This window comes from Notamacropus eugenii, chromosome 2 (genome assembly GCF_028372415.1).
Source record: "Notamacropus eugenii isolate mMacEug1 chromosome 2, mMacEug1.pri_v2, whole genome shotgun sequence".
Classification (NCBI taxonomy): domain Eukaryota; kingdom Metazoa; phylum Chordata; class Mammalia; order Diprotodontia; family Macropodidae; genus Notamacropus; species Notamacropus eugenii.
In genome coordinates, this window is record NC_092873.1 from 25,898,195 (window position 1) to 26,036,029 (window position 137,835).

Below are 137,835 nucleotides of genomic sequence, written 5' to 3' on the forward strand. Positions count from 1 at the left end.
GAGATTAATCAGGGGAGGCAGGAAGGTTAGTGGTGAGGAGAAAACCTATATTTCATCACAACGATGAAATATTCATTGAGGAGAAGGAGGAGATACAGGCAAGAGAAAAAGATGGAAAGATGGCCAAGAGAGGAAGACCAAAGCCCAGAGGGGCAAGGCTTCCCCATTACCTTCCTCTTCATACTCTTCTGCATTGGGATAAAAACAAGAGAAGGGCCAGGTTAGCTGGTGACTGGTCTGGCCTGGCCCAGGGAGGGAAGATGGGAAGGACAGATGGACCTCCCAGGGCTCGATGGGCTGGGGGCGGGGGGCACAAGGGCTGAGACCCACAGAGGAGAAGCAGAGCCACCCTCGAACCAGTCTTCCTTGGTCCTAAAGAGTGGAGGGTAGAGACACCAAGGCCCAGACTCAGCCTCCAAGGGCCCTGCTTTAGCAAACTCACTGTGCGTAGGAATCCAGGCTTATCAAACACATCAACTGGGGACACCTCAGAGTATCTGTAGTGGTTGGATTCAGCCCCTCCAGGACTGTGACCCTAAGTGCCCCTACCCTGCCCACACGCACCCCTGGAAGATGGGGGCCTGGGCACAATGTGGTGGAACTTTGCCCAAAACTAAACCATAAGTCACAGTTCAAGCAAACCTCCCTCCCCCGCTTGTGGCTGAATATCCCACCCCAGAAAGGCAAAAAAAAGGCACATTGGAGACTTACCCTCAACCTGTTCACTGTCAGGGAAAAGAAATAGGGAGAGGCTGGTCAGTGGGGAAGTTCTGAGTTTCTCGGTAGGATCATCAGTTACAAAGAAGATCTCAACCCTCCTCCCTCTCCAAGTCCTGCTCCCCCCACTAGCTTGGCTTCCATCAAAACTCTGGTCTCCACTTAAAGTGACTAAGTCCCCTGGGAAGACTTCTGTCTGATGGGTAAAAATAAGTTGCAGGTCCAAGTTCTCCCCAGCCCAGGGTGAGGGATCAAACAGGCAGGGCTATGTACTCACACTTCCTCGTCAGACATGGTGGCGGTGGGGGGTTTCTGGAGAGAGAGAAAGATACAAATGGGGAGGCAGGAGAGGAGAGGGAGAGAAAGAGGGAAGAGAAACAGAGCGGGCAGAGGGGAAAGGAGAGAGCATAGACATTGGTCAAAGTTTGCCTGACTTTTCAGCTGCACCTGAGCATCCTTCTCAGGGGTGAACACTTCAGAAAGTTCAGGGCAGGGCAGTTACCAGACAGGCACATGGGCTCCCCACCCCAGACACCCAGGGAGGATGCCCTCTGCAGCCTGATCCCCAGACCTCAGTCACTGCTCCCTGGAATCCCTAGGGATTCTCCATGCCCCTTCTCCCTGGACAAGTACAAGTGTCCAATGGAGTCCCCCACTGAACATCCTGCTGCTCGCTCAGCAAGTACAACCTGAGCAGCTTAACTCCTCTCCTATGCCACCCCCACCCATGCTCAGCTTGTGCTGAGACTTTGGGTGAATTCTCAGACTCAGGGAAGATGCATAGACAACAGCACTGTGAGGGTGGGAAGCACTTTATGGGTCATCAGGCATCCCCCATGCCAAGAAAGAAGAAGGAGGAAGAGAAACCATTGAACACATTTAGGGTTAACGCTGAGTTGGAATCCCAGCTGTGTGGTGCTGGGCAGGTCACTCAATCTCTTGGGACCCCAGTCTCCTCCTCTGTCAATCTGAGGGGATTGGACAGGAGAGTCTCCTACAAGACCCCCAGCTCCCAAGCTATGATCTCAGATGCTACTTGAAGACCCCAAGGAGAGGAAGCCGCCCTGGTCTGGAGGCAGTTCCCTCTACTTTGAGGGGGCTGTATTCATTAATAAGCTGGGCCCAGAGCTTGCTAGGTAGAATCTCTGTTTCCTCATCTGTACAATAGGGCTACTATTTTCCTGAAAGTTGGTGGTGAGACTAAAGGTTCTCAGCTGATGAGGATAGATTCTGTATGGGAAGTGGACTCTCAGAAACTGGGGCAGCATCCAATGCCTAGACCCATTTTCTGAACTCACATTGCTTCCTTGAGATACAAATACCCCAAGGGGAGAGGGAAAGACACCTCAAGTGTCTGGGACAGTGGGCCAGGAGGTTGGGGATGTGGTGAGGATGGTACTAGTAGCCTCTGGGAACCATCGAGCTGGAAGCCATTTGGAGATTCTGAGGCAATGTCTCTTTCTTCCTTTTTCTTTTTTCTTTAAAAAAATTCTTTGTAACACGGGATGGCTCTCCAGGCGAGGGGAGTGAGAAAATTTAGTTGATTGAAAAACAAAAGATAACAAGGAAGATTTAAAAAAAAGAAAAAAAGATGAAATTGGCCTTTCTGTCACTTTTACCCGCTGATGTTTCTGGGGTCTTATGATCTCTGACTGTCAGTACCTTGCGGCCTCCAGTACAGACACAGCTCTGGCAATATGGAAGATATATGTATTCCTTCTTTCTAGAAACAATATTAAGTACCTACTATATGTGAAGCCCTGTACTAGTCCCTGAGAATTGGCAAAGTTTTTGACCTAAGTCAAAAGGGCTCCCACCTCGGCAAGAAAATAGGGAGGAAGTATAGACAACTGTGCTATACAGTCAGAGAATGATAGCTGATAACCGCTGACCTAGGGACCAAAGACAGGGGTGGTTTTGATGGAGACTAAGCCTTTCTGCCACCTCTCAGAGGGCCCATTGTGGCCCAAGGGGAAGGCTCAAAGGGATGTCTTGGTTTCCTGAACCCAGCTGGCCTGCTGTCACTCAGACAGGAGGTAGCTGCCCAGCCCCAGCAGCATCACGGATGGCTATTTATAAGGGGTTCCTGCAGGGGCCAAGGAGGCCCCATCCTTTCTTGAAGATTATGACAGCCTCCAAAATTAGCCAAGGAAGCTTCTCGGCCTGAAACTTAAGAAGTCCAAGTGTGTCCTTCCTCGGGCAGCTGGGGAGAGGGCTCCAGAAGGTCAGCCTCCTGTCCCTGTGGCTAAGAATAATTCCTCTGGCCCTGGCCGGACCCTTATAAGGGTCTAACTCCATCATAGGGCTCTGGGTCTGAGAGGGCAGTGAGTCTGGGCTTCTGACACCCTGCCTGGAGGTCTCCCTGGAAACAGAAGCCTGGAGTACTGGTTTGAGTAGGCCTTGAAGGCAAAACTAACATCCCAACTCTGCTCCCGCTGGCCAGGGAAATTTGGGGGAACAAGAAATCGGTCACCTCCCATCCCATCTCTCAGTATCTAGGAGAGAAGAAAGCCCAGAACTACAAGGCCTTTCCTAACCTCAGGCTCAGCACCTTCACAGTTTAACGTAGAGCAAGCTACTTTCTCCTGTGGGCCTCAGTTTCCTCCCCTATAAAATGGGGTTAGACCAGATGTCTAACTAGTGTAACATCTAGACCAGATGTTACACTAGATCCCAGTGTTCTAAGCGCCCCCCACCCCCACCCCTCCCAGTGCCAATTCTCTGTCTGGGGAGTCAGGCCAGCAGAAATATCTGCTGCTTACTATCTGTGGGACCTCAGGCACATCACCCCAACTCTTCAGTGGAAGTGGTTGGACCAGGTGACCTTTGAGGTCCTTCCAGCCCGGAGTCCCCTGGTCTATACTTAAATGAGAGTGCAAAGGCCATGGGGTGGGATGGTACAGGATTGGTCCCCTGGCAAAACTAACAGTCTGCTCCCGCTCTCCCCTTGGGAGCAAGGGTGTTTGTTGACTGACTGACTGATGTACCATGTGCCTAGGAACTGGGTGGGGGAAGGGAGGTGGGATGGGTATGTTGTTAGAAGGAGACCCCAGGACTGACTCAGGGCAGATCCTTTCTTCAGTCACAGATACTTGGAGGCTGCCCTAGACATTGGCTGCTTCTATCGCTTCCCCTGCCCCTACCCCTACCTCCAGGCAGGAATGACCAAGCTACAGAATTAAACTGAATTGCACTGAGAATCCCTGCAAAGTGCTGATGGGCTCGCTACCTATTGGGGTAAGTTAGTCCATTCATGGGCTGTTTGGAAGTTCCTTACATCGAGTCACCGTCCGGGGCCCACGGAAACCAAAAATAACATCGATGAACAGGGAGATCAGGACTACAGCAGCCTCCCACACTGCCATGGGCCAGCCTCCCTTTTACAGATGAGGAAAAAGAGAAGCCGGCCACACATTAGGGCCTCTCCAAGAGTGGAGTGGTCGTTCCACTCCTACCCAGGCAGAGCCTATCTGGAGCAAGGCCTGTGAGTCCCTCCCGGCCCCAGGGCAGAAGTGGGGGACGGGCCTGGAGGGTGGGACACAGGGGTGGAGAGCTGGGGCAGGGACCAAGGAAGGGTTCCCCAGGCCATTGCCTCCAGCAGCCACACCCTGAAAAGACCCTTCCCTTTCTTCCCCTGCCCCTGTCACGCAGGAGACTCAGGACCTGTAGTGAAGATGGGGAAACTGAATCTCGGGGAGAGCAAATGAGATGTGGGACTCGGGGCACAAACACAAGTTCTCTCCAGCTCCTTCTTTTTCTCTGATAAGTTTCCTTAAGCTTACCATCCTCCTCTGTCCCTCTGTCTCACTGTCTCTGTCTGTCTCTCTGTCTTTGTGTATCTGTCTCCCTCTCTCTCTCCCTCTTCTTCTATCTTTCTGTCTGTCTTTGTCTGTTTGTCTCTGCCTCTCCTTTTCTCTGTCTCTTCCTCTCTCTTCCTCTGTGTCTTCCTCTGTCTCTCAGTCTCTCTCTCTGTCTCTGTCTTTCTCTCTTTTTCTCTCTCTGACCCTGTCTCTGTCTCTGTCTCCTCAGTCTGTTCCTGGCCCTAAAATCATCTTCTTTCACAGACATGGGAGCTTGAAGCCCAGGGATCCCATAATTAAAAGGTGAGGGGTAGAGCTGAGGCTAGAACTCAGATTCTCCAGGCTCCTTCCTTTCCGAGATCTGGCCTCCAATCCATAGGCTTCTTTGCCTATGCCCCCCCACCCCACCCCATCAGTCACTTCTCCTGAGGGGGAGGGGTGGAAGAGAAATGGGCACCATCTGTGCCTCCCATATCTTAGCAGCTGAGAATGCTACCGTTGCCTCCCAGGGAGGGAGAGATCAGAGCCCGGGAAGGGAAACAACCCTGGTCTGCTGAGACAGATGCTGCTTTCCTTACACAGGGCCCAAGGTAAAGAAAGGGAGGGAGGGCAGGGAGAAGAGCCAGGGACCATACCCTCCTTCTGCTGCTAAGACAAGGCCTTCAGTGCTTTGGGCCTCCAGTTCCCCATCTAAAGCTCCTGCCTCAGCTCCTGGCACAGTGAGAGCCCTAAGGAGAGCAGAGGATTTGCTGGGGTCCCTGATACTCCTAGGGGCTTGGCACAGGGCAGCATGGTCCTGGGGATGGCACCAGGAGATGAGCAGGGGGAGCTGGCTTGGGACTGCCCCCAGCTCCTTCCTCAGAGCTCAATGCTGAGCATGGGTGGGGATGGTATAGGAGACTGGAGACTTGGGAGGAGCCCCAACCACTGCCTTCACTTGGCTAAGGTGGGTGGGGCCCTCTGCCAGCTGTCCTTGCCCATCAAGCCTCACCCTCTGGAAAGAGCCCCCAGTATCTTCAGAGCTGCCTTCTTAGGTGTAGGACCTAGGGCCAAGAGCAGGACTGGACAAAGGGAATAAATTTGGACCCATTTCTTCTGAGATGGGCCTGGCTGGAACTTTGACCTTCACTCCAGTTCTGTACAACAGGTGCCCCTCACCCTGACCCTGGGCCCAACCCTCCAGCAGCCCTCATCTCTCCCCTGTGACTGTGTCTTTCACGGTGCTGGGGAATCTGGGGATGGGGAAAGGGGGATTAGCTGGGCCATCCCAGCCTCAGTCTTGTGCCCTCACCTCCTCTCTCCTCTTCCTGGTCCCCTTCCCCTCTCCCCGAGGTCATGGAGCCAGCAGGTCCACAAGGAGCAGGGACATCTCAGCACCACAGAATGTTAGGCCCAGAAAGGCCCTGGGAGGCTGGCCCCATGGCTCTCCCTGGGAGACCACCCTTCTGCCCCATAAACCCTAAACCCCTGCCCCTCTCTGCTCTGGAGCTCCATCCATAGTTCAAGGACCATGGCCAGGCAGCCTTAGCCTCCCTGACCCCTGAGCCAACTCAAGGTAGTCAGATGCAGAGCTGGACTCAGGCAGGGTCTTTTCCAAGGCTCCAGCTCATCCATCTGAGAGGCCCCACCTAACATGCCATCATCCCACTGACCTGGAGATAAGCCTGCAGAGAAGGGGAGCCCAAAGGAGCAAAGTCGCCTGCTGGCACTGTCACCACCCTAAGCCCTCCTACCCCTACTTATAGTGACATTTGATCTTGCCCCAAAGCCTATTGGGTAGTCAGGAGGCAAGGTGAGGGAGGCAAGGGCCCTCCCAGTCTTGGGGGCCAGACCAAGTATAGACGCAGCTGTCTCCAGAGTCTGAGAAGGAAGGGACATGTTTGGAGAAGAGAGGACCCCTGTCCTTGCCCCCACCCCCAGCCAGAAAAGGACATGTTTCTAAATTTACTCCCCAATCAGGCCAGCAGAATCTCATGGGACAGGCTGAGGTGGAGGAGGGGGCTGATAGGACATTGTGTCCCCAGGGACCCTACTGGGGTGTCCTGTTCTCCCCATCACAGACTCCCACGTACCAGGGAACCCCCACCCTATCCTCCTTGCCACCTGCCCCAAGCATTCAGCACGGAGGTGGGCAGCAGCTCTCCTTCCCCTCTTCCCCGGCATGGTGTCCACTCTGGAGAAGTGCTCTCAGTCCCTTTGGGACCCAGTCCAAGTGGGGTCTGTCCTAAATCTGGACTCCAGATGGTGCTATTCCTCTGGTGACGGCTCCGCCTTCCACCGGGGAGGAAAACCTGATAAATACGATGCTGCAAGACCCTGGACAAGTCACAGTTTCTCTGAGCACCATAACACCAGCTTAGACCTCCCCATTAAAGCAAAGAGAAAGCCGACCCCATAAGTGAGTCAAAGACTCTCTGGACTTCAGCTTGGGCTCAGTGATTTCTAGAATTCCATCCAGCTCTAAGGGCCCTGTGATTAGTTGACCCAGACTGAGCTGAGGGGAGTGGGGGAGGGAGGGGAAGGAGATGGAGGAGACTCGTTAAAGAAATGCCTCAGACAGGAAGAGGAAATCCACCACAACTCAGATCCACGACTCAATTTCCCCATCTGTAATTCCCCAATCTGTGAGATTGACCTTCATGCTGCCCAAGGTCTCTCCCAGCTTTCAACCTTCATGGAATCCCAGTAGCTAAGAGCCAGCAGGGACCCTAATGGCTGCCTAGTCTAAGCAAAAACTGAAGGAAAGTCCCCTCTCTTCCGTCTTCCCCATGCCTCTTATTCAATGTTGGGATGGCTCAAACTGTCTGGAAGATCTTCCTGGTGTCAGGCCTAAGGCATCCTCTCTGTGCCTCCAGCTTTGTTCTAGCTCTGACATCTGGGGACAGACAGAACAATGATGCCTCCTTCACTCACCCAATCCCCTGAGGACAGAGACTCCCAGGCCCTCTGAGTCCTCCCCTCCCCAGCTGAACAATCTCAATTCCTTCCATTGGGCCTCATGGTGTGGCTGCCAGCCTTCCCCTGACACTCTCCAACTGTCAAGGTCCATCCTAAACCTCAGCCCCCGGAGCTGGCCATGGCCCTCCAGAGCTGTCAGCCTCCATATCCCCTCAGTGACCCAGGGTTTTCCCTAGCCAAGTCTCTCCCATCCCGTCCTTGGGAGGTTGGCTTTTTGAACCCAAGTGTAAGCCTTGATACTTACGTCTGGGGAATGTCACTATTGGGTTTGGTGCAACCTCCATGCTTCCCCTCGGCCTGCTCTCCCCCGTCATGTCTGCCGCGACTGGCCCACTTGCTCTTCTATCTATGGTTCCTAGAGGACCTCCCCCCCAGGACACTCTTTGTGTGTCAGTCATCAGAAATGCATGGGGCTTCATATCATCCCCTCTGGTCTCCTCATTACTTTTTAGGTCATTGACCATGGCCACTTCCTGGAGGTGGGATGGTACTTTCCTGAGATCCACAGGCCTCCGGCAACATGTCGGGAATATTGGTGCTAAAATGGTGGCATTTTGTCCCACTCAGTTGGGCCACATGGATTCCCAAGGATGACTCAGTCACTCATCCATCTATATGACCTGTCCCAGATCTATGGATTGAGTTTGTGCCAGAGATGAGCAAATGGGCCAGCCCGCCAAATGCATGTCACAGGCTTTACCAGAGGCTTTCATTTACTTGGCTTTCCTTGTGTGGATGGATGTGCCTCTGAGGGGCTGCTGCCTCTGTAATGCTCCAGGACATTAACATCCACCAACTGGATGTGTCAAATGGCTGTACACCCTCTTTTACAAACAGGCACTGCCTCTACGTCATGCCTTAAGGGACATGAGGAAGAGGTGGATGAAAAGGATTCTACCAGTGGCATCATTAACTCATCAATAAAAAGCATTTATGAAGCCCTACTATGTGCCAGGCACTGTGCTGAGGATACAAAGAAAGACAAAAACTGGTCCCTGCCTTCAAGAAGCTTCCAGTCTACTGGGGGTGAACAGGGCTACCGTGCGCCAACAAGCCCTCTCTCCCTGTCTGTCTCTCCCTATCTGCCTTCTTTCTTTCTCTTCTCTGTCTCTCCCTATGTTCCTTCTTTTTTTCTCTCCTCTTTGTCTCTCTCTCCCCCCATCCCTCCCTCCCTCCCTCTTTCTTTTCTCTCCTCTCTCTCTGTATACATGTATGTACACATACACACACACGGTACACACTTAGTGGATACAAGACAATCTCACCAGGTAAGGCGCTACCATCTCTATTTGAGCAAAACCTTGGAGGAAGCCAGGATTTCTAAAGGGCAGAAGTGAGGACAACAGCTTTCCCAAAAAGGGGCCACCTAGTCCCACACCCTCATTCTACAGATGTGCAAACTGAGGCCCAGAGAAGGTCTCCATGGCCCCCCACAGGGAGCCTGAGGAAAGGGGCTCACCAAAAACTGGAGGGACCTGGGGAGCTCCATGGAGCGAGGGGCACCTGAGCCAAGCCCACCAAAGACTGAGAACTCTGAAGTGGCTATGAGGAGGGAGGGCCAGAGCACCAGGGAGGTGAAGTAGTCTGCAGGGATACACAGAGGCAGAGGGGGCCATGGGGTGAGGACTTCAAATGCCAGGCAGGTGACTTGTTGACACCTGAAGCTTCACGAGCAAGCATCTCATGACCAGTCTGGGCCTTCGAGAACTTGGCAGCTATGTGGACGATGGGAAGAGACTGGAGGCAGGGAGGCTGGTGGGAGAGGTGGCAAGCTAGAGTGGAGGCCATGGGCAAAGGGGAGCATGTGAAATGGCAGCCTAACTGGCTCTAGGACTTGAGGGAGGGGGAGCCAAGGATGACCCGGAAGCTGGGAGCTGAGTGACTGAGAAGGAAGAAGCGGGGCTGTTGTTGGGGAGGAAGTCAGGAACTTCATTTCAGACATGCCAAGTCGCTTCCTGGACATCTGGCACAGGAGTCTGGGGGCAAAAGCAATAGAAGACAAAGCTTTTGGTGACCATCAGATGCAGAGAGCCTCTGGAGTGTGCTGGGCACTTAATATTTTACTTGATGGAATTGGGAGATCATCATCAGGCTATTTGGATTTGAGTCATTCCCATAGGGAGGATCATGGTGGGGAGAGAGCTGATGAGCAGGGAGAGAACTGGGAACCTTGGTGGGCATCTGAGATGCAGGAGGAGGCTCATCCATGTCTCTGCAAGAGCAGCCCAGCAAGGGCAGGTGATGCAGAGCTGTGCCTGAGGTGCCTGCTCTGGCACAAGACTGGACATCACCTCACCCTGTCCCAGAGGCTAAGACTCAAGACAGCTCTGGCTTGTTGACTCATTTCAATCATGTCTATGACTCCACTTGGGGTTTTCTTGGCAGAGCTACTGGAGGGATTTGCCGCTTCCTTCTCCAGATCATTTTACAGAGGCAGAAACTGAGGCAAAGAGGGTGAAATGACTTGCCCAGAGTAACACAGCTAGGAAGTATCTCAGGCCATATTTGAACTCCTGACTCCAGGACCAGCGCTCTCAGCTGTACCACCTGGCTGCCCTAGTTCTTACTTAATAAGATTATTAATACCTCAGCCCAAGACAAATTGGAACAAAGCTGCTGGAAGGGAGAGGGTAGGCCCTGAAGGAAGGGACTGGGCAGGACAGAACGTGGGGCAAAGGCTAGAAGGAGGAAGCAGAACAGCGGAGGCCTCTGGGAGAGCTAGAAGCCTCCCCAGGACCTTGGCTGGGCAGGCAGGCAGCTCCAGGGGTAGAATCCTTGCTTCAGGCGTCTTTGTGGCTGTGCAGTCTTCTGGCAGGCTCCTGCCTCCAGACCCTTCTAATGAGCACTGCTGGCTCTTAAGCAGGACCTGGGCCCTTGACTGGGCTCCCAGGAAGATTCTGTCCAGACATTTGCTGAATCTAAAAATGAGGACCCATCACCTCCTCTAGGGCATTAAGGTTTGCTGAGTGCTAGCCTCCCCAGGCCCATGAGGTGAGGTGAGGTTTCCTAGCCCTTCCCACTGGGCAAAGACTCTCAAATCTGGAGATCCCATGTTTGGAAGAAGCTGGCAGCCTGCAGACCTTCTGAACGGAAGCGGTACCTTCGAATAGCCCCCAGGGTACACGGACCAAGTCCCCAAAAGCCATCTGCACGCCAGCCCTGCTATCAAGCCCTTGGGGGTTCTGCCCAAGCAAGGCCTGTTCTTTAGGGCAGAGAGGGGCCTCTATAGGCTCTGGGGAGCTGGCCATCAGCAGTGGCCTCTGCTGGCCAGCAGAGGAGGCTAGCCTTCCACTCAGGCTGGTCCCAGAGGCAGGTGGACCCCTGAAACCTAGCCCAGGGCCCTGGGAAAGCACTGAGCTGGAGCCAGCTAGTGCTGAGGTCAGAAGGGATGGAGGGAAGTTTTATTTTGGGCATCGACAACCGCAGATGTGGGCACTCAGGGAGAGCGACCAGGGAAGGACAGAACCGGGAGGGACTGGACGTGGTCCTCCGTCACATCCGCACAGCCAGGTAACCAAGGCCATGCACCTCTGGGGATGTGGGCTGGTCCCGAGGCAGTGGCCAGGAGGCTGGGAAGCTCTGAGGGTTGGGTTCTTTCACTACTGAGACCCACTGGGTGGCTGGGGGTGGGGCAAGGAGACTCACTCAAATGGAGACAATCTGACCCCTGGGGTGATGGGGTCATGAGCAGAGTCTTGGTCAGAGCACCCAGGTTTCCCCAAGGAGGCCAGAGGCAGAGAGGGGCCAGGGGGTGGCCACCAGGAAGAGCCCCTTGTTCAGGCTAACACTGCCTGGTTGGGAGCCAGGCTTGGCACAGGGCCCCCGTGACAACTTGTTTCTTCCAGAGGCTAATCTCTTGCTTGCAGAGGGGTGGGGTCCCTTGCCCCTCCATCCTTCCGAAATACCAGAGCCCCTAAGGCACGTCCCAGGCCCTTCTCTCCCCTGGGCCTCAGAGGCCCTTACAGTAGAGCTGACCTGGGCGAGGAAAGAGGATTAACTCTGAGAGGCTGACTCAGCTCAAGGCCTGGCCCTGCCAGGACCCTGGGCCTGCCTCCTCTCTTGCCCTGGGGCACTGCCAGCCCAGCCCTGACCTGAGATGGCCAGAGGAGGGGGAAGGGGCAGCAGCCCTTCGATTGCCAAGGTGTGGGCCTTGTGCATTGGCCGCCCTCACCACACGGGCCCTTCCCCTCCTCCTAGGTCTTTGCCCCATCTAATAGAAGTAACGGTATTGGCACTTATATATTCCTTTGGGGTTACAGAGACGCTTCCCAAATGTCCCATTGGTTCCTCACAACCCCAGCAAGTAGGTGCTACAATTATTCTCACTTGACAGACAGGGAAACTGAGGCTGAAGCTAGTGAGTGTCTGAGGCCACACTGACATGAGGTCTCCTAAGTCTAGCCCTCTGTCCACCTTCCCACATCCAGGACAGCCAGGCAGACCCCAGGTAACCCCTGTTCCCATTCCAGGAAGGACCATCATGTGACTGAGGATGAGATGTAGGGCTCCCAGTCTACTCTCCTCGTTTAAGAGGGAAGAGACCAGTCTGAGTCTCCTCTAGGGTCTGCCCAGCCACCCTCCCACAGAGTGGTCCATCAGACACTGACCCCAGATAGAACCACCAGAGGGTCAGGGCTTGGGAGAGTGTGCTAAGAGGCAGAGGGCCCACACCTCAGGGGTCTATACCCCTTTCAGTTCTTCTGGCTAGTGACCAATGTGGGCCCATGTATCAAGTAATTGGGGCCATGGTGGACAAGAAATGAACCCAGACCCGTTCATCTCCCTAGGCGTGGGGGTATATGTCTAGGGGAATGTGCTGTGATATTTGGGAGTCCATGCCAGTGTCTGGGGGCATATATCACATTGTCACTACATAGTAACCAGCCCTGTCCAGAATTTAAAGTTGGTTGAGAGTAGCATCAGGAATTCATTCCCTGTTCCACAGATGATCAGCGAGGAGAGTAGGGGCCAGGCTTCTGCAGAGATTGGGGACCATCAGTGGGATCTAGAACTCACCCAGGGCCAGCCCAGTTATAACCAACTCTGGTCCTTTATTAAGCACTTAAAAAATACCCAGAGATCCAAGAAGCAGGACAGAGGAGAGAGCAGGAAGCAGGAAAGGGCTTGGCAAGGGATACGAGCCCTTAGTGCACCCAGCCCTGGGCCTTGTCTGGGTTGGCCAGGGTGGCCTCAGAGCCCATATGCAAGGCAAACCTTGGCTGTCTTGGCCTTTCAGTGGGGAGGAGAGTGCCTCCCCCCAAGGGCAGAGAAGGTAGCCCAGGATTTTAGACCTGTCCCTCTGCCACCCAGCCCCAAGACAGAATCAGAGGAGCCAGAGGAGAGAGCAGAGAAAGTGCGAGGGACAGAGACACACCACAGTCAAGTAAAAAATGAATTTAAAAATCTGGTGGGAAAGAGATCTTCTGCAAAGAGTGGGGGAGGGGCTCCCAGGCCATACTGTAGCAAAAGAACCACAGGCAAGGTGGCTGGGGCCTCCCTTTCAGAGTAGAAGCAGCTTCTGTCCAGGATGAAGGCATCTGGCGTCTGAGGTTCAGCTGAAAGACAGAAGAGGGGAGGGGAGGGGGCCCATTACTCTCTTACACCTTGGAGGCATAAGAAGCCAGGGATGTTCTGGGCAGATGGGCAGGGGGTGCCCACATTTCGGTGCCTCTCCAGAATTAGAGAGGGAATGAGTGGATCCTCTCAGGTGTGACCTTGTACTGAGGCTTCTCCCTCTCACTCAATCCTCACAATAGCCTATGTGAAGGGGAGCAGGGTGGTGATTATTCACCCCACTGCACAAATGGGGAAATTGAGGCCCTACATACACACTGGTGTCTCCTCCATCCTTGGCCAGCCACCCGCCTCCTCAGCCCCCAGTCACAAACAGTCCTACCTTTGATCTGACCCTCATCCAAAGCTGTCCAGAACCTTCTCACTTCTCTGTGACGACCCCCTCCCATCCTGCCATCTCACCCTTGACCTCCTCTCAGTGTCTAGTCCCTTCACTGCTCAGCGCTCAGATGCCACCATCTCCCCTCTCTGGACTTTCCTTCCTTCAGCCAACTCGCTGCAGTTTATTAACCCAACCAAACACTACCAGGTCCCCTTGCCTTCCTGTCCCGTGTCCTGTGCCAGTCGCCCCCCACCATCCACCTTCTCTGTTCCCACACACAAACTGCAGCGCACTCCTGGAAAGAGCCAGGGCAGCAGATTCCCCTTAAGTGAATATGGCTAAGCTCAGCGACCCCTCATTCTGCAGAGCCTCCCTCCAGCCTTCCCCCTGCCCCACAGGGCTCTTCCCAACTCTCATCTGAGCAGAGGCCCTCCAAATCATCAGTCATGCTCTGTGGGCTCTTCTGCCCTTTTCTGCACCTCAAAGTCCTTGATATCGACCCTCCTGCCTCCTGCCCCTTCCTTGCTCATGTCCCTTGATGACCTTATTGGTCCCCATGACTTCAGTTGCCAGCCCCATACTGAGGCTGCCCCAATCTCTGGCCCCACTTTGCTCACTAGGGGACATCTCCAAGTGGTGTCCAGTGGACATGCTGAAAACAGACAGACTCCATCCTCCCCAAGCCTGCCCAACTCTCCCATTTCTGACAACTGCACCACCATATTTGCCATCCTCACAAGCTCAGAGTCCTCCTGGGCTCTTTCCTCCCCCAGTTCACCTGGGACTGAGCCTTGTCACCCCCTCCCATCCCTCCAGGCTGTGGGCTCCCAAAACAGTAAAAAGACTCATGTGTGGGGCCCAGCTGGGCAAGGGTCCAACAAGGGAGGGGCTCAGAGACCTGGCACCTCCCAAGGGCCTCACAGTGCTACTTCCTCACAGGGGACAGAAATGCTCATCACTGCCCAGATGCCCCATGAACCAGGAAGCCCCTATCCTCCAACTCTGCCCCCACCCCTCCTGCCCAAGCCAGGCAAGGACAATCTTCGGCTTCAGAAACTCCTCAAGAAGGCAGCTAAGAAGAAGGCCAATGTGACCACTCTCCAGTCCAGCTCCTTCCGGGCCTCTCTGTCCCCAGTGAGCGAGGCAAGCCATGACCAGGACGTGGTGCCCCACCCTTGTCCAAAGACCACCGGAGCCACAGCCCCGCCAGCCCCGCCGGCCCCACCAGCCCCACCAGCCCCTCCGGCCCTGCCAGCCCCTCCGGCCCCACCAGTCCCACTGACCTCGCCAGCCTTACCAATCCCACCAAGCCCCCTGGCTCTCCCCAAACCTCCTCAGACTCTGGTTCCAGCGGCCCACTCACCCTACAAGCCTGTCATCCAGCATGTGCCCTCCCCCTTGCAGAAGAAATCCTTCTCCTTCAATCTGACAGAGCAGAGGAGCCTGGCCGAGCACTTCAGGATGACCACCCCCCAATTTGGAGGCCCAGGTCCAGATGCCCCCAAGTCCCCAGGTAGCTTTGCTCCTATCTCAGCCCCAAGGGAAGTGACCCACGTCAGCCGGGTACACATCCATGTGCAGCCTGTGCTATCGCCTCAATCTCCAGCCCCTGAAGTCAACCTCACTGTGGGCACCTGGGGGAACAGAGAGCAAGCCCCACCCAGGACCAACCCCCAGGAATGGCCTGGGGAGTGGGAGCAGGGGACGGGGACCACCCATCATCAGCCCTCACCCACACCCCAGATCCCAGTGGCTCATATCCAGCCTCTGATCCCCAGTGCCCAGGTAACAGGTCCCTGCCTAGAGCCATCATCTACCACCAGGCTCTCCCCCAACATGGAGGCTGCAGCTCCCAAACAGGTCAGTACTAAAATCGTGGTCCCCATCGACCCCACTCACAGGTCTCCAGGGCCATCCCAGCACAGTCCCCTCCCCAGAACCCCTTCAGCAAAAGTTGAGCCACCTCCTGTGCCCCCCAAGCCTAGCACTGCATACCCCAAGGTGGCTGCTGCTTCTGGCCTCAAGCAGCAACCTCCAGGGCCCTCCAGCCCCCCTAGGTCCTCCTCCCCAGAACTTCTGGTCTCTTCCAAGCTGAACACTGCCCCAGGCAGGGAAGTTCCTAAAGCAGTCCCAACCCCCACTCTGAGAACCCACTTCAGTGGCTGGACTCGACTCAAGAAACAACTGATTGTGGTCCCTGAAGTGCCACCCTTCCCTGAGCCCAAGGATGCTGAGACACAGCCAGAGCAGGCCAGCAAGGCGCCCTGCGAGCCTGCCACTAGCCCCTCAGCCCCGCGGCCCCTGGTCTCGCGCGCCACAAAGATGTGGGATGCAGTCCTTTATCACATGTCTGTGGCCAAGGGTGGCAACCAGCCAGAGGACACCAAGGCACCATCAGGAGGGCTCCTGGGGCGTGGCAGTTTCTTGCCCTTCTTGCACCGTCCCCGATTTGATGCCAGGAAACTCCGGGAGATGGCTGCCCAGCCCCCTGCCAAGGTCAACACTGTCCTGGGGGCCAGCCTGAGGCCCAGCCTGGCACCTAAGAACTTTAATCGGACTGCAGCCTGTTGGCAGCTCAAGTGAGTCTGGCTTTTGCCCTCCCTGGCTGTGCCCCCACACCTGGGCCCTCCTGGGACAGGCCCTGGGGCACAGGGCTGAGCCTCCTCTCCCCGGGGGTCATTCAGGGCTGAAGGCTTGGCAGCTGCAAAGTAGAGATGGGCAGGCTGGTCTGAGTGTTTCCCCTAGGCCAGGCCTCAGTCCCCTCCCAGGTCCTTTGGCTTGCAAGCGTAGAAGCATCCCTCCATCCTCACTGGCACCATCCCTCCATGGAGCCAGGAATCAGGGGCTGCCTAGCCATGTTTCCCAGGGATGGCACCTCTCCACTAACTCAGGAACTTGGGGCAAGTTCCTCCCACTCTGTGGGCATCCTCACTCCACTTCTGACAAAATAAGATGAAGGAACTGAACTGCACAGCCTCAAGGCTCCTATCCCAGTCAAGGGGCTGAAGCCTGGAAGCAGCAGGGTCCATGGGGCCCTCCAGGATCCTCGGCCATCCCCCATCCAGGAATCAAGCCTGGGCTCTCCTGGCTACTCCCCTTAGAAGTCACGTCAAGGTCCAGCCTATAGAAACCCCGGGAGAGCCTCAAGAGCTCAGGACTGAGTCTTAGAGGATCAAGGCCCCTTGGGCCAATGAGAGTAGCTCCCAAGACACTATCTCCGCCAACGCCTAGGGACCCAGGCCACTCCCCTGTACCTTGCTGGTCCAGCTTCCTCCCAAATCCCCCCTGCATCAGTGAGAATGGAGTCTACAAGACCAGCTAAAGACTGCTGCTGCCACGCCGGGTTCCCAGAGCATTGGAGAGACACCGCTGGAGAAAGCATTTAACACAAGGCAGTCCAATGCTCTTCTCAGCGCCAGCGCCAGCTCAAGCAGGTCCCCAGGGTTGGCCGGCTGGGAGGTCCTGAGCTCCCTCAGTGACCCACCTGTGACTCTCCTCCTTCCCTCTCCCTCCAGGGAGCTCAGGCAGTGCCTTAGCCTGGTCTCTCAGCCTGCGCTAAGGTCTCTGGGGGGAAGGAGACTTGAGGGTAGAGGCAAAGTGAGGATAAACTGGCAGCTGGGAGGGGAGGCCAGGGTTGGGAGACCTGGGGGCGGGAGACCTGGTGCCAAGCAGTGGGGATATCCCCCCGTCATGGAAACTGCCAAGGGCAGTCCAGGCAGTGGCACCTGCCTCAGAGAGCCTGAGTCTTGAGAAGGGAGAGCCCTGAGAATTTCTGCTGGACTCGAGGATGAGGAAGGTGCTGGCTAATCGGAAGCCAAAAGGGGCCCAGACAGAAGTGGACCTGTCATAGTCAGGAGTGGGGAAAGCATTGTTTGGGGGCAAGGCTGTGGACAGAGCCTGGAGGAGGGACGGGCCCTGCCAGTAAGACAAGCCAAGGCTGGGTATGAAATAGGGCTGGAGGGAACCTGGTAAAGAGGAAAGAGGGGCTAGTGTGGGCTGGAGGCATCAGGAAGACCTCCAGGAGGTGAGAGGAGGTGAGAGGATGTGAGAATGGAATGAGAAAGAGCCTCAGAGGTGGGTCAGAGGCAGTGAGTAGGGAGGAGACTGATCAGGCTGGGAAGGAGGGTACCGTAGGAGGCATCTACACCAGTAAGAACTCTGAAATAGTTGTCCCAAGGAGCCTGTTATGGTCAGAACAGTACTGAGGTAGGAAGCTGGGTGGGTAAAGGGCATGAGGATGGCATCCCAACTCCAATCCTTATCTCTGCGAGGGTTCTGATAGATCCCAAGAGGCTGCAGGGCCCTCATTCTGCAGGCAGAGGGCCAACCTGAGTCCACTTTCTGGTGAGCAGCACTGTCAGCTCCTCCAGAGAATCCCTGCCAGGGGAACCTTGCAGAGGGGAGGGGAATCTCTGGGTGCTTCTCTTGGCAGATGGGAAGCAGCAGCTGATACTAGGGGGGAGGGAGAGCACCAATGTTGGACCCTATCCCTAATCTACAGATAAGGAAATTGAGGCCCAGAGAGGGAAAGGAAGGGCCTTGTACAGGGGACTAAATGAGAGGCCAAGGTAGGGTTAAGGTCTTTCTGACTCCCAGCAAGCAATGGAGGAACCCTGGGAAGCCACAGGGGTACCCCTGGGTGCCCAGTAGCTCAGTAGGATGAAGGGGTCAGGAGGAACCTCAGGACAACATGTAGCATTCAAGTAACAGACAGGTTGATGGCTTGGGGGTGGCCTCAGGCAGTGCTAGTGATACACCTCCCCGGATGGCAGTCACGTAAGGAAGCTGGCTGGGTTGGCAAGAGGGAGGGGCCCTTCAGCTGACCCCTGCCCCCCCCATCTATGCCCTCAGCCACTCCAGGAAGGGCCTGGTGGGAGAAGAGAGAAGATGGCTTGGGAGCCAGGCCAGAGGGGACACTAGACACCAGACTTAGCTGGCCCTCTGTCCTAGGTCTGCAAAGTTCCCTTCCCCCAGGGTCCTCAAGGTGACAGAAATGGGGCAGGAAATGAGGCATCTGGCAAGAAGACACAGGGTCCAGAGGCTCAGGTCCCTCCTGCCATGTCCCCAGGGAAGTCACAGGGCAAGCCTTTCTGAGGTGCCAGAGATGGCAGTGGACAGAAGGGAAGTCCCCAAGGCAGACCCAGCAGTGAGCCCGAGAGTACCCTAGAATCCAGGAGACTTGACAGGACCCAAGAGCCCCCAAGCCGAGAGGAAGGAACCCCAAGAGGTGCCTATGCTTGGAAAAGAATCGAGGGGTTCATATATGAGGAGCTAGGCTGAGCTCCCAGACCCCAGGAGCCTAGAATGTGGGCAGAGGAAACTCAGGCCTTCCTCCTCCCCACCCAGGGAAGGGGGAGCCCACTGTGCTAAGCACTTCGCCAACATGCTCTCATTTGATCCTCACAACAGTCCCAGTGGATAGAGACATTTTACAGTTGAGGAAACAGACAGAACGCAGTTAAGTGATTTGTCCTGGGTTACTGAGAGAGTAAATGTCTGAAGCTGGATTTGAATTCAGCCCTTCCTGACTCCAGGCCCAACATCCTACCCACTGTGTCCCCTAGCTGCCTCTTGGGCAGTGGGGGAGGTGGGGGCAAGGGGTACAGGGCACAGAGTAGCTCTAGGGCTCCCCAGAGTTCATGGGCACATTGTGTGAGACCCTGGAACGATCCTAGACACCTATTAAACTGAAGTTAAGAGATGGCAGGAAGAGACAGGGATGCAGAGAGGATCACAAAGCCTGGGAAAGGCTGAGCAGAGATGAGAAGTCCAGATTCCTGGCTGCGGTATCAGACCAGAAGCACAGATGGGCTCAGCCAGGGTGGCTGGGAAAGCCCCTGACCCAGGAGGGCACAGACTTAGGGAGGATGAGCAGCCCCAGGGCCTCAGCAGAATCAGGGCTGGGGGGGTGGGAGGGGCACAGCGAACAGGCCCCTGGAAAGGGAGGTGAGGACTGGGAATAAATGTTTATGGCCAATGTTTGTGGGAAGCTTCTTTCCCCACTGGACATGTGTATGTCAGTGTGTGTGTGTGTATGTGTGTGTGTGTGTGTGTGTATGAGTACACACGAATGGGGGGGCTTACCATTCCTCCCAGTACCCTGCCCCCAAGTGCCTCTGCAGTACTGGGTTCTGGGATTCTCATTCTGTATGGCCAGACACTGCTGCTTGATGACTGGGGCCAAAGATCTGAACTGGTCACTGAGGGGAGTCCTCAGGATTGGGATCAGAATTCAAGAAAGGAGGGAAAGAGACCACTGGGGAAGGCACCTCCCAGGTGGGGGGCAAGATGCCCTCCCTTCTTGGGGGCCTGGGTCTGGGCAGGGCTCCCCTGGGGGAGCGATGTGTCCCATCTCCCCATTTGAGAAACTTGGCCCACACTGCCCTCTTCCCTCCTCTGACCCTTCCCCCACCCCACTCTGGCCTGATGCACGCACTGCTGAGGCCACCACCAAGTCTGCCTTTCTCCACTGCCTCTCATGCCCTCATCTCTGTACCCCTGAGCCCAGAACAAGTCTTCAGAGGTTCCCTATCACCCAGTGCTGTCCACATTCCTACTCCTTGACTTGGCATTTGAGACCTCCAGGGGTTTTTACTTTCCTGCTCTTCTCCACCTTCTATCCAGGGTGGGTCTCCCTAACCCAAGAGCCCACCCTATGCTTGCCTACCACATTTGCCCTTTACCCTCAAAGCTCCCCAATCCTCAGTGGCTGAACTTCTGCCTGCCCATCCTCCTTCCAGGTTTCCTGGGATAATGGGGGATGCTTTGCCCCTCTCTGAGGTCATCCTGAGATTGTCGGGCTCCTCCCACCCCCCATAGAGGCCTGTCAGCAGGGTCTGCTGACCTTCCACTGCTGCTGCCTGCCCTGGGGGGTCCCTGACCACTGGGCCATCTTCTGATGCCCACCAAGGAGCCAGGAATGCCCGGACTTCTGGTTCATCAATCACTGTGAACTGACCTTGTCAGAGCCCTGCTGGCTTCTGAGTGAGGGGTCAGTGGGTAGAGCCTGCCAAATGGCCTCTCTCTCCCTGTACCATGGCCTCCCCGTGCCACGGCCAGCCCCGCAGTGCCATGGCCACCAGCCCTGCCCCAGGCACTCACCAGAGGAACAGCTGGCTGCTGACTGGGTTATGGAGAGTCATCTATCAGCACCTTCTCATACTTGCCATGCCCAGTGGCCACAAACTTATACCGCTTTCCAGAGGGGGTGCTCTGTGAAGACAGAGAAGCAGTCAGAGGGCAGTCCCACATGCACCCTTCTCTTGTCCTGTCCCTGGTTCGTATTTCTTTTCCTTCACCTCTTTTTCCAACCTGGTTCAAGCCACGAGAACCTGGAGCCCACAGGGCCATGGCCACGGGCAGAACCAAAGACAACCTCGTCCAACCCTAGCATTTTACAGATGGGAAAACAAGGGCAGTGACTTAGCCAAGGTGACACAGTGAGAAGCCTTCCATCTCCAGTTCTCTATCAGACCCTCCCCCATGCACTGTCACCTGCTCTGTGGGATGATTTTGGCCCCACTGTGTCTGTGGCCTCCCTGCCGCACTTTCCCTCCATGACCTCGTTCTCCCCCATCTACCCCCTTCCCCGTTAACTCAGGATTCTCACTCCCTTCAGCAGAGATATCAGCCCCGGTCTCCCAACTGACCTCTTCACCTCCCTGCTCTGATCCAGCCTTTTGTCTTCCTAAAGCCCTGGTCTGACTCCATGCACAAGGGTCAGCCAGGAAGGCTGCCACCTGGGACCAGATTTCTGGGACATCACACACACGCACACAGACACACACACTCGTACACACAGACACACACACTCACACACTACACATATATACACACACATGCACACGCATACATACACATATACTCACACATACATGCATACATATACTCACACACATACATGTATACACACTTATATACATACATATACTCACACTCACATATGTACACATATGTTCGCACATATACTCACATACATATACTCATATAAATATACATATATTCACATACACATACACACACTCATATACATACACATATACTCACACACATACACTCACACACTCACATGTGGACTTGTGTAACACAGCCTGTCCTTGGGGAGCCTCATCTCTGGGTAGGGAGGGCTGAAGCCTGCCAGCCCCTCCCCTAAATGGCCCCCCACCCCCCAAGCAAGTACCTTGACAGTGGATGAAGTCTTGCTGCCCCCTTTGTGCTCCCAGAAACTTCTTTTGCTCATGTCTCCAGCCACAATATCCTGGAAAGGACAAGGGAGCTGAGCTGACCCCTGCCCCCTCTGCATCCTCCAGCCTTCATCCAAGTTTCAGCATCACGCATGTGCATAGCTTCACTCATGTTGCTCTTCTGCTCAAGAACCCTGTCTAGATCCCGACTGTCCAGCACACTAAGGCCAGATACCTCTGCCTGACATTCAAGGCTCTCCACAGTCAGGCTTCATTCAAGTTTTCCACCCTTGTCCTGCAGTACTCCCTTCCGTGAAGATCTCATTCTGGCCCAGGTAAACTCTGACTCTGTCCTCTCCCACTTTTGTGCCCTTGCTCAGGCTGTGCCCCCTGACTCAACACTACCTCCTCCTCCAGGAAGCCCTCCCTGATGCTGCCATCCTGAGGGTGCCTCATCACATAGAAGGGACATATCCTGGTCTGGGAGATCTGAGAGGGCAGAGAGCGGCATCCTGTGGGTACACCCTTCCTTTTGCTGACGGGACCTCGCTGCCCACAGCTGGGAGAGGAGGGAGAAAGGGTACCTACCTTACATGGGGTGGTCTTGGCTGAAGATTGAGCCAAAAGCTCCCCAGTCTCCCACAGGTTTTTGGAGTTGGCTACAGTCATGGTGGGCATCTCAACCGAGGGCTGTCGGGTCAGCTTCGGGGTCTTGCCAGCGGTCTGTAGGGCAGATGGAGATGGGAGCAGCCAGCACACACACACACACACACACACACACACACACACACACACACACACACACACACACATGCATGCACACACATATATGCCCACACATGCACACAGATGCCTGTACAACCTCAGCAGAGTCAGATGCTGAGCTCCTCAAGGGAGGACAAGGGGAGGGACATGGGCAGAGGGGCATCTACAAAGCACCTGAGCAAAACTGAGGTCGCCACCGTGGGAGGCAGGGGACTTGAATCTGGCCTCAATACCCCCACCTGTGTGAGCCCTTCAGAGGCACCCACCCCAAGACTCCTTGTGCCTCTACATCTGTGACCTTCTCAGGGAGGGAAGTATCCTGTCCACACCATCCCCCACCCCAGGCTTCCCCCTTGTGGGGGTTCAGGAGGTGGGGGGGAAGGGGTGGCTGCTTTACCCATGAGAATCTCAGTGAAAGAAGACTGGCATGGCATTGGGCTCAGGCAAGCCTTCCCAGTCTGGGCCAGATCAAACATTGATCAAGACCTATTCAGAGACACAGCATCTCTGAGCTGGGTGGGGCTAACCCTCTGGCTAGCCATGCCCACCTGGGCAGCTCTCACTGACAGGAAGGCTGCCCTGATCTCCAGCCATAATTGACTTCTTTGCCCCAGCCCCAATGCCTCTAGTTCCCTTCTTTGGGACCAAGCAGGGCAAGGCTGTCCCTTTTTCTCTGACAGGTGTTCCTTCAAATAACTGACCCTGCCTCACCTGAGAATTCTCTTTAACCAATGAATGCCCAGATGGCACGAATTCAAAGTCCTTGCCCACCTGGGCAGATGGGTGCCTCTACCCTTCGGGCATGTGGCCAGGTGGCACTCCTTGTCATCTTGGATTCCCTTATTTCACTGCCACCTCCAGGCAGGGCCAGCAGCCTGGAGGGCAGCCCAGGGGCCAGAGTGTGCCCTTACCTCAATAGCCTGAGTATACTGTTCCAGCCGGTCATCAATCTTGGCCACGGGCAGGGCAGGCTGGGACTTCTTCACGCTGTTACTAGGGGACAAGGTTGAGAAGCTCAGAGCCGAGGTCATCCAAGACTCAGTCTCCCTTCTCAGGTCCTGGCAGCTCCAAGGTGATCTGAGTTTCCCCAAAGTCACCCAACTCCTCAGGCACATCCCCCTGGCACACCCCAGGGCAGTTACCTCTTCTTTATGGAACGGTTCAGGGACTCAGTTCTGTCGATGAGCTGGAAGGGGGAAAGTTAGAAAGGAGGAGGGGCAGGTCAGTGTCAAGGCTGTGGGGGAGAGGGAGCTAGACCCTTGGCCCCCATCTTCCCCCTGAGGCCTGAAGCCCACACCAGTGCCTGCAAGGTCCTTCCAGGCTAGAAGACACTGTCACCTAGGATAGTGACCTCATTTTCTTGCTGGGGAAACTGAGGCCTAAAGCAGGGAAGTGATCTAAGGTTTCCCAGGTAGCTAATGATAAGGCTGAATGAAAGGCTCCTCACTCCTACCTCCAGTTTCCACTGGCCCCCAGCATGTAGAAGCATCTCTCCCAGCTCTTGAGGTCCAGGCCTCTCTCTCCTCAGTGCACCAGCCCCTGTTACTGCCTGTCCATTGGGCATCTCCAGCTGGATATCCAAGAAGGAGCCCACTATCTGACCCTCCAAATCCCAGGCCCCTTCCTGCTGTCCTATTTTGTCTAGGGCACTTTCAGTCCAACCACTGAGGTTCACAAGCTCAGCGTCCCCCCACCCCCAATCTCATCCCAGAGAGGAGGCTGCTGGAGAGAGCCCAGGACTGGGAATCCACACCCCACCAACTGGGCAGGTCATGCCACCTCTGTCCCCCTCAGCTTCCTTATCTGTAAAATGGGGATAATAACCACACCTCCATCATTGTGAAGATCAAAAGAAGTCATTTTTGTAGTGTCTTACAAACCTTAGATTGCTGCCTACATGTTGGCCAGTATGATGATGATCCAGTCAGATGCTCAGCCTTCTTCCAATATGCCTCCTTCTCTCCCCTGCCCTTGCTCCCACCCTGGCACAGGCCCCAAGTGGAAAGATGTTTGTATGTGGTCTCCCCCATGTGTGAACTCCTCAAGGGCAGGGATCATATGTTTGCTTTGCTTTAGGTCCCTTAAATGCTGGCTGATGGATTAAAACCTGGTAGTGAATTTTCCCATAGAGGAAATCACAGGGTGCTACCACCTCCTCATGCTCCCACCGCCAATCCTCAATATGGTTGAGTTTTCTGAAAGTAAAGTTCTCCTGCCTCACATAGGGTGGCCTAGTGGATAGTGCCATGGCTTGGAATCAGATCCCATCCCGACACTTAGAAGTTATGTGACCCTGAGAAAGTCACTTCACATCTGTAACTCTCAGCTTCCCCATCTATAAAATAGGTATAAGCCAAGAAGACCTGAAATGACATCCCACTTCTGGAGCATCCTGGCTAATAGTCAATTCCAGTGCCCCGGGCACCGCCCCCAGGACTAAGTCACAGAAAAGATATCGGTCTGTCTTAGCAGAGGGAATTTCCTCCCTGGGAGTTTCCTCTACCAAAAAGGGACACAGTCATCAATTTCTGCAGCGCATCTCTCAGAGCCATCTTGAGGCTCTGACAGGATAGGGGTGAGCCAGGTCAGAACACCCTCTGGGGCATCCCTATTAATGGGCACTAATCAAAGGCGCAGAGAAGATGTGCACAATGTACAAGCCAACAGGGATGGCAACTACAAATCTAGTACATGCAGGGCTCAACGAACAGGAAAAAATTAGGAAGGAAACAAGAGGGAAGCCGTATTTGAGATGACTGTCTAGGAAAGCTAGAAAGCACTTCGGCATAAAGTTGGCACCACATGCTACAGTAACAAATCCTCTCAATATAAAAGGCTATATTGTATTTAACAATGAGAAAGTTAACTTTCAGAGTTGCAGATAGAGCAACAATTTAAAGCCAAAGTTGTGAGGTGATTAAAAAAAAATGAAAAGGGATAACTAGGTGGTGTAGTGGATATTACACCGGCCCTGGAGTCAGGAGGACCTGAGTTCAAATTTGACCTCAAACACTTAATACTTGCTAGCTGTGTGGCCCTGGGCCAGTCATTTTACCCTAACTGCCTCGAAAAAAACAATAAAATAATTTCACAAGAAAAAAGTATGGCTACAATAAAAAAGGAAGCTAGAAATTGGGGGGCTTTGCTAAATCACTCTTGGTGACTGTGAAGGAGAGCTCAGCATTATCAAAGGAGGGAGGGGGAAAATGTCCAGAAAGATGGCCTGAGGTCAAAGGGGAACTCTTCAAGATATTTCTATATGAACGGGCTCAGGCCAGGGCTGCTGGCTGAGGCCACTGAAGCACAGGTCAGAGTCCAGCTGAGGACATGAGGCCCAGAGATGGTCAGTAACTTGTCCGAGGTCCCGGAGCACCGGCATACAGCAAGCACATAATTAATGTTTGCTGACTAGACGCAGCTGCTAAGAAACCTGAGGGGGCTCCAGAAATGGCAGTAATTCCCATCCCAGATCCAGGGAGCCTTAATGTTGGCAAATCAATCCCACCCAACATGGGGGCAGCAGGACTGGGAGCTTCTTAGCCCCACACAGACTAATGTTATATGTTGTTATTAGCATTGCATATTATAGAATATGCTAATATTCTCTTCCTTTTATGGTGGAGATGAGAACCCTGAAGCAGGCACAGGTTAAAGTGACCTGCCCAGTAGGCAAATGTCTGAAATCACATTTGAATTCAGGTCCAGCATTTTCCAGATGAGGAAACTGCGACTCAGAAATGGACAAGGTAAACTTCTCTGTTCAGACAGACAAGACTGGCATAATGAGTGGAAGTCCTGGGAGGGCCTGAAATGTTGGTCCCAGCTGAGAAGAAGGGGCCTACCTTGGTGGTGGGACTGAGGGGTGGTGGCTCCTGGTCCTCCCTGGTCTCCGGCTGCCTCTCTATCTCCTCCACATTAGGGGTCCTCAGTGATATGTTTCTGTCCTGGAGACAGAGAGGCCAGGTGTGGGAGAGAGGCATTTAGAAAACCAGCCCCCACCTGGGGCTTACAAGGGTGCCCCTCTTGTCAACCTAAGTCAGATGTCATCCCTCAGCCCTGTGGAAGGGATGAGACATCATCCTTCCCCTGGGCAGAGTTTTATTAGCCCCTGTGGGGAGAGCTCTGCAGCAGCAGGCTGGCCCCCAGCCCTACAGAAGCCGACCCTGCACCTCAGGCCAGGCTGGGGCTGTATGACCTCCTGAGCTCTGGTCCAGCTCTCCAATCATGCAGCACTGGAACCAATTCCATCTGAAGGAAGTCAGAAACTGCAGCATCTCAGAGCTGGAAGGATTCTCCACAACCTCTCACATTATCTATCCTCTCATTTAACAGCCAGGGAAACTGAGGCACAAACTGGGGGAAGGGACCCAGCCAGTCAATGGGAGATCTGAGATGGGAATGTGCAGGTCATGGCCCCCAAACCACCGCCAGAATCAGGTCAAACCACTGAGCCCTCCCCAGGACTGAAAAGTCTCTGACTACGTCAGAAAGTAGACCAGGAAGACCAGACTTCGCATCTCCCACTTCCAGGGCAGATGTCACAAGATGCATGTGAAGTGCCCGGATGTTAGCTTTAAAAGACAATCCAGCTGGGGGGGAGTAGTGGAGAGGAGCCCCCCCATGACCATGGGCAGAAACTCCCCCAGGGACACACTGAGGCTGTGATGTGAAAGGGGTGAAGCTTGTCCAGGATGTGCATGCTGGGCAAACAGGGAGAAAGGATAGCCCAGTGACCCTCATTCAGCTCAGTCATTTCTATTCTCCTGAAGACGTGGAATGCTACTACCCCCTCTGAATCTGAGCACCCTGGTCAGAGCCCTAATCACCCCATCATAGGTACAGCCTGGAAACCAAGCTACAGGGCTATAAAGAGGAGCAAACAGGAACACTGAAGGGATGGGGGGGGGGGGGGTGACACATCAGGACAAGGATTACAGGGAAAAAGGGGGATGGGGTAGGAGGACACAGCCCCTTACTGACCTCCTCCCCTGCTCCCTCCCATTTAGCTCCTGCTGTACCTCAGTCCCTGCCTGCTCCTGCAGAAGGCCCACCTCGTCCTCTGGGAGGTCTCCCATGGCCCCGGCCTCCTCAGGCGTGACTGCTGGATCTAGACAAAGCTGGCTTAGGCTGGCTTTGGTTTGGCTCAGGTGAGAGTCGTCCTCCTCCTCCTCCTCATAGGAGCGATGCGAGGACCTGCCCAGAGAAGGGGCAGGGTCAGCAAACGACACACAGCTCCCTGCCCTGGTCCCAGCAGGCTCCTCGAGCCTGAGCAATAACCAGAGACTGTATGATCCTGGACAAGTCACTTGTCTGTGAAATAGGGACAATCACATTGCACTTTTTGCCTCTCAAGGTCCTTAGAGGGAAAATGCTTTGCCAACTTTAAAGCCCCTAGACAACTGAGAGCCCCAGTTGCAGGCTAGGCCCTGCCCCTAGTCAGGAGGTCAGCCTGAAGTACTATCCCCCAGGGCAGTAAGAGCCCCTGAGGACTGGACTTGGGGACTGAGTGGGGTGCAAGGATCAGGCTTAAAGTCAGAGGAGCTGCCACCAGGGGGATGGGCTGTTCCCCCAGCCCCAGGTAGTGATCCTCCCATCATGGGGCCCAGATGAACACTCAGTGGGATGCTGTGGGAAAGCCAATGGCCTGGGGTTCCCCCCTCCAATCTGTGACTGGCTCAGGGCTCCCACACATCGTGCCAAGAGACCAGTTCCACCCACGCCTGGACAGGACAGAAGCAGCTATTGAGCCAAAGGGTAATCTGAGGCAGAGAGGGCCAGTCTGGGTGACTCAGAGGTTCCAGGCCCTGGGAAGAGGCACAAGCCAGGACTGTGTTCTCATCTTACCCAGGAGCAGAACAAGGTCAGGTTGCCTCAGAGCAGAGGTTCAAAGGCCGCAAGTAAGACAGAGATCATTGAACAGGCCTGGGTGGGTGGAATCCTTTTAGCCCCCAAGGCTCTTTGGGCACAGATCTGTCTAGAAGTCTCTGGAAGAGGCTCTGGGGATCCCCAGGGGACTTCTGGCTCCTCCTACCTTGCATCCAGATGGAGCAACCCCAGGGCCACGCTTGAGGCCACGCCAACTTTGGGCATCCTCCATCTGCTTTCCATACTTCCCAACACCCCCAAATTCAATGGCTCCCACTTTCTTCCCTTCTTTCCCTGGCCCCCTCCATTCAGCTCTTCTCCTTTTCCCCCTTCTCCTTTTGTCCTCTCTATCTCTCTCTCTCCTTTCTTGTAGCCCTCAGGGATCTCCCTGATTTCTGGCCACCTCTAGGAGCCCCAACCATGTGCCCCACCCCAAGCAAGTCTTCAGTCTGTGTGTCCTGCTCAACATTATCCTGTGTGTGTGTGCAGCCTCCCTAAGGCAGGCCATGACCTGGGCACTAACAGTGCCCTGTTAGTGTTCCAGCTAGCCCTAGAGCATAGGAGTGTGAGCTCCCCAAGGAAGGACCTTGGCCTCCTTTCCCTTTCCCCCTTCCCTCTCCCTCCTTTCCCCTCCCTCCTTCTTCTCTCCTCCTCCATATTGGGATCAAACACTGTCCTGGCAAAGGAGCTAGTGAAGACTGGGAAACTGCTGATCTGGCATGTCTGTGAAGGTCATGTGCCCCACTACTCTCCCCTGCCCAGCTGGACGTTTTTCCAAGGCCCTGGGCTGAGCTGAAAGAGGCCTGCCCAACACTCACCCCTCAGTTCTGTCCTCATATTCCGGGCTTTCTTCTTGAGGGGTCTCTCCACCATCCAGGCTCCCATCTGGACCCCATCTCTGCTTCCTCTGCTCCACCTTCTGGGACCAGTCACTAAAGCCCTCATCTTCTTCCAGCTCCATGGGCTTCAGAGCCAGGCTAAAGATGCCAAGAGAAAAGGGAAGTTGGAAGTAGGCATTCCAAGCAAGGCAGATGGGCTCATTCTGGCCTCAGACCCTATGCAATGGGGCCCCATCTTCCCCCAGCCTGTGTTCCAGGGGCCCAGTCCATCCACCGTGGAGCTGACCTAGAATCTCCCCAGGCTTCTCAGCCTTCACTTGATGACCTGGGGTGAAGGGAGTGGGGGAGAGGGGAATAGAGAGCACAGTGTACAAGAGTACTCAGGATAGGAGTCAGACACTCAGGGAGTGAGGCGGGGCTCCAGTCCTAACTGACTGGGTACTACCCCAGGCAGGTCCTGGCAATGGATGGAACCAAGGGGGAGATGGTCAAGCTGAGCCCAACTCCTCCTCTGCTCCTACTGTCCCTCTGGGTGCAGTCTCAGTTTCCCTGCAGAATGAGGTACTGTGGTTCTAGTCTACCACCTGCAGACCACCCCATTACCACATTCCCACTGGCAGCCCTGGTGGCCAGTCTTTGAGGATTCTTTCTGTCAAGCTGATGGCAGCCTCCCCAGTTTCCATTTGCTCAGTTCAATCCCAATCAGTTGGACAAACTGGAATCCAGGGAAGGTCCTGGGCTTGCTGGGCATGGGCACAGATAACTGGGAGAAGTCCAGTACTGGCCAAGCAGAGGGGGGAGTCCAGAGACTGGAGGGGGGCAGGGAAGGGGAGGAGGTAACAGCCTAAAAGGGCCTTGAAGATTCTGGTGACTCCATCAGACAACCATGGCAGATGGAGGAGGTGGCCATTTGGGGAAGGCCACACTCAAAGCTAAATCACAAAGGGAACCAGGGATTCTCAGAGGTGTTCTGAGGAGGGAGGGCAGTGCAGGCATGGGGTATAGCCAATACAAAGCCATTGAGGTAGGAAAGGGAGAGTCATCTATGTGTGTAAGAGCTGGACAGAGTGGAGGAAGGGGAGCAATGTACAATGCTGGAATGGTCACTGAAGTCGGGTCATAAAGAACTTTGAGTGACAAGGGAGTTTGCATTTTATCCTGGAGTCCCATTTTACAGATGAGGAAACTGAGGCTGAGAGAAGGGTCACATCTGAGAAGTGTTGGAGGCTGGATTTAAATTCAAACCTTCCTGCCTCAAGGTCATGCTCTTCCCTGTGCCACCCCAAGGGGAGCAGGGAGCGGGCAGGAGGGAGCCAGGGGAGCTTTTTGGTTAGGAAATGAGTGATCAAGTAGGGGAGGGATTGGAAGCCATTGCAAAGTCCAGGCAAGGGAACCAGTTAGGATGTGAGTGACAGCAGTGGCCGAGGGACAAGGTGATGGACTGTAGAGATGCTGTGAGGCAGAGCCAGCAAGGGCTGGAGAGGACAGAGGGATGGCTGTGCCCTCAGCAGACACGGGAAACTGGGGAAGAAGGGAGACTTTGGGGCTTTGGCCTCTGGGGTAGCCAGCTACAGACCCACCCACCCCACTCTGGAAAACATCATGAGATCATGCCCAAGGTTTCTCTTCTGCCGGGTCGGCTGTTTTCCTGTCACAGGGACTCCAGGTCCTTCCCCAGGCTAGTCTCCAGGCATGAGCTTCCTGAGGGTCTGTGTCCCCCTCTTCAGATTGGACAACTACTGTCGGGTGGTGTGTGTGTGTGTGTGTGTGTGTGTGGTGTGTGTGTGTGTGTGTGTGTGTGTGTGTGTGTGTGTTTGGGGGTGCTGTTCCCTATTACCCCAGATAATTTATCTTCCATCTTGGGTTAGGAGCTGAGGTGGGTAAAGGGAGATGAGGGGTAAGTGTGTGGGCCACCCCAGCCCAGGAGGGCCGGGGAGGGAAGGGGAGTCAGGCCCATGGAAGCACCTAGCAAGAGGTCAGCCCCTAACCCTCTGGGATAGTCATCCCAGCTGGTTTGGAAAATGGAGGAAACCAGAGGGAGGGAGTGGGAGAGGGTGAGACTATTTAAAAACAACTGGTTTTCCAGGCACCAAAGGCCTGTTTCCAGGGACCCCACCCACCTAGTATGACTCACCCCTAGGAGAAGAGGAAGGCCAGGGCTTCAGTGGGGTCAGGGGCTTAGGACGGGGGCTTAGGATGTGTATCTGAGAGATGCTGAGGCCCTGGACCCTGTGCGTCAGCACCCACAGGGGATGATGGGAGCTGGGCAGACTGGGAAGTCCCTCCCCCACCCCCATAGCAACCCCTCAGCACCTGCCTGGCCCTTCTCGTGACTCCTAAGCTTAGGCTCCCTAGGCCCTTGAGAAGAGGGAGCTGTGGCTGGCTCACACAGAGCTGGTCTTTCTGGACAGCATGCCCAGCTCTCTGTTCCCACAATAATCACTGCTTGACTTGCCAAGTGCCAAGTGCCCGGTGGGCAGGACTCTATCTGACCAATAAGGACGCTGAGACTGGAGGTGCCCTTGGTGGGCAAATGGCCAAAGGTGAGCCCAGGTCTCAGAGGCCAAATCTAGTGGTTGTCCTACTCTGTGGTCTGGACACAGGAAGGGGACACCAAAAAAAGCGCTCTCCTCAAGGGCCATGCCTTTAGGTCAGTCACTGGAGAGAAGCCCCACCACACCAGGCGACCTGCTGGGCTCCTTTCCCAGGTGAGAAGCAAGCACTCTGGGCATTCTCAGTCAGTTACCCCACCCTCCGCATTGGGAGCCAAAGGAGCCAGCCTGGGGCACAGGAAAGAGCAGCCTCTGACACATGGGAGATGTGTGACTCTTGGGGAAGTGCCTCCACAGCTCCCTGCCTCAGTTTCCTCATCTGTAAACATGAGAACTCCCAGGAGTTGTGAGCATCAAGGGAAGTCCTATTTACAAAGTGCTTTGCAAACCTCCAAGGGCAAACAAATACAAGCTCTTATTAGATAAAGGAGAATCTTTCAAAATTCACAGTGTGTGCGCATGTGTGTGGTTGGGGGAGGGGAGGGTGCTAATCTGGAGTCAGTTATAGGACCTGGGGGACCTTGGGATGGTGACTCTCCCTCTCTAAGTAATGTCCCCCTGGGTGGCATAAGGACCTTCATGGTCACCAAGTCCAGTGTCCCCCTTTTATAGACAAGGGAACCATGTCCCAAAGGGGTGAGGTGACTTGTGTAGGGTCACACAGCTGGTCTGTGTCAGAGGCAGGACATGAGCTGCCAAGTTCTGTGGTTCTCTGGCCCCAGGGCCAGATGGAATGAGGGGGATGAGGACCAGCATTGATACAACTTTTATGATGTTCTATATCTCATTTTGCCCTCACAACTTGAGAGAGGGGCTGCTGGGGAAACTGAGGCAGACTTTTCCAGGGTCACACAGCTAGGAAGTATCTGAGACTGGATTTGAACTCAGGGCTTACTGAGCCCAGGCCCAGGGCTTAGTCATTTAGAGCCACTACCAATGTCCCAAGCTTGCTAGTGTGTGACTCAATCTGGGGGGCAGAGACAAGGGGCTCTTACAGCTTCTCCTGCTCCGGCTGCTCAGGCTCCATCTCTGGGCAGGAGCTGGTTCCGCCAACCCCATCCTCACTCTGGGACCGGAGCTGTCTCTCCCGTTCCCTCCGGCGACGCTCTCTCGCTGCCTCCTCTTCATCCTCCACGCTCCACTGGGTGGTGAGTCTGGCAAGAGGACAGAAAGAGTGGGGTGTGATTCTGGGGTGACAACTGGGGGGCATCCAGAGGAAGGTGACACTCTGAGCTCAGCCTGGAATGTGAGACAAGGCACCTCCTGGCCAGGGGGGCTCAGCCCAGCTCTGCTTGGCCCCAGAGACCAGAACCAGGCACCACAGGAAAACTTCTCACTGGCGGAGCATCCCAACAACAGGGGGAGATCGCCCTCATGGTCATGGGAAACAATAGATCCTGTCTGTGTCCTGGCACCTTTAGGTGGCAGGAAGCCTGAGGACCCTTCCCAGAATGAATCATACTTTTCAATGTACACAATCGGGTGTGTGGGATGGCACAGGAAACCGAAGGTCAGAGCCAAGAACCCACCCCCAAACACACACAGGTACCAGGTTAAGACTATCCTGCCCCATATGGGGTTCAGGGACTTTCTGGTATCCTCGCTAGGTCAAAGGTAAGAACCAAAGAACAGGTAGAAACAGAGGAGCCAAGGGAGGTCAGGCCCGGGGCCCAAACCCAAACCAGTTGAGCACCAGGGAGTGGGCAACTTCCTCAGATCTGGCCTGGAAAGCAGAGGAAGGGAGGGCAGGGGGCAGATTTTCAGAACTCATTCATTCTTTTTTGGAGGTTTGCATTTGAGGTCCTGGGGAGTCCCAGCCAGATGCAGCAGCAGCAGCAGCACCCACCCTCAATGTCTCGCACAAGATAAAGCCACATTCTGGCCTGGCCCAGTTACTGATGACAGAAACCTCATCCAGCTAGGGCTTAGGGGTTCTGTCCTCCCTCTGAGACCAGAAGAGCCAGTACATCTGCCGGGTCCAGAGGAGGCAGGGGAGAGAGAGTGTCCCCAGTGGACCTCCTGATCTCTGCCCCCACCCCCACCTTCCAGCCACTCTTTGCCCTTCTGCAAATGGGGAAACTGAGGCTCAGTCGTAGAAGCAGGAAGGTACTAATGCCAGTCCTTTGTACCAGTCCAGAGCCCTTTGTATGATCTGAAGGACTCTCCCATCCAATATTCCACTCCTGCCTTATAGCAAAGCGCAGAACTGATTTTGATCACTCAGAGGGTGGGAAATAGAAGGCAAGACAGTGATTAAACTCGTTCTCTCGGACCCAGGGTAGAAGGGGCAGAAATGCCAGCCTGCATGTCTGCAGGTAGTGAGCTCCCCTGAGGAGCCCAGGATGCAGAGGGAGGGAAGGCCAGAGATGCTTTCCCTCCTCCTCCACCTCTGCAGGCCTCGCCCTGTGTCCTGCCAGTGAGTCCCCCCTCCCAGGCCAAGGCCCCCAGCATAGCCCTGCCCCTGCCCCTGCCCTGTGGGGCACACATGAAGACATGCGTGTACAGATCCACTCAGGGCCCCCAGTGATGGGGGCTCACACGCACACACATCTGCACAAGTGCTTTGGGCCACACCCCAAGGAATGTCTCCCCCCCCCCCATATTGACTGTTTCCCCCTTGTTTCCAGGACAACACTTGTCTTTGGGGCTGGCCCTGATCCAAGGTGTGTTCCTTCCTCTCCTCTTTTTTAAAAGAAAGAAACTGAGATGAAGTCACGGATCCCTTGGGAGGGACCCCAGCCAATTCCCCCTTCCCCCTCTTCCACTTCTGCCCGGGTCCTGGGCCTGGACATGGGCCACCAGGCTGGGAAAGGTGACCTGTGCTCCTGACTCCAATTGGAGTCCTGGGGTGCAGGGAGGCCTCACATCTGGGTCCCCAGAAAGGCTGGGCCCCTGCTGGTCCTCCCCCTTTTCATGCCTCCCGCCTTCTCTACTTCCCCTGCCTGTGATGACCTCATGGGCTCACTATTCCTCCACTAGGCTCTGGGAACCAGAGGGGAGGCTAAACAAGGGGGGGAGGGGGCGCTGGCCTGGGAAGGACTCCCTGTACCCCCTTGCTCTCTCCCTGGTCCTTCACTTGCTGCCTCAGACTGACACTGCCTTGGTCCCTGGTGAAGTCCACATAAGATTTAGACTATTTCCGAGAGGAAGACTGGGAACCCCCAGGAGTGACTGAGTGACCCTATCTTTTAGGGCCTTTTCGAGTGTTGGGGGGAGTGGGCAGAAAGGGACCAGGACCACTATCCATGTGCCGCCTGGTGATTGATCCTTGGCCCTGCCCCTCAAGCATGGGCAACCACAGGAGGCCAGATGGTCTGCAAGGACCAGGTCCATGATACCAGCTGGATACCGACATGGGGTGACCTCTGTCTAGCTGGTACCAAGCCAGGGGAACTGGGGATGAAGCAGGATGAGGAGGGAGGATGATGGGGAGCCCCCTGGCACCTGAGCATGAACTGAAGCATGAGGTCTAGGTCTCAGGCTCCAGGTCCTTCAGGAAACTGGGGCTGGTCCAGCTGTGAGCAGGGAGGAAAGGGGCCAGGATCAGGCAAGGGGACCAACAGGAAACGAAAGAGGAGCGGGCTGGGCCTGGAAGCTGAGCTCTGTCCACAGCTGGCTCTCAAGATGGACAAGAGCCCATGTAGCCTTCCCCACTCTGCTCCCCCGCCTCCTCCCTGATCTCCTGCTCCATGCCTCTCAGAAGGCCCAGTGTCTCCCTATTACCTTAAGCCCACCACAGATGCTTTCAGCTTCCCTATCCAGGTTCTCCCATATTCCCTGGATACCCTGTCCATGACAGACACCCTATCTCCCACTGCCGAGCCTTTGCCCAATGTTCATGGCTGGAGAACAGCCTATCTTCACTGCCCCCTCTAAGAATCCCTATTTTTCCCCAAAGCTCAGAAGAAACATCATTTCTTCCATGAGTCCCTTCCTTATCTCCCAACCGCTAATGCTACCTTCAAAAGAAAAAGGCCTTGAATGTCAAAAGAGGAGCTGACTCTCAATGATCTTTAAGGCCTTGATAGTTACAGACCAGTGAGCTTGGCTTTGCCTACCCTTCTATGTGCCTCAGTTTCCTTATTTGTAAAATGAAAGTGATGACTTCTGTAGCCCTCACCTCCCAGGCTGGCAGGTCAGGGCCCCCTCCTCCAATTCCTATCCTGCCCATGATTTCTGTCTCTGGTATGAAGGAAACCTCTCTGACTCCTGGAACCCATAGGGAAGTGGCACCACTTCAGAGGCAGCCCTTACCATGCAGGGACAGCTTCCATTGCTAGGAAATCTCTTGGCATCAAATCTAATTTAATCCAATGGTATGTGCCAGGCCTGATGTCAAGCCCTGGAGACAGAAAGACAAATCATCTTGATCCTGAGGAGCTTGGGACACCTCCCCAAAAGCTGGCCCGAACATCTTTAGGCCAAATCCTACTGACCATCTCACTGACCATCCTCCAGCCTCAGCATAGGGAGCCCCTGAAGTCTCCTGAAGGCTGCAAGCTTGGCCAGCTCCTACCACAGTGGAAGGCGTTAGGGTCCAGCCTCCAGAGATGGCCTTCTCTAGCCTGGCTCATCACCACAGAGTTGGTCACTAGATGAGCCCACCTCTCTGAGCCTTGCCCTCTTCTGTGCTCCAGGGTTTACCCCTGGGACCAAGCAGAAAAAGTCTGGTCCTTCTTTCTCCTCCAGGGCAGGCCTTCACCCACCTGAAGATCAGCCTCGAGTGCTTGGGGTTACCTCACCAGGTAGATACCTTGCACACACTCAGTTCCTTCCTTGCACTCAGATTAAATGGTGAGAAGTCCAACCCCAGTATCCTCCAGGTAGATGGGGCAGTCCAGTGGGGCTTCCATCACCAGGCCCCCAGCCTGAACTCTTGTTCACTCAGGTTGTTCAAATAAGATGGCAGTCGGTGAGGAGAGGCTCTTAGCTATGACCCCAAAGCCCTGACCGGCAGTGATTGGGGGCCAGTGGGGGAGCTGCAAGTCCCTACTGACAGACTGCCAAAGGTCAGACAGTGGTCTGAGAGGCAGAATCCCCAGAGTACACACACCTCTCCTCCAGCGAAGACCAGGGGGTCCTCACCACACTGCCTAAGGAGAGAGAATCCAGTCATTACAGCAAGGGACTGGTTCCCCTGCAGAACTGCCCAGAAGGTCAGGCAGAAGCCCCTAGGTCATGAAAAAGGGGGTTGCTGGACACTGTACAGGCCAATATTTCTGCAGCCTCACAGTATAACCAGAGCCAATGGCAGCTTCAGGTCCCTAGGTCCTGAGGCCTCCCAACTCCCCAGGACTGGCAGCACCTAGTGCCCTCAGACCAGGACAGTGCAGAAGCCAGGGAATCAGAGGTCCCCTCTGAGGTACTTGAAGAATAAAAGACCAGGGTGCCCAATCCTGGGAAGGAGAGGTCAGCACAGAAACCAGGGGGACATAAGCCAAGATCAAGCCTGGCTGACCATCGCATCACAAAGGGCAGCCGAGGGAGCTGGCCAGGAATGAAGGCTGGAGAGGAGTAAAAAATGATTGCAGACCTAGGTTCTCTCCACAAAATGCAGGTAGTGATTCCCCTACAATTTCAACCAGTGACTCCAATAGAAAAAGATTTTCCACAAGGATTGCATGAATACCTAGAAGAAATGAAGCAAAAAGAGAAACAAAAACTGGAGAAAAAGATGGAAGGGAAATACATTACTTAGAAAAGTGGTGCATCTTACTCAAGAAAAGGAATCCCTGAAAACTAGAGAAGACCAATAGAAATTCTTGACTCTATGAGAAAGATTAGAATAAAATTTTAAAAACTGGAAAAAGAAAATGGAAGAAAATGTCAGATGTCTGATAATCTAAAACAATGATGCAGAAAACAGGTCAAGCAGAGAGGACTTCCTCAAAAACCAAGATTAAAAAATCTGGATGCTATTTCAAAAGAAGTCAAAACTGCTCAGATAAATGATTATCAGAGCGCTGACAGAAAAGATAGAACCTATCAACCAATCACCTCCTGAAAAAAAAACAAGGAAAAACATCCTGGAAATGTCAAAACCAAGGTCTAGAACTTCAATGTCAAAGAAAAAATCCTGCAAGCATCCAGAAAAATGAAACTTGGCAACTTTTTCTACAATAAATGAGATATCTTAGAATACGATATTCCAAAAGGTTATGTGTGTGTGTGTGTGTGTGTGTGTGTGTGTGTGTGTGTGTGTGTGTGTGTGTGTGTGTGTAGACACAGAATGATAAATATACATACATGTATACATACACCTTGCAAAGCTAAGGAAAACCCTACAAGGGGAAATAGACCATTAATGCCACAGGGGATTTGGAAGCATTCCTGATGAAAAGACCTGAACTGAACAAGGACTTTGAAATACAAATACAAGAGTTCAGAGAAACCTAGAAAGGGAATTTCATTCTAGCAGCTGGAAGGTGCTGTACAGTGTAGTGCTAACATTCTAATGTGGGAAGAGAAAACAAGTTTCTCTTTAGAACCTTAATGTCTTCAAAGGGTACTGAGGGAGATGAATGAGGAAATAGAGGTCTTGGGGTGGACTAGCTCATTTCTGAGGGTTTTTAAAGAAAAGGGAGGGTTAAAGGAATATGCTAATGCAGAAAGAATGTTATTTCTCATCACTGAGGGGTGGAAGAGGAGAATAAAGCCAGGGACAAATGTGAAAAGGGAACAGGTGTCTGATGAACTTCTCTCTTATCTGAAATGAACAAGAGAGTTATACGCACAGATGCACACACAGACGCATAAACAGACATACAGACACACACACACACACACACACAGACACACAGACACACACACACACACACACACACACTCTGCAAAACTTAGTGCAACAGCACTAAGGGAAACAAGCAGGGACAAGGGTTGAAGTGAGCAGAGAAGGGAATTCCAGGGAGGGAAGAGTCCAAATCAAGGCCCTGTTCTGATTCTCAAGAGGAATACAGCAAATGAAGGAACCGTGCAGAAGCCAAGGAAGTGCTGCCTATCAAAAGAGGAAAGGGTGAGCGCATGACCCAGAGGGATGCCGAGCAGCCTGGAGAAGCACAAATGCAGCCTGGGCAGGACACCCAGACACAGGGAAAGGGGCAGGACTGGAGGAGGGTTCATGCAATTCCACTATAAAGAAGACAGCTGGTGACTGCCAGCCCCAGCCTGGCCTGAGGGGGAGGGATGGTCTGGGCTCCAAGAAGCAGGCATTCACACCTAGGGACAGCCTGTGGCTTTCTAGGGTTTGATTTTGCTTGTTACTCCGGAGTTTTCTTCTTCAGTTTTTTTTAATCGAGGGACAGGGGAAGGGGAATGATGCAGAAACCAGAGCAAAGGCCATTGTAACAAATCCTGAAATGTATAGAAGGATGCTTCATCAGTCAGTCAGGCAGCAAGCATTTAGTAAGCACTCATTATGTCTGTGTAAGACCCTGTCCTGTGAGCAGGAGACTCAGAAAGCAAGAAAGGCTGAAATTTAGCACATCCTTGCGTGTTAGCTTGTTTGTTAAAGTGAGTGGTACAAGGAGGTCCACAGCTGCCAAGACTCCTTTTTGTGATCCATTGCATCTCTCAAAATGCTCTTGAGGGGGATTAGTTTTCAAATTAAAAAAGCATACTTAATTATTTTTTCAGAACGAGCAACCTTGTGCAGTCAGGCCCTGGTTTGAAACTCATAACAGCTATAGGAGAGAGGTGGGGCAGGGAGGATTAACCCTGTTTTACAGATATGGAAACTAAGGCCCCACAGATATGTCAAAGTCATGGCCCAGAGCTCTGACCTGGGTATGTGTGCTGTGCAGACACACAGACACAAGGTGCCTCCCAGGGAGTCACTGAGGTAAGAGTGGGAGAGATGCTGGGAAGACAGAAATGGTCTCTGTAGGAGAGGGGCCCAGCCACCCAGAAGGTCGGGTGAGTTCAAAGCTGGCTTCAGTGTGACCCTGGGCAAGTCACTCAACCTCTACCTCAATTTCCTCATCTGTAAACTGGGGATAATAATCGCACTCACCTCCCTACGTGGTTATGAGGGTCAAGTGAATTAACATAAGTAACATTAAGTGCTGTTGCAAACTTTCAAGTGCTCTCTAAGGGTTATTATCATGGATATACCAATATGCTCCTCTTCCTAATAGACAAGCCTTCAAACAGCTGAAGGAAGGCCTGACTAACGTCTCCCCAGGGCCAACCCACCTCCCACCCTCCAGGCAGGCCCCAGGCATCTGAAATCTGCTCCCTCCTCCATGATCCTCAAAGTAGGGGAAGCCTAGAGGGTTAGGTCAGGGTTAAGGGACTTAGCCAAGGTCACACATGCTGCTGTCGGGTTCAAGGTGGGACCAGAGTCCACTTATCTTCTCCAGGTCAACACTGGAAAGGAGTAGGAGTCCCTGAAATTCCATGTCCCATCACCACAGTCTGGGGGCATTCTCCCTCTTCCCAGTCACCCTGGCTCACAACCGAAGGGTCATTATTCTCAACCCTTCACTCCCTCAAGAGAGTAACAATGAATAACAATAATGAAAATAAACTGGCATCCATGTAGTGTTTGAGATATGCAAAGACAGAGCTTTACAAAACTATCTAATTTTATTTTCACAACAACCTTGTGAGTTATTCCCGTTTTGCAGATGAAGAAGGTTAAGTGTCTCATCTAGTTTAATAGTGGGTAAAGGTCTGTGACAGGATTTGAACTCAGGTCTTCCTACCACCTAGCTACCACATCCAATCTATTGCCATGTCCTGTAGTTTCTACCTTCCCAGCATCTCTTGAATCTGCCCCCTCCTCTCTTTTGACCCTGCCCCCAACTCTGGTTCAGACCCTCATCCCCTGACACCTGGACTATTGTAATAATCTGTGGGAGAGTCTGCCTGCCTCAGACTCTCCCCACTTCAGTCCATCCTCCACTCAACCACCAAAGTGATTTTCCTAGAAGGAAGATCCTACCATGTCACTCTGTCCTTCAATTCCATAAACTTCTATGTCTCCCTATGAGGTCCTCTTTATGGTACCTAAAACTTCACTATTTGATTTCAGTCTGCTTTTGCAGGATCATTATGCATCATTTCTCCCCTTCGCCCATTCTATTGTCCAGCCCAACAGTTCTACTTACTGTTTGCCACACAAGGCAACATCTCCCATCTCCACATCTTTGCATTAGCCATCCTTCAAGTCTAGAAAACACTCACTCCTCATTTCTGCCTCTTAGAAACAAACCTCCTAGAGAGGTCTTTCCTGATCCCTTCCATTGTATTAGAGAAGAAAGAATAAGAACCAGTCACTGGGGTGTGGGTGAGAGGAAAAGAAAAGGATGCCAGGACTGAAAGCAGAGTGTACCCAATCTAGAGAGCAGATGCTCACCACATTCCTTCTTTGAATGCAGATGCTGACCACACTTCATTGCCAAGAGGGTATGGAAAACAAAGAGATGAAAACATATGAGAGTAAACTGGAAGAAAACACACTATTAGTAGTCACGACTAAATGTGAATGGCATAGCCTCGCTCATAAAAAAGGAAGAAGTTGGCAGAATGGATTAGAAAACAGACTCCAACAATGTGTCATTTGCAAGAAACACACTTGACACATCACGATTCATGTAGCATTAAAATGAGAGGCTAGAGCAAAGTCCATCATGCTTCAGCTGAACCCCAAAAAGTAGGGGAAGCAGTTAAGGCGTCAACAAAAAGACTGAAAAAAGAGAACCATCAAGAAAGAAACTACCTTATGCCAAGATACAGGCCTTTAGTATTTTACACATATTCATCAAATGACATAGCATCTAAATACTTAAAGGAAAAGCTAAACAGGTTACAGGGAGATAAATATCTAATAACTGGAGACTTCAATGTACCTCTTTCAGACCTAGATCAATTCAACAAAAGAAATAAACAAGAAGTTAAGAGCCTGAATAAAATTTTAGAATTAGATCTCTGATGATTATTGAATGGGAATAATTAGGTATTTCTCAGCTATAGATGGCACCTTTACAAGAGGCTATGTCTTAATGCATCAAACCCTTACAAATGGAGAAAAGCAGAAATATTATACATATATTGACTACCATTATAAAACAAAAACTAAATCCAATAGTCATTTTTAAAAGGATTAACTGGGACTAAGTTAATCCTAAAGAAGGGGGGGGGGGATCAAAGAACAAATAAACAATAGCTGCATTAAAGATAATGATCACAAGGAGATGGCATTCCAAGACTTAGGAGACAAAGCCTGGTCCCCACAGTGGCCGAGCGCTGCCTCCCTCCACCCTCCAATTACCTTGGGTTATGTTCTAACTACTTGTGTATACACAGACACTCCAGGAAATTCATGGGGGGTCCTTAATAAATGGTTGCTGGGTAAATGATTCTCTGGATTTTCCAAACACTCTGCCCAATTAAATTCAGTATTTGCTGAGCACTATTCTAGCCTCACTAGGCAGCCAGGTGAAAGAGTGGACAGAGCACTGGGCCTGGAGTCAGTCAAATCCACCTAAGACCTGGGTGACCTGGGCACCCAGCCTCAGTTTCCTCATCTGTACAATGGGTGACATACTAGAACCTACCCCTGAGGACTGTCATGAGAATCAAGTGAAATACTTGTAAAGCATGCCTGGCATATAATGGGCACTATATAACTACTAGGCATTATAATATTAGATTACTATGTGGAGGAGATGGAAGAGGCCAGACCTTAATCCTCAAGGAATAAGAACCTGTTTTTGCCCTCTTCCAGGGGGTGAAATGACTTGCCCAGGGTCACATAGCTAATAAGTGTCTGAGGCAGAAGCTAAAAGCAGGTCTGTCTTCCTCCCTCCCTCCCTTCCTTCATCCTTTCTTCCAATCCTCCACCTTTGTCAGCTTTACCCTGCTCTAACCTTTGCCCTCAGGCCTCACCAAACTATGACTCATGCTCTTTAGGGGCCCAGAACCCAAGGCCCCATCTCCCAGGAGATGTCCCTGAAGGTCCCAGATCTCACTCTGGGAGTTGCTTCCCCCATGTAGACTAAATGGGAAGGAAGAAAGGAAGCAAGGAAGGAAGGAGGGAAAGAAGGAAGGAAGCAAGGAAGGAAGGAAGGAAGGAGGGAGGGAGGAAGCAAGGAAGGGAGGGAGGAAAGAAGGAAGGCAAGAATCAAACACTTTACAAAGATTAGATCATTCGGTCCTCACCACCAACCTTGGAGGTAGGTGCTATCATCATTGCCTCCTTACAAATGAAGAAACTGAGGAAGCCAGAGGTGAAGTGACTTGCCCAGGGTCCCACAGCTAGATTGGACTTGAAATCAGGTCTTTGTGACTCCAGGCTCATAGTGCTCTATGCACTCACTTGCCTCTTAATGGCAGAGCTGGAATTAGAACTCAGGTCTCCTGGTTGCCAGACTGGAGTAAGCCAGTCCTTGACTTGAGGATTCTGGTGCTTCACAGCAGCCCTTCCTGGGTTCTGAGTTTATGAAGGTGGTTGCCCCAATGCCCTCAGTGGGCAGATGGCACTGGATAAGGCAACTAACTTCACTTGTGGTTGGCACCTCCCTTGCCCCTAGGGCTGCCATCCAGGCCAAGGACCTGGGTCTGCTCTTGCTCCAGCTTTTCCCACAGGTGCACCAGCACAGGACTAGGCACTCTGGGCTGCTGAAGCTGGAATGAAAGCAGACTGATCACAATAAGTACTTAAACGTTTGTTGAACTTGACCTCTTAATGGCCAGATCCTTTCAGACATCTTGAACTGGAGGTCCAGTAGATATCTGAAACTTAACATGTCCAAAATGGAACTCCTCTTTCCTCCTAACTCTTCCTGCCCTCTCTTACCTTTGCTATTACTGTAGAGCGCAGCCCCCTCTCCCAGTCCCTCAGGCTCCTAACCTGGGAGTCATCCTGGCCTTCTCATTCTTTCTCACCTTAAGATCCAATACAATGCCAAGGTCTGTGGATTTCACCTCTGCAGTACCTCTGGTCAATTTTACCTCTCTGTTGCACCTCTGGTCAATCTCACCTCTGCAGTGTCTCCCCAACAGGCCCTTTCTCTCCTCTTAACACTGCCCCCATCCTGTTGCAGACCCTCATCACCTTACACGTGGACTGTTGCAACAGTGGCTGAGGGATCTGCCTGCCTCAAGTCTCTCCCCACTCCAGCCCATCCTCCATTCAGGCACTAAAGCGATTTTTCTAAAACCTGGGACTGACCATGTCACCCCCTGTTCAATAAACTCTGGTGGCTCCCTATTACTTCCAGAACCAAATATAAAACCCTATTTAGTATTCAAGGTCCTGTACAACCTAGCCCCCTCTTACCTATCTAGGCTTTTGACAACTTCCTGTTCCCCACGTGTTAACCAGTGAGGGTCACCCATGACCCTCCATCTCTGGATCCTGAGCTGCCACACCTCTAGTCCTTTCCCTGATCATCTCAGCCTCGGGGCTTCCCTGGCTTGCTTCAGGTCCCAATTAAGATCCCACCTTCTCCAAGAAGCCTTTCCTGACCCCCTTCCACTGCTTTTGTCCCCAGTTTATCTTGTATGTGTTTCTCCCTCATTTTTAAAGAGGACCATGACATCACACTGTATCCTGGGTCATCTCCAGTCGTCCTGATGCTGGCTCAGGAGAAGAAAGTGAGGCTGGTGACCTTGCACAGCCCTCCCTCACTCAAATCCAAGTCAACTGCAAATCATGTCATCATCTTGATATCATGGTCCTCTTCAAGAACGAAGGACAAACACAACACAACAACAATCTTGTGTGCATCGTTTACATGCACGTTTCTTTTCATGAAGCTTCCCCCCTTTAGACTGAACTCTCTGAAGGCAAGGTCTGCTTCTGCCTTCCTTTTTATCCCCAGTACTCAACACTGAGAATGGACAGAGCCTTAACAATCACAGACACTTTCTATTGCCTACCAGTTGATGGGGGAAGGGGGAAGTTTGAGAGGGAGTCTGGGGAACTGAGCCTCAGAGCAAAGGCTCTGGGATTTGGATGCCAGGGTCCTGGTGCAGGGGCAGGGGTCCACCAACACCTTTGCAGCCCAGGGGGTCCTTCCAGGAGCCCAATATGCAGAAATCTGGATTCTCAAGGCTGACCAGGGACCTGACGAGTTGGGAGAAACCTGAATTAAACCTTCACTCTTCCTAGCTGTGAGCTGCTAGGCTGTTAGGCTTGGTTTCCTGACCTGTAAAACAGGTCAAGGAAAAAGGAAAGGAAACAAGCATTATAAATTTGTCTCGAGTGACTGGGGCAGCGAGGAGGTGTAGAGGATAGACACAGGGCTTGGATGAGGAAGATGGGAGTTCAGATTTGGCCTCAGACACTTCCTAGCTGTATCACCTTGGACAAGTCTCTTAATCTTGTTTGCCTCAGTTTCCTTATTGGTAAAATGAGATGAAGGACATGGCAAACCACTCCAGTGTCTGCCAAGAAAACCCCAAATGGGGACCTTGACTGAACTCCAACAATTTGGGTGACTGAATGGTGCCTAAGCAAACTTTCCAGGAGCCCACAAATGTGTCAGTCCCTTTAGGCCCCCTAGAGCCTGAGCTTTGGGTGAAGTGGGGGAGGTGTAGGAACTGGATCAGGAAAAACAGAAGGGCTGAATATGTAGATTACAGAGCCATCTGCCTAGAAGAGATCACCCACTCTATAGGAGAGATGAGATCACCCAGGAAAGGCGAGAAAGGGAAGGGGCCAGGGATGAGCCCTCAGGGCAGCCTTGACTAAGTAGGGAGGGAGAGGGATGGATGATCCCAGAGATAAGAGAGGCCCTGAAGGAGCAAACAGATAGGCAGGAGACCAGGCAGAAAGACGAGAGCCCCAGAACCCCGGGGAGAAGGGTGCCAGCACCCAGACCCACTTAACAAATGTCTGTGATGGAGTCCCTTTAACTGGGAAGCCAGCCCAACACACTGACCAGTAGACTGGAAGGCTGACTCCCGATATCATTTCTAAAAAATGCAGCGGCAGAAGGGGGGAGGGGGAGTCCTAGGGTTTCCTGTGTATCTTGGCCCATCACTGTGGCTTTCTGTGGATTTGCTGCTTCTCTATCTATGTGTGCACATGTAGCTCTAGGCCAATCTCCATCCTGCCAGCCTTGGCAAAACCGCAGGTGGGCACTGCCACACACACACACCCTCCCCAGTCAAGGGAAGCTGGGATCCTAAAGGAGAGCTGTCTCCACCAGTTTGAGCTCTGGCCCAGGCCCCAGTTCTGAGCTTCCCCAAGATTGGACTGAAGGGTCCCTGTGCTATTGGCCAATCCCTCTTTGGCCTGAATCTGTGGGGATGCTTTCCCCACCCTATGACCCAAGCCCAAGGGCCTGGGCTCCATCCTGGTCTACTTAGCCAATCAAACTGCCCACCCTATTCCCGGTACCAGACAAGTGGAGAGAGCCACAACAAAACTGTCAGGGACCCTAAAGATGAACCCTTCATTTTACAGATGGGGAAACTGAGTCCGAAAGGCAGGGATGCTGTCTAGTGCTGGGCCAGGAAGTCGGATCTCAAACATGCTGACTCCTAGCCTATGACTTTCTAGTAGCAAGATGCCTGCAGCACCAACGATTGAATCTAAGTTTAGCTGCTGGCCCTATTTATCACCAAGTTCCCTCTATTCTTGGATCTTCAATCTGCCCATCTAGAAAATGGGCTTGGAGATGCCAGGGATGGGCCCTGCCTTCAAAGAGGACTGGCTGGATTGGGGAGCTCAGGGCTGAAGAAGGCACCAACAGCCATATGGCACTGAGTCCAAGGAGCCCCCCTCACCCTGAGAGGCAGGAATGAAGTGGCTTTAGGGGTTGGTCTGCACTCCTCTCTTCCCTGGCCAGGGCAGACCCCAAAGCTGGGCTCAGGCTCTGCCTGCTTACCCCTTGGCAGCCCCCATCTGGCCTCCCCCTGGTCATAGTACAGCAGTAAGAGGTGGGGGTGGGGGGCAAACCAGGCCCTCAGATGGAGAAAAGTGGAGTGGGGGCTGGAATGTTGAGCTCCCCTCTCATTCCTCCCCCCAGACTTCCTGACACTGCCAAGGAGAGCAGAGGCTGGGAGAGCTCCTGGCTGCTTCTGCAAAAGCTATCAGGAGCTTGTTTCCTGGCCCTTGTGGGCTCTCTGGGCGAGCGTCAATGTGTCTGTCCATGGGTGTGGGTGTGGGGGGGGAGGGGGAGGGTCTGAGTGGAGAGGAATACTAGGTCTAATGGGGGGGGGGGGCGTTCAGAATGAGGAGCGGGACTGCCCTCCCCCACCCCCAATCTTTTCACCCCCTGGCTGGCTCCCTGCCTTGTCACCTCCCGGGGCCCTTGGGTCCCCCAGCACTGGGACAGCCCTCAGCCCTCACACCTAGCCCGGGGCCTCAACGTCCTCCTACCTCAGCAGGTTCTGTAAGCCCTGTTTGCTGGAGTGTCTCCTCAGGAGCGCCCCGCTGCTGCCGCCGCCGCCGTTCATCGTGCCCCTGGGCACTGCGGGGCTGCCAGCCTTCGGAGCGGAGGAGGGGGCGCCTGCTACGGCCGAATCTGCTGCCCACCCCTCTCTCTCCTCTCTTATTCTTCTCTCTCTCTCTCTCTCTCTCTCTCTCTCTCTCTCTCTCTCTCTCTCTCTCTCTCTCTCTCTCTCTCTCTCTCCCTTCCTCCTCTCGCGTTCCCTCTCTCCAGGAAGTTCAGCAGCTCCTTTTGTTTGCCTCCAGCCCCTTTTCCTCTCCACACCCCCCACCTCGGTCTGCCCCCTCCCCTTCTCTCTCCTCCCCCTCCTCCTGCCCCTCCTCCCCCTCTTCTCTACACTAGTCAGAAAGGTCCGAGAACAGAAATGGGGGGCGGGGGGCTCCGAGCCGACCCCACAGAGCCGCTTTCTGCCTTTGCTTTTCGACCTGTCCCGGGGTCTCTCCCTTTGTCTCCTCCCTGCCCCCCCCCAGCCTCTCAGTCTCTCTCACTCCCTTTCTCCTCCCCGCTCACTTTCTCCTTTCCCCGTTCTCCATTGTCTCTTTGTTTTCCCTCTACCTCACCCGTTATCACCTGAGGCCCCTCCCTGCCTAGACGGCTGAGCCCGACGGGGGTGGGGGGAAGGGAGCACCCTGCAGGCTACCTGAATAAAGCGGGGAGGGAGAGACCCCCGCCCAGGCTAAGCCCCTGAGGGGACTCTCTCCCAGCCCCAGCACAACCTCTCCGGGGTGACTTATTTCTGAGTCCCAACATCGCCCCCCCTCGCCCCCGCTCCAACCGGCCCTGTTCCTATGACCGTTACAGCGGCTGTTCCCCCCCCCCCCCCGCCAGGGTGCTCCCCCAGGACTGATAAACCCTGCCCCCTCCCCAGGGCCAGTACTCCTCAGCGAAGCTTGGGTTAGACCCTACACGTGATCCCATGATGGTCCTTGGGGTGGCCCCAGAGGAAGGGTCCAAGGTTCAGGGAGGGGATCCCTCAGCCGCGATCTCGGCGCCTCCAAGCTGGCCTGTTTACTCCGAGTGCTCCTTGCGGGCAGGGCAGTTCCCTTGCCTCCAGCAGTGCTTTCGGCGCTTGGCTCCCAGCCCGAATTTTGCTAGCCGGGGGAGCCCTGCGGGCAAGACCCTGGCCTGTGGGCGCCCAAGCTGGGCGCAGCTCGCCCAGTTACACAAGGCTTCCCGACCTCGAACCCCTTGGCACCTTTCCCGATGCTCCGGGTCCTGCCTTGGGTGGCCCAACAGTCAACCCCCAGGCGCTCTTCTCTGGGATAAACGCACTCAGTCCCAGCTCCAGACTGCGCGCCTCAGGCGGGCTTCCAGCTTTCTCAGACGGCCCTGCCCCGGATCCTCGGCAACCTTCTCCCGGACCTTCCACAAACAGGGTCCCCAGAGCTGAACCCAACCCGCTAGGTGTGGTGGGCCAGGGCAGAGAGTCGAGGCCTAGCGGTGCGGCTCCCACAGAGCCAGCCCCTTTGGTGGCAGACTCGCTGCTGATTCACAATGACCTTGCACGCCCTTGAACACTTCCTGTAGGCCATGCCCAGTCCTCTTGCCTATGGCATCTGATCCCGGGGAAAGAAGGATTTCCAACCTAAGGGCAAGCTTTTAGACTTTCCAATGAGCTTTCTTTGGATTAGATTCCACCCAATAGTCTAGCTGTCCAAAGAGCTAATAATCAATAACTGATTAAGTGCCTACTGTGTGCTAGGCAATGTGCTAAGATCTGAAGGTACAAAGAAAGGTAAAAAAAAAAAAAAAGACAATACCTTCTCTCCAGGAGCTCAAGGCCTAATGGGGGAGACAAGAGTAAACAAATATGTAGTAAGGGAGCTCCTGACTAGATAAATAGGAAATAATGAACAGAGGGAAGGCCCTGGAATTCAGGGGGGGGAGGTTTCCTGTGGGACTTCAAGGAAGTCAGGGAGGTGGTCATCTGAGCACAGGAGGGAGAGCCTTCCAGGGACAAGGAGGAAGAACGCCAGAGCCAAGAGACGGGGAGGGTCTAGTTGGAGGAACAGCCTGGAGACCAAGACACTGAATGGAAGAGGACGTGAGCAGAGGGAAAGGATAAGAAGCCTGCAAAGGTAGGAGTGGGCTAGGTTTGCATTTGTTCCTGGAGGTGATAGGCAGGCACTGGAGTTTACTGAGTAGGGGCATGACATGGTCCAGCTTGCATTTTAGGAAAATCTCTTTAATGGTCAGATGGAGGATTGACTGGATAGGCAGGCAGATGCCCCGCAGGATATCACATTACTCCAGGGCCTGCACCAGGATGGGGGCAGTATCAGAGGAGAGGAGGAGGCAAACAGCAGAGATGTCAGTGAAGGTAGAGATGTCATGTCTTGGCAATAGATTGGATATGGAGAGTGAGAGAATGGGGATTCCAGAGTGATGCCTACAGGTTGAGAGACTGGGGGCCTGGGATAACAGTAACAGGGAAAGTCAGAGGCAGGAGGGCTTGGGGAAAAGGTGAGGTGTGTTGGACATGTCCAGTTTAAGATGTCTACTGGATATTCATTTAGATGTGACTGAAAGAAATTGGAGGTCAGCAGAAAGATTGGGGCAGTAAAGGCAGATCTGAAAATCATCAGCAGAGAGAGAGATGGTCATTTGATCTGCGCAAGCTGATTGTGTCACCACATGAAGTAGTCTAAAGGGAGGACACCAGAGGGAGGACACCAGAGGGAAGACACCAGCACTTCTGAGCCCTGAATCTGTTACCTGGCAATTCCTTCCAGATTTGTGTGACCTGAAAGTTTCATGAAGGTGTCACCTCTGGCTTTATCAAGCTGTAAGAGGAACATTCCCTTCTTCCAACCCTAAACCCCAAATGGCTTGACTAACATCCTACTATTATGATCAGGTGAGAAGCCTCTTGGATTTCATTACAGAATTAATCAAAGATAATCTAGCTTCCAACCAAAGCAGTGATGTACTTTTGAGTGGTCAACAATCTACTTTAATCAAACACACATACCAACAGAGAAAATACAGGCTGAGAAATAAAGACCAACAGACAGGATTCCCAACTGGGACCATAAGTAATACATACATCGCAGATCAGCAGACAAATGCAGCTGCCTGACCATGACACACATACATAGTTACCAGAGAGAGAAGCACCAACAGCTGGGTTTTCATAGCCAGGGGCTCCTTCTCAGCTACCCAGAGTCTCCTCTGGCCAAACCAACACTTCCAGTGAGTAAGCCCCAAAACAAAACCTCACCTCAGAGTATATATACACTTTTCAGAGTGGGAGGGCACAACCCTCTGATCCAATGGCACAATAGATATTAACAAAAGGTATTGAGGCTTATTAATGGGTGGAGAAGATCTTTAACTCTTTCCCCCTTCCCCCAACCTCTATTAACTTTACATTAACATTACACTGGCCTACATGTATGTCAGAGAAAGAGATCCCAGAAGGGAGGGCAGTGAGTCAACAATTACTGATTGGAGTGATCACACTCCAAGAGCTCCTTACAAAGGCACCTTGCAGGTGGGAAGAGAGAGAGAAGGAGCCCAGAGAGAGGATCATACTCTACCTCCCAATTGACTAGAGGGTAAACTTGTGCACTCAGCAAAGCCCAAAATTTGGATCTCCCATCAGAGCTAGTAGCAATGTCCCAGGAGCATCTGTGGCCTGAGGCTAACTAGACAGCCCATGAAAAGATAGTCTCTGAATTATAAAAAACCACCAACCCAGTGCTGAGTCCAGCAGGCAGCTATAAACAAGGGTAACTTCATGAAGACTTCATGAAGGGAGCAAAGAGCTTCCAATAATTATGTATGTTCTCTAAACTCTCACTTTCTCCTGGCCTCCCCTGGAAGAGGATGCTCCCAGTTTAGGAGTGGAGGAGAGATGTTTTGTACCAACTGTTGTTACTCTACCATCCTACTAAATACATATTTCTAAACACTAATGAAGCCTGGATGGTTGATAATCAATAGAGACCACACTGATGGGGGCTCACATACTCCCCAATCCTCAGCTTTACCCATAGAATACTAGCAGGAGAAGTAGACTGCTGCCTTCTGGGGACCACCATTGTTCCTTGTTTAAAGTGAGCATGTTTCTCACAGTTGGGGGCTTGTTAGGCGGGCTCACTTCTAAGAATTCTTGGGGATCGTCCTGGATCTTTAGCATTAGAAAGGTTAGGATGGAATCTTGCTTGTGGGGCATGGGAGTGCACCCATCGATTTTTCAGTGACCTAGACACACCCACAGGCATGGTTCCCCTCTTCTGACTGCTGACTTCTCAGGGACAGCTAAAACAATGGATTGAATGGGCGGGGAGGCAGCATAAGTCAGGGACCCGAGCAAGGGCAGGAAAGTCAATGGCTAAGTACTATCTTGTCTGCCTTAGGATCTCAGGCACCACCAGTCCTTCAGGGGCCTTCAGAGAATAAATCCTAAGAGGGGAAGTGAGCAGTCTTAAAATAATGGTACCAGGGAGGGGATGAATAATCCTCTGGGCATTCCTTCAGAAGCCTGTTTCAAGGAACGCTAGCTATATTCCTTCCCCGTCTGCTCTGGAGAGAGAGTAGAAAGAGGGGGGAGAGAGAATCTAGATTCTAGGAAGCATCCTTTTGAAATTGTCTTGGAATCAGTCAGAGTAAATTGACATTAATAGTTGAATTTTGACTGGTCTAGTCTAAAATTAGTTTATTTCCTAAAAAGAGAGGAATTATATTGTTCCATCTGTTCTGTGCTTGAAACTGGAAGAAATGGTGATTATCTGGTTTATTTGAAATATAAAAGAGGGGAGGATATGGGTAGGATGGTAGAGTATCCAAGTGCTCAGACCATGTACTCCCTCCCCCCATCCCACTTAAGAAAATGTTTAGCCTGATTGGAAAACCAATAGACAAAGTTATGGAAGGTTATTGGATTTAAAAATTGTTTACTGTGATTTGTAATTATTACTAATAGTTATTAAACTACCAAGCTACATGGTTGGAAGTCATACTTTGTCAGTGTTAAATTATTTAGGCCCTGTTGCCTGAGCAAGAATGCTCTTTAATTAATCTGATTCAAAACTTTTTTTTTAATCTGGGAAGGTCTTTCCACCTCTGGGGAGTGGAAGACCTCACTTAAAGGAGGATATCTTTTCTTATGGATATTAGCAGAGTAAAAGACATCCACTCTGCAGGGAAAAGTTGAATTTTGATTTGATGACATCTCAAAGCTAAAATCTGTACTTTAGGTTTGAATTGGGTCAATGTATCTGATATCAGACAGTGTGTTTAAAATTCACTTTAGAATTTCAGTGATCTCTGTCCATGTGCTCAGACTTTGTCCACGTGGACAAGGGGAAGGTTCCCCCTCCCACCAATATGATTTCAAGGCTGGAATGAGACTGGGAGATCTGGTCTGGTGGATCTTGGAGGAGGGAGGGCAGCTGGAAGATGACTTTTCAGCTCTTTAAGGAAGTAGAGTAAAAAAAGATTATGGGAAGTTATAAATAAAGTTTTCTTTTAAGTAACAAGAGTATTTTAAAAAAAAGGAGGGCTAAAATGTTTATCATTAGTGATCATAAATCCAGATTTGATATGATTCAAGTCAAAATCTGTCCTGAAGAAATACCGAGCAGCATCTGAGATTCTCTTCCTATCAGGATTAAGCAGAAAAAGATATTGTTATTAGGCATTTATGGTTGTAAAGTGCTTAACACAAGAATGGGTGTATATTAGATGCAACATTAATCTAAAGTAATTGCTACCCGATTTTTAAATTTGGAGTTTGTTATATATACACTGAGGTTTTAAAAGGACATGATAGAAATTTGATAATCTGAAATTTATATTTGGTTATAATAAGCAGCAAAAATGCTGATGTTTGCTATATAATGGTAGAATTAACTTTGGCTTTGTTTAAGTTCGAAAGGGATTCCAGTGCAGACAGTTATAGTTAAGATGTGGAGGAACTGGATAATCTGAGTAATAGGACTGAGAGACTTGGAAAGATGAATAAGGTTTGAATAGTTCTGGATGGGTTAGTTTCAGATGGTTTCAGTAAATAGTGAGGGTGTGAGGAAGCATTTTAGGGAGACAGAAAAATCATATAACTTGATTTGATAATTAATAGCTCCATCAAATTTGGGATGACTCTATCTGAAAGGACATCAGGTGATAGAGTGTGCCCTAGTGGTGGTAAGGAGATGAATTACTGTGCAAGGTGATGTGGAAATCCATTCACCTGAATGAGTAATGGCTTATTTTAAGTTTTAAGTAAACTTAAGTAGGTTTAGATTTTTAAGCAAATCTAAATGTTGTTATATTAGAAATCGCATTGTCAAATTAATGATGAATTGGTTAAAAAAAACTGTTATGAATTCTGTGTAAGAGTTTCTGTGTTGTAGAATTCCTGCTGAGAAAATGAGAATCCTTGGGGAAAAAAATACATTTATACTTTTATATATGGTTGTGATGTTCTAGCCTGTTCCATCCAAGGATACATTAAGTAGGTTAAAAGTTTATTTATGCCGTTAAGAAGAAAGTTTTAACCAAAATTGTTTTTTTGATATGAATCAAGCATTTACAAAAGTATGTTTGTAAAAGGAAGCTTATGGGCAAATGTGAAAAGGCCTTGGTTTTAGATCTTGCAATATTTGCCACTTAGGTTCATGAGGGTTTTATGATAAATTGTAAACTGTTCTTAAAAGAGAAAAATATTTGTTGTATTAATGTTTTGTATAATCTTTTTATGATTTTTGAAAGGCCTACCTACCAAATTTATATTTGTAAGTTAATTTGTTATAACTGGGTTTTATGGGGGGGGGGGTTGGAAGATAAGGGACAAGATAAGGGAGACCAAGAATTTTATGGCTCCAGGAAGCTCTGTGATAAATTTTGAGACACTCTCCTGGCCCCCTCCCTCTTTCCTTTTGAAGTCCAATCATTACAGAAGGACTTTTTAAGATCTAAAATGAACTCAGATGGAGTTCCTAAACAAGGAACTTGTTTTTGTGATAGACAATCTCGAGTGATTTTTTTTTGGACAAATATAAGATTTAAGATGTAAGTCCTGGTAAAATTTTTGATTTGTGAAACCTGATATTTGGTAAAAGCCTCTGGGACCATTCCTTGTTGTGGTCTACTACTCAGAGAGGAATGTGACAGGGAGAAGTTGGCCTCAGAAGACAATCCTGTCCTTAGCCTGGGATGGGATCCTTCTGGCTCAGTTTTCCCATTGTGTTCCTCCGAAAAGGGATGTTTTTCCCTTGACTATTTCTGAGTCTGGTTATAAGGTGGGGATGATATCTGATTAGGTCCTTGCTTTTCATCTTCATGGCATGTTTCTATAATCAAAGTGGACAGTTTAAGATGTAAGCACAATGCAAGTAGTGGAATCTTGCTGTTATCAATGAATTGGGTAAATGGGTATTCTAGTATGGTCTTGTGAAAGATAAAATCCCTGAATTAGAACATTCTTTCTGAATGTAATGGGAATGATTACATAAAGGATAGGGAACCAAAGTATAAATGTGACGTTGTATCATTGTTCCATAGAACATGGCTGGGATTTAAAGTTAATTACAACAGTATGGAATTGTTGAGGACCCAAAGATGGCAATTTTCTGGGTCCTGCTCAAATGAATTCAACCCAAGCCTTCTTTCAGCTAAAGAAGGTCAAAGTTTGTTATCTTATCTACAGAGGGACTGAGGAAGGAGTCCAGGGTGGCCCCAGGTGGTCTGGGGGTTCCAGGAATGGTCTTGATGGGAATGGCCAGTAACCTGGAGAATTGAATTGATAGGACATAGTGATAGGGAAAAGTTTATGGGCTTCTAGAGAGCCAGTTCACATGCGGCAAGGTGAGGTTTTCCAGGGCCCTAAAACTCTTTGGGGACAAGGGACACAAGTCCCAACTTGGATTAAGATCTTTACATGTTACAAAGACCAATTGGGTAAAAACAATTGACTGAATTAATAACTGAGACTAAATCAAAGACATCTTTGGTTCGGGGAAAAGAATTTCAGCCTAAGTTTCTTAGAGGCAGGTAACCTCTGGTAATATTTGGCATTGATGGAAAGGTTAAATGTTTCTTTTTCGACTTGAATTCATTTCATGAACATAAGCTAAAGTTAGTGTTTGAACTTATCATACGTGTAGCTCATTCTTTTAGGCTGAGCAGAGTTAGAAAGGGACAGAGTGGTTTCAGAAACAGATGTAAATCTACTAGAGCAATAACTTATGATTGTTATTCAATCAGGAACTAGAACATGTATAGAAAGGCATGTAGGCTACTTAAGATTTGCTTCAAAAGATGTTCCTTGGCCAATGTGAGATTATGGTCATCTCTAAAACTGATTATTGGAGCTTGCTGTTTTAAAATTTTATAAGACTATTAACTGACTGTTTTTCTGAGTCTAACTCCAGGTGTGGATAGCAAGAGAGGCAGTCTGAGCCACTGATCCATGATGCCAGTAAGCCTGTGAGATGCTGGTATGAACTGCAAAAAGGTGATCTCCCAGAAAGGTTGGGAGAGTGGCTGTTCAACCTGAGCTGAGGTAGGATTCTCCTGACTCAATTTCCCTGCTGACACCTGGTAGACTTTAAACCTGGCTGAATGCCATTTGACAATCTACTCCTGCCTGGGATTGACATGAAGTTAGGGAGATGTTGTTTCCCTGCAATGTCCCTACTCTTAGTGGCAATTTCCTACAATCAAAAGTTTTGTAAGCATGATACCAGATCTATTAAATAATAGATTGTTGGTAGGGGAACATCTGAGGTTATCTAAAATTAAGCTATTAGGCTTAGGACTTTAGACCAACAAGAATAAGTTAAGGTCCTTTAATTCTTAGTAATAGTGTGGAGACAATCAGGTCAGTGAGGCTTGTGAGGCTAGCATACATAGTTCTTATTTTGTCTCAGTTGGTCAATGTTAAAAGAAAAGTGGTTTGTGGTCTATATTGTAAATTCTATAAAAGAAGCATCGCATGACCAGAAGTTGAAATTGTCTTATGAGGTGATATGTACTGTGTTAAAAATGATTATTTATTGTATTTGTGTACGTACTGGAGTCTGGTATTGACTCCTTAGTGAAATCTCATCTTCCTGATGCGGGAATGTAAAATGTAAAAACTGGGTTCTAATGTGGATTTCTTAAACATGACAACTGGCCAAAGTTCCAATTTTGATTTTGTAAGAGTGATGTGTATAAAGTTTAAGAATGGACATCTAAAATGGTATTAAGGTCAGTTTTATAGGAGAGTAGACATCTGGATTTCACAAGAAGATAAAGGGAAGATGCTAAGATGCTTTGCTGAAGACGGCTTGAACGAGCATCCGGACCAGAAAACTGCATCAGATGATGTTCCTCCCCAGACTGCTGTATAAGATGGAAACTCTGAATGGACAGATCATTGATCTGCCTTTGTATTTTGAATCTCTGCATTTGTACTTATGAAAGGGGACTGCCCCCTTATAATTTGTCAATGCATTGGTCAACTTTGTTCCCTTCTTATATTCATATAAAGGGGAGATAGATGAAGGGAAGAATTCATAGGGGAAAGAATGTGAGGAGATATTTATTGGATTTAGGTGTGGAAACAGAAATTTTGATAAAAAAAGGGGGGGATTTTGTGGGAAGTAATAAAGTTCTGTTGTCTACATTGCTGGGTGATAGGGGTTGTGACCTAGCATGGACAGGTTAGAGGTCAGAAACTAATGTGCAGGCCCAAGGAGCTGCATGAGGAAGGGCCTATCAGAGAGGAGAACATGGAGTCACATGGCCAGGGGATGGTGTCCCGGGAGATCCAAAGTTCGGAAAACAGCATAAGAAGCCCCATCTTTCTGCACGTGTTGTAGTCTTCCTGTAACCTTACTGGGGAGGCTACCTGTCCATTCAGGGGAAATGGATGTAAAGATTAATAAAAGCTTTTCTGATTTCACAACAGGCACTATTCCTTGTTTAAGGTGAACATATTTCTCACTGTTGGGGGCTTGTTAGGCTCACTTCTAATAGGAGGGAGAGAGGGAGGGAGGGAGGAAGGAAAGGAAGGAGGAAGAAAGGGAAGGAGGAAGGAAGGACAAAGTCCCAAGGGTTTGGATGACAGCAGTCCCAAGGGTGTCTACTGACTGCTGTCTTTGGATCTGAGAAGCTCAAAGTAGGGGCAGGGGGGAGGAGCGGTTCTGGATGATGGTGGTGGAGGGAGGGTCAGGGAGGGCAGTGGGCCATGATGGGGAGGAGAAAGCCTGTCAGGGCCATGAACAAAAGGACTTGTCCAGTACTGGAAAGGGTGGCCAGGTCAGTGATGGCTTCTGGAGGGTGTGCAAGATGAAAGGAGAAGGAGAGGGTCCCAGGTGTAAACAAGAGAGCTCCCAGAGAGCATGGGATCAGGGCCAGGCAGAGCTGGGAGGGGGATGGGAAGGCAGGAAGTGATCAGGAGGGGAGCTGTCCTTGGGCTTGGATGAGAGAGACTTTCCGGTGTATTCACATAACCTTCTGCTCCAAAGAAACACCAGCTTGTCAGCCTTTACTATGTGCCAAGCACAGGGGAAACAAAGGAAAAGGCAAAAAGAATTCCTGTCCATAAGGAGCTTAGCCCTAGTACTGAGGCCAGGAGAACCTGTGTTCAGATCCCACCTCAACACTTACTAGCTGTGTGATCCTGGGCAAGTCACTTTACCCTGATCTGCCTCAGTTACCTCATCTAAAATGAGGTGGAGGAGGAAATGGTAAACGAGCCCAGTATCTGTGCCAAGAAAACCCCAAATGGGGTCATGGACAGTCAGGCAAAACTAAACAACTACAAGAAGAAGACGGGAAATTATAAGCATGGAAGAGACCCCAAAGTAAAAGCATGGAGACAAGAGAGGTGTATGAGGCGCAGCAGGTCGAACCACATGGCCAGAACCAGGGAAGCCAGCAGGGTGAGGTGTGCCCCCATTGGAGGAGGGGCTTGTAGGAATTGCCCCTCAGGATCTGTGGGTTCCAGGGGATCGCTTTGGATGATCCCTTTCCAAAAGCTCCTCTGAATTAGCCCTTGGCTAGACTGCTGTCCAGACTTGTGGGGTCTAAGGCCTAGAGAGAGAGGCCAAGAAACCTTTGATGGGAAAGCAGAGAGGTGGAGGCCAGGGCAAATGTACCAAAGCAAGGGAGACCTCATGGCCTGAGGGGAAGAGACCAGGCTCCCAAGGTTGCTTTTGAGGCCCTTAGTACTGGGAAAAGGGAGGGGCACAGACTCCAGAAGAACCCTAAGGCTGCTCTCCTGATCTTGTGGTCCACTAAAACCCCCAGATCTCATCAGAACAATTGCTCTCTCCTCTCCCATTCTGTACTTAGGAGGTTGATTTTCAGATCCCCAGTATAAGAGTTTTTGTTTATCCTACTGAATTTTATCTTATTAAATCCCGAAGTGTCCCTCCCTGCAAAGTCACCTACAAACCTGATAAGTATTCCATTTTGGCTTCCTTGCCCAAGACTTTGATTCAAGTGTAAGGGGCACAGAAGGCCTGCTCCCTGAGATGCTCCACTGGAGATCTGGCCCCTGTTAGAGTTCGACCTTCATACAATTCTGAATGTTCCCATTATCCCCTTGTCCTCCCCTCTCCATCTTTCCCCCAAGAAGAGCTGCTGCTGTTGTTGTCATAACTCCATTTGGGTTTTCTTGGAAGAGATACTGGAGTGGTTGGCCATTTCCTTCTCATTTTGCAGATGAGGAAACTGAGGCAAACAGAGTCAGGTGACTTGCCCAGGGTCACCTAGCTACTAAGTTTCTGAGGCTGGATTTGAGCTCATGAAGAGGAGGCTTTCTTACTCTATGCACAGTGGTGCCCCCTAGTACCCCAAGAAGAGTAAGAGATCCCTTATTAAAGGCTTTGCTGAAATCTAGATGTGTATTTTCTTCTGACAAACTTCCCCTTTGCCCAGTGGAAAGAAAAGGAAGTAAGCTGAGTTGGCTTTGGGGAGGGGGACACTAACCAATTGATGACTTTCTCAGCAATCAGAGTCAGATTGACTGGTCTAGAGCTTGCAGGGTCTGTGCCCTTCCCTTTAAAGAATGGATCAGGGCATTTACCCTTCTCAAGTAGTTTGTTACTTCTCTTGTTTTCCATTGCTTCCTCCACAGAGCACCGATGGGGGCTCGATGAGGGCTCAGCACTCCCATCATATCTGCCACATGATTCAGTGCCCAGGGATGGGGACACAGGGATTCTGTCTCCTTGCTTGTCTTGGCTAGTGACTGCTGGCTGGTTGTTGTTTTTGTCTTGTCTAGCACAAAGGTCATTCTCCTTGGGTTTTAGCAAGCTGTGTGCTGGCCTCTCCTCCACAGTCTCTTCCTAGCTCATTATTGCTTCTGTTTCCTCCACTAACCTTCACCCATCAGTCTCCAGTACTCTGCACCACGTGAAATCCTACTCCTTGTTCTCTAACTAGGTCTCATGGACATTCTCAGCCACACTTCTCCAGGTCAGTGTGAGCTTTGCCTTGAAGCATTCTTGGAAGGTGTGAGAGCCCACCCAAAGAATTCCAAGCCCCCTTGGAACCCTGCCTTAGCCCATCTTTGGTTTTCAGGACTACGAGGACCTTAGAGATTCTTATAGACCCCTCCCTTCATTTTACAGACAGGGACGCTGACATTCAAAGCTAATTGTCAGGCACTGGCCAGGATCATGAGCTCTCTGCAAATGCACCTCCTATATCCCCAGACCCATGGGGAACTCTGAGGAAATAGGGAGCTGGAGGAGAGGGACAAGGGAACATGACTGAGTCAGGGATTCACTTCCAAAGGCCAAATGAAGAACAGGTCCATTGACCACCAACTTTTCCTCCAGCATTTGCCACCCCCAAGTCAGAAACCATCAGCAATGGCTGAAACCTGACCCCACTCCCACCCCAGGCCTACTCAGGACTCCCTTTCAGTCAAATGTGTCCTCTTTGTGGGGCAGAACCAAGGGAGAGAAGAAACTGGGCTTCCTGAAGGGACAAAAAATGGTGACAGAAAAAGGCCAATAGTGGCTTTCAGGACAGGGCCCCCAGGAGTCCCACACCCTCTGCATAGGATGCCCTGGAGGGGTCGAAGGAGGACAGACAGGAAGGACAGAAGGATGTCTGACTCCAGAGGGGTGGGAGAAGTTCTCCCCAGGATACTCAGGGAGTGGGGGAAAGTCATGGTTCATGGTTCAGAAGAGACACAGTTGTTTTTTTCAGAAACAACTGGAAACCCACTCTGCTTCAAGCAAGTCTGGCCTCCAGGATCTTAATATAGCCCCAGTTCCATAACAAGCTAGGGAGTGGCCTGGGAATGCAGGAGGAGATTTGGGGGAGCACAAGAAGGCTCTGCCCCACCCAGCTCCACCCCAGCAGGTCTGCCATACCAGGAGAGGGCCGAGAGCCTGGGAATCTGTGAGGCAGCAGCTGCACCCAGGGCAGAGTCAGATTCTGAAAGTTCTGAAATAGAAATGAGGTTGGGGGCAGGGGGAAACTGTCCCTCCCTTGAATTTGTGATGGAAAAGGAGAAAAAGCCTGGGAGAGCCTCCCCTATTTGGGCCTTGGATGGTGGGAGAGCCCGGATGGGGGGGTCAGCAGGAAGGGGGATGACACTTTCATGGTACATATTCTTGGGGAAAGTCCACTGAGGAAGGAAGGATGGGAAAGTGCCAAGGAAGAGGCCCTAATGGGTATAGAAGTGGGATCTGGGCAAGGAAAGGGAGCTCATGGGCCAGCTGAGGACTCAGTAAGAAGGTAGACTCAGGGGCCAGTTACAGACAATGAGCAGCTGACACTTTCTCTGGGCTTGAATAAAAGAGGCTGATGGCAAGCTGATCAGAAAACAAAGCTGGGGGCCCAGGCAGGATTCCAATAGTGTCCCAGGCATTTGAACTCCCCCTTCCCTCTCCCTGCTCCCCCTAATTCTCTCTTCCCCTTTCCACCCATTCTCCTCCTCCTCCCTTCTTTCTTCTAGCCATGCCAGCCTTCCCATGGCCAGTGCAACTCAACGTCTGCCTCAATTCTGCCAGAGCTCTGGGTCATTGGCCATAGCCCTCTGGGAAATGGGCATGAAGGTTTCTGCCCTGGGTAGGGTCTGGAATCAAAGGACCTGAAGGAGCAACTCTGCTTGGCCTTGTAAAAGTCTTAGGTAGAATCTTGAATTTAGGGTGGTCAGGGGTCTTGGGAGCAGGATTGGAACAAGGGCCATTTGGCCCGTGCTTATCAGCCTCCAGTGAGGATTGAGCCCAGCCCCTTGCCAGCCCCTTCCCCGGCGCAGCAGATCTCACTACCTCTCCATGACCAGGGTTATCACTTGGCCCTCTGCTTTCCAGAGGTTATCAGCCAATTTCCCCACTCCCTCCCCAGGACAGAGGCTGCTTACAGACTGAGGCCAGAGGTTAGGCCTGGCTGCCAGGTCTCCGGGGAGTTCCGAAGGGCCAGGGGATTTCCTGGGGCTTTCTCCCTCACATTCAGGTTTCTGTTTGCCTCCCACTCCAGCCCCAAAGGCTTATCTGTCCTGAAGAAGTGGCCAGAACTTTCTGGAAGGCCCTCCCAGACTCCTGCTGAGTCCTTCCCCTCCCCTTCCGCTCTCCCCATCATACCTAACTTTCCTCCCCTGGGCCCTAGGTTCCAGAGCCCATAGGCCTCTCATCTTCACCCTCCCCAAAGCCAGAGGGACCTCACTGTCCAACAATCTAGTCCATTCCTCTCATACAGATGGAGAGACTGAGACCCAGAAATTCACTCAGTAAGTGGTAGAACAGGATTGGAACCCAGCCCAACCCACATATGTATAAGAATCCTCTCTATTGCACCTGCCATGCTGGGCAGGGGGACCCCCACTCATTCTACAGAAAAGGAATCTGACCCCAGGGTGGGAGGCCCAGAGCCCGAGGTCCCTGGCACCCAGCTTTCTGCTTTGCCTCCCCACTCAGTGGGGCAGGAGCCAGAACAAGGGGGAGCCTGGTCAGTGGTTAGAGCTATGGCCTGGGAGTTGGAAGATCTAGGGTTAGTCCTCAGTTCTGCCCCTAAATTTCTGGGGGACTTTAAATCATCTGTACTTTCTGAGCCTCCGTTTCCTTATGTATAAAATGTGAGAGTAGTCTGGCTTGCCTCCTTCCTAGGAGGTTAGGGCCTAAGATCTGGCTTTGAGAAAATATAGGTATTGGCACCTAGGCTTAGGCCATTCTGGCTGGCCCCACCTTCTTCACAGCCTAGGTGATGCCCCTTCCCCTAGCCTCTAAAGACAGGGGAGTGAGTCTGCAAGGCAGAGAAGGGGCAGGGAGCTGAGCCTTTGCCCTCTCCCTTCCAGGAACCAGGGTGGGGGAAGACAGGAGGGAGGAATGGGAATGAGCTCATCAGACCAGGGCAGAAAGGGGAGGGAGGACACAGCCAATCAATCCGTCCCAACCTGGTCCCAGGGAGAGGAACGAAAGGGGAGGGCTGGGGGGAAAGGGGGAGAAGCTGTTAGTGGATGCAAATGAGCTTTGGGGAGACTGATCTTCCCCCCCAAATCTCTCTACTGCCCTGTCTCTATCTGGTGAGCATTCTGAGATGAGGCCAGGACACACCCTGGACAGGGAGGAACAGGGGCTAGGTTGTTATTGTGTCTGACTCTCTGTGACCCCTTTTGGGGTTAGACATGAGTGGTTTGCCATTTCCTTCTCTAACGCATTTACAGATGAGGAAACTGGGGCAGACCGGGTGAAGTGACTTGCCCAGGGTCACCCAGCTAGGAAGTGTCTGAGGCTGAATTTGAACTCTGAAAGATGAGTCTCCTTACCCTGTGCACTGTGGTGACCCTACGGGCAAGGGACTAGGACCAAGGCAGTGCCTCAGACACCTACAAGATGTAGGCAAGTGGGCAAGTTATTTACCTCCCAAGGTCACATTTAAGAAGAGCCAGAAGCACAGAGGACTGAGGGAAGACAGAGGATCCCTGCCTTCAGGGAGCTCCCATTGTAGAGCCCAGGGGAGGACATCTATGGTCATTTCTTTGACCTTGGTGGAGCAGGGGCTGGAGGGTAAGGAGGCCACCGACTGAGGCCACTGATGGAGGCTAGGTGGGGCAGCAGATACAAAGACACACAGTGGGATTGTGCTAAATCTGAAGAATGACTCATGGTCCCTGAGGGCTAACGTCCAAGAGACAGGCCAAGGAGGAGGAGGCCAGGTGCTGAAGGGTTTTATTTTAGATCCTGGAGGTGATAGGCATCCCTGGAGGTTACTGAGCAGGGGAGTGACTGGTCAATGGATCTGTAGGAAGACAGTAGAGTATGTCCAGTGGGGGAGAGTGGGAGGGGCAGAGACTCCATGAGGAGGCTGGAGCAGAGGGAATGAAGGTGAAGACCAGGAAAGTGTCTGGGAGCAAAGAGAAGGGGGCACATCGCATACAAGCAGTGGTCACCCTAGAAACAAGAGCTTTAGGATGGCAGGGGGTGGGGAAGGTGAGGGAGTGAGGAGCTGGGATCACACGAGGCCAAGTCCTTCGAGCTTGTGGGCCCAGAGGATGTTGCTGCCCCCAGAACAGAGAGGAGTTCTGCTCTGGACCACCTGAGTCTTCAGGATCTATAGGGCATCCAGTCAGAGATGTCACTAGGCAGTGAGAGATGAGAGACCCAGACTGGGGGAAGTTGAAATGAGCTGTCCAGGGTCACTTAGCAAAGTGTCTGAAGTCAGATTTGAACTTAAGCCTTCCTGACTCCAGGTACAGGGCTCTATCTACTGGGCCACCCAGCTGCCTTGGATTTTGTGAGCTCTGTATCTTGGATCATTCAATTAAGGTGACGGGAGCTGATGAAATTACCAGGAGAGATAGTACCCAGCTCAGGTGCTTCTCATGAAGGAGTATCTAGCCTCTCTGGCCTCAGTTTCCTCCTCTGTGAAATGGAGAAAATAATGCCCGGCTTATAGGATTATTGTAACATGTGAGGTTGTAATTGTTGCAATCACTTTGCAGAGAATGCTTCTGTGGGGCACAAAACTGCCAAGCAGAGGCCAGGGACCCTGGGCAGGGTCCAGATTACCAGTGAGAAGACAATGGGCCAAGTGACTGGAGCAAGTCAGGAACCACCCTCAAATCCCCTCCAGTGACAGGAAATTCACCACCTCCCAGGGCAGCCCAGTCAGTTTATAGACAGTTGGAACTGGCAGACATTTCTACACCCAGCCTTGGCTTCCCTTTCCCTTTTCCCCTCCAGCCTCCATCAGTCCTGGTTCCATTACATTTTGAGCTCCTTCTTCACCCTTCACTTCTAGTCCCATCTGCACACACTGTCCAATGTACTGACAGACAAGCTCCAAAACCTTGCTATAATCTAGATAGGAGACAGTCTTCATCCACTTGGTTTTTCTTGTGTGGATGGTCAGGCCAAAGTCCTTTGAGTGATTACCAGTCTGTTCCAGGAGGCTCTGCAGTGTTCCAGGGCTTGATGCTATTTGGCCCAAAGCTATTTGTACATGGGTGAAAGGGTCTGGAGGCCTTCCCCCTCCTGCTTCAAGGCAGGACGGAGCCCTCAGGAAGCATCTCTCTGCCTTAAGCCTTGACCGACTCCAAGGCTCATCTTCCAAGGACTTCTGAAAAGTTTGGCTGGCTGGAGGCAGGACACCTAGTTGAAAGGGTCCTGAACCTTGACCAGTTAACCTTCTGATGACTGCATTTAGACGCACTGGGCTTCCTTTTGTCTTCCTAGGGGTTTTACTTTGCATTTATAGACAGCAGCAGGAGTCCCCAGGCTTCACCAGAGGTCTGCCCAAGGGCTGCAGGCTGGGAAAGGGATTTAGAACCCTGACAAATAGACGTAGCCCAAGGCTTTTTGGGTAATAGCCCATAAATAATGAGCCCCTGGACCCCAGGGACTCCAGGCTGTCTTGTCTTTCCTCTCTCAGTTAACTTTGTAACAGCCAGGAAGAGTAGTCTGGGTGGGGGAGGGGGGGGGGTTGGGGGGGTGGATTGGCTGCCCTGGGGTACCTTCTGAGGGCCCCCACCATCGGGGCATCCAGCTGCTGGAGCAGAGGGTCCGCTGGTCCAGGATTGTTGACGCCCCTGGGTTGCCTTTTCCTTCATTGGTAGCCTGAGGTACAGAGTCCCCCTGGTTGTCTCTGCTCCGTCAGCCCCCTGGAGATGAAGTCCCTCAAGGCTCACAGCTGAGGCCAGTTTTCTGAAGCCAAGCAGATGTGGTGCAGATCAGACTCCATCTACTGGGTTGGGCTCTGAGCTCTGGCAGTCAGGACCTCCCTAAATCCCAACTCTGTCCTCCTGCTAATTGGCCTGCTACAGAACCATCAATAACCACACTTTGGGCTCCAGTAATTCCATCAGTCAGTCAGTCAACTGGCACATATGAGAGCCCTGATATGTGCCAGCGGGTAGCTAGGTGGCACCATAGCGGATGGAGACAGAGGGCCTGGAGGCAGGAAGGCTCATCTTCTTGAGTTCAAAGCAGGTCTCAGACCCTTACTAGCTGTGTGTCCCTGGGCAAGTCCCTTCACTCTGTTTGCCTCAGTTTCATTATCTGTAAAATGAGCTGGAGAAGGAAATGGCAAACTGCCAAGAAAACCCAGCTAGAGCCATGGACAGTCAGACACAACTGAAAATGTGCCAGACGCTGCTGAGTCTGAAGATATAGAGGAGATACACAGATACAGATACAGTCTGGAGATACAGAAAGGCTAAAGACAAAGCCTGCCCTCAGGGAGCTCATCTTCCCTTCTGAATCCTTGCCCAGGAATAGCAAACACTCCACAGAATCGCCATGACTGCTGATTGCATTTCCCGGCTCTACTCCCCTGGGGACCCTGGGGGTGGGGGGTGGGGCTGCCTCCTCCTCCCTCCCTTCACACTGCTTGGGAGACCTCTTTGCCCTAGCTGGGTCTCTCTTCCTTCTAGGAGCAGACAATCCTTTCACTGCCTCCACACCATGCTCCTTGGCCTGGAGATCCCCCTCCTCTTCCTTCACCCCCTTACCCGCCCTTCTCTTTGGCCAGGGAATCCCCCCCACCCTGTGCTCTTTGGCCTGGGGCTGCCCAAAGACCTGAGGGACAGCACCCACTAGCTAAGGGTGATGGAGATGGTTTTTGACAATCCCAGAGCCAGAATCTTCCCCCAGAGAGGGGAGGACAAGAAGCCAGTGACTTGAAGTGGTAAAATGTAAAGCCTCCCACACACTGACACAGTCACACACACACACACACACACACACACACACACACACACACACACTTGGACTCTAGGGTGGCCATGGAGGGACCACTGGGATTGGGCACTCCTGAGGTCCCTCCTAGCTCTGGCTGCACCTTGTGGCAATGAGAGACATGCAGAGAGATAGTCTCTCCAGGGCATCGGGGCAATCAGTTATGAGGAGAGCGAGCCCTCTGGTGGTAGAAAGGGACATCGGAGCCTTAATGGCAAGAGGAATTGGGGTGAGGGGTATGGCCCAGTCCTAGGGCGGGGGGAGCCCTACTGGGAAGCAGAATAGAGGAAATTCGGGACAGGAGCCCGGAAATAGGCTGTCTGGAAGGTGTCAAATGGGTCACTCTTGGGGAGGGAGGCTGGGGAAGCTCCCTCCCCAGACATGCCACCCTCCCAATCCTACAGGTTTAACTGTCTCTGTCACCAGACCACAGGGGCCCAGGGCATCGGAGCTTAGAGTCCCTTTGGGCTAAAGCTATAGAACTCAAGAAAATCTCTTTCCCAATTTGAGCCTGTCTTTCCTTCTATAAAACAAGATTGTTGAACCAGAGTCTCTCCAACTTCCCCCCAATTTCTGATCTCCAATTCAACCAACACCCTTAGATTGTTGCTCTGCCCAGGACCCTGTTCCCTAGGCTGGGGTTGCAGAGAGAAAAGGCTTGTAGCCCACCAGGGCTGGGGGAAGCCAGGGCAAAGTGACTGGAGGAGAGAGAGAGGGAGAGTCAGATAGCAAAGAGCTAGAGCCATCCCCCTGGGGCAATCAAGGAAGGCTTCTCGGAGGAGGCAGCTCCCTAAGCTGAGTCTGGATCATAGAAGTCCAGCATTCATGCTGGGGATTCCAGGCCCTTCTTTGGAGAGCAGAGGTCTTTGGCACTCTCACCTCTTTAGTCCTATATTCTATCCCCTTCTCTCTTAATGCAATCAAAGATGCATTGGTTGCCATATCATGCAGTTGACTCCTATTGAGCTTGTGGTCCACTCACACCTCTAGCTCCTTGTCAGATAAACTGCTGCCTAGCCATCTCCTACATGCTTGCTAGTGTGGTTGGTATTGGAGCCCAAAGGCAAGATTTTACTTTCACCCCTTTTCCTTTTCTCCTTATAGATTTGGCCACGCATTCTAGCCTTTTCTCAATGGGATCATTGGTCTGGGGATAGTTCTTCATGGAGAATGCCCAGGGCTTATGAAAGCAGGAGGCCCATGGTGAAGGACTGAGTGATGGCCCCCTCTCCCAGTCTGCATTTGGTCTGGAAGAAATAGAGCCCAAAGATTTCAAGCCAGGAAGATTTAGGGACCTCAGAGATACCTTGTTCAGCCCCTTTGTTTTACATGGAGGGTCCTTGAGTTCCAAGAGGCTAGTGACTTGTCCAAGGTCACACAGGTACTGTTGGCAGAGCCTGAACTCAGGCTCCCAGCCTCCTCCAGCATTCCCTTCTACATTCCCACTGCGTCTGCCTGAGAGTTGGGGTGAAGAGGGGAGGAAGCATCTTGTTCCCACGGAGGGAGGCATGGGGCAAGTCTTGGACTCTAGGAAGAGCCTGGGGTGTTTCTAGGACTGAGAAGTCTTGAGGAGGCAGGGTGAAGTTGAGTAGAGGAAAAGAGCCTTTTCTCACACAGGTTGATGCATTCTTTCTGTATTCGCAGATTCTCCCTAGGTCAGACATATTTTCTGCCTCAGCTCTGTTCTGCTGAGCCTGGGAATGCAGGACTGCTAGTGGAGGCCGTGGTTAAGACAGTCCCACCCACTGTGGGGAATTTTCCACTCACTTCCACCTGACAGAGGCTTTGAAAAATCCCATTTCTCTAGGTGAATGTCTGGATGTCTGCTTCATTGTGAAAGCCTGCCTGTCTCAGTTCTGCATTTTGGAGGGCACGGTGGGTGACGTCAGCACCTGGGGGCTGCTTGGAGTCTCTGTCCCTCTCCCCTTCCCTCTCCTCTCTCTCTTGTTTCTTGTCCCCTTTGAGGTTCCTGGGGGAAATCTCCCCAAATGTCTAGTCTGTACACATCCTAGCTAGCTGGAAACAATTCAGGCAAGGCACCCCCTGCACGCCCTGCCTGGGCCCCATCTTCTTGATGGAAGGAGCACAGGTGCACCCAATGACATTCCTTCCTCTGGCTCCCCCCTCGACCTCCTGGAATCAGCTTTGCAAGAAGCCTGGTGACGCTTCAGAGGGATCAGTGTCTCAGCCCCTTCTCCTTCCCCTGGCTCCCAGTCCCCTTAGCAACAGGCCCACTTTGGATGGGAGCTGCTGGCTCACCTAGGGATCTGGGGAATTCACAACAGCTGAAAGGGGGGATAAGGAAGATGCCAAGGAGGAAGGACTAGGGGAGGGCTGTGCCCCCTGCCTGGGCCCATGTCCATTCATGGGCAATACATGGGCCTGAGAAGGACGAGGACATTGGGGACAAGACGGCTGTCACGAAATGCCTGCTGGGGTGACGCCAGGCTCCATCTTGGGCAGGGGGAGGGACCCCCAAGCAGCTGTCCGGAGAGCTCAGGCTCCAGAGGGCAGGTGTTGCTGGCTGAGGCTGGCCTATGTGCTGTCCCTGAGCCCCTGGCATGGCCTCTGAGCATTCTGTGCAGACCAGGAGACTGAGGCTCCATTCCCTGAACACTGTCAGGGAAGGCTCAGCACAGGCTGAGCCTGTGCTAGGCACCATGGCTCTGTCCTTCCTCAAGGTATTTACATTCTGCTCAACCACAACTGTACTCTAAGTCAAGAAAGGAAGGCCTGTCCCTGGGGCCTGGGGAATAGTGCCCCTCCAGCTCCCATACTTCCCAGGGCTCCCCCTGAACCTCAGACCCTTCAGCTTCGATAATTTCCCTCTGGGAGTTGGGAGTCTCAGCCTCCTCACAGATAAGTAGGGCTTCGAATGACCAGGGGTCAGGGGACAGGACTTTACGAACATCCTTCCTTCCCTGGCATCTAGAGCTCCTACCCCTCCCCAGCCCTGCAGGCCACAGCAGACCCTCTTCAGATAGCCTGCTTCCCAAAGCAAGGGGAAGGTGTATCTACACTTCCAGAAACATTCAGACCAGTGACTAGGTCAGTACCCAAGATACAGTCTCAAAGCCTCAGCCTGGCATTCAGGGTCTTCCAGTCACCCCCCACCCCAAGTTCTACAGCTTTCTTTCTCCTGTGCTCCGCCAGCACCATCAGCTACAGCGAAGACAGTTCCTTGCCCACATAGCCCCTCAGCCCTCCAGCTGGGTTCATTCTTGGCCAGTCCCACCACCCCTTCATGCTTTCCTATGGTGTTCCCATCCACCCTCCAAGATCCCACAGAAGCCCTACCTAGAACCTGTACCACACCAACCCATGCTAATCTCTTCCTTCCTCAAGCATCCATCTCCAGCAGTGACAGTTTACTCCAGAAATATAGTCAGTTGCCCTAGGCTGTTGGTCCTTGTTTCACAGAGTAGATTGGCTTCCTCCCCACCCCCTACTCCCATTCAGCTCTCTGAAGCAGCAGGGTTTGGAGTCAGGACTTTGGGACCTTAGGCTAAGCCCTTCCCCAATCTAGGTTGCCTCAGTCTTCACCTCTGTAACATGGATAGATAGGGCAGAGCAATGGGTTAGCTCAGGTTCCTAGGGTGCCAGGGCTGGCCACCAATGTGGAAGCAAAGCCACAGGACACTAATAATTAGCCCATTTGTGCTGGATTAGGAGGTCACAGGAATCAGTCCTGGCCTCCACCAGCCCAGGCCAGGGGGCCAAGGCGAGGCTGGGCATCCAAGGCCTGGACTGACCCTGGCATTAGAATAGAGCAGAACTGGAAAAGTAGGGGCTGAGATGCCCACAGAGGGATGTGGGAGAGACTAGCCCCTGCCCTGGCATGGGGTAGAAATAGTAAAGAGAAGGAAATAGTAAGAGGAACTAAACCCCCGCCCCCGCTCCCCAGCAGCCAGCTCTGCCTCCAGTCATCCCCAGGCTCCAGCCTGGCCCTCTCCTTGGGGAGACACCCCAGAGCTGGGGAGGGGAATCCTCTGCCAGATGCTTCCTGGACCTCTTTTGGGGGGGTGGGGATGAAATAGTAAGAGGAACTACACCCCCCCAGCAGCCAGCTCTGCCTCCTGCCATCCCCAGGCTTCCCTGGCCCTCTCCTTGAGGAGACACCCCAGAGCTGGGCAGGGGAATCTCTGCCAGACGCTTCCCAGACCTCATGTGGGGGTAGGGGGATCTGATTCCTTCTCTTGAAGCCCCCAGTTCCACCTTTCCTCCCCATACCCCTCAGGCCACATTGTTCTGACTGCCTAACAGTGGACCTCATTCTTTCCTAACCAAGGCCCCAGACCTCAGAGCCAGACTAGTCTGTCCTCAGGAGGCCAGGATGTGGGAGCCATGTTTCAGGGCTCTCCTCCCCTTCCTACCTTCCTCTTTCTTGAGAGTACAACCCCCTGGCTGTAGGTCAGGAGTCAGTAAGCCCTGAGTATAAATCTGCGTAACCCTGGTCAAGTCACTTAACTCCTGTGTGCCTCAGTCTCCTGAAGTATAAAATAAGAAAAAGTGCTTGGCACAATGCTGGCACCTACTAGATGCTACAGAGATGCTCCTATCCTTCCCTTGACCCCTATAGGCCCAGAAGGGCATCCCAGGATCCCAGGAAGCCCACCCAAGGCCAATCACCATCTCCAAAGATTCACCATTAAAGCATCCGAATCACCTAAGGTTGGAGTGGGAAGGGGCCACAGTGAGGCAGCCCAGGTGCCTCCCACACAAGCCTCTTGCTCCCTCCTAGGGAAACCTCCTCCTCACTGGGATAGCCCAATCGTTCTTCCCATGATTGCTGTTGGGAGCCAAGGACCACAAGTCTGTTCTCTCCTCCACACCAGAGCCTCCTGGGCCCTGAAGACATTTACTCCCTCTCCCCACCCCCCAAGTCTCCTTTCCAGGGCATCCATGCCTGGCCCTTCTTTGACCAGAGAAGCTGGGTAGAAGGGAAGAAGAAAGGCCACTCGGGGGTGGCTGGGCCAGCACTTCCTCAAGTCATGGGTCAGAGACTGAGAACTGGCAGGAGCCAGAGGCCCCCTAGTCCAACCCCCTTATTTTACGAGAAACCTTCTCAGAGGGACCAAGACGCACACAGGGTCACCCACAACCAGAACCAGAATTGGGCCCTCAGCCCAGAGGTGCATCTCAGGGAGGTGGGGTGGGAGCACCCCCAGCTCTCCAGCTCTGGAGAATGCTGGGGCCGGCCACCCAGGCCTTCCTTACCCAGCAGTGTCCACCAGTGGCTGTTGTTCCTCCTCAGGGCCAAAATCTGTTGGGTCCTGGTCCATCTCTGCCTCTGCCATTGGTCCTGGCCTGTGTTCGTGGACCTCCTGGGTGGTGGTGGTTGTGGTGTGTGTGTGTGTGTATGCGTGTGTGTGTGCGTGCGTGTGCGTGTGTGCAGGTGTGTGTGGGCCTGTGGGCTCCCACTTAAGGGGCGGGTGTCACTCCTCAGGACAGTCTTACTTCCTCCTTCCGCTGGTGTAGTATGAGGTTTGGCAGGGGTGGTTGGGGGGCGGGGAGGGGGTTGTTTGGTTCTTTTTGAAAATTGACTCAAAAAAAAACCCCAACAGAATAATATTGTGAAGAAAAACCTCACACCCTCCAGGAAGTGTTGAGCAAGCGTCTTGGAGGTAGTCATGTCCTGGCTGGAGGAGGGCCAAGGGATGCCCAGTTTCCTCTGGACTCGGCCCCATGGCTCATCCATTGGTGCAGTCAGAGCTCTAGGGGCTAGCCAGGCCCCCAGCCTGAGAGCTCCCCCTGGAAGCACAGCTGGGATGGAGAAGGGGAGCCCTAGTGCTGGTACCACTTGGGGAGAGTTTCGGAAAGCCCCCCTCCTCCTAAGAGAGTCCTGCCTTCCCTTGCCTTGAGTGTTCAACATGTGGAAGTCAGGGGAAGGTGGAGATGTGGAGTCTGGACAGGAGAAGATTGTTGCCGGTGTTCCAGGCCCCAGGGACAGGTGTAGGTAGGGGGTTGTGAGCTCCCTGTTCCTGGAGATCTCCAGAATTGAGCTCAGGGAGGATCTAGTTGAGGTTCTGGTTCAGACTGGGCTCATTGTGGGGCCTCATTCTATGACTGCCCCTCCTTCTTCCCCAGGTCCTGACCTGGCCTGCTCCTGCATGACCTACATTGAGCACCTCCTTCTTCCCCCAGGGTGGGATTCACCTTGTTGGAATCCGTGACCTTGGAGTCTTCTCCATAGCCCAGCCCCCAACACCACTCCCAGCCTCCACTGAAGGAACAGACAGAAAACCCTTTAGAATTCTTATTGTTCCAACTGCACCCGTCACCCAGAAAAACAAAATCTGGCCTGAAATCCAGGCTCCTCCCCCTGGAGCCCTGTCCCCAGAGACAAGCCCCAAGGGTGTGAGGCTCGGGACCCACCCAGCAGGCCCGAAGGAAGCCCAGGGCTTCGGATCGGTGGCCAGAACAAAGACTAGTGTTTTTCACAACCCAGAGATGCCAGAGGCTAAGGTAGGCTCCGTAGCCTCCTGGGTGACACCGTTAACAAGTGTTTGAGGCAGGTTTTAAACCCAGCCCTTCTTGAGTGCCTGACCACCCCGCTAGGCAGTGTCTCATGCCTTCAGGTTGCCTCGACCTCGAGTGCAGCCTCCCAATGAGCTGGTGGCCCACTAGACCCCCTGGTCTTCATCTCTGGCCTGCGCTTCAGCCTCTTGTTGTCAATGGGCCAGGAAGCCTGGGGGCCACCTCTTTGTCAATCTGAGCACCAGGCAATTCCCGAGTGAAGGAAGGGAAGAGTGGAGGTCAGGGCTCCTGGCTCGGAAAAAAGTGAGTGACGTGTAGCTCTAGAAGCTAAGAAGCGGGGAAAAGGAGGCTGAGGCCTCTAGCCCCAAAATGGGCCTGTGGCATGGACTGACTTCTCTGCCAGGCAGGCAACAGGCATTGATGAGCATGTGCTAGGGACTGTGCCAAGTGCAGAGCATACAAAGAAAGGCAAAGACCAGTCCCTGCCAGTCTGATGGGAAGATGGTGTGCAAACCACCCTGGACAAACACACTGGACAAGGGAGATGGAGCGAAATCAACAGAGGGCCCTGAAGGGAGCAGGGGAGCCAAGAGACTGAGAAGGGGAGAGCGAGCCAGGTCTGGCCCTTGGATGGAGGCCTCTGACGGAGCTGAGAAATGGAGGGTCTTGTTTGTGGAGCCGCCAGGGGGTGGTATGTTGGGAGGGAGGAGGGGACAGGCTGGAGCCATTAGGGGCAGAGCGTTTTGGGGGTGACAGAGAGCCACAGGGCTTGGGGAGTGGAAACGGGGGCAGTGATAGGAGATTTAGGAAAATCAGCTTGGAGGCTAAACAGGAGGACAGATTGGAGGGGAGAGACTGAGGCAAGCAGACCCAGGTGTGAGAGGATAAGGGCCTATGCTGGGCAGAAGGCAGGGGAAGAGAAGAGAAGGGGCCTTTCCAAGATCTCTTAGGGAGGGCAGAATTCACAGACTCAACAGAAAGGATAGAGGGAGAATGATTGGGGCAGGTGAAGGAAGAGCCAGTTAACTAAGAAAGGGTCCTCCCATGGGCCTGACAGAGTCAACAACACTCTGGGACTGACTGATCTCCTCCAAGGCCACCCTCCCTTGCCCAGCTGGGCAGTACCTAAGTAGCAGGTCTGCTTGCTCAGCAGGGCAGATGTGGGCGCCAGGGGGCAGTGAGGAAGCCCTTGACAAGACTGCCCTGGATAATACCCCTGCTCGTCTGGCCCCATCCCCCCACCTTGCTGGATCTTGGCTTCCCCTGCCACCCAAGGCGAGTGCCTGGGTTCAGTGGAGATGAAGAGTGCAATGTACTGAGCTCTAATCTTTGTCTCTTCCCCTTTCCCCACAACAAATGTTCTTTAAGAGCCAGGATCCCCAGCTTTGCCTTTGCAGTCCTGGCTCTGTTGTTGGCACCCAGGGGAAGGAGAGAGAACACAGGGTTCTCCTAGAGCCAAAACCCCATTACCAGGCTAGGAGCGGGCAGCAGGACCATAGGGGCCGTTTTCCTGCCTTCGGACCCCACAGAGCAACCAGTAGTATTTGACTCTGAAAAGATATGAGCAGCCAAACATGGGGAGGGGCCAGTTTCACCAGCCAATCAGTAACCTCCAAGGTGCCCTCACTGATTGCACCTGCTAACCAGTGAGCTGCCAGAGATCCAGGCTTTAAAAACATGATGGAGGTTGGCCGTGGCTATCTGGCCATCTAGCCAAAGCCAGCAGTGGAAGGAACCCAGGTCTGAGACTCAGTAAGTCTGAGTCACTAACTTAGAATGTGACTTTGGAGAAGGCCTGCCCTTCCAGGTCTCAGTTTCTCCATACATAATGTGATTCTGTGTGATGATTGATTGCCCCAGGGAAACTTTGGACATCCCTGAGGTCCATGGATGCTTGCTGTGACCAGTGAGAGGGAAGGGACAGACAGACCAGCTGGACTTCCAAAGCTTTATTTACATGGCTAAAGTTTCTGGAGAGGGTGGGCCCCCACCCTACTGCACACCTGGGTGCAGGGACTGACTTCTGCTTCTCTTTCCATCCCCTCTCACTCACTTGGGCCCTTTGGAAAAGTGCAGCCAAGCAGAGCTGAGTCTGTGCAGGGGTCCTTGGGGCCACAGGCAGGGCAAGGAGCCAGGTTCTGAGGGGCTGGCATTGGCAAAGGAGTAAGAGATGGGCCTGGAATACATAGGACTGGGGTAGGAGTGAGGAGGCCTGGGAGATGGGCGGGTGAGTGGGCAGGCAAGTAGGCAAGCAGGAAGCTGCAGGCGGGCAAGCAGGCAGCTGCAGGCAGGCAAGCAGGAAGGTCTAGGATTCAGTCTCAAACATCTTCTTTCTGCCCTCCATTCCAGACTTTTCTTCAATGTTCTTCCTCCAGTCACCCACATCACGAAGGTCCCTTTCCTGGAGGTGATAACAGATGAGGCTCAGAGGCACTCTCCTCCTGCTGTCCCTAGCCCAGCCCAGCCACAGCGGGGGCTTTGACCTCAGCGATATCCTCTGGAGCAATATGCTCCTGAGAACCAAGAAAAAGCAGACCTATCTTGGGGGGACAGCAGTCAGCTAGACCTGGTCCCACTAGTGCCTTGGGTCTCCCTGGGCCTCCTCCTGGATTCTCCCTTCTCCCTCCCCCCAGATTCCTCAGGCTGACAGAGATAGGAGTACTTTACAAAGTTAGGGAGATGGGAGCTGGGAGCCATCTGGGAGGGATCAGACCTTGTGGGGAGCAAGATGCCCCCCTAGTATTCAGGGCCTAAAAGTGAGAGATCTAAGGGAGAGCCTGTGTAAGGTCTGTGGCGTGTCCCCTTCACCATCACCTTCCTCTGGCAGGGGTGAGGTACTTCCTAAAGCTTGGGAGCCTCAGGCTCAGCTGGTACCCAGAGCTGGTGCCCAGAGCTGGCCTGAGCTGGAGGCTGAGCCCCTTTCCCAGAGTTGGGAATGGTTATTCCTGGACAGCAGAAGTCATCTGGTCCCCAGGACCCCCAGCACACACGTGGCTTATGGCTCCAAGTCCCAGATCCACCACTTCTGTGGCTGTGGCTGTGGGCAAATGCCTCAACCCCTCTGTTTCCATTTCCTTGAGTGTGAAACAGGCCTAATCTCACCTACAGCCAGGAAAACTGTGCTTGGTCTGACACCAGTGCCATGGAGGGTGGGTGGGTGTGAGCAGCTCAAGGGAAGGAAGAGTGGGCAGTGGACCATGAGGGCTGAGGGAGGAGGGGGAGGAAGGAGGGAGAGGAGAATGGAGGGAGGAGGGAGGAGGGCTGAATGCTGGGGGGAGGGGCGCTCCCCTCCCCCTCTTACCTTCTCAGTGTCCTCTTTCTTCACTTGCTTCAGGTTGGCTCTCAGGTCCATACACACCTTGTGCTTGGAGCCCAGCAGGGCCTTCAGCATGGCATCGGCGGACATCCGCACCCTCCTCAGAGGAGGCCTCTTGAACTTGCCCCGAAGGTCAAAGAGTTTCTGGTTCATGTCTTCCAGCTGCAGGGAGGTAGGGGAAGGCCACGTCCCTCCCAACCCCAGACCTGGCTCCCTGAGGTTCTTCTTCCCGAAGGCTTCTCCCATCTGTACCCCCCCCAGGACAGAGTAGGGAAGGAGAAGGGGCAGGTCCAGGCACCCACCAGAGTTGGGCAGGAGCTAGCCTGAACAAGTGGGCCCAGGACCAACAGCAGGGGCTGGGGCAGGGCCCCCGGGCCTTCCACACACCTCCTTAGTGCTTTTCTGAACCTTCATTTCCATGTCATACTTCTCCTCTTCAGCTGCATCGACCTTGGCGTGGAGCTGCCGGCAGAGGTCCTGGGGGTGGGGGTTGGGAGGTCTGGGTCAATGGCTTTCAGCCCAGCCTGATGCCTGGGGCCAGGCTGGAGCTGTCCAGCATGGAGAAGAGAAGCCTTGCAAGGGCTTTAGGCAGGGGTAGCTGGATGCCCCCAGTTGCTGGGGATGGTGTGGAGGAGATACGGGAGGGCTGGACTGATGAATGGGATTCTGGGCACCTCTCATCCCTGTAGAGGTGACCCAGGAGGGGCACCTCGATTCTGTCCTGGAAGGTAGACCTACACAGGCTGGAGGTGGGGGCACTCACTAGGGAGGATGTGGTGGGGTTCTGGGGCCCAGAGCCAGGAAGGGAATCCCTGGGGTGTCCCGGTCCCCAATCCCATATCCTGGCAGTAAGCAAGCCACACCAGAGAGGGCAGAGGGCAGAGGACAACAGTCTGGTCCCTCTTACCTGCACTTCAGACATAGACCCTGGCAGGTGCAAGGGTGGGCAATGCTCAGACAGGTAGTTGGCCTTCTCAGATTCCCGGCGGGCCTCCTCTTTCTCCAGCTCAGTGGCAGCTATCTGGAGCATGACACTCTGGGAGGGGCAGACCCCAAGAAAGATGGGGAGACTGTGAGTGGGGCAGGGACCGCTGGAGGCTACCCCCAGGGCAGCAGGGCCCCTCACCCCTGACAGGCCCCAAAGGTCCCCCAGCCCTTTCAGGGTCCAGAACAGCCCATTTGGAAACTCAGCTACAGGCTACTCATGGAAGCATCATTGCCCCTCACTCATCCTTATTCTTTGGTCCTTCTTTTGGGGCCCTTTCATCTCTCCCTACCTCCAGGCTTCAGATATCCCCCCTCCCCAAGAGGAGCCCCTCAGGACCATACCTTCAGGTGCTGCCTGCGGGCCGTGATGGCTCGGTTCCTTTTCTGCAGAGGGCAGAGGGAAACAGGTTAGGCCTGTGTCCTGCCCACCTCCTTCCGTATTTCCCCAATCCAGCCTCTGCCAGGCAGACATAGGGCCTGCTTCTCTCCCATTTTGCAGAAAGGGAAAAGCTAGGTCCAGAGTCTTTTGCAGAATCTTCATGATAATCTCTGTCATGTCGAGAGGGTTTTTAGAGCTGTTACACCAGGGATGTCAAATACAGAGCCCAGGTCCCCGCTGAGGACCAGGCTAACGTGGGACTGGGAATATTTAACAAACTTAGTAAAACTTCAAGAACATATAAATAATATTATGGTGCAAATTCTTGCATCAGCGTGCAGCCCACAGGCACCCTGGACAGTTGTCTCCTTTTCCACTCGAGCTCGACACCAGACACCATTGCTTAACACCCTCAGAGTAACTATCCCCATTCTACAGATGAGGACGCCGAGGCAGATAGAGGTGAGGCAACTGGCCCAGTCAGGGTCACACGAGCTGGGAGGTGAACCCTGGGACTCTCTCAGCCCCAGAGGCAGATTTCCCCAAATAGCAGGAACCACAACAGAGGCCAAGTGCCAGCTCTGCCCTGCTCCCCCCAGCTGTGACCCTCAGCCTGTTTCCTCATCTGTGAATTAGGCCTCTGCCAGGTGAAGCCTTCTGGTTATAATTTGATATATTTTGTTACAGGTTTTGTTATAATTTTATATCATTATGGGGAGTGGGGTGGGGTGGGAGGCAGGGTAGTGGAGCCTAAACTGGCCTCCAGGCCCTGGCTCTTTCTCTGTCCCTCCCCTCCCCTCCCCTCTCTCTCTCCTTCCCCTCTTTTTCTTCCTCCCCTCTCCTTCCTCCCTCCCTTCCCCTCTCTCCTCCCCCTTCCTCCCCTCCCTTCTCTCCTCCCCCTTCCTCCCCTCCCTTCTCTCCTCCACCTTCCTCCCCTCCCTTCTCTCCTCCCCCTTCCTCCCCTCCCTTCTCTCCTCCCCCTTCCTCCCCTCCCTTCTCTCCTCCCCTTTCCTCCCCTCCCTTCTCTCCTCCCCCTTCCTCCCCTCCCTTCTCTCCTCCACCTTCCTCCCCTCCCTTCTCTCCTCCCCTTTCCTCCCCTCCCTTCTCTCCTCCCCCTTCCTCCCCTCCCTTCTCTCCTCCACCTTCCTCCCCTCCCTTCTCTCCTCCCCCCCCCTCCCTTGTCAGAAAGGGGGGGGAGCAGAGGATACATTGTAGCCATCTTGTTCTCTACACTCATGGGAAGGACCTTCTGAGGATGGGGGAAGGGTTTGGAAGTGCTCCTGGGAGAGCCTGGAGGTGTGGGTGTGAACCCCTGGGGGAGCAGGTGGAGGGAAGGAGGGGGGGCCTCTCTTTCTTCACTTCCCCTGTTCCCCGCCTTGACCTGACCACTTCCTCAGTTTCACCAGAGTAGCGTGTGTGTGTCTGTGTGTGTGTGTGTGCATAGTGTATAGGGGGAGGGAAAAGAGAGTTCAAGGAGGGTTGACCAGGGACCAGGCCTTGCTGTGTGTGGGGGGGGTGCCAGCAAGAGGGATAAGCCTGAGCCTGGGGGGCTGCAGGGATAGGAAAGGGGTGGGAGCCAGGTCAGAGCAGACTGGAATAGGGAAGGAAAGGAGCCAGAGATGGTAAGAGTCAATCAGGAATGAGCTGGGGGCATTTCTGGGGTTCAGGTGTGGGTGCCAGGCAAGTGAGTACAGGGAGAATCTGAGCCTCAGGCCCAGACACTTTTATGGGGAGTGGGGTCTGAGGGGGCAGCCCAGCGTCGATGCCCCCAGGAGTGGTCAAACCAGTGAGGAGTCTCTCCATTTAGGTCACATCCCCAAGTCCTGGACCTTGAACCGAGGAAGTCTGAGACTCCTTAAGGGTGGTAGACATAGGTGTAGGCATGGCCACAGGGCAGATTGCTGCCCCCCAGGCTCACACACACGCCTGTCTTCCCTTCTTTGGCATGAACCCACTGAGTCAGTGGGATCTTGGATTCATCCTCTAATTGCTCCAAATCAGTCCCTGTCCCTGGAGGACAGACAGACTAGGACAGAATGGGAGGTTTGGGGGATTCTTAGGCCAGCTTTTTCTGGGAAGGACTGACTTGGCCAGAGCATTTCAGATGGGGGAAGAGGGGAGAAAGAGAAGGCAGGAGAATCCCCCTGCCCCAGGGAGAGGAGATAAATGCTCTAAGCCCTGGAGATGGCGACTTTTGCTCTGCCCACATCCCCATCCCTCTCCTTGCCTCAGGGCTTATCCCCAAACCTCCAACCCCCCCTCCCCCCCCCAGCTGGTACTTACCTCTTCACTGGTCAGAGAGGGAGGAAAGGGAGGCAAGGAAAGAGAGAAGACAAGTTAGAGTCAGGCCTAGAGGATAAACGCTAGAAAATCAGGTAAGGCTGAACCGGGTGGGGAAGGGCAGTGTAAGGGATACTCACTCTCCCATATTGAGATCTTGATGTTAGAACCTGTGGAGAGAGGTAGATAAAAGGGAAATGAGGTCCCCTCCCCAACTAGAGGCCTTCCCCAAAAGGTTTGAGGGGTTCCTGGCACCCCCACCCAAGGGCCCTTTCCTCCCTGGTCAACCTGGTCTTGGAAAATGCCCAGGGGTCAGAGAAAGTGCTTCTAAAAATGGGATGATATTTGTGTGTTGGGGTGGGGAGTGGGGGGCTGGATTACAAATTGCTGCAGCAGCTGTTTCCTTGAGTGACTCCTTCTCCACTCAACTCAGGCTGCAGGGGGTGGGGGGCTGAGTCTTCACTAAGGGGACAGGCCAGCACAGGTGGCCTCTCAGACTAGAGGAGAGGAGATATTTATAGACCTGGCCCCCTTCAGCCCCTTGCTTCAGGGAGAAGAAAATGACTCCACCCTTCAGCCCATCTCCTGGTGTGGGGGTGGGGGCTCTGCTCAGGCCTTAGTAATGAGGAGTGACCATCCAGCCACTCCCCATCCCCAGCTTCTTCAGGAGGGAGATCTAGCCACCCAGAAAGTATTTCTCCAAATCAGGTCCAATGCTCATCTCCATCCTGAGCCTCTGGATACAACCAAAGGGATGTGGGGGTCCTGGGCTCCGCACCACCACCATGGAAGTCCCACAGTGAGTCAGCTAGAGCAAAGTGAGCCCTCCCACAGAGAACATGTTCCCAGCAGAGTGCCTCCACCTTGAATTTCACCTGCCTCCTCCCTGGAAGCCCTGCCCCAATCCTCAGAGACCCCAGCCCTCAGGGACCCCTGCCCTCAGAGGCTCACCTAGCTTCCCTGAAAAGTACCCAGCAGATGGTAAGAGGTCAGGACACGAGATGGAGTCCCAGCAGCTGGGCCTAGTGGGAGGGGGTATAAATGGGCGTCGAGGGCGGGGGCCCTAGCTCTGTAAGGGCATGGCAGCTTTCTCAGACCAATGAGGGACGGAGACTCAGAGACCTCCCTAGGGAGTCCTGGAGATGTGGGGGACGGGGGAGGGAGGCAGGAAAGGAGAGGATCCATCAAGGGAGAGGGAGGAGAGAGAGAAGGAAGAGAAGGGCTGGACAGGAGTAAATCTATTTAGGACTTTGTGACAAGCCCAAGATACCTTGGGCTTCTGAGGAGCTACCCTGGAATAGTGTCTGCTCAGCCCAGTCCCACTCAGACCTCCTTTCGGCTGCACAGAGCCAAGGGCCAGAGAGAGGCATGGCTCTGCCTTGGGCTCCACAGCAGTGTCTTGAAAGAAAAGGTACTGCCTACAGGTCATGAGGACAGTTCTGCCTCTGCAGGTCACCTCTGACCTCATCTGGGTGCCTCAAGGCAGCAAAATAATTTAGCCTTGTTTTTCCCATAGACCACCCTCCTCATGGGGCTACTGACAGTCAATGAGCCTTTATTAAGTACTTACTGTGTGCAAGGCACCATGATAAAGTGAAAGGCAAACACATGTTACCTTCCCTCAACGAGGTCATAATCTAATGGGGAAGACAACAGGTAAATAACTAGGTGCATTGCAAAACTACACAGAACATAGGTCATCTCCAGGGATGTGGGAGGGGCCTGAAAAGGCCTCCTGCTGGAGGTGGAAGTGAGGAGGGAGGGCATTCCAGGCATAGGAGACCGCCAATGCAAAGACTTGGAGTCAGGAGATGGAGTGTTGGCCAGTGGGGCTGGATCACAGGGTGGGTGGAGGGAAAAAGACTAGAAAGGTGGGAAGGGGGCTCATTGTGAAAGGCCTTAAACACTAGAGGAGTTTATATTTGATCCTGGATGTAATAGACTTGGAGAGGTGGGGCTTTAGAAGAAAATCACTTTGGCATCTGAGTAGAGGAATGATTGTGGGGGGAGAAACTTGAGACAGGTAGATCCCCCTCCCCCAACCCCTCTGACAGCTATTGCAATAATTCTGGAATGGGGGAATGAAGGTCTGTATCATGGTCAAGGCAGTGTAAGAGGAGAGAAGGGGATGTATATGACAGATGCTGCAGAGGTGAAATCAACCACAGGTGCTGCAGAGGTGAAATCAACCACAGGTGCTGCAGAGGTGAAGTCAACCAGAGGTGCTGCAGAGGTGAAATCGACCAGAGGTGCTGCAGAGGTGAAGTCGACCAGAGGTGCTGCAGAGGTGAAATCGACCAGAGGTGCTGCAGAGGTGAAATCTACAAGCCTTGGCACTATATTAGATCTGGGGCATGAGAGAGAGGGAGGCATCCAGGATGCCTCCTAGGTTGCAAGTCTGAGGGATTGAGATGATGGTGATGGCCCTGGCCAATAACTGAGAAGTTAGGAATGAGTGTGAGGGGGGCTTCGAGAGAACAAAAATGGATTCCAGTTGAAAGATGTCTCTGGGACATCCACTCCGAGATGCCGATGCCGGAAAGGCAGTTGAAATGTGAGACTGGTCTGGAGAGAGGTCAGGCCTAGATAAGGAGATCTGAGAATGGTCGTTAAATCCCGGGGAGTTGAGGAGATCACCAAGGAAGATAACATTTCAGGAGAAGGTAAGAGGGCCCCAGAGAGAGCCCTGAGGTGACAGGCCTGACTGGAGGAGGATCCAGTCCAGGAGAAGGAAGGAGTGATCAGATAGGAAGTTCCTGGAAAACCTGGAGATAAGAGAATTTCGGGAAGAGGATGGAGAAAAGGTCATTGGATTTGGCAATGACTTTGCAAACCCAAGCAACTGAAGGTCAGGGAGAAGGTTGAGAGGCGGCTCTCACAGACCCCTGTTTCTTAGTTCAGGTGAAGAGGATCCTGGGATGGGCAGCTGGGAGGGGCAAGGAGTCCTCTCTTTGTCTTGACAGAACAGTCCGTCCCCCCCGCCCCACACACCCATACGCACTGAGAGGAGTCCCTTGGGGATCCCAGCCTAGAGCTGGGAGAGGGTTGTCTTGAAGGGCCAGCGCCTGGACCTATGTCTGATGGAGCAGACGCTCCCCCTCACTCCCTGCTAAGCAGGAAAGTGCATCCTTAGCGAGTGTTCACCTGCTACCACCTACTGGCCAGTCATGGAAATGCCCTTAGAAGGAGCTTGGAAATCCTTTTCCCGTCTCCCTGGTGGTAGCCAGCAGGGAAATTAAGACCCAGCCCCTCCATTCCTTCTCTTTCCCGTCTTTGTCCCCTCTTGTCCCCTTCTCTAATCCACCAAAGAAAAGGGGGATAAACCAAGAAAACGGCAGCAGTAAAACATTTAAAAAACCAAAATGCCCCAGGCAGAAGGGGCTTGTGAATTACATGCCTCACTGGGCTGCTGGGCCACTGGGCTGGAGGATGTGTCTGTGGCTTTGGAGGCTGACCTGGGACCAGCCAGAGTCCTGAGAATATTGAGGAAATCTAGAAAGGTGGGGAATTGGGGTCGGGGAGAGGTAGCTGCCACTGGGATCTGGGACTCTGGATGGCTGGAGGCCTTGTGAAGGAGTATTAGGGCTTCTGGAGGGAGGTTGTGGGCCCTGGAGGCAGTTCAAACTGGCTCTGGAGAGCTGGTTCTTAAATGTCTATCCCAAACATTTGGGAAGTGGCAAAGGCAGCATTTGTTTCACTAGATTTGTTATTTCACTGATTGTCTAGACTTCCAAAAGTAATGGAGAAAATGGTAATGATGCAGATCAAACTGAACAGGTCCTGGTGCTCTTTTTTGGGGAGGGAGAGCCGGTTGTTAAACAATTCTCAACACCCCCCTAACTGTGCCCTCTTTAGGGCCACTTTGAAGGGATGCCTGGGCAGACATTCCTCTGCAGATAGCCACTGGAACTGAATCATTAGGAGAGTAACAAAAGGAGCCATCCCAGACCAGCTGGACCTGGCTGAAGGGCCGACTTTATCACCGACAAGAAGAGACCAAGCCCTCCCATCTTTTCTCTTTGTAGCCGCAGGAACTGACCCTCTGAAGGGAAAAGGGAATTGTCTAAGGTCACACATGAGATCACTGGGGGCAGGGGAGGGGAGCTGAGTTTTTCTCTGCTGCTTGGCCACTTAGAAGTCATGAGCAGGACCTTCAGCAAGGTAGAGTGTGCCTGGATGTGAGACCTTCCCAAGAATTCAGACTATTCAAGACTGGACCAGGCTGCCTTGAAAAGTACTGGTAATGAGCTCCTTGTCTCTGGAGGTATTCAGGAAGAGGGTGGGTACCCTTGCTTCATGGAGCTCTGGGAAGACAAGATTGCCCTAGGAGGGAGGGTGCAGAGATCCCTCCCAGCTCTGGCATTCCGGGCTTGTAAGACCACATTTGCCCAGTCCCACCCCTGCCTGGCATCCTCCGGAGTTACAGGCCACTTTTCACCTGGGGGGCGAAGAGCCACTCTGCCAATGAGGGGAGGGAGAGGTGCTTTCCTCCTCTCTCTGTCTCCCTCTTGTGGCCTGGACAGGAATGGGTAGAAGAAAGGTTGAGCTGATGATGGACGATGACCCCAGGGCTCCAGCCCCCAGCCAGGGAAGCCCCTGATGTGTGCCAGTATTGTTCTTACGTGTCCCCACAGTGTAGAGGAGTGGGTCAGGGGAAGGGAAAGGAGGCCTCTGACCCAGAAAAGGTGACCAGAAAGAGGCAGCATCTCTTGCTTTGGGCCTGCCCCATCATCTGCCCCTGCTGCCTGCTGCATCTGTGAGCTGCCTGCAGCCTCTTCCAAAGGCTGGGACTCCCCAGAACTAGCCCCTGTACAGACTTTGAAAGAAGACTCCCATCTGCCCCAATTTTGGTCAACCTCTTAACTGTGGAGAATGGAGAGCCGGAATAATGCCACCACTGAGGAACTGGACCAGGATCAGCACTGCCCATGTGCTTCTGTTTATTGTGGGGTAGACGCTCTGGTGAGGGGATAGTGTAAGGAAAAGGCCCATTTTACCTATTTCCCAGCCAGGAAAGACTGAAGCCCCTAGAGCTGCCACCCAGGGGACTCTTCCTAGGAGTCGGGCAGAGGGAGCCGCAGACCCTTCTTCATCTGGAGTGCCTTGTCCACCTCCTCGGGGGACTGCAGTCTGTGCCACTGCGCTAGGGGCCGCCGGGCATGAGCCAGCATGTCTGACCAGTGGTGCAGCTGGTGGCCAGTGGCCCGGCAGCCCAGGAGGAGTTTCCCCAAGGGCTCTCCCCTGGACAGGCGGCTGTGGCCCCAGACGGACACCAGCAGGTCCACATTCTAGGCAGAAGGTAGAGGAAGGAAAGGAGACACAGGATTAGCCCTTCCCTTGGGAGCCTGGGGACCCCACCCCTCTGGGCCCCCTCTGCTGGGAAGCCCACCTGGATCTGACTGAATGGCAAGGCAAAGGTGAAAGCTTCGTTGAAGTAAGGGTTGGAAGTATTTCTCTTCACGCTCGTCTTCTTCTTCTTCCACTTTTTCCGGTTTAGGAAAAGCTGAACCTTCACATAGGAGTCTGGGGAGGAGGAGAAGGGCCTGATCTCCAAGCCCCAGCTCCTTTCCCTGGGCCCTCTCTCCAAATCCAGCCAGGGCCCCTACCTGACAGCCCTTGCTTCAAGCCTCGAGCCTCCAGCACCACTACGGTCAGCTTCCCCATGCTGGGGACATAGCGGAGAGAGAAACACAGCTCCCCCATCGGCTCCTGCTGCATGGGGGACAGAAAGCTCTCATGTGGCTGGACCCTCCTACTTCCTGGGTGGAAGTAGGTTGTGCTTTCCCCTTGTCTCCTGCCTGTGATGTGGTGGGCACCGCTTACTGACCCATCTGCCCCTCTGCTACCACCCCACACCCTTCCTCTCTTCCAAGGCCAAACTCCTAGATGCAAAGATCTGCACCTCCTGCCTGCTCCACTGCTTGTCACCAGCAGACCAGTCCGTGCCTTCCTCCCTGCTTTCTCCAATCATGTAGCCTTTTTCTCAGGCCTCCTCCTTTGGACACTGCTCCCCTTCCCCCTGTGGGTGCTCTCTCCTCTCTGGGTCTGCTCCTCCCTGTCTGACCTCTCCTCCAGTGGCCCCCCTTTGTGGATGACCAACCCCTTCCTGTCCCCTTAGCATGGGCTGCTCTAGCAGTAGTATTCCCACCCACGCTCTAGCCCAATGCGTCTCCTTGCTGTCCCCCAAACACAAAATTCATCTCCCCCTTGGGATGCCCCCCTTGTCTTCCAGACTTTTCCTTGCAAGACTGTGCACCATCATTCCCCCCTCCCCCACACCTTCTCCAGGGGCTGTTTGAGGGCCAGACTGTCTTGTTTGGTCTCTGGATCCTCTGTGCCTAGAACAAGCCTCATCCAGAGTACACCCATAGAGGGCCAGCCTTTTTCAAGGTGGAGCATTGGAAGCAGGGTCCCTGGAGCAGGCCCTTCGCAGCCCCATGCCCAACAAGTGACTGAGAAAACCACTGGCCCCCGCCCCCCCAGCTCTGACATTCTCCTAAAGGAGGGGCCAGCCCATTGGAGCTGGAGATGGTGCCTCACCTTAGCCTGGTCTGGTGGCCCCAACTCATACCACTGCTCCAGGACATGATGAAGGTCACTGGTGCCCAGGGGAATTCGGAGTTCCCCCATGGGGGCATGTGGGGAGAAGCGGTGGAAATCTAGGACCTGGATCACCAGTATGGCCTCAGGCAGCTCTGCTTGGGCCACCTGATGGGGGAGAGGGAAAGGAGCCCTAGAATTGGTCTCCTCAACTCCAGGTTCCCCCAGCCCAGCCTGGAATAGGCCCCCGAAGCTCCACCTGGAAGACGCAGCTCTCGTTGAAGATGGGGCTGAGGGTCTGGCGGTGCACCTTGGTCTCATGAATCTTCTGGGGATCTGAAGTCAGGTGGATCCGGGCATAGGGGTCAGCCATGCCAGCAGCCTGCAGCGCCTTCAAATCAGCAGCCTCCTTCAGGCCGACCCTCAGCTGGCGGAATGAGGGGGGACCTCAGGGAATTGCCAGGTCTCTGCCCAGCCCCTTTCGTGCCCCCTTCCAGGTGTTTCCTTCCCCAGCCCAGCCACTTCTCTGGGCTGTGGCAGGCCCCTTTCTTCAATGAGAAAAATCTTCTTGGATTTCCCCTTGGGATGCCTGCCTCGCCCACCTCCTGGCTCCGGAAGTTGTATTCCAGGGAGACCTGGAGCCGGCCACTCTTTGGACCCTCCAGTGCCAGTTCCACATCATCCACATCGGGCTGCACCTGTGCAGAAGGAAGCCATGAGGAAAGCCCCCACTCAAACCTGCCCTTTCCCCCTTCAGTCCTCCAGGGGAGGACTCCCCGAGGCCAAGAAGGGTTTAGGGTGGGGCTAGTGGGGTGCTGCCAAAGGCCTCTGCTGGGGGCAGGGAGGGGGCCCATTTTCCACACAAGCCATTCCCTCCCCCCACCCCATCCCTAGCAGTCTCTCTGGAGCCCATGTGGGTTCATGGCACTTCACCAGCAATGAGTGATCCTCACAACTACCTGGGACCCCTCCATGGAAGGTGGGGTCATGATCATCCACACTCCTAGGAGGTGAGGGTCACAGGCTAAGAAGTCCAGTGACCCAATCCAACACAGCCAGTGTCTGAAGTCCTCCTGACTGCCCCTAGCCCCCTTTGACATCTTGGGGGACTGGGCTTGGCATCTTCACTATCTTTGCCTTGATCCCACAAGCCCTGACCCCCTTGTTCTGGTTCTGCTGGGTGACCTGTGAGTCTGGTACTCAAGGTTCCTAGCGCCCCACTCCATCTCCTAGCCCATCCCTGTCCTCCCACCCTAATCATGGGATGGGAAAGCTGCAAGGGGCCACAGACAGACTTTGGGAAGAGGGAGCCCTTCACCTCCTGAGGCAACCCCTTCCACACTGGGAGAGCTCTGGGACTCTTTTTCAGTTTGGCCGCATTGATCTTGGTTTAACCCAGTGTGGCCCCTCCAAGACTTGGAGACAGCCACGAGGTCTCCCAAAGTCTTCCCTTGTGTGGCGGGGGTTCTTTGGGGGCCCTCCTTCGTACACTCCAGTTTTCGAGTCTCCTTCAACCTGGAACATCCCCCTCTCTTCCTGTTACACATTTACTCATTATCTAGAGCCAACCCATATTTGAATCCTGTCTGGGGTACCCATCTGACTTTGGCCCAGTCAAGTGATAGCCTCCACTCTCTAGGCCTCAGTTTCCTCCTCTGTACGATGGGGGCAATGACCCTCTCTTCTGACCATCTACGATCCTGTCCTCCCCAGAGATCCTCTGAGCCAACCATCCTCACCCCATCTTCTGTGCCAGAACGGTCTCCCCCTTCCCCATCCTCCCTCACAGGAGTAGTCACCTGACCTGAAGCTGGGCTGGTTGACTGGTCTCTCTGTGGGCACTCACCAGGTGGGCACTGGTGGAGTTTGAGGCCCTGCCCAGGCCCACAGTCTCCTTCTTCACCCTTTTTTTTTTCTGCTGGCAGCGGCAGCAGCAGCAGATGATACAGAGCAGGCAGGAGACCAGCAGGAAGGCAGTTGCCACAAGGATGGTGATGAGCAGCCATCTCGGTACTGTGGAGCAGGTGGCATTGAACTGGGGAGGGGGGCAGCCAGCTCTGGGCCCCCAACCCCACCAGGCCAGCTCTCCCCACTCTCAAGACCACCAGCGGGACCCTCCTTGCCCAGACCACTAATCTTAGAGAGGGTGAAACGGAGGTTCAGAAAGTGGCAGGGACTTGAACAAGGTCACTCTGCTCATCAGTAGCTTCCAGGGTAACTTTCCAAAGGGTCCTGCTGAGGACTCACAGGGAATCTTGTCCCAGACATCCTGGATGAATCCTGGGGCACCTTGGGTCCTTGCAGAGAAGGGGGTGAAGGAGAGACCTGGACTTGTCTGATCTGCTGTAGTCATGTTCCTCAAGCACCTGGAGGAAACACTGTCCTGTTGGCCCTCCTCTGGTCCACCCGCCAAACAGCCAGCATTCCCTTGGGCTGGGTCAGCAGGGGTTGGCCACTCCATGGAGTCCTTGGAGCAGAGGCCAGGAGAGCTCCAGGGGACGCTGTGCAGGGTGGATCCCCCCCCCTTTTAAATAAGCCTGGAAATACCCAGAAAGCCTTCCTAGAGAATTGAGGAGTGAAGAAAAAAGGCAGCCAGAAAGAAGAGACATGGCACGTCCCCCCTCCATGCCTTTGCACAGGCTGTAACCCCTGGCTGGAATTCTCTCCTTCCTTCCCTCTAACTTTGGAATCCCTAGGTGCCTTCAAGGCTCAGCTCAGGGACCACTTCCTTCACAGACAAGGCCTTTCCTGATCTTCCATGCTCCCCTTCCCCAAATGGTTTCACATGGAGGATATCTTTACAAGTCATGCACACCATGTGGCATTGACTTGAGTCTAAGTTTTCTGAGGCAGCTGCTACCCTGGGTTCTGTCCCCAAAACACACCTGCTCTGTTCCTACCTCTGAACTTCTTTCCCACCAGGTTCATGGACCTGGAGACTTGGAAGGGACCTCAGTGTCCCTAGTGCCTAGGATAGTGCTGGGCACATGACAGGTCCCTGGAACCTTGGGGAAATGGAATGGAAGCTGGGCTGGAGGGAGAGGAAAGGGGAGCGGCCAATAATACCAGAGTGACAGCAGTCTGGGGGCCTGGTTTCAGCTCCTGCCTCTTTGGGACGGTTCCAGAGTCTGTGCCTTGACTGAGGGCAGGCTTGTGCCCAGACCTTTCCCCACAATCCATCTGGGACCCCCTGAAGCCAGGAGATACCAAGGGGTAGCAGGAAGGTGTCAGGGGACAGCAGGCACAGAAGGAGGAGGCTGGCTTTTCTGGAGGGACCTTAGGCAGCGTTCCTCATGGCTGAGTCAGGTGCCACGCCCACTCAGCCCAGAGCACATGTTAGGGGGGGCATGGGAAGCAGATGTCTCTAGGGCCAATAGGCAGGAGAAAGCCCATCTGGCCTGACTGGTCCTTCCTAGGGCAGAGAAGGGTGAGGAAAGGGAAGGTCCCCAGATCTGAGAGTCAGGAGGCTTGGGCTGTCTGAATGCCATTCTCCCTGTGCCCATCTCCCATGCAGAGAGCCAGACTGGGCCATGGCCTCCTCAGTTATCAGTGTCCAGTCACTGAGTATTTGCTGGGTGGGAGGGCAGCCCTGGCACACCCAACCAGCAATCCTGCTTACCTCTGCTGACCCAGGACCAGGGTCTGTGGGTATCTGGAAGACTGTGGGCAGCCCAGACTGAGTTCCAGAGCCCGTTGCTGGCTGGGCCTGCCCTTGCTAGAGTTGGTCAAGATCTACGAGTCTGGGGTGATTTTCAAAGCCATGGGAAACTCTTCCATTCCTCATTCCCCATTCCTACAACCTGGCTTCTTATCAACATTCACTCAGAGCTCCTGAGCCCTACTGCGGACCTAACCAAACTTGGCTCAGTCCTGCCTTCACACCTTTGCTTACCAGGTATCCCCCTCCTGGTATGCCCATGCCCTTCACCTAACACAAAGATCTCTCCCTCTGCTCCTGCCTTGCGGCCCCATGGCCATATGCAATCCTCTCTGTTCTGTGAATCTTGTCTCCTTCTCCTCACTCCTAGACTGGGAGCTCCCCTCAGCCACGGATCTCCTCCTCCCATCTCTTTAGGTCTGTTACTTCAGAGTAGAATCCAGGGTCAAGTGCACTTGACAGAGACTTGGCCATGGTTCATTCTCTCTCCCACCTGGTCAGTCTAATTGGAGTGGTGGGTGCTACTGGGGAAGGCCTTAGGAGGCACCTGCCAGGGGAGCTCAGGACAGGAGGAAGGGGTTGGGAGGGAAAGGGGCAGAGCCCAAGGGAGGCCCCTTACCTGTGGCCTCTGGGGCAGGTAGAGGCAGGCTCAGGAAGAAGTCATGGGTCCCTTCCCCTCCTGGGCTGACCTGAGGCGCCCCATGGCTGTGGGCTAGCAGCCCAAGGCTGCCCTTTCTCCCACCTCTGGCTGGACTGGAAATTCTTCTCTGCTCTGTCAGAGAGGGGGGGTGGGGAAGGACTTACAGGAGCCCCACCTCAAAGCCCCGGAAGTCCTGAACCCTGGGAGCTGGGGAACTCCCTCGCCTGGCAGCAGGCCCTGCCAAGGACTCAAGGGAGTGGGTCCTGGGGTCCCTTCCCAGGACTAAAAAAGGGAGGAGGGGAGGAGGAAGATGGGGGGACATTTCTGAACATTTTGGCTTCAAGTTTCTAGCAATGGGCCCTGAAACCTGGGCAAAATGTGGGGAGCAGTTAGGTTCCCTTTTTTTTCCACCTATAAAAAATATGGTGTTACTCTCTTAAATGTCCATTATTTTTTTCCTTTTAACAGCTTTTTATTTTTTCCAATTACGCATAAAGATGGTTTTCAACATTCACTTTTACAAGATTTTTGAGTTCCAAATTTTTCCCCCTCCCCAGGAAGGCCTGAAATCTGATATAGGCTATACATGGACAATCCTATTAGACACATTTCCGCATTGATCATGTTGTGAAAGAAGAAGGAGAATGAAAATGGGAAAACCACGAGAAGAAAGAAAAAGGGGAAATTGTCTGCTTTGATCTGCCTTCGGACTCTAGTTCTTTCTCTGGATGTGGATGGCATTGTCCATCGTGAGTCTTTTGGAATTGTCTTAAGTCCTTGCCTTGCTGAGAAGGGTCGAGCCTGTCAAAGTCAGTCCTAGTATAATGTGGCTGTTACTGTGTCCAGTGTTCTCCTGGTTCTGCTCACTTCACTCAGCCTCAGTTCATATAAATCTTTCCAGGTTTTTCTGAAGTCTGCCTGCTCATCATTTCTTATGGCACAATAGTATTCCATTACATTCATATACCACCAGTGGATGGGTATCCCCTCAGCTACCACAAAACAGGTTGCTATAAATATTTTTGTATATGTGGGACCTTCTTCCATTTTTATGATCTCTTTGGGGTACGGACCTAGCAGTGGTATTGCTGGATCAAAGGGTATGATAGACCTTGGGCATGGTACCAAATTACTCCAAAATGGATGGTTCATTCCACCAACAATGCATTAGTGTTCCAATTTTCCCACATCTTCTCCAACATTTATCATTCTCCTGTTTTGGTATGTTAACCAATTGGATAGGTGTGGGGTGGTACCTCAGGGCTGTTTTGATTTGAATTTCTCTAATCAGTGGTGGTATAGAACATTTTTTCATATGCCTATAGATAGCTTTAATTTCTTCATCTGAAGACTGCCTGTTCATATCCTTTGACTGTTTTCTTGTACATCTGACTCACTTCTCCATATGTTTTAGAAATGAGGCCCTTATCACAGACACTGGTTGTAAAATTCTTTCCCAGTTTTCTGCTTCCCTCCTAATCTTGGTTGCATTGGGTTTGTTTGTGCAAAGCCTTTGTAATTGAATGTAATCAAAGTTATCCATTTTGTATTTCATAATGTTCTCTATCTCTTGTTTGGCCATCAATACTTCCCTTCTCCAGAGATCTGACAGGGAAACTATTCCTGGCTCTCCCAGTTTGCTCATAGTACCAGCCTTTATGAGTAACTCATGTACCCATTTTGATCTTATCTTGGTAGAGGGTGTGAGATATTGGCCTAGACTTAGTTTCTGCCACACTATTTTCCAGTTTTCCCAGCAGTTTTTGCTAAGCAGGGAGTTCTTATCCCGGAAGCTGGGGTCCTGGGGTTTGTCAACAGTAAATCCCTATAGTCATTGATCACTGTGTCTTGTGTAAATTAGGCTCCTTTTGCTACAGGAAGGTGGCACTATGACTGGGTGGAGGGACCACCCTCTGCAGCCCCCTAGTAGACTGAGGTTCTCTGGGCATCATGGACTCCTTGGACAGAAGGGATTGTCCTTTTAGGGCACCCCTGACTTGCAAACCACTTTGGCTCAGTCCAGGGTTCCTACCTTTCTCAGAATCACAAAATCTCTGCACTGGAAGGCATGGCCAAGGCTGTCTGGCCAACCCAGACCTGAACCAAGAGGCTCCTATGACATTCTTGGCCAGTTGGAGCCTGAACACCCCTTCAAAGCCCCAATGCATGGGTCCTGCCCAGTCCTCCCAGCCTTCCCTGTGAGGTCTTTCCGCATCCGGTCTGCTTTCATTGTTAGGAAATATTTGTTGACATCTTCCTCTCTCCCTTTCCTCATCCTGCCCCATGGGGTCAAGCAGAGCAGGAACTGTGGCAAAAAAGATTGGCCCAGACCCAGCCACGATACCCATCCATGAGGCCAGTGTCTCCCTGCCTGGCCTCAGTGGGTGATCTACACTGGGCTGATTCTTCCACTCCTTCCTCCCAATTCCTGGCTGGGCCATGATCCTGGGCTGCCCCCTCCTCTCCCCTGCCAAGCAGTCATGTCTCCTGATTCCTCCTCCTCCCTGATTCCAAGGAGGGTTCCTTCTATCCAGGAGGCTCCTAGGTTTTGGGGCTACAGGGTGAAAGGGACAGGCTGGTTTTCTTGTGGGGGGCAGTATGGGTGTCTAATGCATGTGCACAGGCATATGTACCCACATGTGTGTATATATATGGCAGTGTGTGTGTGTGTATGCATGTGCTCTCTCTTTGGGGAGTCCCATGCATTTGCGTGTGATTTGGGCAGGGGAGCAGTGACCAAAGGGGTCCCCTCCACTGGGCTCTGGCCGCCGCCAAACCCTTGTTTTCTGTTTCTAGGTCTGTGGAGTGACCTCCGTGTGACACTGGGTGTGGGGGGAGGAGATGTGTGATTGCATGGCCAGACATGGCCTTGGTGGGGGGGGATGATCTATGGCTGAGACGTGTGGCCGCAGCAGGAGGAGACGCAAGGCCGGGTGGGGGTGACTTAGGAGACATGTTAACTCGATAGGAGATATATGGTTGTCTAGGGAGGCGCAGCTACGTGTCTGAGGCTCCAGGGAGGAAAGAGAAAGCCAGTCAGGCCTGGCAGCCAAGGCCCTGCCCCCAGGGCCTCAACAGGGTGGGGAGGCACTGGCCAGGCTGCCACGTCCCAGTCTGGCAGGGTCTTCTGAGCTGGGGGGCTGGCCCCTTCAAGGTGCTCTGTGTGTGGGCCGAGTGGGGGCTGGACAAGAACCCTTGGGCTGAAGGACAGGGAAGCTGTCTTCTGGGGAGACACTGGGATGGACTGTCACCCTCCCAGCCACCTCCCTACCCCCACTTCACCATCTATCCTGGGCTATACCAGACCCTTGTCTGTCCATCTGTGCATTGGCACAATCTGACCCCCCATCTATCTCTGTGTTCCAGCCATCATGTCCTTGGGACAGCCAGTACCCGGTCTGCCCACGCATTTGTCCCCAGGACAGACTGGATGCTCTTTGTCTGTCTGTCCTCAGGAAAAAATGAATCCCCCTGGTCCATCTATCTGTCTCAGGGAGAGCCTGGGAGCCATTTGTCCATTTGGCCTCCCATCTGTCTGTCTGTCCATCTGGCTTCTCTCTATTCATTTTTCTGTTCTGACTGTGGACTGGACTTCTGTCTCTGTCGGTCCACCCAGGTCAGAGAGAGACTGGAGCCCATCTGTCTTTCTATCTGGCCTCCCATCTGTCTGTCCGTCCATCTGCCCCTGGAAAACCTCTACTCCCTCCCCCAGCTTTCTCTTCCTGTCTCTTTGTCTATCCAGTTGGGCTCCGAGAGAGCCTGGACCCATTTCTCATCCGTCTGCTCTGGAGACAGACTGAACTCCCATTTGTCTGTCTAGCTATCTGTCCCTGGAAGCAGCCCATCTGTCCATCAGTCTGTCGGTCCCTGGGAGAGACTGGAACCCATTTGTCTGTCTGTCTGTCTCTTCCCGAGCCAGACTGGGCTAAACATCCATCTTTTCTGAGAAGCTCTGGAGCCTGGTCTGTCTGTCCATCCATCCAGCTGTCAGTGGGCCAGCCTCTGCCCCCCATCCATCTAGCCTACATCCTGCAGCCAGCAGGCACATTCCTGGGCTTGGGCCTGAGCCAAAGCAAACCCCGGTGTAACTGCCTGAAGCAGAGTGGGGGGCCCGTGGTGCAGGGGATGGGCGGGGGCAGGAAGAGGTGGGGGGGAGTGTCTGGGCTGAGGGGCTCTGCACTCAAAGCCACCTTTTCATGAGCTTGGGGGCCAAGCCCAGAGCAGTAATTAGGCACCAGGCCCAGCTCCGGTCCCAGCCCAGGCCCCCCAAGCCTGTCTGTTCAGTCCCAACCGCAGTAGGCGGGCCAGGTGCCGACTACGAGTCCCAGAATGCCAACTCAGTGTGGGGGGAGCATGCGTGCCTGGGGAGGGACAGGGACTGCCCCCCCCACACCCCCAGACGCCCCACCCGCCAACCACTTCCTGGAAGCCAGGCATGGGAGGGGCACCTTTCAGATCCGACTGGCTGGTGGTAGGAGGGAGCCCCAGCCCGAGGCCCGGTGAGTCCCCCAGGCACCGGCCCCTAGATTGTCTTTCCCCTCCTACCCAGTCCCTAGGCCAGCCCCCACCCCAACTAAAGCCTGTTGCCCTGGACCCAGTGAGAGCAGGTTCAAGGCTCCCCACATCAGGGTGCTAGCACACGTATGTCCAGGGATGTGAGGGCTGGAGAAGGGGCCACCATGAGCCCTGCCTGGGAAGGGGGCCTGGCTACAGGGACAAAGGAATCCCTTTGGGTGGGGCTGCCCACCAGGGTTGAGCTCCTAGAGACAGAGGAGGCAAAGGCCTGAGGTGCGCTTTCACTTTAGGGTCTGATGGGCCCCTGAGGCCCAGGATGCCAATTCCAAGTCTACCCTTGCCCGGACAGTGGACTTTTTTCCCTGGACCTCCTCCTTCTGAGCTAACAAAACGAGTAATGACTGAAGTTCTGAACTTCCCCCTTCCCTGTTGAACACTGTCTCCTCCTGCCCCCAAACCCTTCATGGTTTGCTAAACATTTGCCACACCTCCCACCTCCTGGGGGAGCAAAGGTTATCAGCCCCACTTTACAGATGAGGGAAACCAAGGCCCGGCCTTTAACAGATTGCTTAGGGGTCTCACAGCTAGTAGATGTTGGGGGTCAGAGTGGAACCTAGTTCTTCTGGACTCCAAATCCGGCCCCAGACTATCTTCAGCCACCACTTGGGAGGGCCAATAGGCTGGGACTCAAGTTGGGGGCCAACAGAAGAAGACCTCTGCCCCACGCTGGACCCACAGCTTGGTCCTCTCCCCCAGCTCACTTAGGAAGCCCCTGGCCTCTTCCAGCTCTGATCCTAGTCTAATCTGGCCCAGCCCAGGTTCTGGTCCCAGACCTGCTGAAGCCTGAAAGTGTGTGTGTGTGTGTGTGTGTGTGTGTGTGTGTGTGTGTGTGTGTGTGTGTGTGTGTGTCTGCAATAGCACTGTTGGTAAGTTCATTGAGCCTTGGCAGATGCCTGGGAAGGAGAGGCCCCTGGCCCCCGCCTCGGTGACTGTCCTTTCTGCTCCCCAGATACATCTTTTGTACCAGTGCCAGAGCTCAGAGGACCATGGCACAGTCTGGAACTATTGTCCTGAATCCTGACGTTGTCCAGGTAAGTAGAGGCATTTCTGCACAGCCTCCCCACCTCAGATCAGCCACAGCCTGCTTCCCGAGGCCCAAGAGGAGGCAGACCAAGGGAGGGGGTTCTCAAAGGGCCCCTGGGGCCATCGCCTGGGGCAGCAGGGACTGCTGGAGTCTCTGGACACTTTTCAGAATACATGAAACAAAGTCATTGGGACCACGAAGAAATTCACTCTATGAAAACAAACAGACAAACCATTCCATACACCCAGTGAGGAAACGAGAGGTCTAGGACTCCCTGGGGGGCCCAAGAGGCTCAGTATCAGCCCCAGCCTGGGCAGAGATGGAGAATTTAGTCAGTCAGTTAGCATCTATTATCCAGCTGCTCTGTGGCAGACCAGCTGGTCCTGGTCTGCACAATGAAAGGGGCAGGAGACATCAGCTCTGTCCTGTAGCCCTGGCCTCAGGGAGTCCCCATAAGGTGGGGGACTTTGTAGTTTTAGAGGGAGCTGTCACCCTGGGGACATGAGTAGTGTGTGGGGCATGACAACCTTTAGAGAACCAACCCTCGGAAGAGAGAAGGGGCCCTGCTCTTTGGAAAGCTCCAGGCCGAGGTGGGTCCTTGGCCTGTGGGCCCAGCAGCCAGGCAATGGCCAGGCCCTAAGGAGACCCTGGGGGTGGCTACCTCTTGGCCCCTGCAGAAGGACCCAAAGGAAGCTCTGGTCATCGCGGTCACCGCCAGAGCCATCTTCGACCTGGAGGTTGAGCACCAGCTGTTTCTGACCCAGGGCACCGAGGAGTACATCAAGCACCAGACAGCCCGAACCAAGGAGCCACTGCCCCCGGGCACAGCCTTCCCATTCATCCAGGTGCCCGCCTTTCCTCCACACTCCCAGGGGACCTGCCAAGGCATCTGGGCCAGCCCCCTCTTCACTTGATGAAGCTGCCTTGGGGATCCCCCTCTGAGCCCAGGCGACACACTGCTCTGAAGGGTGTAGGAATGGCAGGAGCCACCCCATCCCCACCCATGGGGCAGCTCCATCATAGCAGAGGGCCCCCACCCCCACACATCTCAGGCAGGCAGTCTTCCCCCCACATTCCCCTTAGCACCCGGCACTGTCTCTCAGTGTCTCTCTTACCCTAGCCCCAAGCAGGAGCAAGTCAAAAGCTTAGCGAGGGGAGAGGGGGGCGGTCATAATGAAGTCTCTCTACCAACTCATTTACAAAAGCCTTTCCAACAGTTACATCCTCCTGGCTTGTCTGTGGGACAAAGGGACAGGGAAAGTCCTGAGAGGCCACCGCCCTCCCCTTTATTGTACTTGGGATACAGATGGGGAAACTGAGGAAGATTCTCGAGAAAGGGGAAGGAGGCTCAAGTCCATCAGCAGATACATGGAAGCAAGGCAGGGTCCTGGGCAACCTGACCTCCAGCCCACTCACTCAGAGAGTTTGCTCACAAACAGCTGAGCTGGAAGGCTAGAGACTCCAAGGCCTAAGGTCCTCAAGATGGTGCCACTCAGATACTTAGAGCCTCACCTCCCCCTGCTTTCCTGGGCCACCATCCCCCGGGCAGAAGCCCACACCCAGGTCTTCTGATTCCCCTAGTCCCAGGCACACTGTTGCCCCAGCTGCCCAGCCTTTCAGAGGCCATGGGAGACAGAGCAAAGTTGCAGCCACAGACCTCAGTGTGCAGCTGCCTGGCATCCTGCCTGACAGGTGCCCCCTAAGCCTTGGTCCATCATCATGTCCCCACCCCCAGGTAGCTCTGGCTGAGGCCAGTGGAGAGCTCACTGTGCCTTGTTCCAATGCCCTCCCAGGCTGTGCAGCTAGTCAATCAGAGGCTGCTGGAGCGTGACCCAGAGGAACGAGGCCTCCTAGACGTCATGGTTCTCTCCAACAACAGCCCGGAGGCTGGCCGCAGGATCGTCCATTGCGCCAGGCAAGCAGGTGAGGGAGAAGCCAAGGAGGGACAGGCCAAAGGAGGCTTCCCTGAGCTCTACCAGCCATCTCCTTGCTGGGATGCCCAGGAGGACCTTTTCTCTTCTTCCCAAACCCTCCTTTGCTGGAGCACCAACCCAAAGACCGCCCCACCCCAAGGTCAGTCCTCCTTCTCCAAGAGCTCCAGGCCCAGATAAATCTGAAGAGGCTTCTCCTAGCCTAGGTCTCTTCCCCCAACATCACTACTGGCCTTCAGCTGCCTCAGGCCCCCCATTGTGGAGATATGGGGGAGCCATTGCTGTCCTGCCCAGACTCTGAACAGAAGCCCCAGAATGACAGAATTTGGTGGACAGGGCCTCATCTTCTGAGCTGGGCCTTTAGCAAATTGGAACCCCCCCAACCACTCCACTCCGGGAGCCCTCTAGCCCTCCTTGCTAAGCTGGGCAGTGGGAGAGTGGAAGGGCAGCTGGGGCCAGCGGGTCTCCAAGGCTAGGCCAGTCAGTCACCAAGCATTTATTAAGCAGTGACCAGGGACTGGACGCTGGACAGCCCCTGGGGATAGGGAGCAAGGCCACAGGGCTCCTACCCACAGAGAACCCTCTGTAGGTTGAGCCCTAGAAGAACCTCAGAGTGAGTTCTTGTGTCCTGGACCCCATTGCCTGGCAGGCTGATGATGCCTAAGGACCCCTCCCAAAAGAATGTTCCAAGTCCTTTGAATCCCAAAGAGACCAACTCCATGGAAACAACTAGAATTGGTCCCTTGTCTTATGGGGAAAACTGCCAGATGAGGGCTCCTGCCCAAGTGGCATCTGACTGAGTCCTTCCTGAAGGAGGCTGGGAATTCTCTGAGGGGCAGAGGGAAAGGGATGGCATTCCAGGCAGGGGGGACTGCCAGGGCAAAGGTCTTGAGACCAGAAATGCTTATGGACAGCTCTGGTTGTTATGAAAATTTTCTTGACGTTCAGCTTAAATCTTGGCAACTGCCTCCCCAATTCCCCTTCTTTCTGTCCCTTGGTGTCCAGTGGCCCCCAAATGACCTTCTTGTGTCCTTAGGCTCAGACCCCATCTTCAATTTCCTCACAACAGCCTTGTGAGCCCCTGGGCAAGCATCACCAGGCTCATGTTGTAGATGACAAAACCGAGACCCTCCCCCAACCCCCAAAGTCCTCCAGCCAGAATTGGTAGAGCTGGGACTGACATGTGCCTCAGCCCGTCTTCCTTAGTGACTCTTGGAGAGTGACCAAGTTCTCTGCAATGGGGCAGGAATCAGAGAATCCAGGGGGTGCCCCGGGGCCAAGGTGGCCCAAGCCCACTTCAGTCAGTTAATTGAGGTCCGAGGTCCCATGCTGCCTCAGTGGGACCGGGGCAGCCAAGGATGGGAAGGTCAGGACACAGGAAGGAGGCTAAAATCTAAACCTTGTTGAGACGACTGGCCTTTGGTCTAAGTTTTCCAGCCATTAAAAATTGTCAACATAAATGGACTGTCTGGGGGAAGGCCAGCATGATCCTCCCCCCTTATTTACAGAGGAGGAAACTGAGTCCTAGAGATGGAGGGCTTGCCCAGAGTCAGTCACACCTTGACAGTGGAGTCCGTGATGACCCCCTGGCGGGCCAGACCCTAGACTCCTGGCTGGACTAGGATCATCTGCCTTGGCTGGGTGGGGGCCTACTGGCTCTCAGAAAAGGGCTCCTCAGACACCCCTCCTCTCCCCCCAGGCCTGGAGATCTCCAAATTCTGCTTTGTCAGTGATAAGGACTCCACCAAGTACCTCAGGGACCACAATGTGAGGCTGTTTCTGTCGGCAGACAAGACGGACGTCTGCAATGCTCTGAGGAGGGGTGAGCCTCCCTGGTCCCTCCCAGATCCTCCCTCCATCCCTGGCATTCCCTGAGTGCTCCATCCTAAAGGGGGGCTCCCTGAAGGAGAGGAGGGAAATCTGCACATGCAAAGGGTCTCCTCCATCTCAGGAGGGACTTGAGAGATCCTCTCATTTACTATCTTCATTTTACAGATGGGGAAACTGATAGAGGGCTGTGAGGTGGAGCAACCCTTGTTCCAGGTCACACAAACAGGTCACAGAGCCTGGACTTGAACTCCAAATCCAGGGCTCTTTCCAGAAGCATTTATTAAGGATCTACTAAGTGCTGGCAATGCAAATACAAGCAAATAAAGAAGACCCACCCTCTAAGGGGGGGTGACCCAAAGGGGTGTGCGGCCAAGGGGGGCTGGAGGGAGGGAACCCTGCTGTGGAGCCTCTGCCCCTGCCCTGCCTAGGCTTAGAGGCCCCCACTGGACGGAGGCCCCTCAGACTGTCATGACAAGGAGAATGAAGAGAGGGAGCTTTTCTAGACCTCTGGGGTTTTTGAAGCACTTTACCAAGGATGCCCACACTGAGGGAGGTGCCATTCTTATCCCCATTTTACAGCGGAGGATACTGAGGAAGGCAGAGGGGACTTGACTTGCCCAAGCTCACCCAGCTCCTTTGTGTCAGAGGCATGATTCAAACCCAGACCTCCCCACCTTTCAGGAAAAGGGGGCCTGGTGGGCAGGAAAGGCCAGGGTGAATCCTGCCTCTGACCCTGCCTCCCAGGGGGGCCTCTTGTCCACAGGCTCAGGCTTTCCAACTCCAGCCATCCCTGATCAGGGACAAGTCCCTGCCCCTGCCTGAGGAAGGCCACTGGTTGGAGCCTTCCTACCAACCCTGAGGTTCACTGGTCTGGCTCCAGCTTGTGGTCTGTGGACACAGCCTTCAAGGTCCCCTTTTCTGAGGGAGGAAAAGAAGGAGAGAGAAACAACACTGCTGATTCCTGGCCCTGGCCTGACAGTGCTAGGTGAATGCCAGGCAGGCAGGCAATCAGCTGGCATTGATAAACCACCTACTATGTGCCATACATTGTGCCAAGGACTGGGAATACAGAAAAGGCAAAAGCCAGGCTCCAGCCTCAGGGAGCTTCCAGTCCAAAGTTACCAACAAGCTCCAGACAGAGAAGTCGGGGGGAGTCAGTGGAGAACAAGCTTTGGGGGGAGCATCTTGGAAAAGGTGGGATTCCAGCTGGGATCTGAAGCTGGGGAACAACGGGGAGACGACCAAATCCATTGTACAGATGAGGAAACTGAGGCTATGGAGGTCAAGACTTGTCCAGGGTCCCCCAGCAAGTAAGTGTGGAAGTCTCAAGGGATGGGGAAGTGAGTTCTGTGCCCCAAATGGGGGCCTTTGGGAAGATATTGAGGAGCAAACTGCTGGAGCTGCCTGCAAGGTGTGGGCTGTGCATGCGCCAGCTGGGACAGGGCAGGATTTTGGGCTGTCCAACAGCACCATCTTATGGCTATCACGTGTCAGTGCAGCCTTGGGTGAGCATTCACGTCAGGCAGGCCTGGAGTGGGGCTGGCCTGCAGGCATCTGCCCCGCCCATCCCAGTCCCACTCTACAGCCCTGCCCAGAGTGGGGCCTCCCACCCCCCAAGACCTGAACCGTACTAATCATGGTTAGCATTTAGATTCAGCGCTGGAAGGTTTTTAAAGACCTGGACACATGTTGACTTATGCGAGTCCTTCGCAGATGTCTCCCCTAAGACGGGGGATGCTAGTGGAGGGGCAGCGACAGCCGCTAGGGGCGCCACAGGGCACAGAGTGCTGGACCTAGAATCAGGAAGATCTGAGTTCAAATCCAGTCTTAGACACTTACTGGCTGTGAGATCCTGGGCAAGCCACGTCACCCTGTCTGCCTCATCTGTAAAATGGGCCTCGTAATCCACCTACCGGTCAGGGTTATTGTGAGCATCAGATGAGACCCCATATGTCAAGTGCTCTGAAGACCTTCAAGCAGTCTATCAATGGCAGCTCTCATTATTCCATGCCCACCATGTCTCGGTTTGCCAGGGGTGCCAGCTGCCCTCATCTTCCAGCAGGAGGTCCAGGCCCCCAGCACTCAGCTTCGCTTGGCCTTTGATGGTGATGCCGTGCTCTTCTCCGACGAGACAGACCGTGTGTTCCAGGAGCAGGGGCTGCAGGGGGCCTTGCAGTACGAGAAAACATTTGAGGATGTGCCCATTGGTGACGTAGGTGGCAGTCCTGACCCAAGTCCCCAGCCCATGCATATATGAAGTCTCCCCAGGTCCGGGGTGAAATTCACCCTGCTGGCAAGGGGACCAGGCCAGGGAGGTTGGGTCCTGAGGCCCCCCACCCCCAGAGTCCTCACTCCCTCACTCCCCTCTGTCCAGAAAGGCCGGTACAGTGTGCTGTGCAAGGATATGAAGATCTCTGTCCCTTTCTGTCTCTGTCTCTCTCTGACCGCAGGGGCCCATAAAAGCCTTCGCCATGCAGCTGGGACGAATCCGAGAGAAGTTTGGTGAGGACGAGTCTCCAGTGCGCACATACCTGGTGACGGCTCGCAGCGAGGGTGACATGAGTCTCCGGGCTCTGAACACCCTGCGGGCCTGGGGGCTGCACCTCGATGAGATCTTCTTCATGGATGGGGCCCCCAAGTGGCCCACCCTGGCCCAGATCCGCCCACACATCTTCTTTGATGATTCCCCAAACCACATCCAGGGGGCCAAGGAGGCTGGCATCCCCTCTGCCCTGGTGCCCCGTGGCTGCTGAGGGACCTGCTCAGCATCCTCCCTGCCGGCTCTCTTTCCCTCCGTTTCTGTCTCTTTCCTCCCTCAGTTACATTGTCCATGCCCCTGCCTATAGGCAGGACCAGGCCTTCCCTGGTTCCACCCTTCATCCCCCAGGGCTGCCCTCACTCCCCTCTGCTGTGTGTACAGAAAGCCCCAACCTGGAGGGGAGCCAAGAACTGTGCCATGGAACAGAACACACCATCCATCCAAGGCCCTGGGCCTGAGCAAGGGGTGGGAGAGAAGCTTTTATCAGTGTCACCTGTGTGCTAGGCATTGTGCTCACTGCCTACAGGTATTACCTCAACCTGGACAAGTAGGTGCTATTAGGATTTTTCTTACAGTTGAGGAAACTGAGGTAGACAGTGATGATGGGACCACCCAGGGTCACACAGCCAAGAAGTTTCTGAGGCTGGTGTTAAGCTCAGGTCTTCCTGACCCCTTGCCCACTGAGCTGGCTCTAAGGAAGCACTGGCCAAGCCCTTCCTCGGAGGGCCACCCAGAAGCCCCTTCTCCTGTCTGGACTTCAGAGACCCTTCTGTAAAGGAAGCAGCTTTTCTAGTCAACATGCTCTTCCTTCCCTCAGATGGTGAAAGAGGCCACAGAAGGGACACGCCGGGCCCAAGCGATGGGCAAGGTCACCCTTTATCACCTTCCCAGGATGAGGCTGGGAAATGGCTCCTTTAAAAGCCCTCCTCCTCTCTGGTCCTCCACCACAGAATAAAGGACTACCGGCGGCCTGAGAGGCTGGAGACTCAGCAATCCCTTTTGTCTGAGAAGGGAGGGGAGGGGAGGGGAGGGGAGGGGAGGGAGCCGTCAGTAGGTAGGTGGAGGTGCTGAGCCTGGATGCTGAACCAGAACCACTCACACAGCTGTCCTAGAGTCTGAGACGAGGCAGAAATAAGGCCCTGGTGGTACCCCTTCCCTGGCAAGAGGTGGGTAGAGAGGACATCATCAGGGGAATATGAGAATGGCCGTGCCCAGGGCTGCAAGGAGCAAATGTACCAGCAAGTTCTTGCCCATTCCCCATCCCGTCTCCAGCCACCACCGGAGTCCTCCCCAGGGGCTGTTTTGTGCACTGTCCCTCACACCTGCTCCTGCTCCCCATCTCCAGCTGCTCCCCCTCAGCCCAAGAACCAGGGCTGGTTAATCCAATGGGCCAGACTCAAACAAAGAACAGGGGTCACTAACCTGGCCTCGGTACCTCTGGTGGAAGGGTGTCGACTGCCTTAGATTGCAATGTCATGGGCCTTTGTGGGGTGTGGGTCTTTATTTATTTGTGCATCATTTCCCTATTGTGTTCTCTTCTCGTCTGGGTGGCCCAGGACTGTTGGAGACTGCCTAGAGTCGAGAACTGGGAACCTCTGGTCTAGGTGAGGAAAATGACCGTTCTTCCCAGCCTGAAAGTTCAAACTGAACTCCCGCTCCTTGTGTCTTCTAAATCCTCTTGAAGCAGGGTTAGTGTGCTTCAGTCAGATCGGTTGTTCAGTCAGGTCTGACTCTTCCTGGCCCCACTGGGGGTTTTCTGGGCAAAGATACTGCAGTGTTTGCCAATTCCTTCTCTGGCTCATTTTACAAATAAAGAAACTGAGGCAAATAGGGTGAAGTGACTTGCCCAGGGTCTGGATTTGAACTCAGGTCTTCCAGACTCCAAGACTGGCATTCTGTACACTAATCCTAGTCCTAGCTGCTAGATTTTTAGAATCACTCAATCAGTCAAAATGTATTAAGTACCTACTATGTGCCAGGCACCAGACTTTATATCTGGAGATATAAAAAGAGGCCTTGAGGAGCTTATGACTGATCTCATGGGGGAGACAGGATGCAAGCCAACATGTACAGAGCAAGTTCCACACAGGAAAAAGAGGAGATCATAGGCAGAGGGAAGGCCCTGGAATCCAGAGGGGCTGGGAAGGCATCCTGCTGAAGGGGGGATTGCACCTAGGACTTGAGGGAAGTAGAGGAAGTCAGGAAGGGAGAGATGAGTGAGGAGGGAGAGCATTCTAGGCAGGGGGCACAGCCAGGGAAAATGCCTGGAGGTGGGAGATGGAAGCCAGTCACCAGATGGAAGAGTGCACGTCAGGAGGAAGGTGTTAGGAAGTCATCTCTGCTGTCTGCACCCACTGCTTCCTCTCACTTCCCACACACTCAGCATTTCTGAGCAAAAACTCAACATCTTTCCCCTCAAAACTTCCCATCCTTATTACTGGTGAGGACCAAATCGTGGCATTTCTGCCCTCCCCACCCTTCCCATGACTCTCTCTGGTCAGCTGGCTCTTGTCCCCCCACCCAGTCCTCCCCAAGGTCACCCTCTTATTACTGGTGGCCTCTTTTGGGTCCTCCTCTTCGTTAACCTCCCTGCCCTTTCCGGCTCTGGTGTCCTTAACAGACCTTTCCATCCACCCCTCAGGAGCTGCCTCCCACACATCCACCTGGGTGTTTCCCAGATATTTTTCTCAGTGACCTCATTCCCTGTTCAGGCACAGCTTTCAGCATCTGCCTCCTGGACAGCTCCTCCTGGCTGGCTTGCCTGGTCACCCAGACTTGAATGGCTCGGCTAGACTTTTGGGGTAGCTCAGACTTGGTCCTCCTTGCCCCTCCCACACTCAGAAGGCTCAGTTGCCCCAGATTCTTCCCTTACAATCCCAACCCAGCCAGATGTCAGGCAGCGGCGTCAGGGCTTGTGCTGTAATCTGATCTGTGCAGGTTTCCACTCCCAGGGCCGTTTCCCCAACAGGTCCTCAGATCTTCTCACTCTGACGCCTGCAATAGTCCTCTAACCGGTCTTCCAGCCTTGCTTCAGCCCCTCTCAATCCATCATCATTCAAAGCCTGGCCCAAAGAATCACTGTACTGCACCATCCTGATAATGAACCAATGAGCAAATGAAGGAAAGTAAGAACTTTTATTAAGCACTTACTATGTTGTTCCAGGTACTGTGATGAGGGTGGGGGACACACGTTTTAAAAACATTTTTACCTTCATGGACCCTGCATTGTAACAGGGCAGACAACACAGATCACCATTGAGGTATCCTTCCCAGGAATATTCCTGTCAATCTTTTTACTTTGTTCACAATACTCTCCTGCTCAAAAAACTTCTGTGGCTCCCAGCTGCCTACAAACAAGGTCTAAAGGGTTGACATCGACATTCAAAGCCCCCGAGGATGATTCCTTGATCTTGTCTACCCTCTCTGAGTGTGGATCTCATCCCACCCAGAGGACACCCTCAGCCCCTTTTCCCCTCTGGTAAAGTCTCTCCCTAGCCAACTCCAAGCTCCAACCAACCAATCAACCAACCACTCTGTATTTTGGGCCCAGGCCTTTCAAAAACAATTTGTTCATCCAAGCTTTCTAACTTTGGGGCTTAGGGTCTGTGACCATGGTGGGTTCTTCCAAATCCTCTGATAACTTTCAATGTCATTGGTTTCCGTTGCAACCCTATGTGTCTGGTTCATTTAAAAGCACAATTCAGAAGAGGGTAGGGCAGACTTGACCCAGCCACCTTCTGGCACACAAGGGAAGAGACAGAAGTCCCACCAGACGAGTTCCCTCCCAACTCTGGAAACCTCTCTCTTTGACCTGCCACTTTTACATTATTCTCCAGCAAAACCCCACAGATCTAATCAAACCAATCAAACTGGGAGCTGCAGGAAGGATCAGAAAGGCAGTGACTCACAAGAGGCACACCCTCCTGAATCCTCCTGACCCCACCATTCAACCCCTCTTAGACCACTCCTTCCCACCACCCATAATTAAAGACTTCTTCCTTCTCTTAGTCAATCATTACCCTGATCTGGCCCAAGCAGTGGGACAAAGTGTCTTGTCCTGAAGTGAATCAATCCAGTGAACGTAAATCTAAAACCCCTCCCGGTCCTAGGCCAGCCAGAACCTCAGTCCCATCCTCAGCCAGAACAGAGTTGGGGGGCCCACAACCCTCCACTTTCATCCAGTTTCCTCAAAGAAAATGGTCAGGCCTTTAGCACTGTGGGGGTGGGCATTGCTTTCCTGGGAGGTTGCCTGAGTAGTGATTAAGTTTTTCCTTAGAACTGGATGGAGGACTTGAGAGCACAGTAGGGTCTAGTATTATTGCTAATTTGTAGCTTTGAGAGGCAGCTAGGTGGCGCCATAGTGCACAGAGCACTTGGGTTTGGGTCCTCAGATCTTTCCAAGCTGGGTGACCCTGGGCAAGTCACTTTATCATCCTGTTTGCCTCAGTTTCCCCATGTGTAAAATGAGCTGATAAAGGAAATGGCAAACCACTCCAGGATCTCTGCCAAGAAAACCCCAAATGGGATCGTGGAGAGTCCAACACAACAAAATGGTGCGCTGGGCATACCCTGGTTCACTCAACATTCCCGGGATGCGGTGACTCAGAGCTCCCTGGCTGCCATTCTCCTCCAAGTGTCCTCTCCCCCAAGGTTATATAGCACTAACTGTGCTAAGAACTTCATAAATATTATCTCACTTAAACCTCCCCACAGTCTGGGGAGACAGGTGCTGTTATTAGGAGGAAACCGAGGCAAACAGGGTTAAGTGACTTGCCCAGGGTCATACAGCTAGTGTCTGGCCATATTTGAACTCAAGGCTTCCTGACTCTGGGCTCAGCACTCCAAACACCAGACCACCCTTTCTGTGGCTTGTCCTTTGTTCTTGGCCAGATACGGATCAGGACCCAGAAAACAGTGGGAGACCTTGGCCTTTTTAAGTTAAGGTCTTTAACATATCTCAGTCTGACTAAAGTAGCACCATTCAGTGATTAAGGCTTAAATAAAAAATGAGGGAAATAATGGTCCCTTGAAAAAGTAAATGTAGATCAGGGAAGGGAAGACTCTCAGGGCTTCAGTCAAAACATAAAGAATCTCTATTCACACTCCCTCAGAGCCGATCAGGGCCCAAACAATGACCAAGGAGGACTTGGCCAGAGACCTGTTATTGGCCAATCTGTGATGATCCGAGTGGCTGGGGGGGGCGGTAAGAGAAAAGAACAAGACAAAAAAGCGCTCCTTGAAGGTGAGGACTGAATTACTTTTCTACTTGCGTCCCCAGCACCTAACACGGAGTCTGGCACTTAGTAAGAACTTAAAAAATGCTTTATCATTCGTCCGTTCATTCACTGCAGGTGCTTTATAAATGTCACTGATTGGTTGATTCATGCATTCATTGATTATTGCAAACATTCTCTCCCAGTAGCTCATTTTAAGGGTCAGGAAAGTGATGCTCAGACTAGGGGAGTGACCTGTCCAAGGTCACACTGAAAGTTAACGACAGGTTCCCAGATCGGTGATGATGACAGATGACAAGTGCTTATCCCCTTAGGGTTTACCAGCTCCCCAGCCCCATTTGCCCCCAAAGGGGAGGAAGAGAACAGCTGGATGGATGCCTTGAGGACCCTAATGGGATTTCTGAGGGTGGTGGGAACCAGGTCTGGCCACTGGGACCGGGGCTGGGACTGGGTCTCCAAGATCCACTGGCTTCTCCATCTCTCACTCTGGGAGGGGGGAAGCAGGGAGCTAGGAGAAAAGGATAGTCCTCCAAGGGGACGTTGGGTATAAATGGGGAAGAAGAGAGAAGGTGGGCATTCCGTGGGGCTCACTTCCCAAAGGAGCCAGGACACTCAGAGATGCCGGGGCTCTGCCATTCAGAGCCAGCTACCTGAGATGATGAATGGTGACTGGATGGTGGAGGCCTGGGACGCTGCCTCTGGGCTCTTCACCTTCCCTCAGGCACTCTCTCTGAGCCTGGCTCCCATCATTCATCCCTTTTCTCGAAGGGATGTCCACTTTCTGTACTTACCAAGTCTTCTCAAAAGAAGCCAGATACCTGCACATGAAGACTAAAATTTCCCTGGTCAGGGAGGGGCTCTTCAAAATCAGGGGAAGATGAACTCAGACCTCCTTCCAGATGCACAGTGAGCAGTGCCTCTGGCTGCCTCCCTCTCCCTGGGCTTGAGCCTGTGTGGGTTACAGCAACCCTTACTCAAATTAAACTCAGAGGCTTCTCAAAGTAGAAGGCAAAAAGGATTTTATTACAATTTCATGAGAAGGGGAACTTCCAAAAGACCATGGGTGGTGTCAGCAAGGGAGTGCACCTGAGCAAGGTGGAGTACAACATTATATGTTCCCTAATACAGAAGCCCACTAGCCTCTCTTCCCATTGGCTGGGGATCTAGGCGCACAGTCTAAGCACGGGAATCTCCCTCAGAGACCAAGAACGTGGAAAGGATTGTTGCTCACCAATGACTGTTTTTGTTATCAAATATGGAACTTAAGGGAAGAATGCTGATGTGGCATAAGGGGTGGGGAAGGGGAAGGGGAAGGGGACACCAGGTCTCATGACAGGAACTTTGGTGGTTCTGTTCCATCCTGGAGCATTTTGTTTGCCTAAGGGGGATACTTACTTATTTTAGCTTTGGAGGGGATGGTGGCGGTTTGGGGGAATTCATGCCTGAGGGGTCTTTACTTAACCTGATTTCACTCAGGCCCAAGGGAGGACAGTGGTACCTGAAGGGAGCACTCGGAAGCCAGAGAGACTGGCACCAACTATCAGAGGCAGAGCTCATTCCCTCCCACACACAAACCACCCACTAAGGCTCAGCCTGGGTAGTCAGGGGGCCACATTGGAGCTCAAGTCTCCCCTGACCCTGGGAATGGAAGGGAAGGACATGAGGGTGGAATAAGCATTTATTAGGTGTCTTCTGCATACTAGGTGCTGTGCCAAGGGCCTTTGAAGGTTGTATCAGTATTGCCTCCGACTCTGGGCCTCTGGCATCTCAGGGGCTTGAGAATAGCCACTTTGTTGATGTATGAGGGGTGGTGGGAACCCCAAAATATAGGGGTCCTGCTTGAATGAATTTGACACAAGCCTTCTTAAAGCCAAAGAAAAACAAAATTTATTAAAGATTTGCCATATTGGATGGACTCTTGAGCCTAAGCCTTTGTGACACTTGTATTAACAAACGGGCCGTGATGGGAGGAGAGGTTTAGGGAGGGTCTTGAGGAGAAGTCCGAGGAGGACTTCAATGGGACTGGGGTCAAGGGTTGGAAACAGCTGGAGGCAATGGAGGGCTTGGGTGGGAAGCAGGGGGGGCCATCCAGCAGTAACAGACAATGGAAGGCTAGGCCAAGGGCAACAGATTTGAATATGAAAGGCCAGATTAAGTGGGCTGATTCAAGGAGAGTTCAAGGAGGTTCCCAGAATCTGAACCCCATCAACCTCAGGCAAGGATGCCTGCCCTCGAACTCTGCCTGTCCCCCACTGGCTGGCCACTGGTCAGTGGTACAGCCACAACAAGGAGCCCAACTCTCCCCTCCAACCCCAGAAAAGAGCCTGCACCTATCCCTGGACCATCATGATGAGGGACCAATACTCAGGGAGGGGAGCTCCAGCTTGCAAGCCCCCAGTTGGGGCCCTCCATAGCTCCTGGACTCACCTTCCTTCTAAGTCCATCCTCCAAATGGCTAAGGAAACAACAAGGGAGAAGATGCTATTCTGAGCCTGTCTCACCACCAAGGAGGAACTGGGCCCAGGAGCGAAGATGTTGGGGGCACTGACTACAACTGAGCTCAGGATTGAGTGAGATGAGGAGATTGTGAAGACTTTTCGTAATAAAAATTTGGAGAATATTGAATTTTCTAAATAAAATGTCTTTTCCATAAGTCCTCTCTCCCTAGATACCTGATTTTCAGGTATCCAGGGCCTGTGGACCGTCAGTTGTGCCCCTTCCCACCCTCTTACCAGCTACCAGCTTTCTTTGTGAAAGTGCTGCACACTGTAACTGAAACTTGGAAGTTATTCAAATCCCCCCTTTACTTGCCACATCAACATTACCAGTTTCCCCTTCCCCCCCTCCCCCTTCCTTTCTAAAGCCACATCAGCAGTTAAGTTAGGTATTAAGTGAGGCAATTGTGTTGGGATAGGTGAAGAATGCCTGGGGCTTGTCTAATTTTTCCATGCTTAGATTGTAAGCCTGCGTCTCAGCCAGTGGAGAGGTGGGATAGTGGGGAAGTGGGATTCTCTGCGTTAGGGTATAAGAATTGCAATTCGATTTCTGTAAATTGCCTCTTTCCATCAGATGCCCCATCCTGGTGGAGGAACGCCCCTTTCTCGCGAGAATTGTAATAAATCATTTTCTGTTCTTATCGAGAAGCCTCTCTGATATTTAAATTTTTGAGTAAGGGTGTTTTTATCCCATGCAGGAGCAAAGATGATGGGGGCACTGACCAAGCCTTCCCAGAGCTTCCGATGCAGACAAAGGGAAGTGAGAGAGTTACCACTGAGACCACTGGGGCCATTCAACCAATGGCTTTAAAGTACCCACTATGTGATAGGCATTGGGGGTACAAGCCTTGTCTTCATCAAGGCAACCCAGTGCTCTCCTAAAGGAGGAGAGAAGAGGGTGGAGAAAGTGCTGTGGACCACATTTGGGATTAAGGGAGACTTTCTGGAGGAGGCCTCTGCTGAGTTGAGAGCCTTGAAGGAATTCAAGAATTCAGACAAGTAGAGACAAGGATTGTGGCTGTGGTTTGTCCTTGGTTCCTGAAGGGGACCATGACTTGGGGAGGAAGGATGCCAGGACATGCAAATGAATTGGATTTAAGTGAGGAGGGCTGGGCAAGGTCACCAGCCTCAGTGTCTCCTGAGGAGCCATTGGGGTTCAGTGGCCAGAAGTGCATCAGAGTGACAGGAGAGGGCCCCACAGCAGTTGAGACCTTGGCCTTTTGGCAGGTCTCAGTTTGAAGGAAGGCATTCAAGGCCTGGGGAATGGATGGTGCTCTCATGCTGCAGCAGGCTGAGTGGCCAATGACCGCTTTTGCTTGTGAAGAGAAGGGGACACAAGCCACCCAGTGGGGGCAAAGATGTTTCTTCTGTCTCTTCTAGGTGATGGGAGCCATGGATGGCTTGTGAGCATCTTGGGAGGGTGGCATTGGCCCCCAGGACAACCAAGGAAGAGGTGATGAAGGCTTGAGCTTAGGCAGCAGAATCGGAGGGGCAGTGATGAGATTCAGGCCCTGATGGGCTTTGAGGAATGTGGGAGAGAGCTGAGCTGGTGACTCAGAGGTTACAACTGGGGCACCCTGGGGGTGCTCGGAAGAGGACAAGCAGGCTCAGCAGGGAGGGTTATGAGGCCTGTTTGGGGACACACACACACATTAGATATGGTACATGGTTGTGTAAGCATGCACTTTGTCACCCTTCACTCATGGTGCCCCGTTGCTTCCTGATCTCTCTTTTTTGGGGGCTGGGAAGGCAATCACATGGCTGCTCAATGTCTGATGCTGGATTTGAACTCAGATCCTCCTATGCTGTATCCGCTGCAGCACCACTTGGTGGCTCCAACCCCTCTTAATTCCAGCGCCTTTCCTCTCTTCATGTTTTTCTCTCTCTCCTGTGTTCAACTGGCTTGTACCCGCTTGTTTGCTTCTTGTTTCCCTCTTAGATTGTGGGCTACTCAAGAGTTAGAACAGCTTTTGCCTTTTTATGTCTAATATGTACCTGACGTGTGGTAGGTACTTAATACGTGTTGGGGGCAGCTAAGTGGCTCAGTGGATACAACACAGAGCCTGGAGTCAGGGAGACCTGAATTCAAATCCAGCCTCAGACACTTACTAGCCATGTGACCCTGGGCAAGTCACTTCACCCTGTTCACCTCAGTCCCTCATCTGTAACATGGGCTGGAGAAGGAAATGGCAGACCACTCCGGTATCTCTGCCAAAAAAAGCCCCCAGTGAGGTCCTAGAGAGTCAGACATGACTGAAATAACTGAGCAATGATCCATGTGGATTGGCTGACTGCTTGGTTGGATTCCCAAGATCTGTTGGACTCCATAGCTTGCTGTCCTGTCTGGGGGGGTCTTTCCCCTGGAAGCAGCTTCCCCCCTAAGGAGAGAGATTCTCTCTGTGGGAATCCTTCTGGATTGTGGGCCTCTGCTCCCTATTGGACAAAACAGAGCACCTTCTCCTGGTCCAGTGACTCCTGCTCAAATCTACAAGGTCACCGTGAGGGGATGGTGGGGGACAGGAGAAGAAACATTCCCACCACAGGGATCTCCCAGTGAGGAAGTTCTGGATTCAAATGTTCCCAGAGCTGGAAGTTTGAAGTGTGTGCAGGGCTTAGCCCCACCTTGGAGAAGGTAACTGGATTACCCAGCTGGTACTGTTAGACCATCAGAACCTCCAAGAAATGAGTCAGGAGCTCAGCCATCTCCACAATCTGTTGCTCACCTCCTTGGTCCCCTCTGCCCTTCAGGCCACCCACACACACCTGCCAGAATTCAACCCTTGGGATTATATGCCAGGTTTTTTGTGCCTGTCAGCTCCTGTGGGGGTGAAAGAAATCGAACCTCTCAGGGGAAGAAGGGGGCCATGGTGGGTTTGCGCACATGTGTTTTCAGTGCTGGGCACACAGTGGCTGCTTGATCAATGTTTGCTGGATCATTGACTGAATTACTGAGGGATCAACTCACGTTCAAAGCAGAGATGAAGCTGTACTAGAGACTGGGGAGTCCTTTGTAATTTGTCCTGAGACAGTGATACTTGAAGGCTTCAGAGGAATGACGGGGATGACCTCCTAGATAAATGTCCTATGGCGAAGTCAGCCCAGGAGGGACAGGAAACTCTTGAGAATGAAACTGGGAAGACCCAAGGAGAAATAAGGGCATGGGGTGGGAAGAAGGGTGCCTGTGGAGAGATGTGACCACACAGGGAAGTCACTACCTCACCCACTCGGGTTCACTCCGGATGTGATTGGTCCAGAAATGGAAAGAGGCAGGTTCTGGTCATCAGGATCATGTGAGTCACATCTGACATGGAGCCATCAGATGCCACGGTCTAACCCTGGTCTAGGACTGATGCAACTGCACCAAAAGAGAAGGGCAAATGTCTCAGTTATTTGAAAAGGATGGAGAATGAGATCTGCAAACCAGACAGAGGCCAGACAACTCCCCTTAGATTCCTGCCAAGTCTCTTCCAAGTCCAGAAATCTCATCAAAGGGATGGCCAGTGACCAAATTCTGTCCTTTCTCTGCCCACCTGGGATGTGACCCCTTTTCTCCATTTAGGCCCCATCTCCATCTGGGCACTCCTCTCCTCCCACCTCCTGGTGGGCCACCCTGCCCTCTCCAGCTGCCCCCGCTGGAACAATCAAACAGAGCTCCAGTGGCTGCCACTCCTCTGGCCAGCTTCTAGAGCTCTTTGCCACCTGCTCCCCACCCAGCTTTCCAGCTTCATTGGACTTTACTTCCCCTCCCGCTCTCTACACTTCTGCAATTAGCCTTCTACTGTGTTTCCCTCTCAAAACTCCATTTCCCATCTCTGAACCTTTGCCCTAGCTGTCCCCCTGGAAGGCCTGGAATACACTCCCTCCTACTGAGTCCTCCTCTTCTTTGCTTACATCTAACCTTCCCAAAGTCTTCCTTGGTCTCCCTCCTCTAGTGCCCTCCAGCTAGTGGGCAAAGAATCAGGAAGACCTGAGTTTAAATCTGAACTTACTAGCTGCACAACCCTGGCCAAATCCCTCAACCTCTGCGTGCCTCAGTTTCCTCAACTGTAAAATGGAAATAATAATGGCTTCTACCACCCACAATGGTTGAGAGGGTGAAATGTGTTAGAAGTGAGCCTGTCTAACAAGCCCCCAACAGTGAGAAACATGGTCCCCTTAAATAAAGAACAATGCCTGCTGTGAAATCAGGAAAGCCTTTATTAATCTTTACCTCCATTTGGACATGTAGCCTCCCCAGTAAGGTTACAGGAAAACTACAGGAAGATGGGGCTTTTTATACTGTTTTCCTAACTTTGGATCTCTCACGATACTGTTGCCTGGCCATGTGACTCCATGTTCCCCTCTCTGATAGGCCCTTTCTCATGCAGCTCCTTGGTCCTGGGCATTAATTTCTGACCTCTAACCTGTCCATCCTAGGTCACAACCCTTATCACCTAGGAATGTGGACAACCGAACTTTCTTACTTCCCACAAATGAGAAGTATTCATGAAGCGCTTAGCCCAGAGTCCAGCATACAGTCAGTGCTCTATAAGTGCTCAAGCCCTTCCTTCCCTTTGCTCCCAAGCTCCCTTGCACATAACCCCTTTCTAGCTCTTGGTTTCCTTGGCTTTGATACCATTTCTGTTTTTATACCTGTCCTGGAAGCTCCCCATTCAGAGGGAAGACCCTGGGAGGAGGGATCGTGTCATTTGCTGCTCTGGTCTCCTTAGCACCTACATACACAATGCCAGGCACATTGGTTGTAGCTTAGATGTTTTTTTTAGTCACATCCTAATGTGCATGGCCCTCTTTCAGTTTCCTTGGTGATGGCAGTACAGACTCTTGGGACCTCCTTGAATTCTCCTTAAATCTCCCCACTTAATCTGGCCTTCCATTGTCTGTTACCTCTTGATTGCCCCCCTACATCCCACCCAAGCCCTGCATTGTTTGATACCTCCCAATTGTTTCCAGCTGTTTCCCACCCTAGCTTACATCACTAGTTACCCCAATCCCATCAAGTCCTCCTTAGACCCTCCTCCCAGACCACTAGACCATTTGTAGATAGGTCCCATGGACTTTCTATGTATAAGTTCCATCTCGCCTCCATGAAGGGACTCAGACTCTGCTTGGCTGAGATTCTATCTGCCCACTTGTGAATACAAGCTTTACAAATGGTTAGATGCTTTAAGAGTCAACCCAGTATGGCGAATCTTTAATAAACTTTGTCTTTCCTTGGCTTTAAGAAGGCTTGAGTTGAATTCATTGGAGCAGGACCTGGTGTATCGGTATTTCGGGGTCCCCCAGCACTCCTTTAATCTCAACACTGGCAGAGATATGGAAGTGTTTGCCATTTTCTTCCCCAGCTCATTTTACAGATGAAGAAACTGAGGCAAGCAAGGGAAAGTGACTGCCCATGGTCACATAGTTAGGAAGAGACTGAGGCTGGATTTGAACTCGGGTCTGCCTGGCTCCAGACTCGGTGCTCTGTGCATTGTGGTGCCAGGGTGCCCCATGACTGACATACAGTGAGTGCCTAATAATTGCTGGGTGACAGTAAACCTGTGGAGAAAAGAAATCAGGATCATCAGCAGCTGGACCAGCCTGGGCAGGCTCCTTCCTGGGCAGGGCACATGAACGGGCAGGCAGAATGCGGCTAAATCCAAGACTCAGTCTACTTTATGTTAAATTGTCTCTTGCCCCAAGCAGAGCAAATCACCCCATTGGCCTGTCAGAGAGAGCTCCCTCACATGGAGGCCTCCCTGGCCTGAGGCAAGGTGGGTACCGCACTCCCTGGCCTGAGGTGGGCACTGCAGTCCCTGGCCTGAGGTGGGCACTGCACTCAGGCTTTGGAAGCCTGGGGTGTCTGGTCTCTGCTTTGCTCACACTTCTCATATTTTCCCAACCAGCTTCTGGTCCTTCCTGTGGCCACTGTGGGCACTGGCCTCTGGGTTCTGCTCACTTCACCCTGCATCAGCTCATCCTCGTCTTTCCAGACTTCTCTGAGTCTGTCATATGCATCATTTCTCTTGGCAGTAGAGCTTCCCCACCTCCTCCCTCCCAATCTATCCTGCATTCCCAGGTGATAGCCAATCCTGTTTCCAGTCCTTTGTGCAGCTTTTAGTGGAACCTCGGGCAAGACTCTCAGAGTGGGATAGAGAAGTGACCTCTGGGACAGTTTGGTGCATTGGGAGGATTTTAAAACAGCAGGAGGTCCTGATTTGGCAGCAGCCACAGAGCACCCCACAGATCTGGGGCAGCCCTGCACTGTCTCAGGTTTTCATCAGTAATCCAGATAAAAGTGTGCCTGGCATACTCATCGTTTTGGCAGGTGGCACCGGGCTGGGAAAGAAGAAGAGTCAGCTGGGAAAGGCCCCTAATAAAAAGCCATTTAAGAGGTTCACTCTGAAGTCACAGCCTCGGGTTCCAAAACATCAACTCATAAGCACAAGTCGTGGGAGGCGTGGCTGCTCAGCAGGCCATTGGAAAAAGACCTGGAGGTTTTAGCAGGCACAAGCTCAGTGTGTGTCAGTACATCCCAGGGGAGGGTCCTGGGTCCTCTGCCTCTGCTTGGATCTGGAGCAGTTCTGGGGGTCACAGTTAGGGAGAACATCACTAGGTCAGAGAGTCTAGGAGACTCTATGGTCTCAAGAGCATGGGGGAGGATCAGCTGAAGAAACTGGTGGTGTCTATCCCAGGGAAGGGAAGGTTTGGAGGAAGGGAGAGAGGGAGCCCCCTTCAAGGATTCCAGGGTCAGAGGGGTTGCCTTGGGAAGTAATGAGCACCTCCTCCCCGCAGGTATTCAAGGAGAGGCTTGGACCCTCCCAGTTCCTGGGATCCTTGGCTTTGAGCTGCTGCATTGTGGGGTGTCATCAGGCCTCCTGCCCCACTCTCAACTGACATGTGACAGAAAAGCTCAGTCAAGACCTTGGACAAATGACATGATCTTCTCCAGGCTCAGCTACCCCATCTGAAAAATGGGATAACACCATGTACTTCCCCCAAGGACTGTGACTGGGTGTGGGGAGGAGGTAGCGGAAGGAGCAAGTCCTGTTTCCAGAGATCTCAATCTAGAGGCCCTTGCTGCCTGCCCAGGTCAGACAGTCTCCCCCCAGCCCAAGCCTCTGTCTCCAGGGTTGAGAAAGGGGAAGAAAGAAGCTGGGGAAGATGTCTCTGTGGTGGTAGGGGGAGGGGGAGGAAGCCATGTGAGACTTCCTGGGGTCAGGAGGCTGTCACCAGACCGGCCTCAGAAGTCTCAGAAAGGGAGGGGGCCCAGGGGTAGGACCAGCTCCCCTATAGCTGAGTTCCTAGGAGGCCCCTCCACTCCCAGGGCCACTGAGCCATCCCAGGCAGGGGCCACCTTGCTAACAGGGCAGGGAGGCCCAGTAACCCACACTGGCCCCAGAGAGGCCCCAGCCATCTCTATGGGTGGCCAAGGGCCCAGGCTGGCCCTCCCACTCTGTGCCCCCCTATTTCCTTCTGGGGGGTTGTGGGGACAGATGAGTGATGTCTCAATTTCTGTTTCTCTGTATTCCTGTCTTTGCAAATCTCCCTTCTCTCTCTCCCTCTCTCTCCCTCCCTCTGTGTCTCTCTCTGTCTCTCTCTCTCTCTGTCTCTCTCTCTCTGTCTCTGTCTCTCTCTGTCTCTCTCTCTGTCTCTCTCTCTCCCTCCCTCTCTGTCTCTCTCTCTCTCTCTCTCTCTCTCTCTGTCTCTCTCTGTCTCTGTCTCTCTCTCTCCCTCCCTCTCTGTCTCTCTCTCTCTCTGTCTCTCTCTGTTTCTTTCTGTCTACTTTCTCTCTCTCTCTGCCTTGTCTCTCACTGCCACACTGCCTGTCTCTCTCCCAGCATCACATCTTCTGTTATTCATTTCCAGCTCTCCATCTGCCTGCCCACTCATCTCTGTCTCTCTTTGTCTTCCTCCCTTCTCTCTCTCTGTCTCTCTCCTGTTGTCCCCTAGGGAGAGGCTGAAGATGAAGGTCAGGAGACAGCTCTTTATACTGCTCCAAACATCAGCTTTGATCTTGGAGACAAGAGAATGGATGAAATGACCTCTAAGGTCCCCCAAGGCTTTGGTGCCTGCCTTGTGGGATCTAGAAAGGGTGCACCTTCACATCCCCCCGTCTAGTTCTGAGAAGCAGCTGGCAGTGGGAGCTGGGGAATGTTAAGGTAGAACTCTCAGGGAAGGGGGTCAAAGATGCTGCTCCCAACCATCTGCTGACTGAGACACATTTGGGGTCCACCCAAAACTATCTACACATTTGGAGGTGATTCTGGGGGGACAGGGCCCCCTCAGTGTATTCCAGGAGCCTCCTGGTACATTACTGGTGGCTTGGCACAGAGCACCTGTCATTGCTGCACTGAGGTAAGCTTTGCCCTCTCTGATCTCCTTGTTCCAAGTACAGTGTCTCCATCTGGCCTCGACTCATTCCCACAAGTATTCTCAATAACCTTGCAAACTCATCAGGTGATAAAGTTGGCCAAGGAGGGAACTAGTGTAGGAAGACAGCCAACTCAGTCATGGAGCTGGGTATTGGTGTAACCCTGCTGGCAGGAAGTTTCTACAATGCAATGAATCTGCACCCCTGCAGCCGCTAAAGCTCTCACTCCCTGTGCCCTGGTTCTACCACTTCTTGGCCTGTTCCCTCAAAGAGATCAGAGTGGGGGGGGAACAGGACCCACATGCACAGACTTCTGCCATGGCTCTTTTGGTAAGACGAAAGGTCTGGAAACTGGCAGAGGCCCAGCAGCTGGGGCATGGTGGCACCAGTTATGGCCCACGAAGGAAAGGAATGCTAGTGTGTGCTTCAGAGAAACCGGGGAAGCTGGAGCTCCCAGCAAGGGAAGGAAGCAGAACAGGGAGAGCCACCTCCCCACTCAGTAACAATAACACTACAGAGACAAACACCTGGGGCACATCTGTGGGCAGATGCCTGGCCAGGATTGGCAGCAGTCTGCCATGAATTCTGCTTCTGCCTCCTAGCATGGGGGGATGGGCTCTGGGGAGAACCATGGCTGGATTAGGCACACTCCTCACCAGTTTGTTTTTCTTTTTTCCCCCACTATGGTTAGGGATGAGAGGGAGAGAAGCCAATTTTTGTTCGTTGAAAAAATAATTTTAAAAGATTATATGCTTCTGGCAGTTTTCTTTTCTTATCTTTATATCCCCAGGACTTGCAGTTCGGTAGGTACTTAATAAATGCTTGTAGAACTGAACCGTAGGGCAGTGAGATGGCTAGTAGATAGAGGCCTGGGCCTGGAGTCAGGAAGACTCATCGCCCTGAGCTCAAAACTGGCTTCAGACACTAGCTGTGTGACCCTGGGCAAGTCACTTCACCCTGTTTGCCTCAGTTTCCTCATCTGTAAAATGAGTTAGAGAAGGACATAGCAAACCCCTCCAGTATCTCTGCCCGGAAAACCCCAAATGGGGTCAGACTCACCTGAAATCACTGAACAATTTCGTGCGGCATCCCAGGCTAAGATGTGGGGCCACTGAGTTTAACCACAAGCTAGGTCCTTGGGAGGTAATAGTTGAATGCGCAGAAGAGGACACAAGCATGGGATCCTTGTCTTTGCCAGGGGTGTCCCTGGTTTCTGCACTTCTGATGGTGCCCACCAAGGCTCAACTCTTCCTGTTCCCCTCCCCTGGCCAAATACACTGTATTGGCTTCATACTCTGGGCCCCCTTGGAGGGCACGTTGGCTACTTCTGCTGAATTTCTATTTTTTAATGCTTTGTAACAAGGGATGGCAGGGCTGGATATATTTGAAAATTCTTTACAAGAATAACGTGGGGGGTGGTGTGGAGGGCAAAGGGGCTGTTTTTTCTGGGTTTGGGTCTCTGGCATCTAGCACAGAGCTTAACGAAATCGCTCATTGAATGCCCAGTTGAAAGTGTAGCACTGGGCCAAAGGGCACTGCTGGAGAATGTGAGGACAACTGTGTATCAGGGCAGGTTTCCAAGGAGAATGTGAGGGTCCAGTTGAATTGGGTGGGCTGTCAGTGGTGAAGCAGCTCTGGGCCAGCCTCTAGGAATTAGTGCAAATGAGAAGCAGTGGGCTGATCTGTGGGGAAGGATGGGTTACAAGCCAGGGGACCTGGGACCCAGAGGGAAATCCTCGGAACTAGGACTGCCAGACTAGCTTCAAAGCCAACTCCTGAAAGCCCCAGCCCTCCGCTCAGCCAAAGGGGGTCTAGAAGCTGGCAGGCATGTCACAGCTGGAGAAATCACAGAGCCCAAGCCCCTCCAGTTGGTTCAGAGACTGGCACACTGGGAGCCAGTCAGAAGCCCCGACTTTTCCCTCTTGCTCCTTCCCAGTGCCTGGCCCACTCTGTAAGCCTAAGGCGGCTTTGTGCACATGGGGGCCCCAGGCAGCTAAGGTGGGGATACAGTAGTTGTCTGTACCAGGGCCCAGCCCTTGTACCACCCTCCTTCAGGGTTGGTACTCCTCACCTCACATTGCCTGGAGGGAGCTAAGAGTCTGGCTCCCCCACCGCCCCCACTTGGGCTGGCCTTTGGGTATCAAAGGACCATTGTCTGCACCCCCATTGAGGGGATATTTGGAGTCACCTGCGGCCCCCCCACCCCGGGGCCCCTCCCTACTCTGTTGAGTCACTCAGCCCCAAAAGTGAGAAGAGCCACCTCCCAGTTTTCCTGGCTACTGAGGAGGGGCTGCGATTTCCCCAGAGAGGCTAGCACCCTCTGAGGGGCAGGTGGTGCCAAGTGGTTTACCACCCACTTGGGTGAGTGACTCCTCCAGGTCCCCACACCCTTTATCTCCAGTCCACAAATGGCCCCAGTATGCAGGGGAGTGGGCTGTTCCTAAGCCTGGTGCCCAAGGCAGAGAGCCCTGCAGAGTGAGTGGGAAGGCCCAGCCAAGCCCAGAACATGGGCCCTTATCTAGGGGCCAGACCTGGTCAAGGGGTACCCCTACCTTGCTGGAGAAGAGAGCTGACTGCTGCCAGGGAGTCAGTACTCTGGGCACAGACCTCGAGGATGTGATCAGCACTGAAGGCCCTGGGCCTGGACAATGTTGAATACACCCTTTGTTCTCATGCCAGCCTGAACCCTGGTCCAGACCCAGTGGGAGGGGGTGGATAGGCCCTGGGGCACTGGAATGCTCCCCTCCCCCATCAGACCGGGTACTTGGTCTGGGGACAGTGGGGCAGGCAGGGTGAGGAGAGGGGAAACTCAAGAGCTTGTCTAACCACTCCCTCCCTCCCCCACCCAACAGTTCTTCCCCTCCCCCCCAGCAGAGATGGGACCCTTTCTCCCTACCCCCTTCTTTGACACCTGCTGCTGGCCCCTCCCTGAGCACCTGGGTCCTGTGCCCATCTCCATCTCGCATGCCAGGTCTTGTCAGTAATGAGCTCCCTTCTCCCTGAGACTGAGAGACTAGCACTCCCTTGGTGACCTGAGACAAGCCTCAGTGTGACCTTCTGTTAGGTGAGACAGTTGACCTGGTGGGTCTGCTCTCAGGGATGCTGTGTGCCCCAGTTTGGGGGAAGGGTGGGGTAGGGCCAGCCCCACCCTGGGCACCAAAGAGATGTCAGATGTACAGATGAGCTCATGACCTCCCATGCTTCAGCTCCAGGAGGGGGCCAGGGAGCCTTGGGGGGTGCATCTGGCACAGCAACTACATCACAGAGAGCCCCTCCACTTCAAGAGCCGACTGGACAGACCCCTTCCTCTCTCCTTTTCACTCTTGACTGCCCTCAGGATTGCCTAACTGTGTTTGTGTGTGTGTGTGTGTGTGTGTGTGTGTGTGTGTGTGTGTGTGTGTGTGTGTGAGTGAGGGGGAGCAGATGCCCTAAAGAAAAGAGGAAATGAAGGGGAGGGGGCACACTCTCCCACCCCTCGGCTACCACCTCCGCACAGGGCCTGCCATGTGCCAGGGCAGGTGTTAGGCACTGGGGTACAGATGAAATAATGCCTACACTTTACCAGAGGCCTAGACTCGCATTTGGAAAGTGCCTTCCCTGTGCCAGACATGGGGCTAAGCAGATGGCATCTCATTTGATTTTTCCAATAACGCTTCCAGGCAGCCACTGTTATTATCTCCACTTTACAGCGGAAGAAACTGAGGCAAAAGTGATCATACTGCTAGGAGTCAAGTGTCTGAGGAGGGATTTTCTTGATTTCTTAGGGAGAGGGTGATGGCCTTGCAGTCCGTTTGGAATTCCACCCTGTTAGCTGTTAGACAGGGGAGCCCCTGGACTGTCCAGAGCCTCACTTCCCCATCTGTAAAATGGGAACAATGATTTCTGCAAGCCCAGGTCTCCTCCTCCCCCTTCAGCCCTCCACCACCAGCTCCCTGACAGTTCTGAGGACTCATCTGAAGGGCTTGTCAAACCTCAGGGGCCCCATGACCTAGGCCAGCAGGAAAACTGGACCCCTTCCAGCTCTGGGGGATTTCCTGTTCAATGAATTCTCCTCCAATTCTCCTCATTCCTTCCCCAGGAGGAGAATGGCCTGGGGCTGAGACCCATTCTGGATAGGAGGCCCACCCCTCCCTGAGTCCTGGCTGTCACCCTGGAGGGTCCCAGGCCCTTGCCCAGCAGGGGGCTGGCTTTTGTCCCAGGTCCTTAGCCAGTATGACTCAGCAGAGAAAGGCAGGAGACCGGCACGAGGCCTCTGGTGACTCAGCATTGCAATACCAGGAAACAAGTCAGCAGGGAGAGGGGTGGGAAGGTCACCCTTGGGCTGCCTCCACCAGCTGGGCCCCAAGTGGGTAGCATTGCCACTTTCTTGAGCCCGTCCCAAGCACTAGTGCTCATTCACAAGTTAGGGGAATGGAAGGGGTCATTTCTTAGGCCTCTGTCCTCACTTCTCCTGGAGAAAACGTGACCCCCTTACTGAAAAGCCTCATGGGGGTCTGGGGAGAAAAAAGAGACCTGGTCTGAAGCACAGAGGGAGCCTCCGGGCCTCTGCTTCCTCCATTATAACATGAGGAGGTGAGCAGGAGAGATCCCAGGGATGCCTGTGTCCTCCCGAGCCTGTGGGCCTGCATCATGGCCTCCCACTGACCAGCTCCTGCTCTCTGATGGCCTGCTCTTTGGATCCAGTCACTGACATCTTCAGAGAAAATCTGAATATTCTCTGGGTCCCACCCCCCAAATCCTTGATCATTCCTTCCCTCTGGGACCTCACTCTCAAACCTCCACTCCTCTCTCATTCAGAACCTCCCCCTATTCCTGGAGTTGCCCCTCTGCCAGGGCACAGAGTACCTAGCTCACTCTCCTGGGGCTTCTCCCAGCTCCCATTTTGTGAAGGGACCCCACTGGTCTCAGGCCTCTCCCTGAACTCCTGGAACCAAACTCTTGCCCCAGCCAGGGGCCCTTCATCCCTGGCCCTGGCTCTGCTTGGCCAAACCCTATTAGGGATTGCTTTCCACCTTCAGAGGAGAAGCTTCTGGGGCAGGAACTGCCTCTTTGGACTTGCATTTGTACAGAGCTTAGCACAGTGCCTGGCACAAAGGGAGGGCCTCATAAACTTTGGCTTCCTCCCTCCTCCCTTCCCTCCTCCCTCCCTTCCATAGCCTTGACCTCTTCCTGCAGGAAGCCCTCCTGGGCTCCTCCGTGGTCAGTGCTCTGCCCCTTGAAGATTCTATGTGTTCACTTGCCCCTGTGACAGCCTGGTAGCTGTTTCCACAGCAGAACATACTCCACCATGAGGGCAGGTTGGAGCTGTCTTCCTGCTGCAGAGCCCAGCCCATCCTGCCCTCGTTTCCTGAACCATCCTTCTTAGCAGCTTCCGTGTGAGGCTGGTTCAACCCATTTTACAGATGAAGAGATAAGGATCGGGTCACATTCCAAGTAACGTGATGGACTCCAGAGTTCTTCCTTGCAGTGTCGGTCTTGTCAGTGGCCCCTGGAGTGAGCTGGAGCGGAGGATGGAACATCCTCTCTTGCATTGCTGGAAGGCTGCCTCTGGTCTCCCTTCGGTCCCTACTCTAAGCTCACCTTCTACAGGAGCCTTCCTGACTCTAGCACCTTCCTTATTTTCATGATTTCCTGTTTCTCTCCTCTAACGCTTGTTGGCACACATTGATTTGGTCGTTAGAGTGTAAGCTGCCTGAGGGCAGGGGCTGTCTTCGCCTCCTTCTGTATCCTCAGGGCTTAGCCTAGTGTCTGCACATCATAGGTGCTTCATCAATATTTGTTGATTGACTAAAATGACTGCCCCACTCTGTGCCTCAGTTTCCCTACCTGTAAAAAGAAGCTAGCAGAGGGAATCTCACTGGGCTATAGTTTCAAAGTCAGGTAAGAGTCTTTGGAAGCATCGGATCCATCACGATTGTGGGGGATTGCTGATAGGAGGTGTGGGGATGGAACAGTTCTCTCTCTCCTGGGATGCTGCCTGGCCTCTGTGCCCGGCTGCCAGCAGAGCCTTGGAAATCTCTCAGCTCACCCACCTCGTTTTCCAGGTTGCAGTGGGAGGGCTGATGGACTTGAAATCAGGACATCTGGCTTGGAATCCCAGCTTCAATCCTGGACAAGGCCCTGTGGCTGAACCCTGACCTCCAAGGTGTTCCCTGTCCAAGGTCAGAGCTGCTCCTGGGGCTAGGAGACCCTCACCTTTCCCAGCCTCTATCCAGCTCTCAGCTTCATGTGGGGAGGGAGAGAGAGGGAGGGAAGGAACCAAGAAGACAATTTTCCTTGGGCAGAGATAGTCCCAAAGTAGTCTTTGTGAACAGGGGGGGAAAATAGGACTGAGCCCCAAAGTCAATGGTGGGAAGGTGGTCCTTACCCCTCTTGGCCCTTTCTTCAGCTCCAGAACCTGGAAATAAGGTCTAAGAAGCCCCCTCCCTCTCCTAAATGCAAAGGGATGAGATTAGCCTCAGCTGGAGGGAGCTCTGGCCCCTAAGAGCTGGGACTGGGGACTCCCCACCCCCACCTGCCTGCTTGCCTAGCCAAGGCTGCTCCACTTGTCTCTGTGGACTTCACAGGGTGGTACCAGAAGAGAGGAAGGCTGTGCCTGTGTCCAGGCTGCCCCCCCCCCCATCTGGAGATCAAAGGGGTGCCAGGCCCAGCCCAAAGCCCAGGGCAGTGACCCTGACAGGCATCAGCAGCTGGGGTGGCTTGGCCACGGTTCTCCTGGCACCTTCACCTTCAGGGCCTAATCCAATCAGCCCAACCAACCTTCATTTAGGGTGGCTTGCAGGCAAGGCACTGGACACCTGTCACTAGAAGGAGCAAGCTCTGCCCTCTTCCCATCTCTTAGAGCCAGTCGACTTTCCCCTGGGCAGAAGGCTGTGGCCCCACTCTTCTGGCCCTGGAAGCCCATGTAATCGGAGGGCCCTGTGCTAAGGCCCCTAGCAGCCTCAGCACAGGACCTGGCACCCAGCAGTCCCTTGGCAAAAGCTCATTGGGTTGAATTTCTCACCCTGGGAGGGAGGCCACCATATCACCAGCCTGTTCCTCTTTGCACACACATTGACCCCTCCTCCAGGGCTGGCTGAGGAGCCCCAGGTGTTCTCAGGGTGCAGAACTCTCAGGGGAGGACGCTCTTTCTCCAGTACAAGTAAACAGACACCTTACCTGCAACATATAGTCTGACAGAGTGAGCCAGGCCTGGGCTCTCAGAGTCAGGATGTTCCAAGACACAACTTGAAGGCAGGCCCTCCTGGTCTAAGGCTACAAGGCATCTCCTTCGGACCCTTTGAGCATTGCTAGTTTCCTGGAAGGAGGGGGGGCAGCAGGTGTCTTTGGTCCCCTGGAATCCTGATTGGGAAAGGCAGAGGCAGCAGGCTCTGAGTTCTCTCAAGAACCTTCAAAGCTGCCTTTGTCATCTTGCTGGCACTGGGCACAGTGGCTCTAGGTTCTGAGCCTTCCCCTCTGCACCAGGCTGATGAAGGCTTCCCAGTGGGTCTCAGCCTCATTTCTTACAGCCTAGCCACCTCCTTATACCATGGCTGGTTCAGTGTTCGGGCACCCTTAAAACCGAGTGGATAGTGATCTCTTGGGGGATCATGGCCAGTATGGGGGCATAGTTCCCCATTGCTTTTCCAGAATGACCAGCCCCATTCCCAGCTCCACCAGGAGGGCATGACTGTGCATCTAATGTTTTTCATTCCTGTATTATTTATCCACGCCCCACCCTTCAGGCCCATCTTCTTGTTCAGCTGTTTTTTCAGTTCTGTCTGACTCTTTGTGACCCCATTTGAGGTTTTCTTGGTAGAGATACTGGAGTGGGCTGCCATTTCCTTCTTCATCTCCTTTTCCAGATGAGGAAACTGAAGCAAACAGGGTGAAGTGACTTGCTCAAGGTCACACAGCTAGGAAGTATTGAACACCAGATTTGAATTCAGGTCTTCCTGGCTCCAGGCCCAGTCTGTCGTTTTACAGTTGTGTAAACTAAGACCCAAAGAGGGAAATGAACTTGGTCAAGGCCACACAGCTAATTCACCTGCCAGGCTGAAGACCTGAGGGTCAGCTGCTCTAGAGCACATTGGTGGTATGTGAGTATATGTGTAAAAGAGTATACTGACTACCTTGACTTGCTTGAGCTCCCAATTGTCCAGGTAATCAAGAGGAGCTGTATTGAGGACTGGCTGTATTGACTAAGTCATGGAATGGCTTGACATACCCAGATTCCTTTGCAGTTACCAAAGTAAAGGCAGACAACTTTGGAGCTTACTGAGTCACCTGGTGGTTTAGGAACCTTCAAGAGATCTTATCATTAAAGCCTTTCCTGCCTGTAGCTTATGGGATTTTGGGATGCTACCTATTTGCTGGTTTGGGGAGACATCCTTATCTCTAGAGACTCCTATAACTTGGGTCAGGGGCTCTGGACACATGCAGGTTTGGAACATATGTCCTGAAGCCTGGAGTGCTTCTCTCTAGGAATGCCTTCTGCTTTGTGTAGCAGAGGGCCTGAGCTCTGACACCCAGAATGCCTGACTCCCCTTCCCTCTGGGGTGGAGCTCACTGACTCATCTTTCCCCCCAAATTCCTTAGTTTTCTTTGTTTAATAGGCATAGAAATTCTCCCCATCCATCATCTGGTGGTCCGTTCAGCACAGGCTTGACGGTTCTTGTGCACACCACAGCAGAATCAAAATCTTTCATTTCACAGGCAAGATCTTCCTCTGGTTTTCTTCTCTTTAAGGGAAAAGGTGGGTTTAGATCCTGAGAACCAACCTTTGCGTTCTCTGGGCATCTTCCCTTTTGGGGAAGAGAGATCTGAATTCCCTAAAGAAAGCATCTGCTTCCCTTTACAGTGGCTGCTCATCATCCTCCCAGGTTGAGATTCCAGGCTGAGGCAATCAGTCTGAGCCCCTGTCTGGTGAATGGAGCTGAGGAGAGGTCATAGTCAAGGGGCTGGCCCTGCCCTCAGGGAGCTCACACCAGCCTAGGGTGGTGCTGCTAGGAAGTATTAGCTAGGCTAGAGTCTGTGGGAAGTACTGGGCAGAAAGGGAGCTCCTTGGGCCTCCCACCGACTGAGGCTGAGTCCTGGGCAAGGCTGGTGACCATTTCACTGAGAGAAGTCATTGTGTCCAACAGTGCCAGGCCTGGCAAGGTGGAGCTTGGTTCAGGCTCTTGCTCCTGCTGCCTTTTCCTGGGCAGGCTTCTCCTTCCTCTGGGCCTCTCCAGGGAGGACCAGCTTATGTCCAGAGCATACAGAGTGCTGCAGGACTTTGTGATCTGGCCCCTCTCCCCACCTCCTTTTCCTGGTCATCTGTGCCAGGTTCATCCATCTGTCCCTGGCACTATCTGGTCAGGCAGTGGCTTCTGTGGGATTTTGTCTGAAGTTGCTCCAAGGTGCCCTTAGAGGTACTTTTCTTGCTTCACCCTACTCTGCTATGTCCTAAAGTGTGGAGGGGGGGACACTTTGTATAGCTACCAAACCACCTGAAAATCAGTGGTATCTGGGAAGCCTTCCATGTTTTAGCTCAGTTTTAGCCCTGCTGTTCTGGAAAACATACTGACTTCCCTCAGAGTCAAGAGACTCAGATCAAAGCAGTATCCTGGTTCCATTCCTTGCTAGTTGCCTGACCCTAGACCAGTGTCTTCAGCCTCAGTTTCCTCCTCTGTAGAATGGGCCTCACCCCTTTGCACTTAGCTGCTTTCCAGAGCTGATCATAAGGAAGCCACTGGTCAGATTTGCACTTATCTATTTAGATGGATGCTGTGCGCATACCCCATAGACTGTAAGGTCCAGGAGGGAAGGGACCTTCTCTTGGCATCTTCACCAGCACAGCACCTGGCTAGCTGGGGTGGATCAGAAGGTGATCATAGTCTAGAGGCCAACTTGGCCAAAGGCTCTCAAAGCAAGTTTGGTCCCAGAGACATTCTCAGAGGCTCCTCGAGCTCACTTTTTCTATAATGGTATCATGACCTTATTTACCTCTCACAATGTTCTCCCCTCTTCCCACCGAACATCTGTACGAGGCCAGTGCGCATCCTAGATAGCAGCCTAGCCTAAATGTGGTGGAGTAGGGGCCACCCAACTGTGTCCTACAAAGTGAGACTCAAAAGTCACGGCCAAGATCCTGAAACAGGGCAGCATCTCACTGTGCCCTGGGGACATTCTTCATAGAAGTATGTTCTTTTAGCAAGTTAGTATGAAATGCACTTTATGAGCTTAAAAAAACTCTTGAAAGAAATTCTAATAAAGAATTCATTGCAATTAATAATGATAAAGAAAAGTTTTAAAATGTATTTATTGTGGCTCTTTTAAAAAGAACTGATACATCTTTAAAATGTGCCAGCTAATTATTTTTAAAAGAATAAACATTTTAAATGCATTATTGTTTTTAAAGAATCAATACGTAAATATTTTTAAATGTCTCGGTTTATTATTGTTATTTTTAAAAGAATAAACAAATATTTTTAAAATGCATCAGTTTAAATTCCTAACGTGGTAACTCCCCATAGGGAGAGCCCATATAAACAAGAGTTCTTTGGGGATCTTGACAATTTCACAACTTATTCTCATTTTAAAGAGCATAAAGGGGTCTGGAGACCATCAAGTTTGGGAGCAAAGATCTCTTTCAAAGCCCTTGTTTTTCAAAGGAGGAACCAGATCCAGGAAGCCCTATACAAGCACAGCCCGGCTTTCTTTCTCTTTAATTTTTTTCCCATTACATGTAAAGATAGTTTTCAACATTCACTCTTACAAGACTTTGAGTTTCATTTTTTTCTCCCCATCCACCTCCCCAAGATGGTGCACAATTTGATATAGCCATACATGCACAATCATATTAAACTCATTTCCACATTAGTCATGTGAAAGAAGATTAAAGGGAAAAACTAAAGGGAAAGACCAGGAGGAAGGGGAAAAAAAAGAATAGTCTGCTTTGATCTGCATTCAATGGATGTGGGTGACACTTTCCATCTTTAGTCTTCTGGAGTAGCCTCAGATCACCAAATTGCTGAGAAGAGCTAACTCTATGAAAGTCAGTCATTGAACACCGATTGTGTACAATGTTCCCCTGGTTCTGCTGACTTCACTTTGCATCGGTTCATGTAAGTCTCCAGGTTTTCCTGAGTTCCACCTGCAGAGCCTGGCTTTCAATCCTGTCCTGCCATGGGATCCAGGCTCACTGTTTCCCAGAAGCCCAGGTCTGCGGTCAATACAGGGCCCCAGGAGCACGACCACTGCCCCATGCCCGGCTGCCCTAGCCAATCCGTTGCTTTCCTGGCCCTTGGGGTCCTATTTGAAAAATAACCCTGCCAAGTGATTTTTCAACTCTTCAGTATCTATCTCCTTCCAAGGTGAGGGCCCCAATAGTCTGGGGGCTCCTGGAGGGAGGTCAGTGCCTGGCACAGAGAAGCCCCTCAGGAAAGGCTGGGGAATGATGACGCTGACCAGTATTTACGGAGCACCTACTGTGTGCAGGCTTTACAAAGGAGATGTCCTTGACGGTTGGGGATGGTTTGGTGGATTCCTGGTGCGCTGTCCACATCGGGCAGTGCTGGAGTTCACCCGGCTGGGAGTTGAGCCTCAGTGTCCCCAGCCACAAACCAGGGATCACCAGACCAGCCCCAGCCTCGGGCTGCTCAGAGGTGGATCAAGTGTTTGCCCAATTCCGATTGTTCTCAGTGCGGGTTATTGTGGTAAGAGGATGACTCAGCGGGCGCAGAATGTCACTGTGGGCGCTGCCGGGTCCAGCCTCCTCCCGAACTGCAGATTAGCACAAACCCACCACAGTCTTGCGGGGGAGGGGGGGGGAACAGTGTGTGTGGGGCACAGTGGGGGGCGGATCCCCGAGCTGCGCGGGGGGGGGGTAATGTGGGGGGTCACAGTGGGGGGACACAGTGGGGGGCGGATCCCCGAGCTGCGCGGGGGGGGCACAGTGTGTGGGGGCAGATGCCTGAGTTGCGCGGGGGGGGTAATGTGGGGGGGTCGCAGTGTGTGGGGGGTCACAGTGGGGGGCGGATCCCCGAGCTGCGCGGGGAGGGGGGCACAGTGTGTGGGGGCGGATCCCCGACCTGCCTGGGGGCACAAGACCATGAAGAAGGCTCAGGCCTGAGCCAAGGCCCCAGGGGACCCCTCCCCCCAGAACCCCCAGACCCCGGATCGCGGCCGCAGAGCCCGCTCCTTTCTCCGCGGTCCGCTCCTGGGTCCGCAGCTTTTGCGGGTTAAGCGCAATAAAACCTGGCCCCGCCCTTGGGGGTGGGGGGGTGCGGCCTGAAGCAGCAGACTTGGGGCCAGCCCGGAGAAGTGGGGGGAGGGTGTCTTTCCCGCGTGGGTGTGCGCGCGTGCGTGGGTGTGCTGCGCGCGTGGGAGCGGGGCGCGTGGGGGAAGCTCCTCGTCCCACTGCACCTGCGCGTGCGCGCCGCCCGGCCCCGCCCCGGGCCCGCCCCCTCAGGCCCCGCCCCGCGCGCTCCGGTTAAGGCCTGCTCGGCAGGCACGTGACCACTGCACCCTCCCAGGGCATCAGCTGACCTAGAAGTCGAGCCGAGTCCGGACTGCTCCGTCATCGCCGCGGCCCCGCGCCCCAGCCCGGCCGCCATGCAGCACCCCAGGCTGTGCCTCCTGCGCGCCCTCCTGCTATGCGCGGTCGCTGCCCCCCTGGCGCCCGCCAGCGCCCTCCTCAGGTGCGCCCTCGGACCCAGGGCCGGGCTGGGAGGGGAGGCCCAGCTCCGAGCGCCCTCGGACCCGGGGCGGGAGAGCAGGGCAGGGCCAGCTACGTGCGCCCTCGGACCCGGGGCGGGAGAGCAGGGCAGGGCCAGCTACGTGCGCCCTCGGACCCGGGGCGGGAGAGCAGGGCAGGGCCAGCTACGTGCGCCCTCGGACCCGGGGCGGGAGAGCAGGGCAGGGCCAGCTACGTGCGCCCTCGGACCCGGACCCGGGGCCGGGCTGGGAGGGGAGGCCCAGCTCCGAGTGCCCTCGGACCCGGGGCGGGAGAGCAGGGCAGGGCCAGCTACGTGCGCCCTCGGACCCGGGGCGGGAGAGCAGGCAGGGCCAGCTACGTGCGCCCTCGGACCTGGGCTAGGAGGCCCAGGTCTGTGCGCCCTCGGACCTGGGCTAGGAGGACCAGCTCTGTGCGCCCTCGGACCTGGCCTAGGAGGGCCAGCTCGGTCCGCCCTCGGACCCGGGCTAGGAGGCTCAGGTCCGTGCGCCCTCGGACCCGGGGCTGGGAGAGCAGGGCAGGGCCAGCTCGGTGCACCCTCGGACCCGGGGCCGGGCTGGGAGGGAAGGCCCAGCTTTGAGCGCCCTCAGACCCGGGGCCCGGAGAGTAGGGCAGGGCTAGCTCTGTGCGCCCTCGGACCCGGGCTAGGAGGCCCAACTCCATGCGCCCTCGGACCTGGGTTAGGAGGCCCAGCTCGGTGCGCCCTCGGACCCGGGCTAGGAGAGTAGGGCAGGGCCAGCTCCGTGCTCCCTCGGACCCGGGGCCGGGAGAGCAGGGCAGGGCCAGCTCTGTGCGCCCTTGGACCTGGGCTAGGAGGCCCAGCTCGGTGCACCCTCGGACCCGGGCTTGGACTGGGAGGGAAGGGCAGGCACAGCTCTGCCCCCTCATGGCCCGAGGAGGGGGGCTTCCCCAGAAGAGGGGCACTGAAGCACTTCACTGCACCCTGAGCCCCAGTGGGGCCAGGCTTCAGGGGTCCCATTCCAGGGGATCCAGGGTACCCGTGGGGTCCCCTCCCCCCAGCGCCCCTCATCCCCTGCCCGACCTTGAGCTTGGTGGAAGGAGGTGACCTTGGGCCATCCCTGCCTGCTGCGGAGCCTCCTCTACTCTTATAAAATGGGAGAAGCTGGCCCTGCCCACCCCCGGGGTGCCTTGGAGAGCTGGGGCTGGAAATGAGGCCCGAGGGGTGGGCTGGAGTCGGGCCCCAGCCTCCCCTGCCCTGTCTCAGTTGTCCCACTCTGAGCACTGGCCCCCCTCCTGTGGGTGGGAGGAGGGGGCACCCTCTTGGGCCCCAGAGAGAAGGCTCCAGGGACAGGTGGGCTGGTCCCAGGCCCCTGCAGCAGGGGGAATTACCTTGACCCCAGGCCTGTCTGGCTCAAGGAACCTGGAGGAGGCAGGACTTGGAACCCCCTCCCTTGAAAGGGCAAGTGGGAGTCCAGGGCCTCCCTTGGCTCAGGTCCAGGAAGGCAGCTAGACTGTGGGGTCCTCGGGTCCAGATCCCCTTCCCTCTAATCCAGCCCCGGGAAGTGGCTGGTAGGGAAAGCTGCCTCCTTCCTGGCGGGGCTACCAAGGCTGCTGGGTTACCAAGGCCACGGTACCCTGAAGGCCCAGCTAGGCACCCAGGAGGTACAGCAGGACTTGTTCTAACCAGGCCTTCCCTCCTTTCTCCCCCAGAATTCCCCTGCACAAATTCAAGTCCATCCGCCAGACCATGAGGGAGGCTGGTGGCCCTGTGGAGCTGGCCAAGGGGCCCCTCTCCAAGTACGCGCTGGGGAGCCTTCCCAGCACTGGTGGCCCCATCCCAGAGATGCTCAAGAATTACATGGATGTGAGTAGACTCCGACTTCCCCTGCTCTTCCTTGCCTGGGGCTGAGCAGGTCTCCCTACCCAAGGGTGAAGGCAGACCTCCCAGCCTTGATCCCTCAACACCCCTGGGAGGTGGATGCTGTTACTCTCATTTTACTTGGGAGGAAACTGAGACAGGTAGCATTTAAGTCACTTTCCCAGGGTTTCCCTGACTTGACGTTCCCCTGGGCCATACCTGGAGAAGGCCTGTGGCTTCATGCCACAGGAGGTAGCCTTTGGGCTACCTGGGGCCTTCTGGGGTCATCCAGGCACGTGCTTAGATCAGCTGCTGAGTCTCCTGGGTCCCAGGCGCCCCCCCCCCCCCCCCCCCCCCCCCCGCCATGTGCTCCATGACTCAGCCCCAGGCTGAGACCAGCCGGCAGGACATCTATCCCCAGGGCTGCCCATTGCTTCTGTCCAATCTCTTGGCCCAGACTGCCCAGCAGGGGCAGCCCTTTACCCACAACCAGACAAGCTTCTTCCACACTAGCTGACACACTGGGCTTGACAGATGGGGAAACTGAGGCCCAGAGAGGCAGGTTAGGTGCCCAAGGGTAGTGGAGGTCTCTGGTTCAGGGCTCTCTCTTTAGCCACTGTGCCCTCCTCACACCTTGTCTGGATGCCTGGACCTGGAGCCCCAGAGGCAGGAGGGTTGGGAGCTCATATTTTCCACTATGGGACTTAGGGGTGGCTTGGTGGCCTAATGGGTAGAGTGCTGGGCTTGCAGGGTGGACACCTGCCTCGGACCCTTGTGAACTGTGAGGCTCTGGGCAGGCAGGTCCACTCATCTCTGGGCCTAAAGGATTGCACTCTAGAAGCAATGCCAGGTTTGAATCTTCACCCTGTGGCCTTAACATTTTCATCTGAGTATTGGGGTCATTATCATCACTTCTGCTTCCCATCTGCCTTTGATCAGGCCCTCCCTCCCTCCCTCCATTCCTCCCAGTGGCTCCATTATCAGATCCCATGATGCACTGCCTTCTTCTCTCCTAACCCCCACCCTTCATGGAGCTCTGGGGGAGCCTCTGGTTTTCCCCAAGGCTCTGACTCGGATATTCTTCCCCTGATTTTAAGGCTCAGTACTACGGAGCCATTGGCATTGGAACCCCGCCCCAGAAATTCACCGTTGTCTTTGACACGGGCTCTTCCGACCTGTGGGTGCCGTCCGTCCACTGCAGTAGGTGGGACATTGCCTGCTGTGAGTACCCAGCCCCAACCTGGCCCCCCACCCTTGCCCAGCTGGTTCTCCCCCAGGCCTGGTTGACCTTCGAGAGAGAGTGTTTGTCCAGGGAACCCTGTAAGACCTTGGAGGAGTAGCTGCAGGCCCTGCCCTGGGGAGCTGTTGGTCTGCTGGGTGGGCATGCTGATCCTGGCCCCAGCCAAGTACCATGGCAGACCCTGAGACCAGACAGTGCTGGCTTCGAGGATGAGGAGAGGGCTCCAGGACCTTGGCCTGGCTCAGTGTCTCCTCTAATCAGTGTGGGCCAACTTGGAGGCAGAATTGGGGGTGGGGGGGTGGCCTCGGGCCTCTCATTCCCCCCACCAGCCGGAGGAGTTTGACTGATGGGCCCTCTTCCCTGTCCCCCTGCCTGGACCTGTTCTGTGGGGACGACTCCCTGCCCTGGGAGAAGGACAGAGTTCCAGGTGAACCTGTTCTTGACTCCCCAGTCTCACCTCTTACCTGGACCCACAGCCCTGTGCCAGGCTGCCTGTCAGGGAGGCAGCTTCCTGGCCTCCCCTGGGACAGTCATAGTGGAGACCCCCAGCCTGAGGAGCCTGAGGGGAACAGGCTGGGCCAGGCCTGTGGGCATCATCTGACTGGAGAAAGGTTGATGGATGCTGAGAGGGGTACCAGGTTACCTGTGGGTGGGGTGGGGAGGGGGCCCAGTGTAAGGCTCCCCCTCCCCCCTAGGGCTACATAACAAATACGACGGGAGCCGGTCCAGCACTTATGTGAAGAACGGTACTGACTTTGCCATCCACTATGGTTCAGGCAGCCTGTCAGGCTACCTGAGTGAGGACACAGTCACGGTAAGTCTCTGATAGGTTGGAGGTGAGGCCCCAGAGCCAGTGAGGGAAGAGAAGTCCAGGAAGGCCCCTTGGAGCCTGGGGGCAGGGGACAGTGGAAGAACCATGATCTCAAGAGATGGATGCCACCTCCAGGGCAGTGGCATCTTAGAGGCAACCCTTGGCAACCTCTCTTCAGTGGTTGCCATTCCAAGGGTCTTCTTCCTGGGCCTCCATTTCTCCCCCGGTAAAATGAGAGTTTGCCCTGTGCCCTGAGGCAGGTCAGGCCAAATGCCTTGCAGGAATTAAGCCAGGCCTCATGTGGCTCAGTTTCTTCTTTTACCCCAGTTGGATTAGGTCAGGGGACTGGGGAAGGGGAGAGGCAACGTGCCCCCCCAGCAGGATCCAGCCTGTGGGCTTCCATTGGGCTGGCCTAGGAAGTCTGCCTGTAATCACTCCTTTGCCTGGGGCTGGCTGGGAGGATGAAAGGGAGGCAGAAGGTACTGGCTGCCTTCTGTTCTCACACCCACAGGGATAGACCTAACATGCCTGACCAGTCTCAAGGCATCGGGATGGGCTGAAGTTAGGGAGGGAAGGAGCCCCCTGGGATAAGACTTCATTGACCCTGGAAAGGAGACTCTCCTGAAGAGGTCTTCCTGGACCAGTTTGGGGTTTGTGACCTGGGTTTGGATGCCTCCCCCCCACCCCAACTCAGTTTCTCCCATCGGTAGAAGCGGGGATCCTCTAAGCCACATGTCAGGTGCCAGAGGCCATGGCTGGCAAAATGCATCCTCCTGATTGGGGGCCTCAGCCCTGGCTCATACGTGCAGGAAATGCTTCTGTACATGTTCTCTCCACAGCCTCCACAACCTACCCCACACTGGCTCCCCGGCTTCCTGTGTCTTCAGGCCCTGGCCTGGGGAGGGTTTGGGTTCTAACGCTTTTTGGGACTTCCCTCCCACCCCCTTCCTTCCAGCCCTTAGAGGGAGACCCTGGGGTAGGGCTCATTATTCCCACTGTCCAGATGAGGAATTCCCAGGTACCTCTGCTTTGAGGAGGGCTTGGCAGCCTCGATTTTGCTGATGCTTCCTGGCTCCACCTCAGGGATCAGCCACTCAGGGCAAGAAGGCCTTGGGTTGGCCTCCTTGTTGAAGCAGGGAAGAGGGAATTCACTTCCTTGCCCAAGGTCACCCTTGGTGGCCAAACAGAGGCCTGGGTCTCTGTCACTAGGGAGCTGGGCAGACCCCCTTCCCCATCCACCCTGGCACAGCAGGCCCCTGGGGAGGCCCCCACGCAGCCAGGCACTCGTCCAGCTTGGCAGCACGCTTTGTCTAAGCCTTTTGTTGGAGCTTCTTGGGGAGAGGGTCAGGGAGGGGTTGATCATGCCCACTTACAGGTGAGGAGACTGAGGCCCAGGTGGCAGAACCTGGAGAACTCGGTTGTCCTTGTTCTCGTCCCCCAGCTCCCCTATTCCACAGAGAGGAAGGGCTCGGAAAGCAGCAGTCTGAAGGTAAAGAAGCAGACCTTTGGGGAAGCCATTAAGCAGCCGGGCATCACCTTCATTGCCGCCAAGTTTGATGGTATCCTGGGCATGGCCTTCCCTCGCATCTCTGTGGACTCTGTCGTGCCAGTCTTTGACAATCTCATGAATCAGAAGCTGGTGGAGAAGAACATGTTCTCCTTCTACCTGAACAGGTGGGGGACAGACCCTGGGAAGGGCCACCTGGCCTGTGTCAGTGTCATGACTAGAACTGGGAGATGCCTTCGATAGGGGGCCTCTGCTCCCCTTGCTCCCTGCCTGAGGCTCCCCTGCCAGGCTGAGGCTCTGGCCATCTTGGCCTCTGTGCCTGCTGCTTCTATGCCTTCCTCCAGGGACCAGGAAGAGGCCCCTCCCTCCTCTCTCCTCCCCTCCCTCTCTCCTTTCCTCCCTCTTCCCCTCCCTTCTCCCCCTCCCTGCCCTCCATCCTTTCCTCCCTCTCCCCCTCCCTCCTTTCCCTCCCTCCTCTTCATCCCCCTCCCCTCCCTCCTCCTTCCCATGACTTCCAGTGTCACCTGGATGGAAAACCAAGTATTAACTCGTGGGGGGTTGCCCTAATTTCCAAGGCTAGCGAGGCTTTTTTGACCCTTCTCAGGTGCGGTGCTTTCCCTTGCTGGTGTTCCACGATTGTGTGTCTGCTTCTCCATTCCCTGGGCTGCTAGTGGCTCCTCCCTATGTCATCCTCATGTTCTGATACAACACAGTTTCCAGTTTTTTGCTGCTCAGAAGCGGGGCGTTAGGCCCTTTTCTGCTTGTCTTGGCTCCTTTGGGGTAGAGGCCCCCCCCACTGAAGTCTGTGGAGGTGGGATTTTCCAGGTGATTAGCCCTGGGGTTAGTCCAGAGCAAGTCTGCACAGCACGTGTCCAGCAGGCTGCTCCCAGCCCGAACGCCAGCCAAAGACCTTCAGGCAGCCTTCAAAGAAGCCTGGTCTAGAGAATGTTATGGGGCCTGCCGACATGGGCTGGCCCCTGCAGGATGGGGCTGAGAGAGGCCTTCCAACTCTCTCCCCCAATGGGAACTCAGGTGGTGACTCCTTTGCCTGCTGATGCACTGCATCCACCTGCTGGCCCGCATCCCAGAAACCCGCATGGGCTAGACAGGAGCTAGGTCCTGGTATGTGCTTACCAGCTGAGACCATCTCATTCCTGTTCCTTGTGCAGGGACCCCACCGCACAGCCTGGTGGAGAGCTGATGTTTGGGGGCACAGACAGCAAATACTACCAGGGAGACTTCACCTACCTCAATGTCACGCGGCAGGCCTATTGGCAAGTCCACATGGACAGGTAAATGTGCTGGGCTGAGGCAGCAAGGTTGGGAGGGAGCCCCTCACCCCCCAGAATACCCCCAAGCCACCTGCATGGTGGGATGGACTGGGGAGGCTCCTCTCCTCC

General features: G+C 53.5%; 6 protein-coding genes across 12 annotated transcripts in view; 3 read left to right on the plus strand and 3 right to left on the minus strand.

Annotated features, from left to right (window-relative positions):
• Nucleotides 1–12,506: 12,506 nt before the first annotated feature.
• On the minus strand, nucleotides 12,507–71,531 carry LSP1 (lymphocyte specific protein 1). Of its 4 annotated transcripts, none has more exons than XM_072639497.1 (11): nucleotides 71,321–71,531; nucleotides 32,571–32,729; nucleotides 29,003–29,161; nucleotides 27,338–27,512; nucleotides 26,162–26,263; nucleotides 23,462–23,505; nucleotides 23,231–23,312; nucleotides 22,143–22,277; nucleotides 21,551–21,628; nucleotides 20,473–20,583; nucleotides 12,507–13,030 (listed from the first exon to the last, which is right to left on the minus strand). In XM_072639497.1, exons 1-10 carry the CDS (start codon nucleotides 71,398–71,400, stop codon nucleotides 20,500–20,502), a joined length of 1,098 nt encoding a protein of 365 aa, XP_072495598.1. In that variant the 5' UTR covers nucleotides 71,401–71,531; the 3' UTR covers nucleotides 12,507–13,030; nucleotides 20,473–20,499. The 4 variants fall into 4 exon arrangements, with proteins under 4 accessions (XP_072495598.1, XP_072495596.1, XP_072495597.1 ...); XM_072639495.1 differs by having other exon boundaries at nucleotides 27,371–27,512; nucleotides 71,321–71,522; XM_072639496.1 differs by lacking the exon at nucleotides 71,321–71,531 and adding an exon at nucleotides 46,907–47,240 and having other exon boundaries at nucleotides 27,371–27,512.
• Nucleotides 14,306–16,042, plus strand: PRR33 (proline rich 33). The gene has a single exon (XM_072639493.1). It carries the CDS (start codon nucleotides 14,320–14,322, stop codon nucleotides 15,952–15,954), a length of 1,635 nt encoding a protein of 544 aa, XP_072495594.1. The 5' UTR covers nucleotides 14,306–14,319; the 3' UTR covers nucleotides 15,955–16,042.
• A 2,983-nt stretch (nucleotides 71,532–74,514) lies between the features above and the next one.
• On the minus strand, nucleotides 74,515–77,309 carry TNNI2 (troponin I2, fast skeletal type). Its single transcript, XM_072639498.1, has 5 exons — nucleotides 77,226–77,309; nucleotides 76,804–76,932; nucleotides 76,284–76,373; nucleotides 75,882–76,058; nucleotides 74,515–74,981 (listed from the first exon to the last, which is right to left on the minus strand). Exons 2-5 carry the CDS (start codon nucleotides 76,924–76,926, stop codon nucleotides 74,886–74,888), a joined length of 486 nt encoding a protein of 161 aa, XP_072495599.1. The 5' UTR covers nucleotides 76,927–76,932; nucleotides 77,226–77,309; the 3' UTR covers nucleotides 74,515–74,885.
• A 7,139-nt stretch (nucleotides 77,310–84,448) lies between these two features.
• Nucleotides 84,449–90,524, minus strand: SYT8 (synaptotagmin 8). Of its 3 annotated transcripts, none has more exons than XM_072639501.1 (9): nucleotides 90,360–90,524; nucleotides 88,330–88,448; nucleotides 87,929–88,095; nucleotides 86,685–86,780; nucleotides 86,342–86,509; nucleotides 86,083–86,250; nucleotides 85,149–85,251; nucleotides 84,932–85,065; nucleotides 84,449–84,830 (listed from the first exon to the last, which is right to left on the minus strand). In XM_072639501.1, the coding sequence occupies exons 2-9, from the start codon at nucleotides 88,433–88,435 to the stop codon at nucleotides 84,597–84,599; spliced, it is 1,176 nt and encodes a 391-aa protein (XP_072495602.1). In that variant the 5' UTR covers nucleotides 88,436–88,448; nucleotides 90,360–90,524; the 3' UTR covers nucleotides 84,449–84,596. The 3 variants fall into 3 exon arrangements, with proteins under 3 accessions (XP_072495602.1, XP_072495600.1, XP_072495601.1); XM_072639499.1 differs by having other exon boundaries at nucleotides 85,149–85,254; XM_072639500.1 differs by lacking the exon at nucleotides 90,360–90,524 and adding an exon at nucleotides 89,149–90,299 and having other exon boundaries at nucleotides 85,149–85,254.
• Nucleotides 90,525–94,791: 4,267 nt separating this feature from the next.
• LOC140524751 (cytosolic 5'-nucleotidase 1A-like) lies at nucleotides 94,792–103,255 on the plus strand. 2 transcript variants are annotated; one of them, XM_072639502.1, is made up of 7 exons: nucleotides 94,792–94,879; nucleotides 95,905–95,986; nucleotides 96,657–96,824; nucleotides 97,773–97,902; nucleotides 99,610–99,732; nucleotides 101,774–101,952; nucleotides 102,191–103,255. In XM_072639502.1, the coding sequence occupies exons 2-7, from the start codon at nucleotides 95,942–95,944 to the stop codon at nucleotides 102,491–102,493; spliced, it is 948 nt and encodes a 315-aa protein (XP_072495603.1). In that variant the 5' UTR covers nucleotides 94,792–94,879; nucleotides 95,905–95,941; the 3' UTR covers nucleotides 102,494–103,255. The 2 variants fall into 2 exon arrangements, with proteins under 2 accessions (XP_072495603.1, XP_072495604.1); XM_072639503.1 differs by lacking the exon at nucleotides 99,610–99,732.
• Nucleotides 103,256–130,782: 27,527 nt separating this feature from the next.
• CTSD (cathepsin D) overlaps nucleotides 130,783–137,835 on the plus strand; it is an 8,964-nt gene continuing 1,911 nt past the window's right edge. Inside the window, exons 1-6 of the mRNA XM_072639504.1 lie at nucleotides 130,783–131,023; nucleotides 132,730–132,883; nucleotides 133,975–134,098; nucleotides 134,813–134,931; nucleotides 136,370–136,602; nucleotides 137,605–137,727. Of these exons, the coding sequence (XP_072495605.1) occupies nucleotides 130,938–131,023; nucleotides 132,730–132,883; nucleotides 133,975–134,098; nucleotides 134,813–134,931; nucleotides 136,370–136,602; nucleotides 137,605–137,727 (839 nt within the window). The 5' untranslated portion in view covers nucleotides 130,783–130,937. The remainder of the gene's footprint in view (nucleotides 131,024–132,729; nucleotides 132,884–133,974; nucleotides 134,099–134,812; nucleotides 134,932–136,369; nucleotides 136,603–137,604; nucleotides 137,728–137,835) is intronic.

Excerpts from the sequence above, each read along its gene's own strand:
- LSP1 (XM_072639497.1), bottom strand. The coding sequence starts at position 71,400 with ATGGCAGAGGCAGAGATGGACCAGGACCCAACAGATTTTGGCCCTGAG. Across the intron at positions 26,264-27,337 it reads AGGAGCAGGCAGGGACTGAG|GACAGAAACATATCACTGAG; the intron begins GTACAGCAGGAG and ends CTCTGTCTCCAG. Across the intron at positions 23,506-26,161 it reads CCCTCAGTCCCACCACCAAG|CTCATCGACAGAACTGAGTC; the intron begins GTAGGCCCCTTC and ends TCCCCCTTCCAG.
- SYT8 (XM_072639499.1), bottom strand. The coding sequence starts at position 88,435 with ATGACTACAGCAGATCAGACAAGTCCAGGTCTCTCCTTCACCCCCTTC. Across the intron at positions 86,781-87,928 it reads ACTCCACCAGTGCCCACCTG|GTGCAGCCCGATGTGGATGA; the intron begins GTGAGTGCCCAC and ends CCTTCTGCACAG. Across the intron at positions 85,066-85,148 it reads CTTGAAGCAAGGGCTGTCAG|ACTCCTATGTGAAGGTTCAG; the intron begins GTAGGGGCCCTG and ends CCTCCTCCCCAG.
- TNNI2 (XM_072639498.1), bottom strand. The coding sequence starts at position 76,926 with ATGCTCCAGATAGCTGCCACTGAGCTGGAGAAAGAGGAGGCCCGCCGG. Across the intron at positions 76,374-76,803 it reads GGTCTATGTCTGAAGTGCAG|GACCTCTGCCGGCAGCTCCA; the intron begins GTAAGAGGGACC and ends CCCCACCCCCAG. Across the intron at positions 74,982-75,881 it reads AGAAAGAGGACACTGAGAAG|GAAAGGGACCTTCGTGATGT; the intron begins GTAAGAGGGGGA and ends TATCACCTCCAG.
- PRR33 (XM_072639493.1), top strand. The coding sequence starts at position 14,320 with ATGCTCATCACTGCCCAGATGCCCCATGAACCAGGAAGCCCCTATCCT.
- LOC140524751 (XM_072639502.1), top strand. The coding sequence starts at position 95,942 with ATGGCACAGTCTGGAACTATTGTCCTGAATCCTGACGTTGTCCAG. Across the intron at positions 97,903-99,609 it reads CCATTGCGCCAGGCAAGCAG|GCCTGGAGATCTCCAAATTC; the intron begins GTGAGGGAGAAG and ends CTCTCCCCCCAG. Across the intron at positions 99,733-101,773 it reads CTGCAATGCTCTGAGGAGGG|GGGTGCCAGCTGCCCTCATC; the intron begins GTGAGCCTCCCT and ends TCGGTTTGCCAG.